The sequence below is a fragment of the Eleutherodactylus coqui genome, chromosome 2, assembly GCF_035609145.1.
Source record: "Eleutherodactylus coqui strain aEleCoq1 chromosome 2, aEleCoq1.hap1, whole genome shotgun sequence".
Taxonomy (NCBI): domain Eukaryota; kingdom Metazoa; phylum Chordata; class Amphibia; order Anura; family Eleutherodactylidae; genus Eleutherodactylus; species Eleutherodactylus coqui.
Window position 1 is genome coordinate 116711199 of NC_089838.1, and position 144179 is coordinate 116855377.

Below are 144179 nucleotides of genomic sequence, written 5' to 3' on the forward strand. Positions count from 1 at the left end.
TCTGACAAGACGCTAGCCGCAGGGCAAGCAAGCACCTCCAGGGCATACAGCGTGAGTTCAGGCCACGTGTCCAGCTTCGACACCCAGTAGTTGTAGGGAGCAGAGGCGTCACGGAGGATGGTCGTGCGATCGGCTACGTACTCCCTCACCATCCTTTTACAGTGCTCCCGCCTACTCAGCCTTGACTGGGGAGCGGTGACACAGTCTTGCTGGGGAGCCATAAAGCTGGCAAAGCCTTGGAGAGTGTTCCCCTGCCTGCGCTGTACATGCTGCCTGATCTCCGCGCCTCCCCTGCTACCTAGCCCTCGGAACTGCGCCTTCGGCCACTAGCGCTGTCGGATGGGAATTTTACCATCAGTTTGTCCGCCAGGGTCCTGTGGTATAGCATCACTCTCGAACCCCTTTCCTCTTCGGGTATGAGAGTGGAAAGGTTCTCCTTATACCGTGGGTCGAGCAGTGTGTACACCCAGTAATCCGTAGTGGCCAGAATGCGTGTAACGCGAGGGTCACGAGAAAGGCATCCTAACATGAAGTCCGCCATGTGTGCCAGGGTACCTGTACGCAACACATGGCTGTCCTCACTAGGAAGATCACTTTCAGGATCCTTCCTCCTCCTCCTCCTCAGGCCATACACGCTGAAAGGATGACAGGCAAGCAGCATGGGTACCCTCAGCAGTGGGCCAAGTTGTCTCTTCCCCCTCCTCCTCCTCCTCCAAAACGCGCTGAGATATAGACATGAGGGTGCTCTGACTATCCAGCGACATACTGTCTTCCCCCGGCTCTGTTTCCGAGCGCAAAGCGTCTGCCTTTATGCTTTGCAGGGAACTTCTCAAGAGGCATAGCAGAGGAATGGTGACGCTAATGATTGCAGCCTCGCCGCTCACCATCTGGGTAGACTCCTCAAAGTTTCCAAGGACCTGGCAGATGTCTGCCAACCAGGCCCACTCTTCTGTAAAGAATTGAGGAGGCTGACTCCCACTACGCCGCCCATGTTGGAGTTGGTATTCCACTATAGCTCTACGCTGCTCATAGAGCCTGCCCAACATGTGGAGCGTAGAGTTCCACCGTGTGGGCACGTCGCACAGCAGTCGGTGCACTGGCAGATTAAACCGATGTTGCAGGGTCCGCAGGGTGGCAGCGTCCATGTTGGACTTGCGGAAATGTGCGCTGAGCCGGCGCACCTTTCTGAGCAGGCCTGACAAGCGTGGGTAGCTTTTCATAAACTGCTGAACCACCAAATTAAAGACGTGGGCCAGGCATGGCACGTGCGTGAGGCTGCCGAGCTGCAGAGCCGCCAGCAGCTTACGGCCGTTGTCACACACGACCATGCTCGGTTGGAGGCTCAGCGGCGAAAGCCAGCGGTCGGTCTGCTCTGTCAGACCCTGCAGCAGTTCGTGGGCCATGCGCCTCTTCTCTCCTAAGCTGAGTAGTTTCAGCACGGCCTGCTGATGCTTGCCCACCGCTGTGCTGCCACGCCGCGCAACACCAACTGCTGGTGACGTGCTGCTGCTGACACATCTTGATTGCGAGACAGAGGTTGTGTAGGAGGAGGAGGAGGGTGGTTTAGTGGAGGAAGCATACACCGCCGCAGATACCACCACCGAGCTGGGGCCCGCAATTCTGGGGGTGGGTAGAACGTGAGCGGTCCCAGGCTCTGACTCGGTCCCAGCCTCCAGTAAATTCACCCAATGTGCCGTCAGGGAGATATAGTGGTCCTGCCCGCCTGTGCTTGTCCACGTGTCCGTTGTTAAGTGGACCTTGGCAGTAACCGCGTTGGTGAGGGCGCGTACAATGTTGCGGGAGACGTGGTCGTGCAGGGCTGGGACGGCACATCGGGAAAAGTAGTGGCGACTGGGAACCGAGTAGCGCAGGGCCGCCGCCGCCATCATGTTTTTGAAAGCCTCCGTTTCCACAAGCCTATACGGCAGCATCTCTAGGCTGATCAATTTGGCTATGTGCACGTTTAACGCTTGAGCGTGCGGGTGCGTGGCGGCATACTTGCGCTTCCACTCAAACAGTTGTGCTAGCGACGGCTGGACGCTGCACTGAGAGACATTGCTGGATGGGGCCGAGGACAGCAGAGGTGAGCGTGCGGGTGCAGGCCAGGAGACGGTCGTGCCTGTGTCCTGAGAGGGGGGTTGGATCTCAGTGGCAGGTTGGGGCACAGGGGGAGAGGCAGTGGTGCAAACCGGAGGCGGTGAACGGCTTTCGTCCCACCTTGTGGGGTGCTTGGCCATCATATGCCTGCGCATGCTGGTGGTGGTGAGGCTGGTGGTGGTGGCTCCCCGGCTGATCTTGGCGCGACAAACCTTGCACACCACAGTTCGTCGGTCGTCTGCACTCTCAGTGAAAAACTGCCACACCTTTGAGCACCTCAGCCTCTGCAGGGTGGCATGGCGCGAGGGGGCGCTTTGGGAAACAGTTGGTGGATTATTCGGTCTGGCCCTGCCTCTACCCCAGGCCACCGCACTGCCTCTTCCAAAATGCCCTGCTGCTGCACTTGCCTCCCCCTCTGAAGACCTGTCCTCAGTAGGCTTAGCAAACCAGGTGGGGTCAGTCACCTCATCGTCCAGCTGCTCTTTCTCCGAATCCTCTGTGCACTCCTCCCTCGGACTTACTGCCCTTGGTACTACCTCACTGATAGACAACTGTGTCTCATCGTCATTGTCCTCTTCACCCACTGAAAGCTCTTGAGACAGTTGCCGGAAGTCCCCAGCCTTATCCCCCGGACCCCGGGAACTTTCCAAAGGTTGGGCATCGGTGACGACAAACTCCTCCGGTGGGAGAGGAACCATTGCTGCCCAATTTGGGCTGGGGCCCGAGAACAGTTCCTGGGAGTCTGCCTGCTCCTCAGAATGTGTCATTTTCATGGAGTGAGGAGGCTGAGAGGAAGGAGGAGCAGCAGCCAGAGGATTCAGAGTTGCAGCTGTGGACGGCGTAGAAGACTGGGTGGTCGATAGATTGCTGGATGCACTTTCTGCCATCCACGACAGGACCTGCTCACACTGCTCAGTTTCTAATAAAGGTCTACCGCGTGGACCCATTAATTGTGAGATGAATGTGGGGACGCCAGAAACTTGCCTCTCTCCTAATCCCGCAGCAGTCGACTGCGATACACCTGGACCAGGAGCTCGGCCTGTGCCCACACCCTGATTTGGGCCTCCGCGTCCTCGCCCCCGTCCACGTCCTCTAGGCCTACCCCTACCCCTCAGCATGGTGTATTAGGAGTAGAGCAGAAACAGAACACTGTAATTAAATGTGCCGCTTATTGGCCTGTGGTTGGAGGCTGACTTCGCTTACGGAGCACACAGCAGAGCCAGGAAACAATTATGCGCAAGCCTGTAGTGAGACGTAGGTGCGTATGACTGAGCTACTTGAATTCACAGCGCAGAACCAGTCAAGTGGCCAAAGGTCAGTGGTAGGCCTTAAGTATTTTGCTTCAATTTTTTTAAAATGGTGAGGTGAAAAACCAGACAGACACCGTATGCAGCGTATATATGTATACTCTTTCCCTCTGGCGGGATGACGGCGATCATGTAATGGACACAGCAGAGCCAGGAAACAATTATGCGCAAGCCTGTAGTAAGACCTAGGTGCGTATGAATGAGCTACTGGAATTCACAGCGCAGAACCAGTCAAGTGGCCAAAGGCCAGTGGTAGGCCTTAAGTATTTTGCTTCAATTTTTTAAAATGGTGAGGTGAAAAACCAGACAGACGCCGTATGCAGCATATATATGTATACTGTTTCCCTCTGGTGGGATGACGGCGATCATGTAACGGACACAGCAGAGCCAGGAAACAATTATGCGCAAGCCTGCTGTAACGCTTAGCTGGGTATTAATTAGTGACTACTACTCCCAGCAGACACGCAGTAAACTGAAGACGGTCACAGGCAGCCCAAATATAGTATTTTTTCCCAATTTTGGGAAAAAAGCCCACTGCCTATATAGCCTGTATATGGATTTCCCTGTTGGAGGATGACTGTGGTTATTGAAAGCACAGTGCAGCCAGAACAAAATTATGCGCAAGGTTATTGAAAGCCCACTGCCTATATAGCCAGTATACCTCTTTCCCTGTACCACTGTCCCTGCCTCACCAGTACTGCCCCTATACTCTGTACAATGACTGCAGACTGAGGACGCTATGGTCTGCATGCCCGATATACAAAAAAATAATAATTGTGCAACACTGCTAAAAGCAGAATCAACAGTACTGCACACGGTCAGATGTGGCCCTAAGAAGGACCGTTGGGGTTCTTGAAGACTAAAATAACACCTAACACTCTCCCTATAGCAGCTACAGCAAGACAGCACTTTCCCTGATCTCTCTCTGTGTGCATCTGTGGCGAGCCGCGGGCGGGGCAGATTTAAATACTCTGGTGTCATCTGATCTCCCCATGGGATAGGGCTGGAATGTCCCAGGAGGAATTTGTAACGCCTTCCCTGTGTTTCTATTGGCCAGAAATGCGTGCAAATTTCTCAGGGAAGGAAATGTAATGGAGTTGAGCACTACGTGGTGCTCGTCTCGAGTAACGAGCATCTCGAACACCCTAATACTCGAATGAGCATCAAGCTCGGACGAGTACGCTCGCTCATCTCTACTAGTGACTATTTAAGTAATAGTACTATGTGTGCATTTCTTAGGTTACAGCATGGTAGTACAGTGGCTGCAACATTGGGGTTCTGACTAGAGATTTGAATTGGATGGGCAGGTGACTTTTTCCAGCTTTACATACTGTTACTAATATCGACATGGCATTTATACATTCTTCTCGGGTTTGCATGGGTTTCCTTTTGAAGTCCGAAAATGTACAAATAGATTAATTGTCCTACGAATTATCCTTCTTCCGAAATAGTGCATATTTGAGGTGTGTAAATTAGATTGTTAGCCTCAGTAGGGACATGGACCTATGTGAGTGATGACAATCCTTGTGCAGCACTGTGGGATATGTTAGTGTTATATAAGCAATAGAAAATAAATTCATAAAACGATACTTGTACCTCTAATTTCACCAAGAAAATAATAGACAAAATCAAGCCAGAATATATAGAGCTTTATTAATAAAAAAGGCAATTGCAAACAGAAAGGTAATTCAAAATTTGGATTCTGAGAAACTTTTTTAGGTCATCTGATCTGTGGTCTACATCTTAGAAGAGCATTAGAGGACCCTTTTTTCATGCAAAAGCATTGATACTGGAGAATATCCTAACATGATGAATACAAGCTTCTGCCACTAGTAATGGTGGCACATTTGGGCAAAGCACTGAAAGGCACACTGAGATCTTGTCTCTGGACAAGCCCTGCTACTGGTGAAGGAGCCAGCACCCTTATATCATGAGCAATCAAAGTTTTAGGCAGGTGTGCAAAAAATGCTCCAAAGTAAGAATGCTTTCAAAAACAGAAGGTGTCTGATTGACTCCAAACTTATTCTGCAGCAAAGCAACGACCCCAAACATACGGCCAATGTCATTAACAACTATCTTCAGTGTGAAGAACAAGGAGTCTTAGAAGTGATGGTATGGCACCACAGAGTCCTGATCTCAGCATCATCGAGTCTGTCTGGGATTACATGAAGAGACAGAAGGATTTGAGCAAAGCCTACATGTATAGAAGATCTGTGATTAGTTCTCCGAGATGTCTGAAACAACCTCCCTGCTAAGTTCCTTCAAAAATTGTGTGCAAGTGTACCTCGAAGAATTTTACTGATTTGAAGGTAAAGGGTGATTGCATCAAATATTGATTAGATTTACATTTCTCTTTTGTTCATTCACTTTGCATTTTGTTAATTGACCAAAAAACTATTAACACTTCTATTTTTGAAAGCTTTCTTACTTTGCAGCATTTTTTCCACACCAGCCTAAAACTTTTACGCAGTACTGTATGTAGTGAAGCAGTTTTCATGTGACAGGTTCTCTTTTATTTTAAAGGGCACAGATAATCTTATATAAAACAATACTTCTCACTGATGAATCACTTGCCAAAGCAGCCGCACAGTGTGTAATACCCTTGTAATTACAGTTATGCTGGATCTGCTATTTTGTGGGATAGATCTCTCAAGCTACTATTATTAAGTCATTAAATAATGTTAAGAATCATATGTTCCTTCCTTATTAGTCACAAGGAGAAGCTCAATATAGTCACAAATGACATTTCTCCCTTCCGGAATTAAACACTGTAAACGTTAATGACACATTATATTATAAGCATACCAACTCAATAGTAATAGTGGTGCAGCATGTTATATGATGATTACGTATTTATTACAATGTGCTATCAGTAATTTTCCATCAGACTGCAGAGTTATGTCGACACAGTAAGTTCAGACTTGACAAAAGAAACAGTAAGGCCGGCTTCACATGAGGCCTAAGTGTACTTGCACACACCAGAGCACTGTGTAGTTGTAGAATGAGCAGTGCTTTTTCTGCAAGCACATCATCGTATTTTACTGTGCTTTTTGCACCTGCAGGGCATGTTCATTCGCACGCAGCAAATAAAGACCCACCGATTTAAATGACTAATGAGTTCCAGATGTGTTCTTTTCTGCACAATTATGCAGTGCTTCATGCATTTCCTTGCGTATTGCGCCCCCCATTGACTTCTATGAAGACCTATGATGAATAAATACGCATGTTCTATTTTTTTATTTTTTTTTGCACGACCGAACTATAAGCGCAAAAAACATGGAAATGTGAATGAACCCATTGAGATCAATAGTGAATAGGAAACGTGTTTTGGGAGAAAGAAAGGAAAAACATATCAGGTGACTTCTTCCTCCTTACAGCCCTTACGCAAATGCAAAGAATTAAACTATTTAGGGAAGAAGTGAGGAAAAAATTAAAATTAAGGAAAAAAAAAAAAGGGGGGGATAGCAAAAAGGAGAAATGGGGAAAACACTAAACTAGACATTTTCTTAACCTCTATCTCCCCTTCTGTCATTATTGCAGGCTTTCAGCTAACCCAGCATAAAATCCGACACAGCTGGTCCGACTCCCGACCATTCATTCAATACAAAACGTTGCTCTACTCAAGAGTTATGGGTGGATCACCCACTTAGACACTCTTTTGGAACCATGTGTGCAATTGGAAGAATTTCTTTACTGATTCCTTTATAGGTTTCGGTAAAATCTTCCTAAAACTCTCCCGACTATCAAAGGATTTTTGTACTCCTGTTTCTTTTTTTAAAGGGACTTCTATACAGTCCATTCTAATTATGTATGTTAACTTCTCTAAAAACAACCTAAATGGGGACATGATAGGTTGACTCCAGGTTAGAAGGATAGTTCTGACCACTGCCGCCAATAGCATATACAAGATCCTCCTCCCTCCAACCGTACATGAAGTGTTTCCTATTTCTACGTGCGCAAAAATTGCCTAAATAGGGTTAAGTTGAACATAGTTTAGCAGATGTCCCATGGAAAAGTCTGAGACCTTCCGCCAAAACATTTGTATTTTTGGACATTGCTATAAGCAATGATCAAAATCCTCTTGTGCTGATTGGTCCAAAGTGTTAAATAGGCATTTCATTTTTGACTTTGGGTGTTACTCATCCCCTTGCTCAGTTGAAAAAATATATTAATAGAGAGATTGGTACTGAAAACTGTTTGGTGAACGATGACTAGGCTGGGTTCACACATTTTACAGCAAAATGCTGGAGTTTTGAGTTCCTTTTTTTCGGCATGTTTCACTTGTAAAAAAGCAAGTGGCCAATAATTGCATCCCAAAACCACCATTAATTAGGCCTTTTTCAAATCTACATGAGAGCTCTGGGTGATTTCCATTGTTTGGCTCTATCCTTGTCGCTAAAGGCAGAAAATAATGGAACCGCGGTAGCCAAATAGACCCCATTGACTTTAATGGGGTCAGTCAGGCTTCCAGCATTCCAACTGCCATTTTATTAAACGAACTAACACAGCATGCTGCGTTATTTTGTTTAGGCCCTTAATTAATTTACTGAAAAGAATTAGTCATAGATATCAGATTTGTGGCATTGGTCAGTGGGTGTCCAGAGAACAAGCAGAATGTCGACCCAGCCCTTAATGGAGATGTTCCAAAATAATAACAGCTCTTAAGTCCCCCAACAAAAGAGAGCAGATGTTATAGTGGGTCCCCACCAGTTTTTGTTTACAGACTGCCTGGATTCCCTGTGGATATTTCCACTGCAGAAAGTAAATCCGCCACATGTGAACATACCCTAAAGGGAGTCTAAGTGATATAACACATCTACAGGGGGCCTGACTGATAGAACATAATCATTTGATATTGAAAAAAGTGTCTACTTGAAAAACACCTTTAACAAAAAGTTTACTTTAGTTTTAAAGTAAATCCATCCGCAAGTACAGTGAATAGCTTACTGCACCCTACTATATGGCTATATACAGTCTCCAGTAATATCTGATTTTCTGCCTATACAGAGACATTGAATTACATAAAATACATTCTCCTGCAATAACTAAACCTTATAATTGTTGAGTCGATCTATCTAATGTTAAGAGATAATGTGTTTCCAGAGATGCCTAATCCCTCATTATTGTCTGTGAGTACGGGGGTAACTCAACACTGTAATATCCATATATAGTGATTCTAAAATCATAATATTTTGTGTTATACCAACAATCCCAAAGCCATATAAAAAATAATGTTATTTTATCTCTTCATCATTGCGACATCTACAGAAGATTCAATGCCTGATGAGTGCAGGAGGAGAATATCTTCACTCAAGCTTCCGAAGAGCACTGCAAAGGATCCCGATTTCACCTGCACAGGAAGCATTAATATATTATAAGCATGTAATATCTCTTTACAACATGGCAAAGAAAAGTGAATCACATGAAAGTGCAGCTCTGCATTTGTTTCAATATGGGCGGCTTACATTTGATTTTTTAGAATGAAAAAAGAAGGTTTGGTACTATGTTAGCCAGTAGAGCAAAATGTGATTGTTCCCAGCTGGAGAAACCAAGTAGTCTTGTAGATATGATAGCTTTCAATGGCTAACAAAAATACACGATGTTATAGCAAGCTTCTGAACCAACGCAGGGTTCTTCTTCAGGCTTGAAAAATTTTCAATTGGTTCGGAAGCTTGCACTAGCATCATGTATTTTTGTTAGCCAATAAAAGGTATCATATATACAAGATTACTTGGTTTATCTTACTCAGAACAATCACATTTCATTTTTTGTAATAGGTCTTTTTAGTGTTCATTGACATTATCAAGGTAAATTGACAATAAGCGGCACTTTCCCACCTTCCCATCATTCAGATCATCTTTGATATATCAGTGATTAGCCATGACATTAAAACCACTGGTGAAGTGAGTAACATTGATTATCTTGTGACAATGGCACCTGTATGGGGATATATGAAGCAGTTAGTGAACAGTCAGTCCTTGAAGTAGATTTTTGGAAGTAGGAAAAATAGGTAAGTCTAAGGCTATTTTAACATGAGCGAGTGCAATATCGGGCCATGAAACGCTACTCAATATCATGCTCGCCAATGTGCAATGTACCCACAGATGCAAGGCGTTTTTGTGTCAAAAACGCCTCCCATCACTTCAGTTTAGTTGCGATCCAGCAAGTGTTTCCCATTATTTTCAATGGGAAATGTTGCATCGCAGAGGGTGGTAATAAATGGTTCATACTCTGATTGGGCCACAGTCACTAGTGGGGTGCCACATGGTTCAGTATTGGGCCCCATTCTGTTCAATATATTTATCAGCGACCTGATAGAGGGGCTGCACAGTAAAATATCAATATTTGCAGATGGCACAAAATTATACAATATAATCGATGCAACGGAGGACAAGGTACGGCTACAAACGGACCTAGATAAACTGGGGGCTTGGGCAGAAAAATGGCAAATGAAGTTCAATATTGATAAATGTAAGGTTATGCACATGGGCAGGAGAAATGGATGTCACCAATATACACTGAATGGGGTACTGCTAGGGAAAAGTGATATGGAAAAAGACCTGGGGGTACTAGTGGATTGTAGACTAAACTGGAGTAACCAATGCCAATCAGCTGCTGCAAAGGCAAATAAAGTTTTGGGATGCATTAAAAGAGGTATAGGGGCGAGGGACGAGAACATTATCCTCTCACTATATAAGGCACTTGTCAGGCCTCACATGGAATACTGCACACAGTTCTGGTCACCGGTGCTCAGGAAAGATGTTACAGTGCTTGAGGGGGTTCAAAGAAGGGCAACTAAACTAATACATGGAATGAAGGGACTGGAATACCCAGAGAGGCTATCCAAATTGGGATTATTTACTCTAGAAAAAAGACGGCTAAGGGTGATCAAATAACCATGTATAAATACATGAGGGGACAATACAAGGATCTCTCCCAGGATCTGTTTATACCCAGGACTGCAACGGTAACAAGAGGGCATCCGCTACGTTTAGAGGAAAGCAGGTTTCATCACCAACATAAAACGGGGTTCTTTACTGTTAGAGCAGTTAGACTGTGGAACTCTCTGCCTGAGGACGTAGTGATGGCAAAATCCTTAGAGGAGTTTAAAAGGGGACTTGATGTCTTTCTGGAGAGGAATGATATTATAGGCTATAAATCTAAGATTATTTGTTAATCCGGGAATACAGGCAGGTAGGAACTATTAGGGGTTGATCCAGGGAACAGTCTGATTGCCATTAGGGAGTCGGGAAGGAATTTTTCCCCCAAAAGGGCTAATTGGCTCCTGCCTCTTGGGATTTTTTGCCTTCCTCTGGATCAACAAAACAGGAGGCTAAACAGGCTGGACTAGATGGACATTGTCTTCATTCAGCCTTACGAACTATGTTACTATGTTACTATGTTTTCCGATCCCATTGAAAACAATGGGGTTTATATTTGTGTGGGGATCTCTGCAACTCAAAACGCACAAATCTCGTGCGATTTTCTCAGGCATGTGAAAGTGGCCTTATGGTGCTTTCACACGAGATGGAATATTTTGCAGCAAGGTTGCGGAATATGCTCTCTGGGAAGTCCACATCGAAATCTGCATGACTAAATGTGGGTTTTGATGCAGATTAGTTTGCAGAATTCTGTCACTTTCAATTTCACAGCAAAATCTGCATGTTAGCAGTATTTTCCGCTGTTGCAGAATATTTCATCCCGTGTGAAAGCACAATAAGGATCTGAGTGATTTTGACAGGTGACAAATTGTGAAGGCTAAACTACGAAGTCAGATCATTTCCAAAATGGCAAATCTTGTAGGATGTTCCTGGTATGCAGTGGTTAGTGCCTAGCAAAAGTAGTCCAAGGAAGGACAACTGGTGACAGGACATGGAATCAAAAGGTTCATTGATACTGATTGGTCTGATCCAACAGCTGCCATAGCACAAGTTACTGAAAAAGTTAATACCGGCTATGATAAAAGGGTGTCAGAACACGCAGAATATTACAGCATGCTGTGTATGAACCTGTATAGTTTTAGACTGCTCCATGGAGATACCCTGTTCTGATGAAATGGTTTCTTTTACATCATCTGAATACCTGATGTGTGCGCAGTGCTACCTTTGTAAAGGGATGTCATTAGGATGCACTATAGGAAGAAGGAAAGCCAGTGGGTGCAGTGTAATGCTCCGAGCAATGTGCTGCTGGAAAACCTTGGGTCTTGGCATTCATGTGGAAGTTCCTTTGACAACTATCATCCATCTAAACATTATTGCAGACCAAGGAGACCCCTTTATGGCAATAATATTTTCTAATGGCAGTGACCTCTGTCAGCAGCATAATGCACACTGCTAGACTACAATAAATGGGCAGCATTGAGGTGAGTTCCATGTATTGACTTGGCCTCCAAATTCTCCAGATCTCAATCCTATCCAGTAGAACAAAGTGTATCCTTGGTTTATTCTGATTCTTAGTGTTATTACCAGTAGTTTGTATAATAGGTGCTGTTTCTTTAGCTCTGATACTGTGGGAGACTTGGGAACCAGAATAGAAGGGTTTGTCTGGAGCTATCTTGATGGCGCAGTTTAACGTTTTTCCTCGGATTGTTAAATCGCGGACACTGTAGGTGTAGAAGGGACAGTGAAGGATCACTACCCTGTGTGCTGTGACAAGGACTGATTGAAGTTAAAAGGTCTGGAATTCGAGAGAGTATGTAAAGGGAACAGCTGTCGGTTCCACTAGTTCCCAAGTCAATCACTGACTGAACTTTTTCAAAGTTATTACCAAACTGTTCCAGACCTGCGACCAAACTGTTACAAAGCTGTTACTGAACTGTTACAAAGCTGTTACTGAACTGTTTCAAAGCTGTTACTGAACTGTTACAAAGCTGTTACTGAACTGCTTTTATAGAAAATTAAAGTTAAAGAGATTCAAGCAAATCGTGGAGTCAACGTGAACAGCTTTCTACCTTAAAGAAGGCAAAGTTGAAAATCTTGGACCAAGTGTTTTTCTAGAACCTTCTACTCTTGCAGCATCCATGGGCTTGTAATGCAGCTACAGACAAACTAGAGTTTTATTGTTATGGTTTATTGGTGTGTTTTTCAACCATATCATATAGCTATCATTTGTACAGCTTTCATTCAGTACCCATTGACCTCAATGATGTATAAAACAATGACCATGACGAAATAATGACTGGATGCAAACGATCCTTTTTAGCATGAGACTGCTTGAATCCCATAGAAACGTACAGGATCCACTGAGTGATCCATCACCCAACAATTGCAAAAACATTGTAGGTTTTAGAAATATATAAATAAACTAGCTTACCCGTCGCGCGTTGCTGCGAAGACAGACAGACATACATTCATTCGTTTTTATATATGTAGATAACAACCAATCACAGCGCAGTTTTCATGTTACCTCAGTGGTATAATATATAACAACCAATCGCAGCGCAGCTTACATGTTACCTCAGCTTTATAATATATAACACCCAATCACAGCGCAGCTTTCATGTTACCTTAGCAGTATAAAATATAACAACCAATCACAGCGCAGCTTTTATGTTACCTCAGCAGTAAGAGAAATAACAACCAATCACAGCGCAACTTTTATTCTGCCTCAGCAATATAAAAAATAGCAACCAATCACAGAGCAGCATTCATTTTAGCTCTGCGGTATTATATATAGCAACCAATCACAGCGCAGCTTTCATGCTACCTCAGTGGTATAATATATAACAACGAATCACAGCGCAGCTTTCATGTTACCTCAGTAGTATAATATATAACAACGAATCACAGCGCAGCTTTCATGCAACCTCAGTAGTATAAGAAGTAGCCACCAATCACAGCACAGCTTTCATGATACCTCAGCAGTCTCAGGAAGTGAGAGAATTAGATTCTGTACGTAAAATTTAGTGCTAATTCTTTTGCGCATGGAATTGAATAATCGAGTTGGGACCTATTAGCTTTTCCTATTTATGACATAATCAATGCTCGTGCCAAATTTCAAGTTTCTATGACATTGGGAAGTGAGAAAATTAGATTCCGTACGTAAAATTTGGACGCTAATTCTTTGGCGCATAGAATTGAATAATCGAGTTGGGACCCATTAGCTTTTCCTATTCATGACATAATCAATGCTCGTGCCAAATTTCATGTTTCTACAACATCGGGAAGTGAGAGAATTAGTGGCAATGATGGAAATCGAACGATCTACGTGGGGGGGTCGTAACTGTCGGTGACGCTCTCGCATGCGCCATTTATCGTAGCATAAATGTACTATGCCTATAATCTTGCCAGGAGTGTACTCAACAACTTCCCAAAGTTTCATGGCGATCGGATGAATGGTGTAGTAGCGCATAAAGGACAAACAGACAGACACGCACACAGACACACAGACATACATTCAATTTTATATATATATAGATATGGGATATGACAGAAATATCATTCTGTTCAATTCAGTTATGACAGAAAACTGGCAAATCTGCACTAATAAATGTATCCCCAAATCTCCTTTTCTTTTGTGCCTGTCCTCTTCAATTCATAGGACTGTGAAGATCACAAAAAGTGGTGTGACTAAATGGATAAATCTGCTCCAGTGATTAACTATAGTAAATGGCTACTTACTGTTAATGCAGTCCGCTAGATTCTTCAACTGCTGTACATTATCCAACACTTCAATGCTTTGTGTGTATGGGTTGTAACGTACGGAGAAAGGACGAGGAATGGTGGCAGCAAATTTCCTGTAATATCAGAACATTATAGTTTATACATAAGTAATGATTGGATCGCACACATTCCATACATGAGTGACTAAATTGTACAGATACAGTCCTTACATTGTGATTCCTATAAAAGACTATAAAATACCTTGAAATAATAATTTTAAGTTTTCTCATGTATACGTCACAGAAGGGGAAATATAAAAACTATCACAGAAAATGGCCATATACTTACCTACTCAGGAGGGCAGATAGCTGCATCCTCTCACCATGCACTTTGTATCCACTCTGTGTGGGAGTATACACCAAGCAGCCACCCCCCTCTATATTAAGAGGCTGTGTGAGTGGCTGTCTCATCGGTGTCCCACACAGGTGCAATTAGCTCCCTCATTTGGTAGTCTGCTACCTGCATGATGAGAGGATGCAGCTCTCTGCAGAGGATGCTCAGATGGAAGCGTATATGGGCCAGCCATGAAAACACTGGCCAATATATGCTCGTGTAAGTAAGCCCTTAATGTCAGTAAGACCCTGCTGAGTCTCACCTCACTTTTTCCTTTGCAACTTCAAAACTTTCAGCAATAAAATAAACAGGCTGGAACTCAGTTATCGGGTATTTCTGCAGAGCGGTCTTCTCAGGTTCAAATGGCTTCAGATCTGGTTTCTCTGTCAAACAATACTGTAGAAATCAGAAATAAAAAATATTTATAAATGAGGGATCGATTGATAAACAGAATTTCAAACTGACATATTCACCTAGAACATCATTTTAGAGGTTCTATCTATAGATATTATTTACACTGAGACATGATTTTGGAAATAGATTTCAATATTTATCTTGCACTGATTTATCTATGTTACTTCAGAGCTGTATTCATGATTCTACTGTTTGTTACTAGCAATAATAAATTGGCTCGTCTATATATCGGGCAAGATCAAATGGAACATCCCACTACAGAGGTTTTTTTGGACTATTCAAAGTAGACCGCTAGTTTGAAGATAGAAAAACCATAGGCAAGAAAGATAGGGCAAGTCCTACCTTTTCTCGCCCATAATATTAATGGGTGAGAATACCGCCAGGAAAAGAAAACCATTGATCACAATTTACAGCCGTGATTTTCACAGCCATAAAATGGGACAAAAACATGCCCATGTGTTTAAGCCTTAAGGCCAGCTTCCCATGTGGCGGAATTGCAGCAGAGAATCCTCAGCATTTACAGTACAAGTCATGTGGAAGAGATTTAACCCTTTCCAATTCAATTTGTATCCTGGTTTTCCTAGGGGGCTTACTCTTTTTCTGCTGTTATAAAACAGCACTATCTGCTGGCTAAAGCCAGTACTGCATGAGGTGACACATTAGATAGGTTCCGACAGCAGAGAGGCTGGCAATATACAGTAAGAGAACCCTGACGGACATCTTCAAACATCGGAGCTGTACAGCCTTAAATCATAATGTCTTTAGACGTCAGACAGTGGATTGGAAAGGGTTAAAAAATCTCCTTCACAAGGTGCGAAAAACTTCTGCAACAAATCTGTAGCGTTATTGAAAAGCGCTGCGGATTCTAAATAAGCAGCATGCCCATTAAGGCTGCAGATATATGCTGTGGTATGCAATCCTTGAAATACAAGGGTTAAATCTATCTACAATTAAAAGCACAGACAAGTCCGCACCGTGTATGTACGGATTTGGCTCTTGCAGATTTGGTCCATATTTGCTGCTGGTATTCTGCTTCAGAAAGCCCGCAGCGAATAACGCCATGTGTCGCGGTACGCTTAGACGAACAAAGTGAAATAAATATATGCAGTTGTAGGTTACAGTGGCTGCGTTACAAATATACAGACAGGGTGTAACAGCACACTACGAGTGCACAAAAAAGTGCAAAAAGCAATTACGGGAATTGCATTACGGCTATACTTCTACATTTATAAATAAAGTTATTTAGGAATTAATTTTATAGTAATACAATTCTTAAACATAAAAAGCTCATTCAAACCTGTAATTCTCCAAATGATGAAAGCAGTCCAGCTCCATACGCCTTGATTTTATCACCTTGTTTGCAAAGTCCAAATTCAGCAGTAAACCAGTACACCTTATGTGTTAAAAAGAGAAGAGAAAGCAGACTTTTAGTTTTCAGTATATAGAGAGTCTCAACTATATAACTGTAAGGGGGCATGAAATTTGTGATGGTGACCATAAAGGCACCTATATTTCGTTACAACCTTCCCTAAGTGCATGGATGCACAACTCCTCAAAGGTCTCAACAGGTCATGTTTTCAGGATATCCTATGGTAAGAACACCTGTGGCAATGTCTAAGGCACCGACAATAATTATATCACCTGTGCAATACTGAGGAAATCCTGAAAACATGACCTGTTAGGCTCCCTTAAGGACTGGAGTTGCACACCCCTGCCTTAGGCCTCATGTCCACTTGCACCCACGGATTCCAATGCAGGTTTCCTCCGTGCCAGCCGGATCTTCTTTCTGCAGGATGGTGGATGTGTCCAAGTGCTCCGGCCGACGGGCAAGTCGCATGCGCAGTGCTTTTTTTTTTTCATCTCCTGCTTTCCCGCGGATGCGCGGCACGTCCGCAGTGGCAGCTGCGGATGTGCTGCGGATCGTACGGCTTCCATTGACTTCAATGGAAGCCGTCCTTGCAAGATCCGCAGGAAAATGGAGCGCGCTGCTATTTCTTACTGCGCGTGCGACTCACACGCCGGGTAAAAAAAAATCACATCTGCATGCTTTTAGCTGCTTTGCAGACAATAATGCATCTCTATGCGCAGGTTCCGCAAATCAAATCCGCCTGTGGACATTAGGCCTTAGTGTATTCTGCAGGGTGTGGTACTCCAAGTGCATAGCAGTCACTCAAGCTTCAATGACGTGTGTACAAGAGAAAAACACTGTTATATAATACACTACTGCCTCGCTACACTACTGGTCTGTTTTACATCCCTCCCACTGAGCAAACAGGAAGCATGAGAAAATCAAGAAACATGAGTAGAGATAAGCAAACCGAAGCTGTAGAACCTGAATTCGGGTTGAACTTTACTAAAAGTACCATAAGAACCTGAACCTCAGGTGATTCAGCTCTGCCAAATTGGAAGTTCATAAAACCCCCTAAAACTATTACTGAACACTGTCTAAGGGGAGGGTGTGGGTTGTCCTTTAATGGATTTGGCTCAGTGGTTAGTACTGCTGTGTTGCAGCACTGGGGTCCCAGGTTCAAATCTAACAAAGGACAGCATCTGCATGGATTTTGTAAAACTCTATACAAATGTTTTCCTCAGTCAGATTTAAACCTAGAACTCCATCACTGCAAGGCATCAGTGTTAACCTACCATCCATCTCCTTCCTTCTCTTGAGGAGGAGTAGAAGAAGAAACACAAAGAGAACATACAAACTCCATACAGATGTTATCCTCAATCAGATTTGAATCTAGGACTCCAGCACTACTCCAGTGCTAACCACTAAGCCACATCCATTAAGGAAGTACCACCAACACCATAATCAAGCCACATCCATTGAAGAAAGACCACCATCATTGTTTCAGGGTTCTTAGACAGTGTTCAATACTAGTTTTAGGGGTTTTGATAAACTTCCAGTTCAGTTCAAATTAATTCAGACCAAATCAAACTTTTTGACGAAATCTGCCAAAGTGGCCGAACCGAACATTCCAAAAGTTTGCTCGTCTCTAAACACTAGAAAAAGTGCAGCTTTTGAATGAAGTGAAATGGGTAAAGATGATAAATGATATATGTATGTACTGAGATGGAACCTTCATAGAGATGGGCTTTACACAGAAATTCCCAATGTTATAAGAAGAAAAAAAAGTGTTTTACCGTAGCCAACATTTCAATGTATTCATCCGGAGCACCGAGTGATGCCAATCCAATCTCCTGAAAATATGTTCGATATCTGATTATTCTGAACTACCTACTTTGTTCCAAACGGTCTACATTTATTAGTATGCAATTCTTACTTGGGAAAATTGGGCAAAACTTGGATCAGCAAAGAGGGGTGCATGTCCTAGAAGTTCATGGCAAACATCACTGCAGAGCAAACACAGGCAAAATATTATGTATAGATACCGTGTTTTAATTAATTTTTGCCCCAAAAGAGGCACATTGTCTTATTTTCGGGGAGGAAGGGGTCTTATACTCACCTGGCCCACGGCGTCTGGGTCCCTTGCGCTGTCCTCTGGCGCTGCGGCAGGCTGCAGTGTAATCCTCAGTGTTAACACAGCACTCTCTTTATAGTGATGGGGCTTTGAATACCCCGCTTCCAGCAAGCGAGTGCTGCGATTGGATCACGAGCGCCATTGCTCAGCCAATCAGAGAAGGCATTTGATGAACCAATCATAGCCATTCAAGGATGTCATCCACTGAAAGGCTGTGAATGATCAAGTGCCGGCTCTAATTGGCTGAGCCACGGTGCTCGTAATCCAATCACAGCACTCGCTTGCTGCAGGCGGGGTATTCAAAACCCCGTCACCAGAAAGAGAGTGATGTGTCAATGCTGAAGACACAGTAGCCTGCTGCAGCGCCAGAGATTAGCACAAGGGACTCAGCTAGCGCCGGCTAGGTGAGTATTGCTGTTTTTTTCTTTTCCTGTAGTTTAGCTAGGGCTTATTTGGTGGGTGGGGCTTATATTTTAGGCCTCGTCACATTCCCCGAAAATCGGGATAGGGATTATTATCGGGGTGGGGCTTATTTTCGGGGAAACCCGGTAGCAGATTTCCAGAGTTCTGCTTGTAGCATTGTACAGAGAACAGGACGGTCAGAGTTCACCCCTTCTTCATTCTCATAGCTGTTTATTATTCAAACACACCAGTATGTGTCTATAACTATAAAGCAATTGAAAGTATAGGTGTACTGTCTGTGGTCTCAGGGGTCACAATGGCGAGAGGGCCCTGCGGTGAGAAGGTCCAGAGGCCGCCATCTGCCATATACATATGCATATTCAGTGCATTACCGTCTGGTCGCGCTGTTGGCAGAACCACAGCAATCACGCCTCCGACATTGTGACTAGCCGGAGAGGAAGCGGACATAGTGCAGAGGAGGAGGAGGGAGGAGAAGGAGGGAAGCAGCCTCCTGCTGTACAGCCGCTGCATCTACTTGTCCTGCTGCTCTGCTTACACAGAGAAGTGGTCTGTACGCTAGGGTATGTGTGTGTATGTATGTATGTGTATGTGTGTGTATATATGTGTGTATGTATGTGTGTATATTCGTGAATGTATGTGTTTCTATTTGTGTATGCATGTGTGTGTATGTATGTGTGTGTATATGTGTGTCTATCTATTTATCTATCTATCTAAAATCTATATCTATCTTTCTCTCTCATCTATCAATCTATCTCATATCTATCAATCTCTCTCATATCTATCGATCTATCCATCTATCTATCCATCTATCCATCCATCCATCCATCTATCTATACGTCTCACATCTATCCGTCTCATATCTATTCGTCTCATAGCTTCCGTCTCATATCTATCTCATATCTATGTACCATGTGTCCCCCCAAAATAAGCCCTACACCAATTTTCGGGGGTGGGGTTGACTTGAAATATAAGTCCTCCCCTGAAAATAAGCCCTAGCTACACTACATGTAAAGAAAAAAAAACAATACTTAACTAGCAGTTCAGGTCCCTCGCACTGTGCTGCGGTGCTGCTGCAAGATTCTATGTCCTCCTGCACGCCGACAGAGCAGTTCTTCCTTGAATACCTCGCTTCCAGCAAACAATCGCTCTGATTGGTTAATCGAGCGCCGTGTCAGCCAATGAAAGCTGGCACTCGATTAACCAATCACAGCCATTCAATTATGTCATTCAATGAATGGCTGTAATTTGTTAATCGAGCGTCACGGCAGCCAATGGGAGCATTAGCTTGCTGGAGGTGGGGTATTCAAGCCCCACTACCAGGAAGAACTGCTTTGTCAGTGTGCAGGAGGACATGGAAGCCTGCATCAGCGGCGGAGACCAGCGCAAGTGACCTGAACGCCATCTGCTAGGTAAATATTATAAATCAACCCCAGAAAATAAGACACTGTGCCTCTTTTAAGGCAAAAATAAATATAAGACAGTGTCTTATTTTCTATCTATCTCCTATCTAGCTATTTTATATTTATCTATTTTATATCTATCTATCTATCGCCGCTATAAGTTATACATCTTTTTGTATATACTGTATATATTTACACATTTATACACAATTAATAAACACATCAAAAACACATGTGGTTTTTAATAGTGTATGCAGTTTCTCAATAACATATGTGGTCTTTGAATACCACAAGCATTTTTTATGTGTTTTTCTTATTTGTGGTTCAAAAGAACAACAAAAACATGAACACACCGTAAGGCCACTCTCATACCTGCTCTCAGAAAATCCAACTTGAAATCATGGTATTTTTACCACTATTTTGAGCTGCATTTTTGAATGCATAGTAGAGCGCTTTTTAATGCACCCCATCATTGTGATGGATGAGGAGGTGCATGAAAAAACACGAAAATGCAAAAATATAATAGACAGCTCTCATAAATAGTGCTGCTAGAAAAACTGCGTTTAAGCGCAAGTTCGAGTTACTCCATTAAAATCAATTAGAGCGTTGTACTGCGGTCAGTACAGCGCTCAGGATGCCACGCTAATAGCAGTAAAACGCGGTGTGTGAGAGTGGCCTAAGGGGCTACAAACAAATTTTCATGTATTGTAGGAAATGTGTCATGTTAGGAAAGATTACACCAAGAGGCTAGATCATGTATGGAAATTCATTTTGCAGCTATTTGCAGCACGATCTAAGTATGAATACGGGGAAGGGGGGCCCTTGCTGAACTTTTGCACCTGGGCCCCTGAGCCTTTAGGTACCGCCATTGATTGGAACTAATACAAAGCTCAAAGGAATAATAACTTCATGTAGGAAGAGCAGTCTGGTCTGACAATATGTTTGCGCTGAAGGAGCAATGGAGGTTTTGCCAAAATTTGTAAAGGGACACGGTGGGGAGAATTGTCCCCAAATTGTAGTTGCATTGTTGCTTTTCACCTAAAAACAAGCAGATTTTTAAATTTTCTAAACCTAAGTGCCCCTAATATGTTACAAAGTTATTTTAAATAGGCAGCTTCAATGGAAAAAGCGTATCATGCCTTTCCACATGCGAACAATTGCAGTTTAGCTGGGGTCTCACTTTCAGACAATAAAAATGGAAGCTACAGAACTAGAAGACCAAAGGAAATGTACTCACGGCTCAGGGGTGTACATGGGCCTTGAACAATGGCGGATATACTGAGTTGAGTGAAATACTCTGAATGCCAAGCCAGCCAGGAAATCACGTGATGACAGCAAACCGGCAACAGGACGTAGACGGAAACCAGTACAAGCTTTATGGGAGATACAGAAATAAATAGCACTATCATTTTATACATAGTAACATAATATGCTAGGCTGAAAAAAGACAAATGTCAATCCAGGTCAGCCTGTTTCCACCCTCCAATATTGATCATAATCTACTGTATTCAAGAAGGTGAAACATTGCAGTCTGACTACAGGTAGATAACTAATCTTCTAAAACACAATTGTAGTTTATGTGATACTTATTTAAAAAAAAAAATCACAAAGCCATCACACAGTGAGCTAGAAAGAATATTGGATTGGTTGGTAAGAGTAACGCATGCACTTTTTGACTGTACTAGTTTTCATGAACATGGCGCTCAATCACTGGTGTAACTATAGGGGATGCGGTTGCACCCAGGCCCAGGAGCCTTAGGGGGCCCATAAGTCCTCTCTTCTCCATATAGGGAGCCCAGTACTATGAATAAAGCATTATAGTTGGGGGCCCTGTTACAGGTTTTGTATTGGGGCGCAGGAGCTTCAAGTTATGCCTCTGCGTTAAGGGGTTAAGAGAAGTTGGGGGCCCCCAAGATAAACTTTTGCATGAGCCTTAAGCTACGCCCCTGCCCTCAATGTCTGCAGCTTCAATGGTAGCCTAGACAGTCAGGGTGTCTAAACTTCTTCAGAAACATTTTAACAGAAAGCAATAGCAAGTTTGTAAAAATATGGGATTTTACATAAGAAGTTTTTATTTTATTAGTTTTGTAAATATCAGTCTTAAAGTGACCCTATGGTCCTGGACAAGCAAAGATGGCAGCATCACTTTTCTGACTACCTGATGCACACTGTGCATTAGTATACATTTGTAATCTGAACTGACACCTCACGCTGCACTCCTACCAGACCTATTAATCACTATCAATGATTCCATACTCTACATTTGATCACACCATCTTTTTCAAATTGCACATACAAGCCCTCGCCGCCTCCAACTCACAAATATACAATCTTCCCTTAACCCCAATCAACACAAATGCTAGTACATACCCTCATCAATCATCTAGCTTACTGCAACATTATCCTGTGGCCTCCCTTTCAATGTCCTTTCACCCCTCCAATATATCTTCAACTTTGCTGCCCGGCTTATCCACCTCTCCCCCATTACTCCCCCCTCTGTCATTCCCTTCACTAGCTGCCTGTTACCCAGAGAATCCAGTTCAAGTTATTATCAATGACATACAAAGCTGTCCAAAACCTGTCCCCGTATACATCTCGGATCTAATCTCCCGATACCTCCCCACTCATAACCTCCAGTCCTGAAGACCTCCTGTTCTACTCTCCACTAGTGAGCTCCTCACATAATCATGTCCAGGATTTCTCCTGTGCGTCACCTGTACTCTGTAACTTGCTATCTCAACCCACCAGACTCTCCACCACCTGGGAAAGCTTCAAAAGGAACCTGAAAACCCACTTCTTCAGACAAGCCTACAACATACAGTAATCCTGCTGCTACTACAAGATGAGCTCCTTCTCCCTCCACCTACTGTCTCCTCCCCTTCCCCTGTATACCGTATGCCCTTGAAGGCAGGGTACTCTCTACATCTGTATCAATTTGTTACTCATACAGTGGATGTCTATCATTCCTGTTGTATATATGTAATGTGGTTATATATGTTGTAGCATTTCCAGCTTATATACACTTTCAACCTTTATTTATAAAGAGCTTTGGAATTAATGGAACTTCAATTATAACAATAAATAGGCTAAGACACTAAACACTGCTTTGATTTCCCAGTGCTGCCAGTCAGAGTAGCATGTAGTGTCTTAGACTAATGATCCATACTACTACACAGTGTGCATCAGGTAGTTAGAGAAGTGGTGCCGCCATCTTTGTTTGTCCACATTGGAATTTGCTATGAACAACTAGAATAAGCAACTGAAAACTGAAATAACTAGAGATGAGCAAGTATACTCGCTAAGGCACATTACTCGAGCGAGTAGTGCCTTAGCCGAGTATCTCCCCGCTCATCTCTAAAGATTTGGGGACTGGCGGGGGGCGGCGGGGGAGAGCGGGGAGAAACGGAGGGGAGATCTCTCCCTCTCTCCCCCCCGCAACTCACCGGTCACCTGCGTCGGCCCCCGAATCTGTAGAGACGAGCGGGGAGATACTCGGCTAAGGCACTACTTGCTCGAGTAATGTGCCTTAGCGACTATACTCGCTCATCTCTAGAAATAATCTATGAACAAGTATTCCATTAGATAATTTTCAATAAGTATTTATCCAGATGTATAAAAATTAGCACATCAAGCAACCTATCAGGTTGCAGCTTTTCATTTCCAAAGGGCCTATGATAAATGAGAGTTGGAAGCTGAATGTTTACTATGAACAACCTATCCTGACCTTCTCTTTACACTTGTTTTGATCATATTTCACTGCTCTCCTACATATTGTATACTGTAACATACCTATGAAGAACAGCCTCCAACATTGGAGTGCTGTCCTGCAGACTGTTAGAAACATGTCGACTCTCATCCGACATCGGAGTTACGCAGGGAAATCTTAATGTTGGACACTGGATTGGAAGTGGGTAATTTTCCAAAAATTTGCTTATAAAATCATTATGAGAGGTCTTTATGTGTTTCTGTTGAGTAATTTCAAGGAATCCATAATACATTTTCCCACTCAAATAAATGAGAGCTGGGGAGTGTGTGGGGGGCAGGGAAATTGGATTTGAAAGGATTAAAAGCGGACAAGAACATTGATAAACCTCCTCCACTGGGCATCATGTATAAAAACTAGAGCAAACAGAAAATGCAGAATAGAACCGAATCAGATTATGCTTGTCATTTTTCTTATGTAAACTAGAAAATTAAACAAATCTGCCATTGCTCTGCGCAGATGCTGCTCTTATTGTCTGCACTAGTTTTTACACTATTAATGATAGACGGTCTATTATATGGACATAATTAGTTAACTAGCATTGGTATATAGTGACATATGTTGGGTCAGTACTAGAGATGAGCGAGTATACTTGCTAAGGCACATTACTTGAGCGAGTAGTGCCTTAGCCGAGTATCTCCCCGCCCGTCTCTAAAGATTCGGGGGCCAGCTGGGGGTGGGGAGAGCGGGGAGGAATGGAGGGGAGATCTCTCTCTCCCTCTCTCCCCCCCGCTCCCCGCCGCAACTCACCTGTCACCTGCGCCGGCCCCCGAATCTTTAGAGACCAGCCGGGAGATACTCGGCTAAGGCACTACTCGCTCGAGTAATGTGCCTTAGCGAGTATACTCGCTCATCTCTAGTCATTATGTACCCTATGCAAGCTATACATGGTGGTCATAAACTGGCTCCAATTTTACCCCCTATTTTGGTACGTACTTTGAAGAAAATTGGATACATCTTCAAGCTGTGGAATATTATTTTCATTATATCCACAATATTTCTCGAGCAGAGGAAACACGTGGTTATGTTCATAGCAAGCATGTGTGGGGTATAGCGTTTTCAGCTCTTTGAACACTGTACCCCAAGTCTGTTTTTCCTCCTCTGTGTAAGTAACACATGGAATAGGTTGACCACTAGAAAGAAGACAAAAAGGCAGTCATTCCATTTTACTGAATACATATTTTTTTACTCATATGCAGAGCTGCCGCATTGCTGGAAGCAGATAGCTTTGTACAACGTCCAGTGGCCCAAAGTGGTACTGCAGGCTGAATCCCATTTAAGTGAATGGCACTGAAGTACCACTCTAGACCACTGGACATTGTACAAAATTATCTGCTTCCTGTAACATATCAGACTGGCTCTGTACATCAGAATAACTGCTTGGTGGGTGTCCCAGGCAGCGGACCATCACCAATCAGATATTGATGACCTATCCTGAGGCTAGGTCATTAATGTTAAAGTGTTACAACCCCTAAATGATAATTGAGATAAAAATAAGGAAATAACAAGTTAAGGGCGCCCACCCACTGGCGATTTTTTTCCCTGCGAAATTCGCAGCATTTTTTTCTCTGCAGGGGTCTATGGGACTTGTAATGTTAAAATCGCGATCGCGCAAAATCGCAATTTACCGCGAAATCGCGATTTTAACATTACAAGTCCCATAGACCCATGCAGAGAAAAAAATGCTGCGAATTTCGCAGGGAAAAAAATCGCCAGTGGGTGGGCGCCCTAAAGAAGATCTTTTAGAAGAAGCTAGCCGGCTCATGGACAGTAGCTACAAATTTTATACATATTGTTTATAGTACTAACAGGAAAGTGTATAAAACAAGAATGTAATGAAGGTGTATTAAAAGTAACCAAGGTTTAACATTTGCACACCATATGATACATACAGTACAATCCATAGGTGAAGTCTCATGGTGAACAGGCCATGCGTGCGCAAAAAAAGATTAGTACAATGTGCCGATATGTGAGCAAATCAACATTGTTCACTGCACAAATACATTGTTCTGCATATGTGAAAGCTCTCTTTGGGGTATGTTCATCAGAAATCAATACACACTGCAAAAAACCTCATTCATATTTATGGATTTAAAAATGAATGAGGTTTGTGCTTTTTTCTCTGTCTGTTCAATCTCCGCGCCATAGTACAGGAGTTTGAAAAAAACAGCGGGAAGGTAGGCCCTCCTGCACATAGTATTAACTATAGGGCAAATCCTATTTTTTCTCGCTTGTACAATTAACGGGAGAGAATCTCGATAGTGAAACAAAAACGTTATGCAGCCGAGATTATCATGGTCGTTTGACGGGAGAAGAACATGCCCATGTCTTTAAGCCCTAAATTTGAATCCATTTTTTTGCATGGATTCACATGCAGGTTCAAAGGTAGATTTTCAGTATTCAACTCAATTCAAATATGTGAAATGCAGGGTTGTGTATACCATAGAAGCAGACTATGCAGCTGATTATGGGCCCTAGAAAAGATAGAGCACAGCCCTGGTTGGACTCCTTTTGCTACTGAACTGTGAGAAACTATCCAGGAGTTTCCTATCCAGAAGAAATACATTAGGTGGTGAATTGTCCCAAGGGTCATGGAAAGTGAGAGAAGAGGGAAAGAGACACCAGACACTTTTATTCTAGGTGTGCTATATGGGGTAAAGGTGCAGAATGGGCAAAAACAAAGAAAACTTACTGTTTGTAGTTAAAGGCAATGTCCGCAAACTCTTTACGTCTGGCCCGATAAACAGGATCGGTGAACCCCTACAGCAAGAAAGACACAAACAAGTTTCTTTATGACACGCTCTAGTTCTCATATTATAGATTTTAATTTCACATATAGATACAGGTTGAGGCTTCTTCCACCAATGTTTGGACATAAAAACAGGTTCAAAGCCCAGACAGAAATAGCATCTATTCACTTGAATGGGTGTCGTCACATGGGCTTTTTATACTGGGACTGACACACTGTGCAACTATGCTGATATCATATGTTTCATCATCGTCAACACTCTCTGGTCTACATGGAAACCCACTTCTTAAGGCCTTTCTATTAGCATACACCACCAGCCCCCCCCCCCCCCCCCCCCGTTAACATACACAGCCACCATACCATATTTTGTTTGTGCACAATTACAACTTTGGCAAGTCATTTCTCTAAAAGTGACAATGTCAACAACTTTAATAACTTAGTAATGTACACTAAACTTCCCACAACACCCACAGCTTGGATGATACATAAAGGTTCCCCCACTGGTACAGAGAGTCAATCTACCTGTGCAAACCCTCACAATAAGCTTGTAGATAGTTTCCAGCATCAACCAAAAGAACATGGATTATAGTTCTTAAGTATTATAAGGTGTAACTGTAGATCAGTGCAAGATAATTAACTAATTTTCCAACACATTTGCTCAACCTTTAACCGTTTCCAATCCAATTTGTATCCTAGTTTTCCTAGGGGACTTACTCTTTTTCTGCCATTATACAACGGCGCTATCTGCTGGCTAAAGCCAGTACTACATGAGGTGACATGTTGGATAGGCTCTGAGAGCAGAGAGGCTGGCAATATACAGTAAGAGAACTCAGACAGACGTCTTCCAACATTGGAGCTGTACAGCCTTAAATCATAAAGTCTTCAGCCGTCAGACAGTGGATTGGAAAGGGTTAATACATTAGCACTCTGAATAAGCCATATAATGTGTTTCAAAGGTGGATATAAAAATATTTTATTATGTATTGTATGTTTGTCAAGAAATTGTCATAATAATAAACTTCAGAGGAAAATATTTGTGATGCTTTTATCGCTATTATGTTTATTTTTGCATCTCTTTTATTTCTGCTTTGAAAATATTACACAGAACATCATGAATCCGGCTGCACAATGCCTTATGCATATGGGATTGATCTAGAGCAAAGTGACCAATTATTTATAATTACACCTAATCATTTAAAGTAATAGAAGCATTTTCAGCATTGAATGTGTTCTGTATATTTCATTGCAAATGAAAACTTTCCCCAGCAATGAGTATATTGTATAAAGCACACCTGAGCGCAGAGCAGATGCGGGCACTCTGACACATGAATTGTAAATGGAGAATTCTGGGACAGATGTGTGATAGTGTCCTGCTTTGAGCTTTCACTGTGTAAATGGACTTTCTGATTAATGATTTAACCAGTGGTGTAGCAATATGGATCGCAAGCATTGTCGGGTCCTCTTTGGCCTCATGCATGCACCCTAAGGCCTCTTTCGCATGGGGACCTACACACGCAAAAATCATGCACGTAAAAAAACTTGCGGCTATTAAAACCAATGGTTTCCTATGGAAACGTTCAGATGTTTTTTGCACATCTAAAATTCCTTCATCTGAATGTTCCCATAGGAAACCATTGGTTCTAATAGCCGCAAGTTTTTTTGTGCGCTTGATTCTTGCGCGCGTAGGTCCCAGAGGCCTTATAATGAATCTGTGTACAGATTAGTACTTCCTCGATCATTTGCAATGACTTTCCGCGATCTATCGGAGGTCTTTCACTGCAGAAATACGCTTGCAGAATCCGACTCATTTGTTTGAGCCCCGCCTTACAAAATATGTCTACAGCGATGATATATGTCCTGTATTTTTGACCACTTTGTCCAGGTGGCTAAAGAACTGCACTACATGTGATGCCTGTCCGCACGGTGCTCACAGCATACATGCAGAGGTAGGAGTGTACCATAAAGAGCAATGTATAGGAGAAAAACCTTACAGGGTGATCGGCATCAAGTTCTGCTCCATAACTCAGGATTTGATTTGCAAACCTGTCAAGGTCTTGAATGGTTCTTGGAAACCATGGGACTGAAATAAAAGAGAAAAACATTTAATCATAAATTAAGACTAATAGAATATTAAAGTATATCTGTCTATTTGTAAGTTATTTGTATTATTAATGATCTGGGTTTCCCTGATATACATGATAAGGTTATGGTGTTCCTCTTCATTAGTACATTACACCCTTCATGACTCTTGGCTACCGGTATTAGGGCTCCTGCAGACGAGCGTTGGCGTAGATAAGCTCGTAATAGTATGACTTTATCGTGCTGTGAAGGGAGCGCTATTGCGGTCTATTGCACGTGTATCGGCGCATTTGACTGTACTTTTCTGTACTGCCGGGCCCCTTCAAACTGAGCCAGCTGTGCAGCCTAATTAGTCATCTGTGTTGTCAATTAACACCCCAAAATCACACAGTTTGGTGGATGATTTAGTGTGGACGGGGTGCCTTGGGTGCGCAAATGCACACAAGAATAGTGCATGTTGCGTATATTTTGGCGCACGCAAAAATTGAGTGAGGGAACCCATTGAAATCAATAGGTTATATTCGCCGCATTTTGCATAAGCGATTTTGCATGCGCAAAAACGTGTGCAAAACTACTCGTTTGCAGAAGCCCTTAGATGACCGTATGTGGCTTTAGACGATCGAATGTGCAAATACGCTCGCCTCAGTGAAACATTTAACTAGGTTGATTTGCAAGCGTATCGGCATATTGCATTGTACTTTTTTGCACACTCAGGGCCAGTTGACATGCTTGCGCACTCCCTCTGCTCTTATTTAATAGGCTATTTAGGAATTGCACATGTTCTTGCATTTTGTGTGTGTATTTGCACACCTCCAATAGATTTCTATGGGGCCCCTGGTGCGCAAATATGCAGGAAAATAGAGCAGTTCCTATTTTTTTGTGCATGCGCAAAGTAAGTAAGTTAGAACGAAAAGTGCATTGGTGAAGCCATGTGTGTTTTTACTATGTTTGTAGTAAAATGTGGCCAAAACACATGCAGTTTTGCAAATGCACTTTTCTGCGCAGTTTTTATTGCAACCAAATTGCCCAAAGCCAAAGACACTGAAAACGACGCACCAAAAATGATCATGCGTACATGCAGCTTATGGAGCTGAAATCTGCTACAGCAGATTAGGGCCTCATTCACACGAGTGTTGTGATTGTACGCCAGCCGCATCACGGCTGAAAACCGCATGAACTAAAAGAAGCAGCAACCAAGTCGCAGCTAAAAATTGCATTCTTGCCCAATCACATGGCCGGGTATATACGGTGTAGCCCAGAATTCCTTCCGTTAGGAGAAATGCTCAGCATGGCTTCTATTAGTTAAATAGAGCCAACTAACATGGCTTAGCAGCACTAGCTGCTGCTAAACTCCCTCACCCTCCTTTTTCTGATGGCTCTCATAGGTTCCCATAAGAGTCTATGGGAGCTGCCAGCATATTCCAGTTAAAAGATAGGGCAAGACCTATCTTTGCTGGTCGCATCAAAATTCAGCTGCTGAATGTGCTATCTTTTCCGTACACCCGATTTTACACGTCTAAACATTGCTTTTCTGAACAAATGCATTGGAATCCAATGCTTCAGATGGCTGCGATCTTTGGCCAACATGAGAATAAGGCCTAATGGCTTCGAAAGAGAAACGCATGTGCAAATAAACTCGCCACAGTGGAGCATATTTGCGCATGAAAAAGGTTGAATGGTTCTTGGAAGCCCTGGGACTGAAATGGTGTCAGCGCACAATAATCTTTTTTTTGCACTCATAATGCCAGTTCACACGTGTAAATGATACTTTTTGTGGAATACAATGTATATGGTTGTAAAATCCTGACCATGTAAAGCATTGGATTCCAATGCATTCATTTACATGGGCGATTTTTAGCCGTGAGAAAAAAAAAACGCGTCTGAAAATCACCAACTCACCGGTGGCCAATCTTTTGAAAATAATCGCAGGGAACTGATAAAAAGGGAGGGAAGGGAATTTACCGGCTCTGACGCTTGTTGAAGGGGACAGGTGGCTTCTATTCAGCTTATATAGCCATTCTGCTGAGCACCGCTGCAGTGTCCTTTTTCACGCAATGCGGTCGTGTGAATGGACGAGAAAATGCTAATTCCTTTTGGAATCAGATCACGGTAATGCAACATTGCTGTGTTTTTTTGATGCGATGCAACCTGCGTGAAAACGCATCGTTCGTGTGAAAGAGACCTAAATCTGCAACATAAGGAGACATGCTGTGGATTTAGAGTTTGCAGCATTTTTCAAAAATACTGCACACTCTTTGCTGAAAATTTTGGCAACATGTGAAGGAGATTTGGGAAATCTCATGTAAACATGGAATACTACTAGAGATGAGCGAGCACGCTCGATTACGGCAGTTGCTTGAGCGAGCATCGCTCTTCTCGAGTAACTGCTAACTGGTCCGAGCAGATTCAGGGGGGGGGCGGCGGGGTTGAGTGGGGGGTGGCGGGGGGGCGAGAGAGATCTCTCTCACTCCCCCCCACTCCACCCCGCCGCCCCCCCCCCCCCCCAAAATCTGCTCGGACGAGTATGCAGTTACTCGAGAAGAGCGATGCTCGCTCAAGTAACTGCTTTAACCAAGCGTGCTCGCTCATCCCTAAATACTACCGTAAAACTTACTTCATTTGCTCTGTGAACACTTCGGAATTTGCTCTCCAATTCCACCAGTGGACATTCCCCAGCATAACTAATTTATCTAGTTGTACTATTTATGTAATAAACCATATAATGTACTGAAAAAAATTTCTAAGTGGAGTGAAATAAGAAAATAAACACCATATTTTGGGTGGGGTTGTTTCTACCGTGTACACACTGTGCTAAAAATGACATAGTAACTTTATTCTGTGGGTCAGTACGATTACTACAGCACCAAATTTCTATAGCTTGTTTTTCTGTACTACTTTGAAAACATAAAACATCCTTGGAAAAAAAAATATATATATTTTCTGCCGCCATCTTCTGACCATAACTTTTTAATTTTTCTATTGATATAGCTGTGTGAGGGTTAGTTTTTTGCAGGATGTCCTGTAGTTTCTATTGGTACCATATTGGAGTGCATACAACATTTTGTCTGCTTTTTTTTACATTTTTTTCTAGGAAACATGGTGACCAAAAAAGTGAAATTCTGGTGTTGAATATTTTTTTCTGATGAGGTCGTTTGGGACACCAAACATTAATCAGGGGGATTTAATTGCCACTGTCAGTGGCTTCAGTGAGTTAATAGCTGCAATCAGACAAAGACAGTTTACACCGGCTGACAATAGAAAAAACATACAAATGGTGCAAGTCCCACTGATATATGTGGTGCACCCTGCAGCCTTACAGCTTATTAAAGGGGTTTTACCACAAATTAGAATTGCTTCACAAGCACTTTCTTATTCCTGGTTGCTGCTGACCAGGACATGTGACTGCTGCAGCGAATCGCTGACCCCGGTGATTGACTGCCAAATTCACATATCCTGGTCAGCAGCAACCAGGAAGGACATCTGTGAAACAATTTTAATTTGTAGGGAAACCCCTTTAATGAATCCACTATTATGGCATCTTTAATAGGCCATAAGCCTGCATGGTGCACTACACATATTAGTAGGACTGGCATTCTTAGTATATGCCTTATCTTTCTGCAAGTATAATACTAAGCAGCCACTCCCCCCCCCCCCCCCATATGTGGTCGGTGTGAGAGTGGCTGTTCATCAGTATCTTGTATCTGTGCAATGCTCCTCCATATAGCAGTTGCCCTCTATATACTGGGGGATGTGGTTCTATACCTGGCCTTCTATGCTGTATCATCATATCAGAAAGTATGGCCTCCGCCAATGATTTTTAAATGTCCTTTTTCTGTGACTTTGACATGTACGGAGTGGGCTCGGCGGTATTATTGTATCTTGTCACCACCAGGAAGTAGTGGTGGAGACAAGATTGTGGAGGCTTGACACACCGGTGACGCCCCCTGTTCATGATTGGCTGCTCCATTCCTCAGGCTCACATGTGTCACTACTCACTACTCACTACTGCGGTGTACTGTTGTGATGTTCCGATGCCATCTGCACTGCAGCTGTGACTGTTGCCAGCGGCGTCGTGCCAGCGCCACTGCTGTCACTGCGGGTTGGCCATCTCTCCTTACAATGTGCCCTTAGCGGCCCCGCTGTTAGTGTCCCCGGGCCCAGTAGTGTGACACCTGCGGTCCCCTTAGCCCACCGCGCTGTGAGGGTCCCCGGCGGCAGTAGTGTGAGACCTCCTGGGCCATCCGTCTCCTCATTCTGTGGTGGAGAAGGCAGGCCAGCGACGCGGCGGTGGGCAGATGGGAGCGGTGCACTGCGCCACTGGCCCGTCTGACGCAGGTGAGCGGGGGGAGGCTGCTGACCGCCTGTGGCCCGCCTGATGCAGTGGGGGGACAATCCCGCAGACAGAGCCAGCGGTTCATGTCAATGCTGCTGAGCGCCGGTGGCCGCGGCTCATGCAGTGGTGGAGAAGTGAACGGTGCGCCGTTTTGCCTGCCCAGGAGGGTTAGGGTAAGGGGTTTGTTTTATTATTAGGCTTACATTATTAGGTGTAAAGGCTTCTGCATTTACACCTAATAACAAAACTAACCCCTTACCCTAACCCTCCTGGCCAGGTAACAAGCAGTACATACACTGCAGCTATGACCTTCATGGACCTTTGAAAAGTCCCCCATCGGGAGTTAGGGGTGTGACAGGGGCATTCCTCCATCCAAGCGCTGTCAAACTCCTAGCTTCCTGGTGGTGACAAGATACAATAATACCAGGTTTGGCTCTCCATCCCACTCCATACAAACTTTGTGTACCCAGGACATGAAGAGATTAATGTTCTGTATGCATATGTGTACTGTATATATCTAGAAAACAGATGGAACAGCTTTAACCACAGCATGCAGGTTTTTGTATTCCAAATTCCTAACTGTTGCCACAAACTATAGGTGTTATTTCAGAGTAACACCACAAGATGGCACTATCTGACTGTACGTTGATGGAATGTGCTGCTTGAGCCACAGAACAGTCCTATTTTATCTACCTAATGTTAATCTTGCTGCACATATTTCATTATTTTATGCATTTTTGTAGCCAAAGTCAGGGGTGGATCCTAAATGGAGAAGAAATTTAAACGTACCAAATCTTATACCAAAATTCTAATGTATGAAGACAGTCCACAAACAAATGTAAGCCACATTGGCCTGATAACCAACTGCACTAGTATTGCATAAAGAAAACTGAAGCAGAAACAGGATGTTAAACATATATTTTTACTGGGATTCTGGAAATGGTTCTAGAGACGCGATAGAAAGTCCACAGTACAGTGCGCTGGCTGCATTCTAAAATGCTTTTTATTCAGCTTTTTCCTTATTTAGCCCCCCCTATGCTTCTCCATGCATGCTCTAAAATTCTGCAGAACTGTTGCAAGCAGAAATGTAATGTGTGAAGAAGGCATATGATAAAGTTATATGTTGTCCAGTTTTTCGACAGTTAGAAGAGTCCCCCAAAAATAAGAAAAAGAAGGAAATGTGAATCAATCCACTGAAATCAATGGGGTCTATTCTCTGCATATTGTGCACAAATTTTGCACACACACATACGCCCATGTGAAGGAGCCCTTAGACAGTTCCAAATGTGCCACATTTATTAAAACATGCCATTTTAATACATTTATTGCAAAACCCCCCATATAACTCATTTACTTGGATATACTCTATCATCTAGAATCTGCTATAGAAAATAGGCCTAGAAGAGGGACTATTTCTTTACACTGAAGACTGGGTGAGCCAAAATATCACTCTGCGCAGTATGCCATGGAGTGAAGTAAAAGGCAGAAAGATCCCCTACAACTTTCATGCTACCCAACCAGGTAAAGAAGATTTTGGGGAGTGGGTGGGAGATGACTTCTGGATAAATCCCTTCAAATTTCAATCTTCCTGAGAATGGAATAGAGTGGTGGCCCGTATCTTTGCCAGGGTGACAATATTTTATGTTTCTACTTCTTTTCAATCTACATAGCTTCTAGTTGCTATTTCTGTCCTTGGATCCGTAATTAAACATTATCTCAATTAAGACAATGAAGCCTTTCTTCTAGGTTTCTAAAAACAGCCTGACCGGTAGCTTCAGTATAACATGAGACATGCAGCCAGTGCCGCACTCCCTAAATGTAACTCTAATTGAATTACCAATGCGTGACATTGTGTCCAACTTCTGCTAGATTCGTGACTGACTGTAGACAGACTGGATGTCTTCCTGTCCAGCTATAAATCACAGGCAGGAGCTGGTTTAACACTGCCCCCCAGTGAAAATCTTGTTGTCTCTAGACCAAGAAATATTGATTTCATTTTCCCAAATAAAGGGGCATTTTGTGAGTCGTGATGAACACCCAAGTTGTAACTAAGTTAATGCATGGGTCAAAAATGATATAATTGATTAGTTCACTATGGATCAGAAATGTTGGATAACTAAACAAAGGTTCTTGTCACTGGTCAGGAACTCTGGTAAAGGTCACAGCTAATATTCATTAATATGTCTCTTATACACACGGCCGTCCACATGACGTACAAGACAATGTGATTCATCGGATCAGGCTACTCTCTTCCAATGCTTCATGGTCCAGTTCATATGCTCATGTGCCCATTTGGGTGGTATTAACTACTGCATACACCCCATTAGACCTGCCATTTTGGAGATGCTCTGACCAAGTCATCTAGTCGTCACAATTTGGGCTTTATTAGAGTTGCGCAGATCATTATTTCTGGTCAAACTGGCTGACAAAATATAAACTTCTATAACTGACCACTTGCTATCTAATATATCCTACCTAGAGATGAGCGAGTATACTCGCTAAGGCACATTACTCGAGCGAGTAGTGACTTAGCCGAGTATCTCCCCGCTCGTCTCTAAAGATTCGGGGGCCGGTAGAAATAGGAAAGTCCCGCAGCACACCTAACACATGCACTTCAGTGCAGAGGTTCCAGTCTGTATATGCCAAGCCACCTGTGGGGTCATGAACCAAACCCCAAATAAATGCAATGGTATCCAAGGAGGCGGCAGCATCAACGGTGTAGAGATTATAAAAAAAGGGTTTTATTGCTCCATAAAATGGCGACGTTTCGACTTAATCTAAGTCTTTTTCAAGCCACAAGATTAAGTCGAAACGTCGCCATTTTATGGAGCAATAAAACCCTTTTTTTATAATCTCTACACCGTTGATGCTGCCGCCTCCTTGGATACCATAAAGATTCGGGGGCCGGCGCGGGTGGCAGGTGAGTTGCGGGGGGGAGAGAGGGAGAGAGAGATCTCCCCTCCGTTCCTCCCCTGCCGCTCCCCGCCCCCTGCCGGCCCCCGAATCTTTAGAGACGAGCGGGGAGATACTCGGCTAAGGCGCTACTCACTCGAGTAATGTGCCTTAGCGAGTATACTCGCTCATCTCTAATCCTACCCCTTCATAGGTGCCATTGTAATGAGATAATAAATGTTATTCACCTCACCTGTCAGAAGTTACAACCCCTTCCCAATGTCACGTTGTGCTCCTCGGACCCGTGGTTCTGTGGGTTTCCAGGTGCACACTGCTGCAGGTATCGTTAATTTGGCTGGCTGATGGTGTGGAGTTCTCGACCAGCCAATCACCACTGGTAAATGGCTACATATCATTTCAACTTTGGAGACTATAGAACTGCTTCCAGTGTATCTTCTCATGTCATAAACGTTTAATATAGTGGTGTCCATGCATAATTAATTTCTTAGATGTATCAGCATGAATGTAGGGTTGTAATATGCAGTAGTTGAATGTGCCAATGTTAGCAGGAGGCACTAAATCTTTCCACTAAACTCTAAGGCCACTCTCACACATGCGGCGGGCAAAAGGCTGCGATTTCAATCCTGGCGTTTTGCCGCAATTTTACTTTAGTTCTTCGACACAGGTTCCTGTCTCTGACATTGTGATGGATGATGAGGTGTGCTAAACGCGGTAAAATAGAGCAGACCACGCTCGGAAATTGTGTACTGTAGTTAAAAAACGCCACAATCGAGTGCATGTCTGCGAGGTCTCATTGAAATCAATGAGAGCGTTAAACCGCGATTACCGCGGCATTCAAAACGCACATGTGTCAGAGTGGCCTAACACAAAATAGGAAGAGTTTAACATACTACCAACTTCCCACATTTGTATTATTAGTCTCCATGGACTTGTCACCATTTCACTGGATGTCCTTCCTTGGGCCATTTTAGATAGGAACACCCCACAAGACCTGCCGATTTGGAAATACTCTGATCTAGCTGTAACAACTCAGCACTTTTCAAAATTAGGCCTCATTCACACAAGTGTGGTTTTAGCGCAGAATAGGCGCGTGAAAAGATCACACCTAACCATTGGTTCTATTAGACACAATCTTTTCACGCACCTATTCTGAGCTAAAACCACGCTCGTGTGAACTAGGCCTTACTCATATCCTTGTCCTTGCACAATCTTCCTGCTTCCAACACATCAACTTCAAGAACTGATTATTCACTTGCTGTCCAATATATCCCACCCCATAACAAGTGTAATTTTCACAAGGTAATCAATGCTATTCCCTCCATCTATGAGTGGTTTTAATGGTATGGTCCAGTGGCACGTACACACTCACTCTCTCTGTATAGACAGATTTACAACACAACTTGTGGCTAGTGAGCACTTAGGTATTAATTACATACATTAACCTCAAGATAACTCAGTATGGAGTAAGCTTGTATACTTTATCTAGTGCTGACTGCTGGTAAACTGCATGTGAGCTTTTACATATGTAGCAAACTTTAAATTGACACTTGAAGTGTTACATAAACTGAGGCAAGTAACTTTTTCTTCCTGCTTCAATGGCTTTTGCTGTTTTAACCCTTTCCAATCCACAGTCTGATGTCTAAAGACATTCTGCTTGAAGGCTGTACAGCTCCGATGTCGGAAGACGTCCGGCAGGGTATTCTTACTGTAGATTACTGGCCACTCTGTTGTTGGTGGCCTCTCCAGCATGTCCCATACCACAGTACTGGCTCTAGCCAGCAGATGGCACCATTGTATAATGTCAGAAAGAGAAAGCCCCTTAGGAAACCCTGAATCTAAAATTAGATTACAAAGGGTTAAAATAAGATAACTTGTTGCAGCAAGTTATCAGCATTCAGTTAAACTTTGCTACATCCCTACATATATGTCTATACAGGGGATTTATAACTCCAACCACTGTAAAGCTATAGTAGGAAACTAATAAGCACAGAATTTGAGACCTAAAGGTCATGAATATTAAATATAGATATTCTGATTTGGCTTATATCCCTAAGTGGTATTGCTAGGGCTGTTAAAAGATCAGATATTGACTCCAATGGGTGGCGCTGTGGTGGATTTCTCCATCACCCATTTGCAGGGCTTTGTACCAGGGATCATTGCATGGCCAATATTTAGGCCCAATGTCCACTTGCACGCACAATTTCCACTGCTGAATCCTGCAGCGGAATCCAGCCATGACGCAGACCTGGACAGGAAAATACATTTTCTTACCTCTCCGGGTCCAGCGCGGGTCTCCTCTGTGCCAGCCGAGTCTTCTTTCTTCAGCACGACGGATGCGTCCAGATGTGCCAGCGACATGCCGGACACATGCGCAGTGCAATTTTTTTTCTTAAATCTCCTGCTTTCCCGCAGATCCGTGGCATGTCCACAGTGACAGCTGTGGCTGTACCGCGGATCGGATGGCTTCCCACTGTGAGGGTATATATATATATTGCCATATGTGTTTTTTATGCTTTTATACCTGTATGCAAGTTTTATTCAATTCCAAATGAAAAAAACTTAAATGTCGCCTTACATCAGATATCCCAAGGTTTTGCAAGAGATGTATCTTAAATTCAGAGAAGAAGAACCAGACACAAGGCCGCATGTACTTGGCCGATTTCCCAGAAGCGCTGGAACAAGATATCAAGATGTTCAAATGTACATAATTTTCACTGTCTCAGGCCAGAAAACCGGACTGCCCATATATGGTTATAAGCCCATCACCCCTTGGTGGTGAGAGGGCAGAGGGTATAAGATCTCATGTAATCTGTAATAAAGTGCGCAGTTTTTTCTCCCGTGTGAGGAGCTAGACCAGACTCCTGTGTGTGGTGTCTCTTCTTACGGCCGGCAACGGGGCAAGTGGGGTGGGCCGGATTGGTGTTGCACTTAGAATTTTTAACCCTCATAAATGGCGCAACGAACTGGGGCGGTAAAATCGGAGCTTACAGCGCAATTCACCCGGATCCACGCTACGGAGAAAGCATCCTGCTGCAAACCGAGCCTGATCAACTCACTTAGAACTCCAGGTAAAACAAGCATATATTTATGTTGTGTTTTACACTGAGAGTCTTGCAGCAGGACTGACTATCTGTGGTTTGTGACCGGACGGGTTGGGTTAAGAGTTCTACACGGTAACTCGTGTGGGCTCCGGGTTTGCCGTCATGGACCACTGACCGTGATATGCGCACCAATGGCTCACCCAGAAACTAGTCTGTAGTCTATTTGTTGTTGAAGTCCGTAGCGTTTTAACGATAGTGGAGATTGTTTGATTGTTTGTTGTATCTGCAGAAGTTTTTTTTTTTTCTCTTACTTTTCATTTGATCTCACAAGAGAAGGGACCCTCAGGTTAGTTTAGTTAGTTGTTAATGGTTTAGCAGAGAGGGATGCATTTTGTGAGATAAGGCCTCATAAGAAAAAAGGGACTCTCGGTCGGTTTGCCTTATATATGGGGCTAGCGATTTGATTTCAGAGAGATGCATTTTATGCGGCTGGTTCCATAAGGAGAAGGGACCCTCGGTTGTCTGCTGGTATATAAGGGGCTGACAATTTGAGAATTAAGAGGGATGCATTCTATGGAGCGTGTTATTTTTTGTTGTTTTTGTTGTAATATGCGTAAGATCTTATTAAAGAAGATAGAGCCCCTCAAGGGCTGCCGCCGTGTGGATGAATTTGTAGAATGTAAGAAAAATCTAATGAAAATGTGTGACACCGACCCGCACGGTAGATTACAAAATGGTGTCTGGGAGGAGGTCTTTAGGACCGAGAGGTGCCTTGGAAGATCAAGGTTTGCTAGGAGCAGAGAGAGAGACAGTCAGAGAAAGTTACGTATATACACATTATTTGTTTAAGAAAGTATCCGTAAGTGAAATGTTGAAAAGTACAGTAAGTGATCAAGAGGGCGTCAGGAGAGTGTCTATTGAAGGTTATATTGGCAGTTAGGTAGGGGACAGAAATAAGGGGAGCAGGCAAGTCGATAAGAAAGTTACAATGCACGTGATTTGTTGGTAAAGAGAGATGGAAATGTGTATAATACAAGATAGATAATAGATAATATGTATAATCCATACTAGGTGGATATATGTGTGTATATATATATATACTGTAAGTGCAAATAGTTAACAGCTTGCTTGTAGGGGAGAAGAGTCTGTTGACATGTAGCTGTGAGCTTGTGTTTAGTCTCCAAGGTCAGGAAGATAACAGCGAGAGAGAAAATGTAATAACATCCTTGGTTAATATCTTGGCTTGCTTGCAATGAATTGAAATGAATTTAATTAGTTATACTGTCTTAGTAGGCAGGGATATATAGTAATTTCTAATGTATATTCTTACTTATACAGGGGTTGAAAATGAATGTTGCAAGGTCCCAGCATATGTGTTAATTATGATTTCAAATGTTTTTTCAATAGTTTAAGCTAAAACTTATTTCAGTATGTGTTTCATATTCGCGGAGAGATAACGGTTTGTTTTAAAAAAGGGTGGGGGCTTTCAGAATTCACTCCAAATTCAGGGTCACAGAAACTAAATACTTCAGCGTTTAATACAGCATATAATAGCTTCAGTAGATAAGAAATATAGAATATTTCAGTCACTCAGCAAACTTTTTCACATAATTTGTCATAGATAGCGCTCATTCACAATCTCATCTCAATAGAATCATGTACTTTATAACATTTATAAGCACTCACCTCGGTGTTTTTCAGCTGATGCATGTATGTTTGTCAAACTTTTTTTGTCCATGCATCTGTGTGTACTGATACACCTCCAGGGGGTGACGGAGCAAACTTGGGAGCATGGATGGATGAGAGTTGGTGACCCGTGTTTGGGCTGCGGTGGAATGTGTGATGTGGATAATTGACTGGGGATAAAAGTCCTTCCCATGCATGGGACTTTGCTTGGTTGTGATGTGGATGCTTAGACGGTTAAGCTGAAATGGAGTTGAGAAGACGGACGCAATGTGCCAATATCGAAGGGGTGGAGCTAGATGATGTAATAGTACGTAATGTTTCATCCTTCTTGTCCAAGGGGGGGGTGAGGATTTTGAGCAGCTAGTTTTTTTTTTTTCCTGTTTTGTTTTTTTTCTCCTGTCTGAGATTTGATAAGAAATTGCAGGCAGGAACAGACTAATAATGAATTCACTTAAAGGGATATCACATTTCAAATATTAATAGATGTTTTGTAGATTATTCTGCCCCGGTGTAACTCATGTTTCTGTTATTGGTGTTAACATTTTACAGGCCTTATCTGCTTCCATCAAATCTTTTTACAATGTTATAATAACTTAAACCCGGCTACTATTGTTCCAATTGAGTACCCTGGTTTAAAGGGGGGGAGGAATAGGCGTAGGTGATTTAGGTATTGCAAGTCAGCCATTTTAGGTATTGCAAATCAGCCATTTTTAAATTTTTTGCAAGCCATTTTTTTAATTTTTTTTTACATTTTTTGCAACAAGAATCTAATCTTTTTGAAATAGAATACCAGCCTGATTGTCTAGCATTGATGCAACAAGAAAATTTAAGTTTTAAAAAAGTTACTGAAAGCCCTTGTTAATAATGCATATTTTGAGTTGTTTTTTATAGATGGTACCCAGGGTGATTGACAACTCCACACTGGATATGCAGTCGTAACACAACATGACACGGTAAAAGCAGAATGCCTCCGCATGTCGCAGTACAAGAAGCGGATCTAAAAGCCCTCGCTGAGGCGTGTGGAGTGGCCACAGGTAAGACGGCAAACATTTACACTGACTCCCGGTATGCATTTGGCATAGCTCATGATTACGGCCCAACATGGAAGGCCAGACAGTTTTTTACCTCAGCAGGACAGCCAATTAAGAATGTTGCAGCGGTGCAGTCTCATGGAGACCCTACTTCTACCTGACAAGGTGGAAAGCTCACACCAATTCCTACACCGGAGAAGCAAGAGGCAATGCCATCACAGGCCACACAGCAAAGGCAGCGGCCCTCAAGCCGTGGAAGAAAGAAGAAAAGAAGAATTTGATAAAAATCTTGGACTTTGATAAAGATCTTGGACTTTGATAATAATCTTGGACTTTGATAATAATCTTGGACTTTGATATGAACTTGGACTTTGATATGAACTTGGACTTTGATATGAACTTGGACTTTGATTATAACTTTGGACTTTGACTAAAACTACAAATGGACTAAAAAGGGACGGCGTATGGTGAACAGTCAACAGAACTTGCTTACCATAGTCCCTGTGCCCAATGATGGCCCAGCTGACGCACGAAAAGACGCACCTCTTAAAGCAGTAATGATGTCGATGCTTGAAAAAGGACGGGTGGCTCCTTGGTTTTCTGTAGCTGCTGCATCATTTGTCCAATTTTGCATGATCTTTGCCGTAAGCAACAGGGCAGAAGTAAAATTTGCCACATCACACTTGCCGGGGCCACTCTACCCATTTCAGGGATTGCAAATTGGCTACACTCAGCTCCCACTTGTTGGGAAGCATGAAAATGTGCTTGTTGTTGTTGATGTCTTTTCAGGTTGGAGACCTACCCTGTTACCAAAGTAAATAAGCAGGTAACCGCACAGAAGCTCATGAATGAGGTAATCCGCAGATATGGGGTACCGGAAGTGATTGAGTCAAACAAAGGTACACACTTCACAGGTGAAATAATGCAACACATTATGTCTGTTTTGGGTATATTCCAGGCTTTTCACACACCCTACCGTCCGCGGAGTAGGGGGAAAGTAGATACAAAATGCAATGAAGGAAAATGGGTAAATTTTGAATTGAGTGTCTTCTATTAGTTTTTTTTCCTTAGGAGGATACATGCCACAGTATCAGAGTTTGGTGAATGATTTTCTTGTTAATTTTGTCATGAGCCTCTCCAAGGAATTGTTAGTAATGTATTCTGCAGTATCTGCTTTTATCCCAGGTTCTACAGATGAGTGTCACAATCTGAACCCAGGTGACAGGGTCTATGTGAAAAAGTTTGAGAGAGAAACCCGGTTTGAATGTCCTTACCAGATGTTGTTCACCATCCCAACTGCAGTCAAGCTCGAAGGAAAGCCCACTGGGATCCGCACTGAAAAAACTAATGATCCTGCATATCCTTTACATGCTATAATGTGGTACAATTCCTCTAACACACCTTTGACTACTGTACACTAGCCCCCTGTTTCAGGTTTCAGAACAAATTAATACAATTAAATGTGCAATATGTAGACTACACTGAGGGTGAGAATCTAACACCGCATCGTGCTAAGAGAGACATTGACGCTCCAGGTGGTAACTTTGACCCACATGTACACATAGATACAATAGGAGTGCCAAGGGGGGTGCGAGATTAATTTAATTCTAGAGATCAGGTTAAAGCAGGTTTTGAGTCCTTATTTGCTATTGTCACTGTTAATAATAATGTAGATTAGATGAATTATATCTTTTACAATCAGCAGAGGTTTGTAAACTACACCAGGCATGCTTTACAAGGGTTAAATTGACCAATTAGGGCCCACTGCATCCATGGCCCTAGAGTAGCCCTGGATATGATTTTAGCAGAAAGAGGTGGGGTATGTAATTTCTTGTATGTGTATTTTCCCTTTGATCAAAAAGAGTATGAGTAAGGGACTGGATAATGTGACCAAAATTTCCCTTGTTTGAAAAAGATGAAGAGCCAGTTCCGATAATGCCAACCAGATACGTTACCAGAAGAATGGAGAGATGGACTAGTACTGTGTCTGCCTCAGTCTCATAAGATGGACTGTCAGTGGACTTCCCATTTGCCTAGGGAAAGTGCAGAAGACCTTAGGTTCCGGCGAGGGCACACCCTGTGGGGTGTTAACTTGTACAGATAGAGGGTATGGAGGCCCGGAAATAAGCCCAGGGAATCCATGGCCTCCTTCTGAGGTGAGGTAGGGATCCCTTCCCTTTTAGGAGTAGGGACTTACGGGCAGTGGAGAAACCCTGACGCAAGGGAGAGACGACCGAGGAAGAGTGCAAAGTCTGATGCTTGATCTCCATATTAAGTTTTTTAGGGGGGTTTGTGAGGGTATATATATATATATTGCCATATGTGTTTTTTATGCTTTTATACCTGTATGCAAGTTTTATTCAATTCCAAATGAAAAAAACTTAAATGTCGCCTTACATCAGATATCCCAAGGTTTTGCAAGAGATGTATCTTAAATTCAGAGAAGAAGAACCAGACACAAGGCCGCATGTACTTGGCCGATTTCCCAGAAGCGCTGGAACAAGATATCAAGATGTTCAAATGTACATAATTTTCACTGTCTCAGGCCAGAAAACCGGACTGCCCATATATGGTTATAAGCCCATCACCCCTTGGTGGTGAGAGGGCAGAGGGTATAAGATCTCATGTAATCTGTAATAAAGTGCGCAGTTTTTTCTCCCGTGTGAGGAGCTAGACCAGACTCCTGTGTGTGGTGTCTCTTCTTACGGCCGGCAACGGGGCAAGTGGGGTGGGTCGGATTGGTGTTGCACTTAGAATTTTTAACCCTCATACCACGGGATCCGCACAGAAATGGTGCATGCTGCAATCACTTCCCAGAAAAAAAATCACTTCCGCACGCTCTAAATTGTTTTGCAGATGCTAATGTATCCCTATGAGCGCCCAGAGCTGTGGATCTCCCGTGGGGGAGACTCGTGCGATTCTATAATTAAAATCCGCCCATGGACATTGGGCCTTAGATTCCTTACACTCATGTGGCGCTCTGTCCTATGGTACTCTCCACAAGGAGAAACATTATCCCCCAAACTCACACCGATGACCCCTCACCTCACCAAACCAGTATCCTTCTGTACACTGATGAGGGGCAATAACCCCAAAACAGCCATATATGCAGCTAATGGATATTCTGATTAGATTTACAACTCTAGTCATTTTGGAAGGTCTGTTATAAGGTTGGATATTGACTCTTATTCGAATTTCACACCAGTGACTGCAAGAGTGGGCTGTGAAATGCGGCCCAATATTGCGATCGCTAACCTGCGATCTCCCTGCAGATGCGAGGCATTTTTGCATTAATGGGACACCTCACATGGCATTGCATTCGTGGGCATCTCACACACTGTGCAATGCTTTGCCGTCACCATTGAAAACAATGGGTGATGCAAGGCGTTCCAAGGGTATGCCCAAAGTTAGGATATGCCGCCATTTTTTCCCCGCACTGCGATGCAGGAAAAACATAGCTCTTTGTATAACCCTATTCAAAGAACGGGGTTCATATTTGTGCGAGATTTGTGCATCTCACAATTCACAAACCCGTGCAATTTTATTGGCCGTGTGAATCGACCTTAGACTTGCTTCCATTCTAATAGGTGGTGCTGTAGATAATTATGCCATCACTCGTTTGCAGTCCTAAGCATGAAATGATTAGAAAAGGTAGAATCTCACTTCAAATGTGCAACATTTCAAGTACATCCAATTAGAGATTGGGTCTGAATAAAAATAAATACAATGATTGTACTATGGAGCGGGTACTGCAGATCATTGTTCTCAGGGCAGTGTTAATGATTCTATGCACTGCATCCCCTACGTATAATCAGGTTAATGCGGAACGTGAAGCAATTGTGAATGAATGGAATATGTGTTCTTGTTCCTGAATGACTATACTGTCTGACATGTCTGAGGTCTTCATCTTCGACAGAATGTCTAGAAATAATATTTTATGTCACGGCAAAGCCTCCTGTAAGTCAGTCTTAGTGGGTCAACACAAGTAAAATATTTTGCAACCCTAAAATATCTTTCCAAGTTTGCGATTATCAATATGATATTCTGGACTAAGGAGGAAAAAAGATTTTACCATTGTTAAAACTGGGTAGAACCAACATGCACAACTCTTTTCAGAATGCAGGGGCCAAGGCAAACAGTTGCTCACCTCAGGTTTCTCTCTCAGCACATCCAGGAAACAATCCACTGGCATAACTATAGTGCAGTGATGGCGAACCTTTTAGAGACCGAGTACACAAACTGCAACCCAAAACCCACTTAGTTATCGCAAAGTGCCAGCACGTCAGGGGGGCGGGGCTTATCACGACATATGATTTTACTCCCATCGTTCTATAAAGGACAGGGCTGCTTCAAAATAGACAGCGTGCAGATTTTGGCTGCTTTTTGGAAATGCTGTGGAATTTGCCACGGAAATTTCCACCGAGGACATTTTGCAGCATTTCCACCACATGTAAACATACCACAGTGGTAATAGTAACATCCCACAGCGGCCCCAGTGGTAATGGTGACATCCCACAGCAGCCCCAGTGATAATTGTGATAGCCCACAGAGGCCCCCAGTTGTAACGGTGACAGCCCACAGCAGCACCAGTGGTAATGGTGACAGCCCACAGCGGCCCCCAGAAATAATGGTGAAAGCCCACAGCGGCCCCCAGTAGTAGTTGTGACAGCCCACAGTGGCCCCAAGTAATAATGGTGACAGCCCAAAGCGGCCCCCAGTAGAAATGGTGTCTCCCTGAGACCCATATACTTACCCCCTCCTCCTCTGCTCGGCACTGCTCCCAAGTGCAGAATGTGACATCAGTGTGCTGCCAGACGCCTCCTCCCCTGGTCTTGTGGAACCTAAGAGGAGACGTCAGGGGAGGATCCCAGCGCCCACCGACGTCACAGTGTGCACCGGGATCAGCGCAGCTAGCAACTCTGCTGAGTGAATACCCTGCCGGTATTCACTAACATGGTGAGCGGCCGGAGGTGGCGCGTGCCAGCAAGGAGGGCTCTGAGGGCCATAGGTTTGCCACCACTGCTATAGGGGATACAAGGGGATGCAGTTGAACCCAGGCCCAGGAGCCTTAGGAGGCCCATTAGGCCTCTCTTCTCCATATAGGGAGCCCAGTACTATGAATAAAGCATTATAGTTGGGAGCTTCAAGTTACACCTATGCGTTAAGGGTTTAAGAAAAGTTGGGAGGCCCCAAGATAAACTTTTGCACCTGGCCCTATGAGCTTTTAGCTACACCCCTACATGTGTCTTTAGTCATGACCAAGGCTGGGATGTAACTGACAAGAAGTAAGGAATGTTCAGTGACTGTTAAAAGGGTTATCCAGTTGTAAACTATTGATGGCCTATCCTTAGGATAGGTGATCAATAGTAGATCTGCTGTTAATCAGGCCATTGTTCTCATGCACTGAGCTGATTTTTACAGGAAGCAAAGAGCTCCGCTCTCATTTCAGTGGCCAGGTTTGGTATTACAAGCAAAGTTCCCATTCACTTCAGTTGGAATTCTGCCTGTAGTACCCCGCCTGGCCACTACAGTGACAATGGAGCTGTTTGCTTCCTGCAGAAATCAACTCAATTGATCAATGAGGATCCCAGGCAGCAGAAACTCACCAATCTACTATTGATGACCTATGTTGCAGATAGGTCATCCATAGTTAACAACTGGATAACCCCTTTAACATCAGACAGCAAACAATCTGCAAGCAATTTTCTTTATAGAGTCAAATATGGTACATATGTACAGTACTATATAGTGTTTACAAGTAAATAGTAAGGTATGGATGCTGGGTCTGTCAGTTATAATTCCATCTCTCTTCTGTTTTTGTAGAAGAAAAACTAAATTAAAACAGAAATAAAACTTCTCCATTTTTTCCTATTGATTTCAACGGGTTGAAAAAAAACGTGAAGCAAATGGAAAGCTTTTAGTTTGCTTCCATTCCATTAGGTTTCTGTTTTTTAATGAAACAACGCAATTTACAGCACTGTTTTCTCTGTTAAAAAAGCAAAAAAACCTAACAGAACTGAGACAAACCGAAAACTTTCTATTTTTTATAAGATCCAATTTAAATCAATGGGGACATACGGGAACATTTGTTTCTATTTCAATTCTGTTTCTCTGCTTCAAAAATGGAATAGACAGATGGAATTATAACTGACAGACCAACTATGCCATCCCCTAACCCACTTACCCCCTAGGTGTCTCCACACACTTTTTGGGTGCTCTCCTCAAGGAGAGACAACACCCCTCTTGACCCACATCACAGGCCTCTCACTAGCCAAGCCAGAAACCTACTGCACACTAATGAGAGTCAGACCCCCCGAAATAGCTGTCTGTGTATGGCTTTCTGGTTTGGTTTCCTATTCCCAATCATTGTTTTACAGACTTGTTAAAAAGACGTACATTGATTTGAAGGAATGCTGCCATCCAATAGGTGGCGCTGCAGAAGTATTGCTCCATCTTCCTTATTTGCAGCCTAACTCTTACATCCTATAAATGTTATCACTGTTAATTATTTTCCGAAACGGAGCATATTAGCATATGAACCAGGGTTTCTTTCTTGACTCTTCAAACTCTGCACCATTGCACATGAGTTTTATGAAAAAAAGCAAGAAGATAGATCCTATCTTTTCTTGAGCATAGTATTAACCCCCAAGGATCCGGATAGTGAAAACGAAACCATTGAAATCAATGGTTTTGTTTCGTTCCGTTTTGCAGCTGTGATTTTCGCAGCTGCAAAACGGAACAATATCACGCCCGTGTGTTTAACATTAATGATATAGGGTGAAAAGCTATGTATGTTAAGTTTACGTTGCAGGCAGTGCGCATGCTAACATTTGTGGTGTGACCACCGTATACAACATATATAGGTTTTATACGCTCACAGGAGCTTGAATTTACCCAGAATACATTTGATGTTTGTAATTATAGACATTTATCGCGGTGTGTGGCCTAATGCATGTAATCTAATAATTTGCAGAAAAAGCAGGCACCCAGCAGCACTCAGCAATATACCAAACTGGCGGAGTGGATATTATCGGATGCAGGCCCACAATCGGATTGGACCCAGATCCAGAATACAGTCCAAAGTAATCAAGAATAGGCAGCGTCCACGGTGCAGAGAATTCAAATAAAAAAGACTTTATTCCCCACGGTCCATCACAGCGACGTTTCAACCCTACCAGGGGTCTTTGTCAAGTGACAACGTCGCTGTGATGGACCGTGGGGAATAAAGTCTTTTTTATTTGAATTCTCTGCATCGTGGACGCTGCCTATTCTTGATTACTTTGGAATCTAATAATTTGCAGTTGGTAATAGTAAAGCTTAAAGGAGATGTCCCGAGGCAGCAAGTGGGGTTATACACTTCTGTATGGCCATAATAATGCACTTTGTAATATACATTGTGCATTAATTATGAGCCATACAGAAGTTATAAAAAGTTTTTTACTTACCTGCTCCGTTGCTAGCGTCCTCGTCTCCATGGTGCCGACTAATTTTTGGCCTCCGATGGCCAAATTAGCCGCGCTTGCGCAGTCCGGGTCTTCAGCAGTCTTCTATGGAGCCGCTCGTGCCAGAGAGCGGCTCCGTGTAGCTCCGCCCCGTCACGTGCCGATTCCAGCCAATCAGGAGGCTGGAATCGGCAGTGGACCGCACAGAAGAGCTGCGGTCCACGAAGACAGAGGATCCCGGCGGCCATCTTCAGCGGTAAGTATTGAAGTCACCGGAGCGCGGGGATTAAGGTAAGCGCTCCGGTAAACTTTCTTTACTTCCCTGCATCGGGGTTGTCTCGCGCCGAACGGGGGGGGGGGGGTTGAAAAAAAAAAAAACCCGTTTCGGCGCGGGACAACCCCTTTAATCAGAAATACTTGACCAAGAATCAGATTGTACCAAAAATCACTTATAAATGTAAAGGGGCAAAATTATGAGATTCATTAAAAGCAATTATTGTGTCTGTGTTTACATTGCAGAAATAAGTAGCACTTATAAGAGAAGTAAAACTAAGCTCTTACCAGCATCCTTCTTCTTCTCTCGGGACAGTTCATGCACGGTAGCCCCTATGTCTTGCCTCAGACAACTTACAATCTCATCCAGAGCAGGGATACTCTTGTTGTCCAAGTTAATGTAGAACTGGTACTCATCCTTATTAAGACGGGAAGGTCTGGACTCGATGTGGGTCAGACTAACGCCCCTCTCCTAAAACATGAAACATTGGATACATTTAATAGAATGGGAAATATAATATCCTGCTAAATGAAATTGGATACAAGCCACTCTTGCTAACTGAGCTGCTGTCTGCTCTAACCCATAGAGGAGGACCACTCTATCAGACTTCATGTGTATTATATAGTGGCCCTAGTGGGTGTCATGACATAATGCTCTTCCTCTACAACAGTTCGCCTCTGCTGTTTGCTGATTTTAGACGGAGTTGATGGGACTTCAACAGTATATCATTATCTGGTGAATAGTTTACTCCACGTTGGATTATATTCATGTCAACATTATTCTAATACTGAAACATGATTTAACCCTTTCCAATCCAATTTGTGTCCTAGTTTTCCTAGGGGGTTTACTATTTTTCTGCCGTTATACAACGGTGCTATATGCTGGCTAAAGCCAGTACTGCATGAGGTGACACATTGGATAGGCTCCGACAGCAGAGAGGCTGGCAATATACAGTAAGAGAACCCCAACGGATGTCTTCCAACATCGAAGCTGTACAGCCTTAAATCATAATGTCTTCAGAGGTCAGACAGTGGATTGGAAAGGGTTAATACTCTACCCTCAGTGGTGTTGACATATCAGGTTATTTTAAACATACACCATAATAGGAAAACCACCTGCCTAATATTGTGTATCCCCCTTGTGCTGCCAAAGCAGCTCTGACCCATTGAGTCATAGACTCCACAACAAGACCTCTGACCGTGTCCTGTGATATCTGGCACCAAGATGTCAGCAGCAGATCTTTTAAGTCCTGTAAGGTGAAGGGTGGGCCTTCATGGATTGGACGTGTTTTTCCAGCACATCCCACAGATGCTCAATCAGATTGAGGTCTGGGGAATTTGGAAGCCAAGTCATCACTTTTAACTTTTGTCAAGTTCCTCAAAAAAAGCTTGAACAACATGCGCATAAATGCCAGAACCCAAGATTTTGTAGCAGAACCTTGCCCAAACCTTTGCTCTGCCAGCTTACCTTCTTTCCATAATGCATTTTGGTACAATATCTTTCCCACGTAAGCTATGCACAGTCACCCAACCAGCCATATTCACTTGTTTGCAGCTATACAGCCCCATACACAGGAAACTGTGATGCAGTGTGTGTTCTGACACCTTTCATCATAGTCAGCTACAACTTTTCCACCAATTGGTATTACAGTAGCACTTCAACAAGGGGAGGTGGAAACAGGCTGAACTAGATGGACATTGTCTTCTTTCAGCCTAACATACTATGTTCTAAAGAATTGGAATAGATAAGCTAGCCATCACACCCTTCATGAATTAATGAGCCTCGAGTCAATGATTGTCCTCCTTGGCCTACTTTTAGTAGGTACTAACCACTGCATACCAGGAAACCTCACAAGTCCTCCTGTTTTGGTGATACTTTGACCCAGTCATGTAGCCATCACAATTTGGTCCTTTTGAATATCCCCCAGAATCCTTAAGACCCATTTACACACAATGATTATTGCTGAAGATTTAGTCAAATGACCGCAGTTCAGCGATCATCGTTGCGTGTAAATGCTGCCATCATTTACTTTTTGGCTGACCGATGATTTTAAGGTAAGCTTAAAATCCATTGTTTAGCTGGAGAGAAGATAACAGAGACCACATGCTGTGTTCTGCACGGGAGTCGAAGATTACATTGTTTCTGATGACAGCCTGTGGGAGAACAAAGGAGCTGTGTGCAGAACTCAGACCACATGCTGTGCTCAGCAAACTGCTCCCAGAGGCCCTTTTACATGCAAATGAAGCTAATAAAGTGTTAATGGACATTAGTGTCCAAAATGATTGCTAAAACTGTCAATCTTTCAATCATTTGAAAGATTGTCTTTGTGTTTAAATGAGCCTTTATGCTTCAACAGTTTTCCTGATTCCCAAACATCAGCTTCAAGAACTGACTGTTCACTTGTTACCTAACACATCCAACCACTTGACATTGTCACTAGATAGTCAATGTTATTAATTTGTTAGTGGTGTTAAAGGGGTTTTCCAAGACATAAAAAAGCAATGATTCTTCTATGGCCTCTGAAGCCTGCAAGTGGCTGATCGGACGTGCACAATGAATGGAATGTGACCGCCAACTGCCTCTTCTGGGTTCTGTGTTGTGGGCACCTGGGCTGCAACACCTGAAGAAATTAGTATTCAATTTTTCTTAATTTTAAGCCCATTTAATGTTTTTTTTATGTCCCTTTATCACTTTAATGATATAGCTGGTCAGTGTGTGTTTGGGTAATAGTGAAATCAGAAATTAAGTTCAAATGCAAAAGGTCAGAACACGCTCAGTCATTATTTAGCCAAAATGTTTCTTTATCCAAACAAGCGCTGATCATTATGTTGACAAATGATCAGCTGAGATAAAAGGTTGGACAAATTATATGACTTTTGAAGTTATCCGATTTACAAATAAGTGCATGAGGGTGGAGATCCATTCTAAACTCTCATAGGCCAGTGAGAAGAGTTGTGTCATTCCAATGGCCTCTAAACAAGTATGTGTGGTAAGCCTAAGAACCTCCCCATAATGACTTGCTTAAACCATGGACAGAGTTCAAGACCATCTGAAATGTATTAGCTTAATATGTAGTATTTTATTCTTCCATTTTGTTTGGAACTGCATCTGGAAAACATATTTACTGCAATGTTACAATGTCCATGAAAAATGTTAATTGTTAGCAACAGAGTAAGAGCCTCATGCTGTTCAGTCGAAATGAGCATCAACCAGTGAAGTTATAACTTAAAGTATGATATCCAACAACATAGCAGAGGTGCAATAACAACTGCATTACAGTAATCACTTTCTGATATAGTTAACATGGATATTTCTAAAAGTATTCAAATTCTTATGTTACTTGTACTATAGGATGCATTCACAGCATTCTTCGTTATTGATGATTGGGTTGGATTGGAGGATCAACTGGCTGTGGACTTGATTTTCACTTAGTTTATTGGTAGAGTCAACATGAAAACTTCTGATAAAGAAAATAATCAATACCAATTATCAATTGCTAAGAATTAAATGCCAATATATTGTGAGCTCAAGATAGATTTCTGTTTGCTGGTTAACATTCTGCCTTAGAAGCTACAAGGCCTCATACTTGTAATATTAAGCTCTAGCCAAAACAATTCAGGGTGACGTGGGCTGCATTCCCACGAACGTATATCGGCTCGGTTTTCACGCCGAGCTGATATATGTCCTCCTCATCTGCAGGGGGGGGGGGCGGAGGATGGAAGAGCTAGGAGCAGGAACTGAGCTCCCGCCCCCTCTCTGCCTCCTCTCCACCCCTCTGCACTATTTGCAATGAAAGGAGGTGAGACGGGGGTGGGGCTAAGTTCCGAGAATTAGCCCCGCTCCTGTCCCACCTCTCCCCATTGCAAATAGTGCAGAGGGGCGGAGAGGAGGCAGAGAGGGGGCAGGAGCTCAGTTCCTGCTCCTGGCTCTTCCATTCCCCCCCCCCCCCTGCAGATGAGGACGATATATATCGGCTCGGCGTGAAAACCGAGCCGATATACGTTCGTGTGAATGCAGCCCACGAATGCTTTAATTATATTAACTGATTAATGACAGGTCAGTAATGGGCCAATCAATATGTAAGATGGTTCTTGTTCCAGTTAGCCAGAATCCCTCCTTTTAAGCTGTCACCAAGGCATAAGCAACAAATTCTAACCTCTTGGCAAGAATCTCTGTGGCCCATTTTTTTTAGTTCTTATTTCTCTCTTTACTTACTTTGTACTTATTCTAAATAATAAACTTTTTTTTACATGTTTCAGAGTGAGACTGGGTTATTGGTTTTGCATAACACTTACAAGCCTTCTTTTTCATGCTCTCCTTTTCCACTGGCAGTATTTTTAAGAGGATCAAACATAGGTAGCATGTAGTACCAGTCAACATTAGGTAAACCTGGGCAGTTATTAGGGTTTGATGGATTTGAGTGGCCCATAGTTATCATAGTGAATGTGTTCTACACATACCAAGGTTGGGGACAACTTTTACTTTGCTGACCTGTACAGGGGTTACAGGTAATCGCTTTTTATGTCGAATGCTATGCTGTTTTTCTTGAATTGCCATGTCCTTTGAGAGGGGGCAGGAACAAAGGAGCAGGACACTCATTGGGAAGAAACCAGAAATGTGTATGGTGAAGGCGTGCGACTAAGATGTAGCCAGAGGAAGAAGGGTGTCTTGTGCTACAAGGCTTTAGCCAGTATCCTATGGACAGTTTTCTTCCAATATACGTGGAAGGGAATACTGAATTGTTGACTCAGTGTCAAGCAGTATCTTTCTTCTGACTATGCCGATCCCGTGAAGGCGGGTCCAACAAAAGTTCATCTCCAATCAGCTGGGCTAAAAATCACTGCAGGTAACCTGCGTTATGAGGCAATAGGGCTGTTTACTGAAAAAATATTATTTATTGTTGTTCCTGGCTAACTGAGCCACAACTCTAATAGCTAACCATTTACACAGGCTTGCGAACTTTACCAAAGGCTCTCATACCCTGTATCACTTGGTCTCAAGTCACATTTCACCTGTTTTTCTCAGTTAGCAAATTGTGGTTTATTCAGCAGTGTTGGCTCTAGTGCCCCATGTCAATTATCCCTGAAGCCTCCGGGCCACAGCAGCTAGTTGGGCCTATTTCAAGACCCGGCCCTCTCCTGAACCATTGTGGCAGAAACTAGGTCATGAGTCCCTCATATCTTCACTGCCCACATACGAAAAGAGAGGGACCATGACCTCACTTTTGGAGCTCAGCCTGGCGCTCCCTACCACTGAAGCAAGCCAGCTGTATGCCCACGGGGCCATCACTGACCTAGACCGCCAGGAAAGCCCTGTGCCCACTGCCTGCATCATCTTACAAACCAGTGCTTACCTACACCTGAAGTTAACACTGATTCCACCTCATCAACTCAGTGCTTCTACATACTGGCAGTTGACTACATTTATGGCACTGAAAAAGAATTCATCACTTGCTGCTAGATAGGTGCTAACAATCAGCTCTTAAATCTTTAATATCTATTAACGACTCCCTAGCAGATGAAAGCAATAGGAAACTTCTGTGGTTTTCTGGTTCTTTTCTTTACATTTTGAATTAATAAAATATCACAATATTTGTGAATAGCATTTGTGACTACTGATAATGCACTTGTATGATAATGAATTATAGAAAAAGCAAGAAATACTTAAAGGCCATATCCACCCAAAAGTTTTAGCACCTATTAACACTGCAAACAAAAATCTTCAAAAGCATGGATTATTATTTGCAAAGTGACATAAAACTTTCCATTGTTTGTAAACTAAAGTCTACTAGTTAATCAGTGATAAATGTTTAATGAAGGCCCTGCCCCAAGAACTCAGCTGACCCCTTTATTTTAGATAATTATTACTCAATACGGATGAGGTGAAATGACAACACTGTAAATAACAAGACAGTGTGTTTGATAAAACAGAGGTCTATGGGTGAAAAAATGCCTTTAAAATGTTACAGCTAGAACATAGAAAGTGCCACATGCCAAAACACAGAGGGGCACACCATTTATGCCACATTCATGAAAGTGTTGAAGTCAGGAAATAAATACAATTTGACAATATTAGGTATTTTATAAAACTGTCAGAAAAATGGACATGATTAGGGGAGAAGGTAAGGGGTTAAAATCCTTTTGATGTGCTTGCCAGTACATGGATAGACTTCATTGACAGAGGTCACATGATTATTTACTGTGGTGTTGTGGCCATAGAGTGAAAAGGACATTTGACCCTGTCCCCAAGGTCTTCGAACTCATTAGGACTGACTCCATGCTGGGGCTGTGAATGAGGGCTAAGCCTCGCTCCTGGGTGATGTCATGGCAGCCATATTGACCATATGGATTATTACAGCTGCATCACAAGCGGGCACAGGAACCAACAGCATGTGAAAGCCTGCAGAGTGTGTGTGACACAGCATCAGAAGAAGCCCAGCAGCAATCTGACAGTGATGTAGGAGAGCTGTGACAAAGTGCTGTAGAGAGGTCACGTAATGGGGACTGGTGATGTGGCAGTGGCCATTGGGAGAAGTGACCAGACTCTGTCCCCATCCTGGGGAATGGCATAGAAGAAGGCCACCAGAGTGATCTTGATGATTAGAGGGCTGAAATTGGGGACACCAGAAGGCCCTGATGACCTGGGAGCCAAGGCACTCACAGCATGGAAGGAGAGGGAGGCTCTCTTCCTGCCTGGAATTGATCCTAAAGCAGATGACAGTGCTATGGACCCAAAAGAATGGAGCAACGCTACAGAATGTAGAATGGTTGGTCTGGGTGAGTATGTATGTAAGTGGGTAAGTAACTGGTCAGTGATAGAAAGCTAGGGGGGTTATAAATGGTAAATTGGGTGATTGGGTCACCGTTACTAGTGGGATACCACAGGGGGGCAGTTTGGGGCCCTATTCTTTTTAATATATTTGTTAATGACCTGGTAGAAGGATTTTATACTAAAATATCAATATTTGCAGATGACATAAAACTATGTAAAGTAATGAACACAGGAGAGGACAGAATGTGGTTGCAAATGAATCTGGATAAGTTGGGGGCAGAAACGTGGCAAACGAGGTTTAACACTCATAAATGTAAGGTTATGCACATGGGCTGTGGAAATACATTTCACCACTACATACTAAGGCCAAGGTCAGACGAGCATGTTTTTTTGACGATGAGACTACCCAAGGGTATGAAAGAATTTCCTGCCACAGCTGTGGCAGAGGAGTGCAATGCTATCCCATTGCTTTCAATGGGGCCGGCGCTGCTGCTTAACCTAACTGGAGCAACCAGTGTCAGGCAGCTGCTACCAAGGTAAATCGAATTATGGGGTGCATCAAAAAAAAGTCTATGGACACATGACGAGAACAGTGTTCTTCCTCTGTACAAGTCATTGGTCAGACCACACATGGAATATTGTGGACTGTTTTAGGCTCAAGTACTCAAGAAGGACGTATCAGAGCTTGAGAGGGTACAAAGACAGGAAACTAAAACAATAAATGGAATGGGCGGACTACAATACCCAGAGAGGTTATCAAAATTGAGGTTATTTAGTTTAGAAAAAATACGAATGAGGGGTGACCTAATAATTATGTACAAATATATAGTAATATAGTATGTTAGGCTGAAGGGAGACAATGTCCATCTAGTTCAGTCTGTCCCCCCCCCCCTTTGTTGACCCAGAGGAAGACAAAAAAAAAAGAGGCAGAAGCCAATTTAGCTCATTGAGGAAAAAAATCCCTTCCCGACTCCATAATGGCAGCCATAATAATCCCTGGATCAATGTTTTGAAAGTTCCTACCAGACTCCAAGACCCAGATCAACAACCTGTTGGTTATTTAATGTTTATATCCTGTTATATAGCGCTTTAGAAAGACGTCTAGTCCCCTCTTAAACTCCTCTACCAATTTTTCCATCACCGCATCCTCAGGCAGAGAGTTCTATAGTCTCACTGCTCTTACAGTAAAGAACCCCCTTCTATGTTGGTGATGAAACCTTCTTTCCTCTGGATGTAGAAGATGCCCTCTTGTTACTGTCACAGTCCTATAAACAGGTCATGAGAGATATCCTTGTATTGTCCCTTAATGTATTTATACGTAGTATATCAGGGGACAATACAGAGATCTCTCCCATTATCTATTTATACCCAGGACTGTGACTGTAACAAGGGGGCATCCTCTACGTCTAGAAGAAAGAAGGTTTTTACACCAACGCAGAATTGGGTTCTTTACTGTAAGAGCAGTGAGACTATGGAACTGTCTACCTGAGGACGTGGTGATGGCAAATTCAATAAAATATTTTAAGAGGGGCCTGGAGTGTTACAATATTACATGTTATAGACACTAATTACTTCAGAAGGGTTGTTGATCCGGGATTATTCTGATTGCCAGATTTGGAGTCAGGAAGGAATTTGTTTGCCCTTAAATGAGGAAAATTGCCTTCTACCTGTTTGTTTTTTTTTTTTTCCTGTCTCTGGATCAACATTGCGGTGTTGGGGAGGGGTTATTGGCTGAATGGATATAGATCTTTTTTCAACCTGACATACTTTGTTACTAGGATGTGACTGAGAGTGTATATACTGAGTAGTAGCACTATGTGTCAGTAATAGATGATGTGAAACAAAAGTGTACTGAAGATGTACTGAAGAACAAAGTGTTTTGTCCCACCGAAGTGATCTCCTGATGTGGAACTATAGATATATGGAATAAGTGTGCAACCCAGTTTCAGATCCGTTTAAGTATGTTATACATGTGACTTCTGGGTAAAGCACGTAACGTTTTCAAGTGCCACTGCCCTTCTATGGAACCAGTTTATTCAGTAAAGTTATATTTCTGTAAAAAAATGTTGTCTCCGCTGTCATCTGTCACTATTACACATTGTAACCACAAGCTTTAGGCCTCCTTCACACGGGTGACAAAGTCGCGCGATTTTGTAGCGTTCGTACAATGCTACAAATCACATGTATGTGAAGCCCATGCTTTCCTTGGGTTCCTTCACACATGCGATGTTTTGTAGCATGCTACAAAACGACACACAAACCTCGCAGGTCCGGCGAGGTTTTGTAGCAAATGTTTCCCTATGGAGCCTTCCTCTCTGTTGCATCGCATCGCACGAAAACGCGGTTTGCATGCGATGCGATGCAACTTTGACAGTAGCAAATGCTACTGTCAAAGCTATAATCTAAGCCCTAACTGCAGGAAAAAATAAAAATACACATGCATCACCTCTTCCGCGCTGTAAACCCGACCGCAGCTTCTCCCCTGATCCCGGCACTGATCTTCTTCTTCTCTTTTGGCCGGGGATTCAAAAATCCCCGCCTCCTTGAAGCGCTGGCTGTGATTGGCTGACACTTAGCCAATTACAGCAAGTGCTTGATGAATGGCAGTGATTGAACCATTTACAGCCATTCTTCGAGCACTGGCTGTGATTGGCTAAGTGTCAGCCAATCACAGCCAGCGCTTCCAGCATCCGCGGATTTTTCAATCCCCGGCCAGAAGATGAAGAAGAAGATCAATGCCAGGACATGGGGAGAGATGCGGCGGCGCCCCAGACAGTGATGTATACTTTTTTTTTTCTCCTATAGCTACAGCTTATTTTCGGGGTAGGGCTTATATTTCAAGCTCCCCCCGAAAATCTTTGCACGTGATGCTACAAAGTCGCACGATTTTGTAGCGTTACATGCGACTTTGTAGCGCTACAAAATCGCAGTATTGCTGCGAGAAAATCGCAGCGATATCATACGGTGCAGCGATGCGATATGGCTGCGATTTTCTCGCAGCGCTGCGGTATCGCCCGTGTGAAGGAGGCCTTAAACAAACTTTGTGGAGGAATTGGTCAGTGGATCCATGCCAAAATCGACTTACAATATGCCTCCTATATATTTGAATGGGAAATCTGTGTCGCTGTCTTCATAAAGTGAAGATTTTTCTGCTACGGATTTCAAATCTGCATCACGGAAATAAAACATCTCAGATTACTTCTTAATCTTAACGCCTTCGACAAGGACTGAATCCGTGTGCAGATCCAAGTCACCTAGAGGGGAGAAATCCACATCAGAAATATGTAGTTAAGCTGTAGATTTTAGCCGTGGTTTTAGAGGTGGAAGCTTGACGTGGATCCCACTGTGTGAACATCACAGATTGAGAAAGGCATGGAGTTCAGTCTGTGAGGAAGAAGGGTGCGTCGGGGCAGGTCAGTAAGGCAAAGCAGGACATAGGGAGAAATCTGTGCATTGGAATGGGTCATGGAAGGCCATGATGTGTTGGAGGACATGAGACATGTGAAGTACACAAAGACATGACAGACATGTTGGATCTGCATTAAGAAGTTGTATCTCTGCAACAAGGTTGTATTTCTGTACAAACTGGCATTCTTAAAAAAGTGCACCTCCAGCTGAAGACCAAAATCCTAATGTAACTGGATTGGATTTAAAGGGAACCTGTGAGCTAGAGAAAGATGGCCAAACTGCAGACAGCACGTTACAGAGCAGGAGGACCTGAGCAGATTGATATATAGTTTTATGGGAAAAGATTCAGTAGAACTTGTATTCTATTCATTTATATCTCTACTCATTCTGAACCGAACAGTCCAATGGGCGGAGCTATCAGTGATTGACAGCTGGCTCTCTATGCACACCCATACAGAGATGGCTGTCAATCACCTCCTGCTCTATAACAGGTTGCCTGTAGTTTGGACAGCATATTTATGCTAACAGGTTCCCTTCAATAAGATTTAAGGGGTATTTCTTTTTTGTTTGGATCCCAGTCCTCCGTTCTCACCCCGCTGGCTACTGCAGCCCTGCCGTTTCTGTAATTCCTATAGAAGTGAATGGAAATTACAGAAACGCTCAGTGCAGGGAGCTACGCTGTTTCCGCTTCTCACAGGTTCTGTAAATAGCTTAGTTAGCTGTGCTACACAGTTTTATGTAAATTCCACTTCCACGGTAGTTACAGAAAAGGCATAGCGGAGGGTGCTCGGTTTTTTCCTTAACACCCGGCTACCTCGGGGAGTCTGGGTATAGTGGCCAACAGGTTAAGAGCATTGGGACGGGTTAATTAGCCAAGCTAGGGAATGCCCCTTTAATGACATGATTTCAAGCAGGGGCTTAATTATAGGGGATGTGGGTGCACCCGGGCCCAGGAGCCTTAGGGGGCCCATAAGGCCTGTCTTCTCCATATAGGGAGCCTAGTAGTATGAATAAAGCATTATAGTTGGGGGCCCTGTTACAGGCTTTGCATCGGGGCCCGGAAGCTTCAAGTTACACCTCTGATTTCAAGTGTAATAAAACCTGGACTCACTAGACTGAAAAGCACACTGCAGATCATGGATCTCACTAACCTTTTTGATGGCCTTGAGATATATTTGAGTTACAATACAAACATGTACTGCACAGTTTGTAGACCTCTAAAGTGGAGTTCTTCATTACACATAAACAGCAAATAAATACAGCAATTCCCAATTACAAAATCCCAGCTAGCAAGTCACGTGTACAGATAAATGTGGTCATAACAACAGTAAAGTGTAATCACATGTACGACCAGAAATCCGAAGTATACTCGTAAAAGCATGTTCTTTAGGGTTCATTTATACGCCATGGATACTTTCATGTTACATCATATAAATGGGGTAAAGCCTGGTTTTAGATACTTTACATGTCCTGTCATCATTCTTTGTTCACACAGTAGTTTATTGCTGTTTTTGATGCTGTTGTCTATTTAAGGCTGCCTTCACATGTATTTGCGCGTGCAATACGTAGAGAATAGAACCGATTGTTTTAAATGGGTTCATTCACATATTTTTTCTGCGCATTTCAGTCACGCAAAAAAAAATGAAGTATGCTCTATTTTTCTGCACGTTTGTAAGTCCGACGGTCCCTATAGAAGTCAATGAAGAAGAAGGAGGACGTATCAGAGCTTGAGAGGGTACAAAGACAGGCAACTAAAACAATAAATGGAATGGGCGGACTACAATACCCAGAGAGGTTATCAAAATTGAGGTTATTTAGTTTAGAAAAAATACGAATGAGGGGTGACCTAATAACTATGTACAAATATATAGTAATATAGTATGTTAGGTTGAAGGGAGACAATGTCCATCTAGTTCAGTCTGTCCCCCCCCCCCCCTTTGCTTACCCAGAGGAAGACAAAAAAAAGAGGCAGAAGCCAATTTAGCTCATTGGGGGAAAAAATCCCTTTCCGACTCCATAAAAAAACGCAAAAAAACGCAAAAAAAAATGAAGTATGCTCTATTTTTCTGCACGTTTGTAAGTCCGACGGTCCCTATAGAAGTCAATGAAGAAGAAGGAGGAGGGGGGGGGGGGGACGCTGCGTAATTCTGCTGGGAAAAGAACACATCTGAAAATAATAAGACTAGCCATTGAAATAGTTAGGTCTTTGTTGACCGCATGCAAATGAACATGCCTTATGAATGCAAAAAGTACAGTAAAATATGCTGACGTGCACACAAAAAAGTATAGCGTGTCACACAAAAACACTATGCTCATGCGCGCGTAAATACGCATACGTTTGTATGAAGGGGTCTGTTTTTAGGGGATTAGAGGTGCTGCAGTCAGTGGCAGAGTTACACTTTTTTATTTTGCACGCTAGCTAATAACATTTGCTTTTTATCTGCAGATGTCTTGTCGTCTCTGCTTTGCAGATAATAACCCCTTTAATGACAGCTCTATTGTATAGATGGATGTCTAGATAAGGCAAGGTAGCAGCACTATACACATAGATAAGACTCCATATCCATCTCCTCCATCACATCTCTACAAAGTGATATCCTATATCACATCCTTTTTATGTTAGTATTTAGTAGAGGCCCCTTCGCAAGCAATTACCAACTTGCATCTGAAGAAATAAAATGTTAGGCACCCTGTCCACGGCCGTTGCGGAATATCGCTGGCGATATTCCACCGTGGGGAGCAAGGGGGGCCACTGTCAGTTCTCTGCGGTGAGCCTATCGTGATCGCCGCGGATACCGCAATGAACAATCGCCTGTTGACAGGCAGCATAAGTCATTGGATAGTAGTTTATTCAGTGATATGTTTATAACTTTCCTATGTTTCTATTTGAGCCTAATGGGCCTTTCTATTACCCATATTTACCCGATTTAAGAGTTTCATACTCATTTGCCAAACTTTAGCCAAAATGTTATATTTGCATTTTTTCCATATTTGCTTCCTCTGCCATTCTCCTGTAAGGTGCAGGCTGCTGACAGGCAGTTATTTCTTTACCTGCAGTGTGAATTAGTGAAGGCATTAATGTTTTTGTGTGTCTTGTACGCAGTCAATATCACTTTGTTACGCTCTTAGCGGAGTTTTCTGGCTCAGAAGCGCATAACATAAAGAAAAAATACATACTTACCTGCTCCAGCGGTGCCCTGTCTCGCACCGGAGCCACGGTGCTTGCTAATCGAAACTCTGGAGAAGCTGGATGGTGGACATATGCTTAACATTGAATCAAGAGTCACTACTGAAGTCTGTGGTTAACAGTCATGTGCACAATGACCAGCATGCATGTAACCAGGTTCCGAGCAGCAGCCATCAGGGCTCCAGCACTAAACGAAGCGCCGATTCAGCAGTGTCACATCCTTCCCCTAGTGTATTTTCGCACCTCCTATAGACTTCTATGGGACTTTTGCTGCACAAAACACAGGAAAATAGAGCAAGTCCTACTTTTTTATGTTCGTGCGAAATGCGTATGCAATACGTGCGTATAAGAATGAACCCTTAAATTCAATGGGTTCTAGTCACTGTGTTTATGCAAATAGCTGTGCAGACACGGTTGTGTGAAGAAGCCACTTTTCAAAAGTCATATTTTTTTTTAATTTTTCTGTTGACATGGTCATATGAGGGCTTGTCGTGTGGCAACAATCTTTATTGGTACCATTTTAGAGTACTGTGGCAAAGTAGTTCAGAGGATAGCCTGTAGAGGGCGTGAAAGCAGGCACTATGGGTGCTAATCAGCAGGGACAGCTGTGTGGGTGTGTCTTGAGGAGTTAAACCTCCAGAGACTTTGAGTTCCCTGCTGAAAGCTAGAGGAAGAGCCTGCTACAGCAGCTACAAGAGCTGCAAGCCTGAGGTCCAGGGCGTGGACCAGACTATGCAGGACTGGGAAGGATGCCCCCTAGATGCCCGAGTAGAGTATAGAGACAAAAAAAATATGGGTCAGAAACCCAGACATATGGGTTATGTTCCAACATGTTGATGCCTGTAATCCTTTCCTGTGAGAGCAATAAATGCCACTCCCCCTCCCTTTGCCGGGCAGCTCCCCTAGGAGTCTATGGGAGCCCCCATAGGATTCTATGGGAGCCGACAGCATTGTGCCATCAAAAGATAGGACCTGTCCTATCCTTTGATGGAGAGAAATCTCAATGTCACACGAAAAAAAATCTTTTGATGCACAATTTTTTTTCGGCATCGTTTAATCGTTTGTCTGAAAGAACTCATCAGAAACCAAAGGTTCTTTTAGACCCGATTTTTTGATGTACCTGCTCTGCGTCAAAATTACATTCATGTGAAAGAGGCCTTAAGGGAGAAGATCGCGGTCCCCAGGAGTAAGTAACTCCCAGATTGCCACTGTACATATCATGGAGGGGAGCAGGATGAAAAACACCAATATTGCCATAGTTTTTATTTAAATTGTGTTCACCCTGTGGTAGAAATGGCATGACTTTTTTCAGTGATTATGATACTAAATTTATATAAATTATATAATTTTTTAGGCTTCCCTACTCTTGCACAGTAAAACTCCTTTTTTTAAATATTATTTTTGGCATCGCTACATTCGGAGACCCCAAATTTCCTTATTTTTCCATGGACAGAGATGTATGAGGGTTTTCTTCTAAGTCCATGTGTCCATTTTAAAATCAGATTGTATTTGCATGATGCGAGTGTGAGCTGTTGTAGGGCTTGAACAGATGGGCGCATGCGTTGATACGTTCGCCACTACAGAACGTTTTAGAACATAAACAGGGTTTTTTTTTGACTATTCAAACTCTGCGCTATTGCACGCATGTTTTGAAAAAAAAGCAGGAAGATAGGTCCTGCCTAGAGATAAGCAATCGTACTCGTTTAGGGCGATTTCGCAATCGAACAGCGCTTTTTTCGAGTAACTGACTACTCGGGCGGAAAGATTCGGGGGGCGGCGGGGGTGAGCAGGGGGTTGCAGAGGGGAGTGGGGGGTGGAGAGAGAGAGAGCTCCCCCCTGTTCCCCACTGCTACCCCCCGCTCCACCACGCCGCCCCCCTGAATCTTTTCCCCCGAGTAGTCAGTTACTCGAAAAAAGTGGTGCTCGATTGCGAAATCACCCTAAACGAGTGCGTTCGCTCATCTCTAGTCCTGCCCGATCTTTTCTAACGCGTAGTATTAACGTGAGAATCCTAATAGTGAAAAAAGCGAAATTATTGAAATCAGTGGTTTCGTTTTGGCCCGTTTTTGAAAATCACGGCCCCAAAACGGGACAAAAACACACCCATGTGTTCAAGCCCTCAAACTTAACCATAAATGAAGAAAAAAAGAATCAGAAAATGTTTTTTATACATGCATGAAAAACACATACAAAAATTATGAAAATGGCACAGAAAAAGAAATTGCAAGAGTGCACTAAAATCACACAACAATGGCGAGCAAAATCATACAGATTTTTCAGGAACCAAAAAAACGCCCGTGTGAATATACCTTTACAGATGGGTGCAACCAGTGTGTCGTGTTTATTGACCAGGGTGGGAAGGGGTTAACAACAAGTCCAGAAGAACCGAGATTTGACAGATGTTTTTTATATGCGTAATTTCAGATGCTTCAAAGCTTGTGATTCCTCATGATCCGGGCTAATTTGTTAGGAATGGCTTTTATATGCTGAGCAGATTCCAGTAAAGAGCATTTCTCAGAGCTGTGTTTCTGTTCACTATGACAAATCTGATGAAATTGCTATATGCAGTATATAGCTGTATGCAGAGGCATAACTTGAAGCTCCCGGGCTCCGATGCAAAATTTGTAACAGGGCCCCCAACTATAATGCTTTACTCATAGTACTGGGTTCCCTATATGGAGAAGAGAGGCCTTATGGGCCCCCTAAGGCTCCTGGGCCCGGGTGCAACCGCATCCCCTGCATCCTCTATAGTTACGCCTCTGGCTGTATGCTGCATATAGCATCATGCTCATATAGCGTCATATACCCACCATGCTCATACATATTTGTATTCACTACCGTATAATGCATTCACATTAATACATGAAATTAAGGGTGATGTTCAATAATCCACGAAGAATAGGATGAAGGATACTTATTGGGCAATATCTTCATATTATTCAACATCTGATTGCTGAATATACGTAGAGGAGTAAAAGGTAAAAACTTGCTTTGCCCGTATTTTGTCAGTGGGTGGATTTTCTATTACAAGACTGCAGTTTGGATCCCTGTATGGATTATATGATTCGTTAATAGTAAATATACCCTTTTTCCCCCAAGTCCTGTGTATCACTGCTGCAAATTGAATCAACTGGAAAGGTGTGACAATGTACTAATGAAATTCTGTCAAATATTTCTACAGATTCAAGCATCCATAGTTTGGGAGTGTAGGGTTTGCCAACCTGTAGCTGGTGGCATTACGCAGTAATAATAACAGTATGGACAAGATGAAGAGCATATGCATACATACCTCAAATATGCGAAGAACTTTGGCCAGGGCTCCAACTTCTTCTTTGAGGGAAAAGATCAAAGAGATCCTTTTGTCTTTAGCAATATCTTCAATATAGTTAGACTCCTGTGTAAAGAAGATACTTTTTGAAATACTGGGAAGACCTTGTATAGGAAGATACTGTAAAGGGTTTTCCACCTTTGAAGTATTGATGGTGACCTATTCTCCAGATAGGTCATCAATAGTTGATCATGGGGGTCTACCGCTCAGGACCCCCCATGATCAACTCTTCACTGGACCACTGTCACGGTGTCTGGAGCTGGTAGCAAACAGGACCCTACACTTTGTAGTGGCCACAGTTGGTATTGCTGGCACTGTTCCCATTGAATTCCGGAGAATAAGTCATCAATAGGTCAAGGCTGAAAAACACCTTTAATATTTATTTCCTTGGGGCAGATCACACCCCATACACCCTAATACACTTCATATCTTCACAGTCACAGATACAGGCTGGTGATCGGCTCATACAGCTTTAGGGTGACTGCCCACTACAGTTTTTTTTCACTGCGAAATTCGCAGCGTTTTTTTTTTCTGCGGGGGTCTATGGGACTTGTAATGTTAAAATCGCGATCATGCAAAATCGCGATTTCACAGTAAATTGCGATTTTGCGCGATTTTAACATTACAAGTCCCATAGACCCCTGCAGAAAAAAAAACGCTGCGAATTTTGCAGTGAAAAAAAACTGTAGTGGGTAGTCCCCCTTATGTATACCCTATTTATATAAAAGATGGTTGAAGAAGCACTTTTACCTCTTATGTCATCCCTATTCCTTTATAGATTGTAAGCTCTCGTGAGCAGCGCCCTCACCCCTATTGTTCATTCGTTCAAGTTTCACACAGGCAATTTTCATGCACAAGTTCCATCCAATTGCAATATGGACAGAACTTGCATTTGAAAAGAATAAATTAATTTAAATCTGTTTATTGACATGAGCAATTTTTCTCTTGGACCGGTGGTCCAAGACAGAACAATCACAGGATGTCCTGTTTTTAAGCAATTCAAGAATTGCCCATTATTTTTTATGGGAGCCTGAAAAAATTGCATCGCACTCACATGTAAATGTGATTTTCACGCGAGCACAATGCGATTTTTCTATTGTTTCTATTGAAACAATATGTAATTTTCACACACATGAAAAACATTTATAAAAAATGATAGTCCAGCAATGCATATTAATTGCAAAATGCATCGCAATCTGGGCAAAAAGTAATGGTTGAAGAGTGCGAAATCGATCCAAGTTTCTTAGACCAACATAGCACATGCCCGTGTGAATATACCCATAGGCCGCCTGCAGACGAGCGGGTCGGATCTGGCAGCGAGAATTCTCGCCGCGGGACCCGACCCGAGCGCCTGCAGAGACGAGCGCGTACTCACCCGCGCCCGGCGGCCCTGGCTCTTTCATGTGCCGGCTGCCGGGCAGGCGGCGCATGCGCAGACCGGAGCCGGCGGTCGGGTGAGTGACATATCTGTGCGAGACTCTGCGAGCCCCGCACAGAAATAGGACATGCCGCGGTTTGTTTGCCGTGCGACATTTCGCGCGGCCAAACCGCGGCCGTCTGCATAGGAGTGCGTATTGTAATGCACTCCTATGCAGGCTTTGAGCGGCGGAAATTCCGCCGCGGGATTTCCGCCCGTCTGCAGGCGGCCTTAACTGTTATGTAATGTCTGATTTGGTTTGTACATGTACCTTCTGATTTGCTAAGTGCTACAAAATATGTTAACACTATATAAAGATTGCTATTATTGCAGATTTATGTGATAGGAGATTCACTTCAAGTGTGGTTGGAGACAGTATGTACAATGTGGAATGTCATACCATCATACTATATACATATTAGTTTTGTGCATGCATCCGTGAATAATTCAAGATACAATATTGGACCAATTTGTACTTCAAGTATACTGCTTAGAGTGCTATTACATGAGCGCTAGCGGCCACTGCTAGGACTCACAGTTTATAGATAATTGCCAAGCTGGAATTGCGGATTAAGGTGCACTTAATGGTGGATCACGAGCGTTAGTAGCAGTTTAATAGCAACACCATAAGCTTATATTTGAATTACTAAGACTTGGGGGACTTTTCACTTTGAACCTAATTTTAATTGAAGCAATGTTGTCCTATACTAACTACAACTCTTCTCTCACTAATTGGAAAAAGGTTTCTATTAATGAAAACCATGTTGTACAGTCATAGGCTGAAGGCCATTCTGCAAAATGTTCCTACTGCACACCATCAAATAAATACTGTGCACTAAATCCAGTAAAAATGCATATCTCCGCTTGAGAATAGCCAGAAGCAAGATAGCAATAAAACAGTTATTAATCCCCCCCAATCCTGCAATCACAGAATATTTTGATCTCTAGGAATATATTTTTATTGGTAACTCACAAGCTGTTTCACTGCCGATGATTTCATTGCACTATTTCAATTCTCAATGAGAAACATCTACATTAAGATTCCCGCAGTCTATGAGCTGAATAATCTGGGCCACTTTTTGGATTCATTTGCCCTGTAACATTTAAGAATGTTTTTGGTAAAGGTTACACTGTCCCACTAGACTACCAGATGATCCTCCTGTGGGCCTAGATCCTGACACGGGAATGGCCCTCCAGATGGCAACCCTATTTGTTTTGGGTCCACCACTTGCTATTATGGGTTGCCTCACAAAGTACTTCTATATGCAATGATAGGCCTTCAGAATTGGTTACTCTGTGGGGTCATAGGCATGCTAGTCTGCCATTGTTTGTGGTGAGGTGCCCTTGTGGGCCTTTCACATGTGCAGAATATTTCTGCAAGATGCACTAAAAAGCACAAACAATTCTTTCAAAATTTGATATTTTCTGCTTGTAATACAATAGTCATACCAAACAAAGTAGTTCATAAATAACATTTACCATATGGACACTTCATTTTTTTAACTGTCCTTTTTATGAGATGAGCTGCCTAACTTCCGAGATGGAGTAGGAGGTCACAACAGTCACTGTGATGTTTGTGACTGGCTGTCATGGCCATTGCATGCCTAAGGCCATGCTGATTGGTCTCCAGGCAAAGCTCTATGATCTGAGCTGTCATTAGACTCTCAGATCAGGGAGCTTCTGCACAGCGGGGAGAGGGGAAGGGATGGCTCTAGGGGACTCTGCAAGGATGTTTTAACATTTCCATGCAGAGATACGTACGGATTACCTGGACGTTTATAGTCTATGGACAGTCCTGAAGTGGTTAATAACATAAGCATAGTATTTACAAATAGTTTACTAATAAAGTAATATAGAACTAAACAATCTCCTTCTCTACATGCAAAGCACATCTGTGTACATCAATTTGATCCTTAGTTAGAACAAGAGGGCACAATCTAAGATTAGTTGGCAGGAAGATCAGAAGCAACATCAGAAAATATTACTTTACTTAAAGAGTAGTAGATGCTGAGAACAAACTTCCAGCAGATGTGGTAGGAAAATCAACAATAACTGAAGTTAAGCTGCCTGGGATAAGCATTGTTCTATTCTAAAAGGGAAATAAGAAGGGAATAGTATAAGGGCGGACAGACTAGGTGGCCAATGTGGTATTTTTCTGCTATCAATTGTCTATGTCTCTAGTTGCTACAACTTACATATGTGTGTCCTCCATTCATTTTGCAGGTCTCTGCAGTCATTTTGGTTTGAGGTAGGAATCAGTCAGCAGCGCAGAAGTCACTTCAGTCACCTGTGTGAAGGATGAAAATCCAAAACCAAGAGGAGAGTATTTAAAGCCCTCCTCCTCTCCCAATGTCCCAATTTTCTAAACACCCCCATCTATGTCATTGAAACCACAGCTTTTCTATCATGTGAGTGGCTGGATGCAGCCATCGCCTCCTTACTTATCTGCTCTCATGGAAATGTACACGTGGTTCTCATCAACAAACAAATAGCATACTGTCAGCCTGGATTTTATCCAACACACATGTGGCGCATCAGTGTGGCAAGTAGCTCGGGTGTTTACTGTGTGCTTTAATATATTGTTCAGGCATTTGGAGAACTAGGATCCTCACTGTTATAGTGTTGCTGTTGGGGGCGCCATTTTCCTTGTTTCCCTACTTTCCCCTTTATTTCTCAGTCTCTCTTACCTTATTGCATTCACAACATAGGTGCGTTCAGTATGCTACACTACAATAACATGTAAAACTGTATAACATCAGAACATTTCAAAACATACAGTAGCAATTAGAAATCCATAGACTACAAATTATACACACTGAGGCTATATTTATATGGGCGATATTCCTGCACAAGTTCCATTTGCAATGTAACATAGTAAAATAGTTCGTAAGGCCAAATGAAGACAATGTCCATCTAGTCCAGCCTGTTATCCTCCTGTGTTGTTGATCCAGAGGAAGGCAAAAACCCCCAAGAGCAGAAGCCAATTAGCCCTTTTGGGGAAACAATTCCTTCCCGACTCCGTAATGGCAATCAGACTGTTCCCTGGATCAACCCCTAATAGTTCCTACCTGCTTGTATACCCGAATTAACAAGTAACCTAAGATTTATAACCTATAATATCCTTTCCCTCTAGAAAGACATCAAGTCCCCTTTTAAACTCCTCTATGGATTTTGCCATCACTACGTCCTCAGGCAGAGAGTTCCACAGTCTAACTGCTCTTACAGTAAAGAGTGGAGAGAACTCGCACAGGAAAATAACCCATCCATGGGTTAATGCTCATGAGCAATTTTTCACTGGGTCTGATGGTTCGAGCTTGAAAAAAATCACTACATGTCCTTTTTTTTTTTGAGAACAGGACATGTAATATGCAGTGTCCCACACATCAGACGGCATACGGATGGAGTGTGCCTGTGCTGTGAGATGCGGGTTGTGCTAGAGGATCTCAGATGCAACTCGCAACACCATGTAAATGCAACCATGCCAAACACCAAAACCCCAGTACAATACCATAAGCCACATATGCATGCACAGAGCTCTTACCCATATAGGCAATCTAGTTGTGCCTCAAAGGGCGGCTTCAGACGAGCGTAAGTGCAAAAACGTTTGCGGTAGCGCGGCTTTTTACGCTGCGAAGGTTGCACTATCACGCGCATTTTAGAGCATTTTACTGTACTTTCTGTGCTGCCGGTGTAGTGGCTCAGTACATCATCCTGGTCCCCTCCATAAATGTCATACATATTTGTCCAATGTAGATGCACTGCACAATACTTGTCCTGTCATTTTCAGTGTGTGTGTTGCACAGCTGCGGCGCTTGAGAGGTTAACTGTAGTAAAATCATTGCCTGCATGTAAATGTATCAGTCTGTCATGTCATGTGGTATATGTGAGGGTATAAATAGCACCGTTTGAGAGCGGGAAAGGAGTACATCTTCAGAGAGTTCCAATTGCCTACCACCTAACAAAGAGCCACATGGAAGCACCTTCAGCTTCCATGTAGGGGAAGATGGAGGAGAAGGAGAGATATCCCATAGTGATTGGAGTCTGGATGTAAGTGGAGTGAGTCCCAAAACCGTAAGAGAGAGCACCCTGGAGTAATTCTGTATAAAGAGACCCACCGCACAGGTATCAATTCAGACACAAGTTGTTCCCATGTGGCCATCCAAAATCAGGATCACCATATAGAGGTACACTACTAAGTCAAAACCCATGCACCTGCCGTGCAGGGTGCTATTTCTTTCAGTAAATAATTGCTGCCAGAGTGTCTGTGGAGTGACCCCTGCCCCCTTCCCCCTTCCTCTGGAGTGCTCCCAGTCCAGGAGCAGTATCAGGCCCTAACCATTCCTGAGGACCCGAGGTATGATACACAAGTGTCTGTGCTTATTCCCCGCTGTGTAGCATACCAATGCGTGGGAATGGTGGCGTCACGCATGTTAACTACTACCCCCATCATCTGGTTTATTGGCATTCCCTGTCCTAGGGGTGTCGAAGGAGGCCTGCAATCCTGCTCTGGCCTTGGCTGCGTGTCATCCCTCTGGGAAGAGGGCCTGCTAAGTGCCGCCATGACAAGCCAACACTTAATCCTCCCAGCTCTTCACGTTAGTCAAGTAACCAGGGTACCCCTATGGGGTGTTGCACTGGGGACCGTTATTGAAAAGTATGAGCAGCCTAATTATTCCCCGGTGTTATCAATTTCCTAGCAAAATTGTGCAGTTCACTGTGCAACTTTGCGGGGATCGGGTGTGCATTTCTACACCCCCATAGACTCCTATGGTGCCTTAGATGCGCAAATGCGTCCAAAAATAGAGCACATTGTCGGGGTTTTTTTGCGTAAGCAAAAAAAATAGTGAGAACGAACACATTGAAATCAATGGGCTCTATTCTCTGTGCAATGTGCACGCAAAACTGTGCGTAAATGCGGTCTAAGAGAAATCGGTGTATAGTAAAGAAATGAGATGTGGGATTGCAGTGGAATGAAGATAGGATATAGAAGGTATAAGCTATAGGGTAAGGACTATATGGATGACTGTAGCTAATTCATAGGGTATGAAGGATACCAAAAACAATACAAACAATGTAAATCATAGAAATACTTACATAGACCTCAACACACGTAAAAAAAGCATCTCGCCCCAGCTCACCCACACCGGACATTATCCTGGAATTTAAGTAGTATGTTGCAGGGAAGGAAGCTGCCTCAGCCACGGGTGGATGCAATTCCAAAATACAAGATTTCTTCCAGCACTTACATGAAGTTAAAAACAAAACTTTAATTATAGCACCCATAAAAAACATCCTCATAGAAGCAGATGGAAAAAAAGAGGAATAATTCTTCTTTTTTTCCATCTGCTTCTCTGAGGATCTTTTTAAGGATGCTATGCTAAAGTTTTGCTTTTAACTTCATGTGAGTGCTGGAAGATCTCTTGTGTTGTGGAATTGTCCCTGCAGTGACCACTAGAGTGAAAGTGAAGTATTACATGAACTTACCCCCACTCAGCTGGGAAGATAGCCCAGGAGGCCACAGACTGGGTAGTGAAGGATAACTGTCCTTGCTCTGCTGCAGGAGCATGTAAGCAAGCTTTGTGCTTCAAAGTATGCTTACTGACTACTGTAGCAAAGGAGAGATAGTCCTTCTACACTGAATGAGTAACCACTACCACACAGGAAAGTATGGATTATGCTTATTATTATTAAAACTGAAATAACTGACTTTGCTCTATAGGGTTGTGGAGCCAGTTAGACAGACTTACCTACGGAATGAGATACCATGGCTCACCAAAAATAGTGGCCCCAAGGTTTTAAAAAGCATACACAGTAAAGATAGAACCCATTTTGAAACACCTCTATAGTTCTTCGAACATAAAATCAGATAAAATAAAGACAGATGTCTACAGCAGCAATCACGGGTAACTTTAGGGACCGTTCACACAGGACGGAATTACACCGCACGATGCAGGCAAATCCGCAGCTGCAGAATTGCATACCAAAAATCCACAGGTCTAACAGATAATCTTAATATGGAATTGCAGGCAGGTTTTTATGCCATTTTTAATCCTGTATGAAAATCTGCAAGTAGCCTGTGGATTTTGGTGTGGAATTTACCGAGGCTTGCGGTTCATTGTATGGCCTATTCCAACCCGTGTGAAAGGTCCCTCACTAGTTGGAAGTTAAGCAAGCTCAGACAAACTAAGTTATTATTTTGAAGGAAAATACACATAACACGTTACAATTAACTGTAAAAGACAAATTAAACTTATTATGTGTTACGATCGTGTGGGCAGACAAAGCACAGGGCCCACACGATCGTGACTAAAGGGGGACACACACTGGTTTCATGCAACTGGCCCTGGCTATAAGGAGGTAGACCTGGCCCTACCTAAGCAGGGACATTACCCCAATAAGGGCAGGCCAGCGGTCTTCGGATCTGGGCCCTAGCTGATCCTAGGAACCACGCACCAGAACAGGATGCATTCACATGCCACATGACAGACCCAGAATACACCGCATACAAAATGCAACCACTAGTAACAGATAGGAAGCTGAATATAAATACCAGGTATTAGTTGACATGTTGTACAATATGTGGAAGCTAGCAGGCCACTTCACGGCTCCTGGTTATACTGCTAGTCCCTACACTAACCAGGAGTCCAGCAGAACCGGACACAGTTCACACAGCACACTGACACAAAACTGACAGAATTTAAACGTACAAACGGACATAAACCAGATCACATTGCAAACTTCACCAGACAAGCATTTATGACTGCTCACCTTAGTGGCCATACAGAGACTGACCAGGAGTTGGGTTTATATGTGAGCGCAGATCCAGGGGATTGGCTAGCAGGAAGTACCACGCCCAGCCAGCTCAATAATTAACCATGAGAGTGCTGTGCTGCTGGAATCACAATAGTACCAACATGTCTCAGCAGCACACGTAACATTATGGGTGTGGTTTGCTTCCTTTTTATGCAGGCACATAATGTTGTGTAAAAAGTTTTCTTTTCTCAGGGTATGCTTTGTATCGTTCAGTTGTGACTATACTTAGAATATGTATGACTTAGCGCATATTCACATCTGTAGCCTGACTTCCTATGAGTATATAATAAAGGATGGATATTTTATTACTTACAATACATGGACATGTTTTTTGGACATCAGTCTTGTATGGCAGCATACTCCAGCAGAGGACAAGTACTGCTTCAGGTGCAGAAGTGGGATCAATAATCCATCATTTTAGGAACCTTTTTTAAATTATCGGAAAATGTCACTAATGAGAAAAAAAATCCAAAGACAAAAAATAGTTCTATATCGAAATCTCTACTGGAAAAAAAAATTGTCACCTTTGTATCTACTACTATCTAAGTAATCAGCAGAGATTATTAATAACACATTTAGTTTGCAACAATATTTGACAAAATATGCACCAAAATATGATTACCATTCAGCAACGGATGTCAGTACAGTTAGGTTTAGTTATTTAATAGCTAACACTGCACAATAAACAATAAAGTATGACATATTGTGGTTATATTATGGCTGCATAAAAATATATATATATATATTACTTTAACCTTTCTGTATTTCCAATTTAGGCATATGGGCATGCTAAAGATCTTAGCTTCTAAACAATGGTGTACAATGCATGACATAATCACCCACTGATTCAGTTGAGTGCCAAGAAGTAAAACAGTTATTCTGTTAATTAATGTAGTGAGTTAATTGCAATACATTATTTGTATGTTATATACTATACATTAATAATATTTATAAATTATATTTGTAACCTTTTACTGTGCAAAGCTTGGGACAATCTGAGTTGTGGGGCTGTAGTGGACCTGAGAGGTACAGAAGTGGATGAACCTGAGCAAAAACCCAGTAGCAGGGATTACTTATATAAGGCACATACAGTGGTGTAGTCGTAGGATGCAACCACATCTTCACATCAGTCCACTCGGCTGCTTTAACTTTTTAATAAACATTTCCAATGGTGATACAAGTGTCTCTCACCAGCGTTATGGTTCGCAGAACCTTGCCAGCTCAGGACACAACTGGCAGCGTTTTTCTCAGAACATTCTTTGTATGCTCAGCCTCTTTCTTCTGAGCATCACTCCATTATAGAAGGTCTGGTATCCTCAGTCGGAATGCAGGACTGCAATATCTGGTTCTGCGGGCTGTAGACCGGTGAAAACTACCTGCAGCAACTTACTTCTTCTCTCTGGTTCTAACGACTTCTTTTCCAGCGAGGACTATATCTCAGAACGTAGGCCTACTTACTTTTTATATTTTCTCCATACACTCTCATGTTAGAAACACTCCGAGCTCCATTGCGTGCTTTTCCCTAAAAGGGACAGTACAGCTTTTTATACAAATTGAGAAAAAACTATACAGAACATTATAGCTTAAAAAGCCCTTGAGGAAAGAGGCATGGGGGTACCCACTACTCCACCACATATTACTGTGCATTATATTCAGAAATAACACAAATTTCTTTTTTTATGTTTTTAATTATATTTATATATTTTAATTGATAATAGTCAGGTTTATTGGCTTTTCTCCCCTTATGTAGACCTTTATTTTCCTTCCCTCTAGCTGAATATAGGAAAGCTTCCTAAGTTCCACTCTGTATGTTATAGTGTGGTGGCACATGAGGCAGGGTGCAGCCATGGTCTAATGCAGATCTGATGGTAAATGTAAGGTAGCACATTGTCTTGCCAACTGGTCTCATATTCATTCTGGAAGATGGGGAATAATGTCATCTCCTCCTGGTTTGTTGTGCTCTATACAAGAAGCCTTTCAATTTCCTGCATCCTCCTGCTTGGCGGTGAACGTGGTAGTGGTACTGGCTGCAACTCTTATGACTCAAGGTGTGGAGATGATCTGGCCTGATCTATGATCTCTGCACTTCTGAGTCCATGGAGAACAGACTTGGCTGGGGTATTGGTTTTATTGGTATCCGCTTCACTTCCATCACACCCATTGTTGCTGCTGCTCAGCGGTACAGTATCAACAGCGAAGGGAAGGTCAGGGAGTGGTCGATGTGGAGAGTGACTCCTGTGTCTGCTCTCAACTGTCTGTGTGCCAAAAAGGGTCTGGTTATCTTCTACCTTGCTCTGGGGCAGCTACAAAACCATCATCATCCTCTCTACTTTGGTGTCTCCTGTCAGTTCCTCTTCTTTGAGCTGAGCGGTGCCTTCTGCCTACAATGCTCTGATATAAAGAGGCGGATCATATATTAGACTAATATACTTTGTCATACATAGCAGGCACAGCTCTATATTTATCTACCAACCAATTTCCTTTCTCTCGTGATGGGCAGAAAAAGGGGTAGGTAGAGGAGGCTGCCACCCAGGGCACCAAGAGAGGGTGCTATCTATGGAATTAAATGTACATATTTTTGAAGGTTGGAGGTGACGATTATGAATAAGAATGATATGGACTGCTGACAAAAAGGGCATGATGGGGGACAAATAAAATAAAAACTACTGATGTACCAGAATTTAGATTCTACTTTGGCAGAATGTGCTGTGATATCGTGTTTCCAGCCATCCTATATGGTTAACATAAATGATCACAGAAAAGATAAAACAACTTTGCTTTATCTATAAGTATTAAATTAGTGACCCCATATACATGTGCAATACAGAACACAAATAAGTTTCCAGCTCTAGAGAGCAAAAAGTAGAATCTAATGTAACAGAAAAAAAGTCGAGAAGACCCCAAGGATAAGCCCTGTTGCCCAGGTCCCATCCACTTTTAAAAGATTCTCTGGTGGGCTCATTCATACACTCTCGGCAATGGCCGGCTCCAGTCATTCCCGGAAGCTCATGGTTTCTTAAATAAGTTCTATGTCTGCATGCAATAAGCACAGACTCCACAGAATACAGGGAGCATCTTGGGTTTGGTCAGGTCACCTTTTGACAAAACAGTTCCCTTTGGATCAAAAACCTCATTCTTTGTAAGATCTGACATGCGAGTCCACATTTATTGCTCCCATAACTCTGTCCTATTCAATGAGCCGGGCTTGTGGACCAGATTCAAGTCTGTGGCATTATATGCTAATCTCAGGGTAATGAAATTAAAAGACATATTACATTATGTTTGCTGAAAATGAGATGCAAATGTCATGCAAATGAAGTGTTGGCCGTCACATCCCCTATTTATCCCTTCTTCATTATATAAACCTAGAGTGAGCATTAGGCATTATGTTTAGCGAGTCAGAGTTAAATCCACCATTATGAAAAGATGCCTACTGCCAGATCTTAAATGGCACAAATAAATCATTCACACAATAAATGATCTCTGCCTACTGTCTGCATTTCTGCCATCAGGCAAATAAGCCCTCGGGGATGTCCTTGCCCATTGTGCCTAATCTAAAGGCGTCCAGGGAGCAAATGAGAAACCCAGCTTTCTTGTTTACTGACTTTCCCATGCGTCCTGATTATGATAATCAGTAGAAGAAATTTCCACAGCACATCAACTCCCAAGTAAGTGGCTGGGAAAAGTAATTAAACATTTAATTACCATACACAGATTCCTGACAATAGTAACACATTAAGCCATGACTTGTGATTAAACATGCTGCATGCTTCATTAGTGCTATCCATGTGAATTTTCCAACAGGCATCACACTAATGGCATGGGTAACACCTACTGACTGGGTGCCAGCTCCCTGGGTATAGCCGGCATCATTGTACATTCACTTAGGCCTTTTCATCGCTGGCTGAAAACAGAAGTCACAACTTGTTTAAAGGAACACAGGTATTGGGCTTTAGGCTGACATGGAGTCATTAACAGTAACATCTTGTATGGGAAATGCCTTACTGTCGGACAACTACCCGGTCACTTTGAACCATTTTTTTCAGATACATTATTGTCAGTCAGCACTCTTCTTTCTCTAGGTTTCCTTTACACACACTTTTTTGGTGGCATTTTGCCCCTAAAAAACGCATTTTAAATCAGTGATTTAAAAAAAAAAATTGATATATGTGTTTTAGAGTAGTTTTGCGGCTTTGCTATAATTCACAGATTTTCTCGAGGTATTTTAAAAACATATTGACAAACCTACAATTTTCTGTGATTGCAAAAAAAGAATGCCACTAATGCAAAAAAAAGCACATGAAAAACTAAAAAAAAAAACACTAAAAAACCTGCACTGTTTGTAATGTGTTTTACATTTCCCTACTGGCCTACAGCTAACATCTGACCACAATGTTCTGCCATAAGAAGCGTGGCAAAAAAATGTTGTGTATGAGACCACACTTAGGCTTCTTCAACACAATTTTTTTCTGACGATTGTAGAAAAATCACATGCAATTTTTTTTCGCTGATGCCTGCACTTTTTATAGACTGTTTTGGTGGCATTTATGGGTCACATTCAACACCCCAGAGGGATGACCCCAGACACTTGACTAATGTGAAGAGCTGGGAAGGTAAAGTGTTGGCTTGTCACAGCGGCACTTACTGGGCTCTGGTCCCAGAGGGATGGCACGTAGACAAGGCCAAAACAGGATTGCAGGGCAGCTTTGACACCCCTAGGATAGGGAATGCCATTAAAAGGGGTTGATAGGGGTTGTAGTAGTTATCACTCATGACGCCACCGTTCCCACACACCGGTATATTACACAGCGGAGAAATAGCACAGAGACTTGTGTATAGTACCTCGGTTTCCCATGACCGGTTAGGGCCCGGTATCACTTTACTTAGTAATAAACAACTTTGATAAACAGGTAATCAAGGCAGTGTAGGTACAATTCTCCTTAAGTGCAAGCAGGCTAGAGCGCAGTGGTGAGGTAGAATACACAGGATGAAACCGGCCCTACAGTTCACATTATCTGTACGGTACAGCTCCTGGACTGGGAGCACTCCAGAGGAGGAAGGGGGGTAGGGGTCACTGTGCAGATTCTCTGGCAAACAATTGTTTACATGAAGGCTTAAACAATATCACCCCGCATGGCAGGCTGTGTCTCAGTAGTGTACCTCTGTGCGGTGATCCTGACTTTGGGCGGCTGCACAGGAAAAGCCTGTAGTGTGAATTGGTACCTGTACGGTGAGTTCCTCTATACAGAACTATTGTAGATTGCGTTCTCTCTCTCCTAGGGACTCACTCTCTCAGCAGACAAGATAGAAGACCATTTCCCACTCTTATTCACTCCTACCACATGAAATGACAGACTGATACCTTTACATGCAGGCAGTGATTTTATTAATGTTAACCTCTCAAGCGCCACAGCTGTGTAACACACACACCGTATATGACAAGACAAGCTTTGCACAGTGCATCCACATAAGACAAACATGTATGACATTTATGGAGAGGACCAGGATGATGTTCTGGGCCACTACACATACACAGGAATGTTGTTTGGTGATTTTCCTATAGAAGAGTCGTTATGGTAGGGCAGATAAAAACACACAAAATGTAACCTTTAGGGCAAAAACACATGGGCATATGGACAACTACCCTCACCACTATGGAGGGTAGTTGCTTATAAACAGTTTTTCTTTTCTTCATCGGACCATTCAAACTTTGCACCCTAGTGCGCAAGTTTGAAAAAAAGCTGCAGGAAGATAGGTCCTGCCTCAATTTTCCCGCACGTAGTTAATATGTTTTTTTCACCCATACTACAAAGCGAAACGAAGTAATTATCATGGGGGACTTTAATTACCCAGATATAACATGGGAGAACCAAACCGGTAAATCTCACAGGGGTGATAAGTTCTTGAGAGTAATTAAAGACAATTACCTGAACCAACTTGTGCAGGAACCAACAAGAGGGAAGGCCATTCTGGACCTAGTACTAACCAACAAACCGGAACGTATAAAGGGGGTGCAGGTTAAGGGGCACTTGGGGAACAGTGACCACAATATAATCAACTTCCAGCTGTCAATCAATAGGAAGCCTTATCAGGGAGCAACAAAGAAACTAAACTTTAGTAAGGCAAAATTTGATGAGCTTAGAACTACTATCGGTAACATTAATTGGGACAACATCCTCAAAAATATCAGTACGGAGGAAAAATGGGAAAAGTTCAAAAGGATCCTAATCACCTCATGTGAGCAGTTCATTCCCTTTAAAAATAAAAGAAACTCAACTAAAAGGAAACCAATGTGGCTCGACAAGACGGTAAGAGGGGCAATAAACGAAAAAAAGAAAGCGTTCAAACTACTAAAGCAAGAAGGCAGCGAAGGAGCGCTAAAATCATACAGGGAAAAAAACAAAATATGCAAAGATACGATCAAAACTGCCAAGGAGGAAGCAGAAAGACGGATCGCAAAAGAGAGCAGAAACAACCCGAAGCTATTTTTCAACTACATTAACAGCAAAAGGATTTGCAGGGAGAGCGCTGGCCCTTTAAAAAACAATGCAGGAGAAATCATTGATGATGACGAAGGGAAAGCAAATCTACTAAACAGTTTCTTCTCAAGTGTATTCACCAAAGAAAAGGAAATGCCACACGAGATGCAGGGGAATAAAACGAACCCCTCACAAAATATCTCATACCTAACGCAGGAGGAGGTGCAGAAGCGTCTAAAGAAAACTAAAATTGATAAATCGCCTGGCCCAGATGGATTACACCCAAGGATACTAAAGGAACTAAGTGACGAGATAGCTAGGCCGCTATACCTAATATTTCTAGACACTATCAAGACCGGAGTAGTACCATTGGACTGGCGCATTGCCAACGTGGTTCCAATTTACAAAAAAGGGAGCAAAATTGAGCCTGGTAACTACAGGCCAGTAAGTCTCACTTCAGTAACGGGAAAAATTTTCGAGGGGATTCTGAGAGACGCCATCGATGAGTACCTCAAGGAGATTAAGGGAATAACTCCTCACCAGCATGGATTCATGAAGGGTCGCTCATGTCAGACAAATCTGATCAGTTCTCTAAAGCCTTTGACACCGTGCCACATAATAGGCTAATATACAAAATGAGGCAGCTCGGACTGGGCGAAAACGTGTGTAAGTGGGTAAAAAATTGGCTCAATGATAGAAAGCAGAGGGTGGTAATAAATGGCTCATACTCTGATTGGACCACAGTCACTAGTGGGGTGCCACAGGGTTCAGTATTAGGCCCCACTCTGTTCAACATATTTATCAATGACCTGATAGAGGGGCTGCACAGCAAAATATCAATATTTGCAGATGACACAAAATTATACAATATAATTAATGCAACGGAGGACAATGTGCGGCTACAAACGGACCTGGATAAGCTGGGGGCTTGGGCAGAAAAATGGCAAATGAAGTTCAATGTTGAAAAATGTAAGACTATGCACATGGGCAGGAGGAACGGATGTCACAAATACTCACTTAATGGGGTACCACTAGGGAAAAGTGATATGGAAAAGGATCTGGGGGTATTAGTGGATAATAGACTAAACTGGAGTAACCAATGTCAGTCAGCTGCTGCAAAGGCAAATAAAGTCTTGGGGTGCATTAAAAGAGGTATAGGGGCGAAGGACGAGAACATTATCCTTCCATTATATAAGGCACTTGTCAGGCCTCACATGGAATACTGCGTACAATTCTGGACACCGGTGCTCAGGAAAGATGTCACAGTGCTTGAAGGGGTTCAAAGAAGGGCAACTAAACTAATACATGGAATGACGGGACTGGAATACCCAGAGAGGCTATCCAAATTGAGATGATTTACTCTAGAAAAAAGAAGGTTAAGAGGCGACCAAATAACCATGCATAAGTACATGAGGGGACAACACATGGATCTCTCCCGCGATCTGTTTACACCCAGGACCACGACGGTAACAAGAGGACATCCGCTACGATTAGAGGAAAGTAGGTTTCATCACCAACATAGAAGGGGATTCTTTACTGTAAGAGCAGTTAGACTGTGGAACTCTCTACCGGAGGAAGTGGTGATGGCAAAATCCATAGAGGAGTTTAAAAGGGGAATTGATGTCTTTCTGGAGAAGGATATTACAGGATATAAATATTAGGTTAAGTGTCAATCCTGGTATACAGGCAGGTAGGAACTATTAGGGGTTGATCCAGGGAACAGTCTGATTGCCATTAGGGAGTCGGGAAGGAATTTTTCCCCCAAAAGGGCTAATTGGCTTCTGGCCCTGGGGTTTTTTGCCTTCCTCTGGATCAACACAGTAGGATAGACAGGCTGGACTAGATGGACATTGTCTTCATTCGGCCTTACATACTATGTTACTATGTTACTATAAACAGGCAAGAATACTGCTAATGAAAACAAAATCATTTAAATCAATGGCTTTGTGTCGTTCCGTTATACATACCGGGACTAAAACATGCCCATGTGAAGAAGCCCTCACTGCTCATATATAAACATGCGATGTACCAAACAGGGAAATAGCATTGGTATGGATCGGCCCTAGTAGACCCTAATAATACCTTAAAGGGGTTGTCCCGCGGCAGCAAGTGGGGTTATACACTTCTGTATGGCCATATTAATGCACTTTGTAATGTACATCGTGCATTAATTATGAGCCATACAGAAGTTATTCACTTACCTGCTCCATTGCTAGCGTCCCCGTCGCCATGGTGCCGTCTAATTTCAGCGTCTAATCGCCCGATTATACGTGCTTGCGCAGTCCGGTCTTCTGGCTGGTGAATGGGGCCGCTCGTGCCGGAGAGCTGGTCACCGCGTCGTCATCGTAGCTCCGCCCCGTCACGTGTGCCGATTCCAGCCAATCAGGAGGCTGGAATCGGCAATGGAACGCAAGGAAGGAGAAGAAAATCCATGGTGCACCATGGGAGAAGACCTGCGTTCCACCGTGGGAGAAGACCAGCGGCGCCATCTTCACAAGAAGAAAAGAAGAAGCTGCAGAACGCTGATGCAGGTAAGCGCAATGTGCTTTTTAAAAACTAACCCATGCTTTCTTTTTAACAGGGCAGAATGCGGGGGTAAGTGAAAAAAAAAAATTTCACTTTCGCTGCGGGACAACCCCTTTAAATAACAGAGCACCCACCCCAAAAAGGGTGATCCCAATATCATGTCTGCCCCCTAACCATGCCTTAGTTGGCCCTACTCAAGGGCAAACGAAAAAAGGGGAAACTGAAAACCCCATATTCAGGGCTTAAACAGATGACCGTAATTTCAATGGTTTTGTTTTGACTAGCAGGAGCCAGAAAAGGGAATCCCTTCGAATGGAGGTTCCAACACAGATGTGAAGCCGGCCTTATTTGTATGTTGTATCTTTTCATTTACAGTATAGTTAATGTTACTTTTGTATGCTGCTGTTTATATGTACAGCAGTGCATTATAGTCTCCATGGAACCAAACCCATATAGCCGCCGTTTTGTGGTATCTCTAAGAAATTAACAGGAATAAGTGATACATTATGGTATTAAAACACAACAGTTATTAGATAGATGGAAGGTAATTCACAATTAAAGGATTGTAAACACAGATGCAACATTAGAGCCCATTAGAGAAACACTCCTGCAAACCGCTGCAAACAATAATCTTAAGGCTCCCGTCCATGGGCGTTTCTTCACCGCGTATTACACATGCGTTGCATGGATGCGTGATACACGGTGAATGGAGTCGATGAAAGTCAATGGACTATGTAGCCAGTTGAAGGATTTCTCCCTGGCCGACGGAATTCTGGGCTGCGGTGTATATATGTCGTGTGAATGAGCGAGAAAACGCGAGATTTAGCTGCGACTTGGTCGCGGCTTTCACTCGCTCATGTATTTTTTGACCGTGATGCAGCAGGCCGAAAAACGTTTCGCTGATGTGAAAGAGGCCTAGAAGTAAGGTACCTTGCATTCAGATAGTTGCTCAGGAAAGTTGTTGAAGCGCATGAATGACAGCCATCTGCTTTTACACAGAGTGATGGTTGTTCTTTAGTTGTTGGCCGAGATATCTTTAAGGGCTTCTTCAGACAAGTGTATACGCAAATGCGTACGCTTCTGCACAACACATTTGTGCTATGAATGAGGCTGATTTGCGTGAGTGTCCGCACATGGTAACGTACTTTTCTGTTCAGGCAGGGCCTGGCACAAGGCACCCCACCCTGATATAAATGGCTATTTAGCCTAATGACGTCTAGATGTAGGTTTTTTTCACTGAATTGGGCAATATATTGCACATTTTTGTTCGTATTCCATGGGTGCGCAAACATACACAAAATAAAGCAGGTCCTATTTTTTTGTGCGCGTGAGAAATGTGTGTGCAAAAAAAGGAAGTGAGAGCAAACACATTGACATCCCTGTGTATTGTGAACACAAATATTGTGTATGCAAATAAGCCCATGTGGAGGAGCCCTAATAGAAGGGATCCCCCTGCAAATTCATTTGTAAGTCATTCAAATATGAACGACCGTGACTTGAAACCAGACGACTTTTGATCAAGCAGTGATTATTTTTTTGGTAAGCTGAAACAAAACAATTAGCAACTTTCACTCCTCACCTCCTCGGTGGTAATCCTCGCACTAAACAACTAGGGGGGGGGGGGGGGGGGGGAGGTATCTTATCTGCCATCACTATAAAGATATATTAAGAAATTAATCAGCCCAAACTTTTGAACATATTTAGATTTTAAAAAATGATATTTATGGTTTTATAGGTGCTAAAAGTGGGTTTACCAAATGGATTTTTGCGGTCATTAGAAGTTGTACTAGAATTACCAGTTAATGTAATGCCCTAAATTCAGTGACACATCCTTCCACATACCTTGTGACAACTTTCACTTCCTCTAGTCTTCTCAGCGCTACTATAGAAGTACAGAACCCTTTCAGAATTATTGTAGCAAGTTTTACAAATGGTACTTTTAAAAGCTCTTTAGCTTCCCCTAGTGGAGACCATGAAGTTAACAATAGATTCATACATCACATAAATATTAGGACTTAAACGGGGGAACGTATTTGTGGAGGCATTTGCAGACGTGAAAATCTCACCCATATAATGTGACGAAGCGAAGCTATTGATTTCAATGGCTTCATTCTCACAAGCTAATTTCCCCTGCGCAAATCCTACATACGTGAAAAGTTAGAACTTTCCCTATCTTTGTCCGCTTTACACCCCCAAAGGCCCCCTTGGTAGTATTTGGAGCTTCGAAATTGCCTTAGCTCAACAAATGAATTTCTGAAACAATGTGTAATTATGCACACGTATTGATAGTTGCTTGCAGTGGGCGGGGCCAATGATTACAACTCCTAATCGGTTCTTCCCATGGTACCAGCATGTTTTTTTTTTGAGCGTAGAGCAGTGCTGGGTTTGAACAGCCAAAAAATGGCACATCAACCAAGATTTTGGTGTAAAAGTAACTCGTTCACGTATAAATACCTTCAGTTGCGGCGTGCGCATTTTTGCATGCGGGTTTTGTTGCAGATATTGCTGCAGAATTTACCTGTTGTATTGCATTAAATTAAATCCACTGGGGAATGTTATGGATTTGAAGATCCAGTGTCTGCGTAATCTGCTGCTGACGTTTTTGCTCTGTTTGGGGTTTAAACAGACGAGCGTGTTTTTGCGAGCGGTGAAATCATGCATGCATAATGGGGAGAATAGAGCCTATTAATTTTAATGGTGTCTTGGTGTGGCATGTTGGGGTCACTCGCCAGCGGATTGCTGACCTCTCAGACAGGAAAATGGCGCACCACACATGTAGAAACACTCATGAGGCATGGATTCTCTTCAAGGCTGGCGCCTGCCAGCGTTTATTCGTACAGCACAGCAAACGTATTTCAGCATACCATAAACAGAGTCCATACGTTCAGGGTTCACAAATCCACAGGGTCCCATCACTAACCCTGCCCAGGGTGTCTAGAGGGCGTCTTCCTCTATCAGACTTGTGACGGTCCCCAACTTGTCCGCACGGATCAGGCTCACAGTTCCTGATGCGGCGTCCCCACCGCTTGCACTGGTCCACTCTGGACCTCAGGCTTTCAGCCCTTCCAGATCACCTGAGCTGTAACTTCCCTCCTCACTGTGACAGGGGCAAACATTTATTTCTTCTTGCCGCACTCAGCAGGTGTTAACCCTTTGTTTTAGTGCTAGATGTCCTGCCTGCAGCCCTCTACAGGCCCTTCTATGTACTGCACTGCCACAATCGGTTCATCCTCACTTCTTTTTTTAAGCCCGCTGTTTTCGCATATACAAATAAATAGGACCTGCTCTAACTTGTGTGTATTTCGGCACCAAAGAGCCCCATAGGGATCTATGGGAGATGCACAAGCACGCACATTTGCCCAAGCTGGTATGCGCTAAACGCTGCACATACCTGTGATTGCTGGCACCCCGTTAGGCTAACTAGCCATTTAAATCAGGGCAGGGTGAGTCCCCCACCTGTGTTAATGAGCAGTGCACTGAGCTCCCGCCCCCTCTATTAGCAATGGGAGGGGGGGGGGGACAGAACTTAGCCCTGCCCCTCCTTTCCCATTGCAAACAGTGGCAAGGGGCGTAGAGGGGGCGGGAGCTCAGTGCACTGCTCCTGGCCTAACCCGCCTGCTCCCCCTGCAGAAAGGGGCACCGTATATCGTCCAGGCATGAAAACCCGACTGATATACGGACGTGTGAATAAGCCCTTGAGGCAAAACTCATGGACACGTGCTAATATGCTCGCCAATACAGAGGTTTTTCTTGTGTTTTTTTTAGACTATGCAAACTCCGCTCTGCAGCGCACAAGTGTAAAAAATAAGATAGGTCCTGCTCTATTTTTCAAATAGTGTTAACTACATGCAAGAAAGATAGGGCAAGTTCTATCTTTTTTCGTGCATAGTATTAACGCACAAGAATCCCGTCAGTGAAAGCTTAACCATTTAAATCAATGGTTTTGTTCCATTTTGTGGGCGTGATTTTCACGGTCGTCTGAAGCCCTTATACTGTACATTGATTACATCACCAACAAGCTGGATATATTGGCTGGAACCCTTTAGTCCCCAGGGGCTAAATAACAAAGTACCCTTGGTACAAATGGATATGGATTACACATTAAGAGAAAAAATATCCTAATGGTGCATATGAAAAGAGGTTATCCATCAAGTGTGTTTCAGTGATTGCAAGCTTTCTGGTTTTATTACTGTAATGAAAGCAATGGCAAGATCTGCAAAACATGTTTGCATGTGCTTTATAGTCAAGATGCAAATGATGTAAAATTGTTCTATGAGAAACAGTGGAGGGCAAATATTTAATATATGAAGCTTTGAAGATATTCGATCTGCTTCTGTAGAATAACATATGGATGACAGTGATCATTTGTAGAATATTTGCATGTCAATACTCAACATGCCATAACACAGTATATTATGCAGGAAAAGTCCCAGAATGTGCACTGTGCAAACAAGCCAATCGGAATTCCTTAACAAAGCAAAAAAGGAGGTTTAAACAGAAAGGGAGGGAATAATCCGAACCTGTCACAATGTCACAGAAGTTCTAATAGTTCCAGGTGGCTTCATAAAACAAATGATTTGACTTCAGATAATATTGTTAAACACATGATGAAGAACCAGAGGAAAGAAGGAACTGCAGTTGAACATGCTTTCCTATGGGTTCCTTCACAATAGCAATGTTTTGTAGCCTGCGACATTGCGAGAAAAAAAAACGCAGGTTGCTAGAGATGCCCACGACTTGCGATGTTTTGTAGCCCATGTTTCCTTATTGAGCCTTCCTCTCTGTTGCATCGTTTTTGTGCAGTGCGATGCAACTTTTACAGTAGCGAATCCTACTGTTTGTATGGTTTTGATTGGTTCTTTGAGTGCTGGCTCTCATTGGCTGTGCGCTCAGCCAATCAGAGGCAGCACTTCCTGGACACGGGGATTTTCCAATCCCTGTCCAGAAGAGATGAATAAAGACATGTGCCGGAGATCGGGGAGAAGATGTAGCGGAGCTGGGCAGCGCTTCTTAGGCAATGTATGTGTTCTTTTTTTTGGGGGGGGGGGGGGGTTGGGCTTATTTTTGGGATATGGCTTATTTTCAGGGCCACCGATGCAATATTACTGCAATTTTCTTGCAGTGTTTTCACGTCGCCCATCTGAAACAGGCCTAATGATAGGACAACACAATGATTTTGGCTACAACACACATTGCAAAGAACGTAGTGTAAGGGCTTTGATAGACGAATATATGTGCAAACAAGCTTGCCACAATGGAATGTATTTGTGCATGAAGAAGATGAGGTGGCAATAATCGGGCTGATATATGATGGTGGTTAGCCTTTTTTGGGGACGGGGAGGGAAATGAATGGAATCATCCCTGTGCAGCACTGCAGAATATGTTGCTGCTATATAAACGACATAAAATCAGTAAAATAGTACCCAGAAGGTATTTTTGTTGGATTTTGTAAAATTATAATAGAAAAATGTTACAGCGTTCTCTATCACTGCCTTATCAGATAATCTTACTGTAATCTACTATATATGGTTGCCATTGACTGCCCTACTAATAATAAAACATAATACCGTGCGATGTATGGATTTTTATGGTTACCTCACTCTTAAAAATTGTTGTAACCATAAATCAATATGTTCCAGTGCAGTAAACAAAAAGGTATGCCAATGAAGAGCCCGCAGATATTTCTCGAAGTATTTCCTGGTGTGCAAAATACACAGTTATACTATTAATGTAGCGCTCTATTCCTTCTTATTCGCTTACTAGTAATACATTTATAACATAAAACAGGGTCTATAATGTTGATAAGTGCTACATCTGTGGACAACCATGTTTAAGGCTGCTTTGAGCACATTTTTAATTCATAATTGGCCCGTTTTTGGCTGACCATAAGGACTCATGCCCACAGCCGTGACGGACACTGCCAGCAGAATATCGCAGTGGAGTCCGTCATGGCTCCCCCTAAGGACCCCATACTAACCTCTCCGAATCCACCCTTTCCGGTGAGTCGGCACGTATGTGGTAGTACAGCACATGACGGGCCGGCAGTGGGAGACAACACAGCCGGATGTGGGTGGTGACACTCTGCTCACAGTGGAAGTATCCCGTGATGGCCGGCTTCCATTGACTACAATGGAAGTTGGCAGTGCGTGTTTCCTCAGCAATTAGAGCATGCCGCATGTACCGCGGATTTCAGCAGCGTGAACATTGAGCTATTAGGTTCAATAGAACCTATTAGCTACGGGATAACGCTGCAGATTTCTGCCACGTTTCACTGGTATTTGCATTCATTGGTATTATTTCGCATTGGACAAATACAGATCAGTATTTGCCAAGTAGAAAATAAAAATAATGACCATAAATATGGAAGCCAATAGGGATCATACGATGATGACATTAATGATGGCGTGGCTGTAATGTCCATATTACGGAGCTGTATTACAGACGTGTTACATTACGCTTGAGTAAAACTAGCCTAAAGTTTTACATTAAATAATGCTACAGGCAGGGGCGTAACTATAGGGGATGCAGGGGATGCAGTTGCACCCGGGCCCAGGAGCCTTAAGGGTCCCATAAGACCTCTCTTCTCCATATAGGGAGCCCAGTCCTATGAATAAAGCATTATAGTTGGGGGCCCTGTTACTGATTTTGCATTGGGGCCCAGGAGCTTAAAGCTACGCCTCTGGCTACAGGCTTTGTTCACACACAACTTTTTGGTGACCTTTTTATGTGCTTTGTAAAATAAGCTATGGGAAACAGAGTCATACTTGGAGCATTCCATATTTCAGGGGGAAAACAACATGGACCCAAAAATGCACCAAATGTGACAACTGTTTGTGTGTTGTTAGTTTGGTTAGATTGTGTTTGTCTATAATTGCGACTTAGGGCTTAAACACATGACTGATTTTGTCCCGTTTGCAGGTGTGATTTTTACGGCCGCAAAACGTGACAAAACTAAATCATTGATTTCAATGCTTTTGTCCGGCATTCTTCAAATCCCACGCTCCAACCGCTGACTTCCTGCAGTACGCATTGCGCAATTTAGGAGAGTTTCCTTAGGAGTCCTTCACAAACACTATTTTTTCAGCACCTTTGAACGCTTGTAAAAAAAAAATGCTATGAGTTTCAAACATCTTTCATAGAGTTTTTGTTAGTGATTTTTATTTTGTAAATTCTAAAATGTGAAATTTTTTGGACATTTTTTAAGCTCTATGGAGAAACATATGGGAACCTCCCCCAGGAAACACAGCATAGTGCATTTTGAAAAACAAAGCCATGCCAAAAACAAAAACACTATTTATGCGGACTTTTCAATCATTTGCTATTTACTTTTCTTTATAAGACTTTTTGACCTTTATTTTAAAAAATTCTATAAAATTTTTGGAATTTAAAGTAACATCTGGCTGCTGCACGAACACAAAAATAAAGCTGCACAGAGTTATTTATTTTTGTCCCCTAGAGGGCGCTCTGTGCTCATCAAATACTTTCATAGAGAGAAATAGAATTAGAAGGCAACCTCTTGATTATATCACATTATATTAGAATATATTATATCTCAGCAAGCAGCCCCTGTCCGTCTGCTTCTGTGGGGAAATGATAAAAGGATAAGGCTAGGGCTGTACAGTGACTTTGGCCACAACAGGGTTGTTGCAAGCAAAGATCATGGTGCAGACCTGCAAGCTTGCACCGTCATTGAGGTCCATGGAGTTGCTACACGAGGCACCGGTTAACTCCGACCTGCAAGACTAAAAAAAAATACAACCTCTTTGGATTTTTCTACGATCTGTGGGTCACAGTTACAGCCACTTGCAACTTGCACTGTAACCCCATTGACTTTATTGAGAGTGTGAGGGCGCAGGGCTATACAGCGATCCTTGATCGCACAACCCGTGTCATGGTGCAAAGTTGCCATGTAGTTCTAGTATAAGAACTGTCAGTATGTTATGAAGGGGGAGTTCTTATTTTGTTATACTACGATTGGTTATTTGAAAACTTTTTCAGAGTATTGTACATTTAAAAGGGAGCGAGAATGAGCGAGTATGGGGGCTTAAACGGTTGGGATGTTTTAGTACTGTTTTGCGTCCGTGAAAATCATGGCCGCAAAACAGGACAAAACAAAATAGTTGATTTCAATTGTTTATTTTCCACTATCTGTATTCTTGTTCGATAAAGATAGGGCAGGACCTATTTACTGTCTTCTTCAAACTCGCACATAATAGGGAGGGCACATTAGTCGGAGATGGGTATGGCAGCAGGGAGTTTCTGTCCAGAGCAACACAGTGCAGCGGTTCTCGTGTTCAGTCCTACGGATCAGTATCCCCCATGAGCAAAGTAGCAAGTGACTCCCATGCAAACAGGTCATCCAGTATAATGGGCTTTCATTCAGCAAGTGTGGCAAGTGACATCGGTTACTCTGTTCCCATCCTGCATAAATGGTAAAGCAACTGTGTTCCTGTGCTGGTCAAATAAACCAAGTTCATTGGTTATTGAAATAGCTTTGCGGCCTGAATATATAGCTTTTTCCCGGACCCTCCGCTGCGTCCGCGCAGACGGACTCTTTCCTCACACGGCCATTGCCTGAACCAGTTTGACCAGAACCAGGGGCTGAGGGCAAAAACACGTGGGCGCTTGCGCTAATACGCTGCTACGGAACATATTAGTGCATGAACCAGGGTTTTGGTTTTTTTTCCTGGACTATTCAAACTCCGTGCTATCGCGTGTGAGTTTAAAGAAGTAAGTAGGAAGATGGGCCCTGCCCTTCCTTTCTTGCACGTAGTATTAACACATGAGAATCCCAATAGTGGAAACAAAACTATTGAAATCAACGATTTTGTTTCGTCCCGTTATGCAGACATGATTTTCACTGCCGCATAATGGGACTAAAACATACCCATCTGTTGAAGTCTTGACTGATACATGGCCCCTCTGCTCATTAAGGAGGAAGGGAAGGCCGGTGAAGGTGAAAGGGGTTTAGAAACTGTCTGGCCCTTGGAGCTTGTGTCAAGCAGCTAATTATTCCTCTATCCATCCATGTCATTGGTCATAAAAATATAAAATCCATATTTAGTAGCTATTATATAGCCATTTGGTTCCAAAGCATGTCTCTACAAATACTCCAGCAGGAAAATGGAAATTAGTGTATCTCCAATTGAAGTATACAGTATGTCAGTCATGACTTGGTACTTCCTAATCCTTACACAAAACCTAAAGAATTTACTTTTTCTGCACCCATAGGTACAAAAATGGCGCACAACAGCTAAGTAATTTGTTTTTCCGCAGTTCTTATTTGAACAGATTTCAAGAAATGAAAGGAGAAGTAGAGAAGGGGTTAACACTTAAAATCATTTGAAGGACCTCAGCCCAAAGTGCAGAGATTAAGTGTTACTTCTATACAGTTCCTTTCCAGCTCTGAAATGAGTCAATATTTATCCATTATTCGTTGACACACGGGGCTAAAATAGAGGAGATAAATGAGTTATGGATCAGAAGTGGCTTTTTCCCTGTGTGCTCAGTACTTTGTGGAGTAGGGTGGGTCTCCTGTGGACTTAAGAGAGATGATGGACAGGAAACATGTGACCACACAATGGAGACACACGACTGGCCTCAGCCATGGACTACTATGTCTAGAAGCAATCCCCAGTGCTTAAGGAGGTGGAAGAACAAGCTAGTAAAAGAGTAAACAAACACCTTGGCTGTAATTTTACTCCTTGAGGAAAGGATCTTGAGATTTCTGGCTTTCTGCCTACTAGACTAGACACACACAGAACTGATCAATCACAGGCAGGAATGTCCAGACATCTCCAAGAAGCTCTGTCCTCTTCTCAGTCAACTAATTTGGCGAAAGACATAACACTAAGTAGTTGATGAAGACGCAGATTACATGGCTACATCCATTGTACCAAAACCATCAGATAGAATCAAGTGACATCCTTGGAATACAAATGAAAATGTCTTGGACACTTTTTAACATTTTTTGAGTGTTGATAGTAATCATGATCAGGGGTGTAACAATGCAGATGAGCAGGGGTAACAGCTGATCCAGAGCCCTGGGGGGGCCACATAAATATTACAGACAGCACACCGTGATTTGTGGGACCTGTCACACAGAACGGAATTGTTCTGCAGCGCAGATGAGGATTTCGTCAATTAGTCTGGATTTTGTTGCGTTTTTAACAGTGGAATGCATTCTGCTGAACATCTTGCGGAATTGCGTTTTATTCCCTGACTTTAATTGTGGAATTACATCTCTTGTATGTTGGAAATCGGCAATAACAATTCCACAAGACATGCTTAATTCCGCAGTAAAAAGCTGTTCCATTGCGGAATTTAATCTTGCGGTTTTAGGCTTAAACAGATGGGCGCATGCACCAATACGCTCATATTAGTACATGGCTAGGGGTTTTTTTTTTTGACTATTTAAACTCTGCACTATTGTGCATGAGTTTACGAAAAATCAATGGTTTCTTTTCATCCCGTTTTGCGGCCGTGATTTTCACATGACAAAAGTACACCCATGTGTTCAAGTCCTTAAAGTAAAGACACACAGATTTTAACAGATACAGAATTCAAGCCTGATAGGTATAAAACTGTAACGCAGAAATGTATGCACAGACGGAAGGGAGAAAAGAGAGAAAGGAAGGGACCTAGATGGTGTGTGAGGAGACTCAAGAGGCAATTCATGCTCTTCTGGGTAATATGCAAATAAGGGAGATGGAATAATACCTCCACGGTGCCACCTATTGGAAGGCAGCATTCCTTCAAGCCAAAATCAGACTCTTTATACAAGCCTTGTAACAATGACTGGGAATCAAAAGCAAAGCCAAATGTATTTATACATAGTTATTTGGTCGCCCCTTAACTGTCTTTTTTCCAGGGTAAATAATCCCAGTTTTGATAGCCTCTCTGGGTATCTCTCTCTCTCTTTAGTCCTCCTGTTCCGTTTATTAATTTAGTTGCCCTTCTTTGAACCCCCTCCAGCACTGCAACATCTTTCCTGAGCACCGGTGTCCAGGACTGTGCGCAGTATTCCATGTGAGGCCTGACAAGTGCCTTGTATATTGGAAGAATAATGTTCTCGTCCCTCGCCCTTAAGACTTTATTTGCTTTTGCAGCAGCTGACTGGCATTGATTGCTCCAGTTTAGTCTACAATCCACTAGTACTCCCAGGTCTTTTTCCAAATCACTTTTCCCTAACTGTATCCCATTTAGTGTATATTGGTGACATCCATTTTTCCTGCCCATGTGCATAGCCTTACATTTATCAAAATTGAACTTCATTTGCCATTTTTCTGCCCAAGCCCCATCTTATCTAGGTCCGTTTGTAGCCGTACATTGTCCTCTGTTGTATTAATTATCTTGTATAATTTTGTATCATCTGCAAATATTGATAATTTACTGTGCAGCCCCTCTATCAGATCGTTGATAAATATATTGAACAGAATGGGGCCTAATACTGAACCCTGTGGCACCCCGCTAGCGACGGTGGCCCAATCAGAGTAAGAACTATTTATTACTACCCTCTGTTTCTATCTCTGAGCCTGTTCCTTACCCAGATACACACGTTTGTGCCCAGTCCAAGCTGTCTCATTTTATATATTAGCCTATTACGCAGCACAGTGTCAAATGCTTTAGAGAAATCCAGCTATACAAGATCAATAGACTCTCCCAGGTCCAGCCTAGAACTTACTTCATTGTAGAAGCTGATCAGATTGATCTGACATGATCAACCCCTCATGAACCCAAGCTGATGAGGAGTTATGCTGTTGTTTTCCTTGAGGTATTCTAGGATGGCGTCTCTCAGAAACCCCTCGAATATTTTTCCAATTATTGATGTGAAACTTACCGGCTTGTAGTTACCAGGCTCTCTTTTAGACCCCTTTTTGTATATTGGAGCCACATTGACAATGTGCCAATCCAGCGGTACAACCCCGGTCTCAATAGTGTCCATAAATATAAGAAATAGTGGTCTATCTACTTAGGTCCCTTAGATCCCTTGGGTGTATTCTATCTGGGCCTGGCGATTTATTGCTTTTAATCCTCTCTAACTGGCTCTGCACTTCCTGCTGTGTTAGGCACGCAATATTTAGTGGGGAGTTTGTTTTAGTCCCCTGGATCTCATGTGGCATTTCATTTTCATTCGTGAATACACTAGAAAAAAACTATTTAATAGATTTGCCTCCCCCCTCTCGTCTTCTATGGTTTCTCCTGCATTATTTGTTAGCGGGCCAGTGCTTTCAATGCAAATTCTTTTACTGTTTATATAATTGAAGAATAGTTTAAGATTATTTTTGCAATCAGTCTCTCAGTCTTTGATCTTTTCTTTACATGTTTTTCCCCCCTGTATGATTTTAGCGCTTCTTCGCTTCCTTCTTGTTTTAGTAGTTTAAAAGCTTTCTTTTTTTCGTTTATTGCCCCCCTTACCGTCTTGTCAAGCCACATTGGTTTCCTTCTACTTTTAGTCATTTTATTTTTAAGGATATGAACTGCTCACATGAGGTCATTAGGATGTTTTTAAACTTCTCCCATTTGTCCTCTGTACTGTTATTTTTGAGGACATTATCCCAATTAATTTTACCGATAGTAGTTCTGAGCTAATCAAATTTTGCTTTACTAAACTTTAGTTTTTTTTGTTGCTTCATGATAAGGCTTCTTGTTAAATGACAGTTGGAAATTAATTATATTGTGGTCACTATTTCCCAAGTGTCCCTGCACCTGCACTCCCGTGAATCTGTCTGGTTTGTTAGTTAAAAATAATAAGTCCAGAGTGGCCCTCCCGCTAGTTGGTTCCCGCACAAGTTGGGTAAGGTAGTTATCTTTAATTGTTCTCAAGAACTTATCACCCTTGTGAGATTTGCAGGCTTTGTCTTCCCATATTATATCCCGATAATTAAAGTCCCCAATAATAATTACTTCATTGTGATTTGACACCTCCGCCTTAATAATAAGATTTCAGTTTCTTCTGTTGCTTTTGGTGGTCTATAGAAAACCCCTATCAGGATTTAGTTATTTTTTTTCTCCCTGTATTTCTACCCACAGAGATTCCACGTGTTCATCTCCTGCACGCATATCTTCTCGTAGCTTCGGCATTGAGTACGATTTAACATACAAACATACTCCTCCTCCTTTCTGTTCTCCATGGTCTCTTCTGAAGAGATTGTAACCCTGTAAATTCACTGCCCAATCGCACTTATCTTCAAGCTATGTTTCCATTATGTCTACAGTATCGTAATTTTCATCAGACATTCTCGCTTCAAGCTCGCACACTCTGCCGATCAGACTTCTTGCATTCATTGTCATACAATTTATACGATTGTTATTGTTCTTTATATTCATTTTGCTACTAATGGTACTATTAGCTATTCTGTCAGTTCTAACTGTACTAACCCCACCCCCTGCTCGACCCCCATTCCCATTTCTTAGTCCCAGGTCGCTATCTACACTGTCTACCCCCCTGTTTCTCTTATTGCCCTCCCCCCAGTTCCTAGTTTAAACATTCCTCCAGCCTTCTAGCCATCTTCTCCCTCACAGCTGCACAGCTCCCCATTGAGATGCAGCCCGTCTCTACGGTAGAGCCTGTATCCGACAGCAAAGTCAGCACAGTTCTCCAGGAACCCCTCCTTCTTACACCAACTCCAGAGCCACTTGTTTACCTCCCTAAGATCCTGCTGCCTTTCTAATGTGGCTTGTGGTGCACGTAGTATTTCCGAGAAAATTACCTTGGAGGTTCTCGCCCTAAACTTGGATCCTAGGTCCCTGAAATCGTTTTTGAGGGTCCTCCATTGACCTCTAATTTGTTCATTGGTGCCAATGTGTACCATAACCGCTGGATTCTCACCAGCCCCTCCCAGTAATCTGTCAATCTGCTCTTTGATGTATCGAACTCAAGCACCAGGAAGACAACACACTGTTCGACTATCCTGGTCTTTATGGCAGATTGCCCTATCTGTCCCCCTTATAATTGAATCCCCCACTACTAGGACCTGTCTAACCTGCCCTGTGCTCCCCGTCCCCTTCTTACTGGAGAAGCCATCTTCCTGGCGGTCAGGGGCCATGTCGTGCTGCAGCGGTGCTGGCTCTGTAATGGCATCCCCCTCATCTGCCAACTTTGCAAAATTGTTGGGTTGTGCCAGTTCAGGACTAACCTCCCTGGTTCTCTTCGCTCTACCCCTCCTTCTATCTGTCACCCAGTTAGCTGCCTGCTCCCCCTGCTCTTCCGTACTACAGTGTATTTTGGTCATGCAAAAAACGCAGTATGCTCTATTTTTCTGCACATTAGCGCACCATTTCTAATTAGTTAGAATTTGGCTGTATGGTGGCTTGGTGGTTAGCATTACTGCAGCACTGGGGTCCACAGCTCAAATTTGAGCAAGGACAACATCTGTAAGGAGCTTGTGTGGATTTCTTCCCACACTCCAAAAACACACTTCGGTAATAGGTGCATATATATTGTGAGCCCCCTATGGGGACAGGATCTAATCTTGTATCAACTCTCTTGTCCCTCAAGTATCATCTCTCTTATTCCCAATATTATCTTTTCCCTCCTGCCAGTATCATCCAGCTAGTATCACTTGACTCCCCTAGTATTATGTCTCCACCCAGTATTATTTGTCCCTGAGATATCTACCGCCAATCTCCTTATTGAAAAAAATGGCCAAATATGGGATTGACAAGGCAACTGTTAGGTGGATTCACAACTGGCTGAGTGATCGTACTCAAAGAGTGGTCATAAATGGCTGCACATCCAAGTGGAAGAATGTATCAAGTGGGGTACCACAAGGCTCTTTCCTAGGCCCAGCGTTGTTCAACATTTTTATAAATGATCTAGATGAGGGAATTGAAGGGAAACTAATTATATTTGCTGACAACACAAAGCTAGGAAGGATAGCTAATAGAGGAGAAGAGAGAGGATTTAAAAAGATCTAGAAAAGCTTGAGCAGTGGGCGACGACTAATAGATTAGTATTTACAAGGAGCAATACAAAGTTCTACATCTGGGCAAGAAAAATGGAAAAAAAAACACAAACAGGTTGGGAAGAATTAAGCTAAGCAGCAGCACAAGTGAAAAGGTTTTGAGTATAGTGATACATTCCAGACTGAACATGAGTCAACAGTGTGATGCAGCAGCAAAAAAGGCAAACACAATTCTGTTATGTTTTAAGAGAAGCATAGAGTTGAGATCACGTGAGGTAATTATCCCTACTCTTCCTTGGTCAGACCTCATCTGGAATACTGTGTCCTGTTCTGGGCACCCCAATTTAAAAAAATACATCAACAAACTGGAGCAAGTACAGAGAAAAGCTACCAGGATGGTGAGTGGTCTACAAACCATGTCTTATGAGGAATAGTTAAAGGATCTGGGAATGTTTAGATTGCAAAAAAGAAGGCAGAGAGGAGACTTAATAGCTGTTTACAAATCTAATGAGTTCTCCTTCAATGGAAGTCTTCAAACAGAGACTGCACAGACATTGGTCTGGGATGATTTAGTGATCCTGCATTGAGCAGGGAGTTGGACCCGATGATCCTGGAGGTCCCTTCCAACTCTACCATTCCATGATCTTTTCTCCACAACCTCCAGTATTATCTCAGTAGTCCTCCAGTATCGTTTCTTCACCACAGAATGATCTCTACTCTACCTCTATTATCACCAATATTATCTCACTCTCCTCCTATCATCATTCTCCTCTCCATCTCCACAACCCACAGTATATATCTCTCCCCACAATATAGTCCTTTCACAGTATAAATCCCCCATAGTATATATCTCCTCCACAATAAACCCTCCTCATTTATTCTCCTCTCCACAGTATTATATATTGACCCACAGTAGGTAAATCCTCAGTATGTACTCTATATCTCCCCCCATTCTACCTGATGACAGCTCTTCCCGCCTCCCAACTCCCTCTCCACAGCTCGGCTCACCTGTCCCATGCACAGGAACTGTGTGGAGTGTGGGGCCCCAGGGTTGGAAGAATTAGTGTATGTGAAGACCTGTCATCAGGTGTATGGGAGGGATTTGCTATAATGGCACAACCTGATCTCTTTTCGTTGGACTTTGTGCTTGTACACCCCTATTGTCAGCCTTGGCCAAGAGGTCTGATTTGGGAAATAAAACAGTCATAGTCCTAGCTCTGAATAGGGTATATTTGGAGCATAGCTGAAGTGGGTCATATTCCCTGGGTATTAGATGTCTGAGGAAAGGTGGAATATTTACCTACAGGGCTAGAGCAGTGAACTGAATCTTTGATCTATATGCAGAAAAATCTAGTAACACTTCTACAATATATAGAAAGAAGAAGGCCAGAGGGTGAGATCGCCAAGAGAGAGGTCCCGACGCTGAGCTGCTGACGTCATCGGCTGCTGGAGAGAAGATTGTGGCTTCTGCTGACAAGGGCTGTTAAGTATATTCTGTGTGTAAGTGTCAATAAGTGTCTGTGAGTAAGTGCCTGCGTGTAATTGGCATTAAGTGTCTGTGAGTAAGTGCCTGTGTGTAAGTGTCAGTAAGTATCTGTGGGTAAGTGCCTGTGTGTAAGTGTCAGTAAGTGTCTGTGGGTAAGTGCCTGTGTGTAAGTGTCAGTAAGTGTCTGTGGGTAAGTGTCTGTGTGTAAGTGTCAGTAAGTGTCTGTGGGTAAGTGTCTGTGTGTAAGTGTCAGTAAGTGTCTGTGGGTAAGTGCCTGTGTGTAAGTGTCAGTAAGTATCTGTGGGTAAGTGCCTGTGTGTAAGTGTCAGTAAGTGTCTGTGTGTAAGTGCCTGTGTGTAAGTGTCAGTAAGTGTCTGTGGGTAAGTGCCTGTGTGTAAGTGTCAGTAAGTATCTGTGGGTAAGTGCCTGTGTGTAAGTGTCAGTGGGTAAGTGCCTGTGTGTAAGTGCCTGTGTGTAAGTGTCTGTGTGTAAGTGCCTGTGTGTAAGTGTCAGTAAGTGTCTGTGGGTAAGTGCCTGTGTGTGTCAGTAAGTGTCTGTGGGTAAGTGCCTGTGTGTAAGTTTCAGTAAGTGTCTGTGTGTAAGTGCCTGCGTGTAAGTGTCAGTAAGTGTCTGTGGGTAAGTGCCTGTGTGTGTCAGTAAGTGTCTGTGGGTAAGTGCCTGTGTGTAAGTTTCAGTAAGTGTCTGTGTGTAAGTGCCTGTGTGTGTCAGTAAGTGTCTGTGGGTAAGTGCCTGTGTGTAAGTTTCAGTAAGTGTCTGTGTGTAAGTGCCTGCGTGTAAGTGTCAGTAAGTGTCTGTGGGTAAGTGCCTGTGTGTAAGTGTCAGTAAGTGTCTGTGTGTAAGTGTCTGTGGGTAAGTGCCTATGTGTAAGTGTCAGTAAGTGTTTGTGGGTAAGTGCCTGTGTGTAAGTGTCAATAAGTGTCTGTGGGTAAGTGCCTGTGTGTAAGTGTCTGTGAGTAAGTGCCTGTGTGTAAGTGTCTGTGGGTAAGTGCTTATGTGTAAGTGTCAGTAACTGTCTGTGTGTAAGTGCCTGTGTGTAAGTGTCTGTGGGTAAGTGCCTGTGTGTGGACACTCTTTAAGCTAGCTGTCGCCATGGTATATCAAAAATGAGCTCATTCAATAAGTACATTAAAAAAAATTACATTCATGTAATCAAAATAATGGGATTGAGGAACTCACTGTCACCTTTATAGTACCTTCACACATTGCAAAATCACTGTGGGCATTCCGCAGGAATTACATGGTGGCCAAATCTGCGCCTAAAAGGTGTGGAATCGATTGCATTTCTAAAGGCAGAACAGGTGCGCCATTCAACCCTTGCTTTTTAAGCAGAATTCTGCAACAGAAATCTGGAGCATTATTAGAAATGCTGCGGATTTAGAATCTGCAGTATTTAAAAAAAAACAAAAAAACACTGCAGATTTGATGCTGCAAATCTCCACTCCACGTGAAGGAGTTTTTTGGAATCTTCCACATAGCTTGCACTGTAAATGCTGCGGAGCTTCCACAGAAAATCTGTTAGCGGAAATTCCGTAGCATTTATTGCCTTCAAGCGGCTTCCTTCAACTAGCACTTTCTGAGTAGCATTTTTTGTGCCAAAAAACAATGTAAAGAAGAAGCACTAATTCTTTTTAGCCACTACATGCATTTCTTAAGAGGTATTTTGGGCGACATATTGTCTTATATATTTTACATGCATTCTTTGGGGTTTTTTTCGTCCCATGGTGAAGCCTATGCAAAAATGCCGGAAAATAAATCCTCAAGTCTACAACCTGGAGTGGTTGCAGAAAAGGAATGTCACTGACCTATGAAATGTTTCTAGCACGTTTCATATTTTCCTATTCCCATTTCCTATAGCTTACATCCGGTCGCAGCTATTTTTGCCACAAAAAGTGGCATAGCAAATACCAATACAAATTTCCCAAATTTGCAGCATTTTTGCTATAAAAAAAGTGTATGACTCCACCTATAAAGAAGCTCCTTGCAATAATAGTGCATGTAAGTCTCATGAGTCACAATTAGAGATGAGCGAGTATACTCGCTAAGGCACATTACTCGAGCGAGTAGTGCCTTAGCCGAGTATCTCCCCGCTCGTCTCTAAAGATTCGGGGCCTGGCGCGGGTGACAGGTGAGTTGCGTTGGGGGGTGGGGGGGAGAGAGGGAGAGAGCCCGCCGCCGGCCCCCGAATCTTTAAAGATGAGCGGGGAGATACTCGGCTAAGGCACTACTCGCTCGAGTAATGTGCCTTAGCGAGTATTCTCGCTCATCTCTAGTCACAATTACTGACCTAGAGGACTATTCTAGCACACGGCATTCTTCTGCGTACATCCAGTCAGTCTTGTTACTTTACTCAACTTGCTCAATTCACACTAACTATTCATCCTGAAAGACGTGAAATATGCAAATCAATATCCGGGTGACCTTTACTTCTACAAACATTTTTATGTTAAAACTTCTGCACTTCAGTTAACTTTTATCATGAATACACCCAAGTGCAATCTGTGCAAGATCAATAAAAGAAAACGATTAAACATAAGGAGCGATAATATGAGCAACGAATAGACCTAAACCACTAAATAACCTTTCCATATCAAATCCCTCAACTCTGTATGGCAAATCCACAGAGATTTGCATAGACTAGAATAATGTGTAGTTTATTGCACTTTCTGTTGGGCTATCTGGTCACAGGCTTGTCTGATGTAGACTTTATTGCCACCCACTGCATCTCTTCTCCTGTAGCTGAGGTGTTTCTATACAAACTACAGCGTCCAGTTGTCATATTAATTATTACACAGGGTAATGACTGAAATAGTCAAAATAAGGAGGGGGTGGGGGGACTCAAGAGAGTCCTTTCTTGGTGCTCAAAGATTTAGAAAAGGAAGGCTGGCAACAAAGCATTAATTGGTCTGCAGAAATAGTCTGACAAGGCATGGAAGATAGGTTTCATAGAGCCAGGCAATTGTGAAAGGGGGAAGAGGCCTGTGAATAGACCCCACGCTTCTTTTCTAAACTCTCTTGCTGAGCAAAAAATGGACTGCATCTTGAATACAGCCCTGATCTTGAATGCTATACCCAGCAGAGAAAGAAAAAAATGCACCATTTATTGGAAGTTTCTTCCAGCTATTCATGTGTAGTGTGGGGAGAATCAGCTGGATTTGTTTACCATGAAAGACCCTTATTTTATTTTCTCTCCTCCTAGTAAAAAAAAAGACTCTGTTCTAGAACTCAGCCCGGTTCTACTGTAATAAAATGATGTGTAACAAATGTACAGACGTTGCTAATGGATTGTAGTCATGTACAGATGAACGACTTTATTCTGCTACTTCAGGAAAAGGCATTTAATGTAAATGGCTCTTTAAGAAAGAAGAAAAAAACACACAGCTTAACCGTCTATATGGGACATCAAAAGGACTACAGAGAGTGGCTGGTAAGGGGGGTTCTAAGCTAATAAAATGGTGACAGTTCAGGATTAAATAGAAAAAAGGATTACCCTGGCTGGTAAAATGAGGTACATTTATCCCTGTCAGTTGTACCCGACCAAGTTTTTAGAGGTTCTAAAACAATTAGAACCATTGTGCTAAACATGCTGATTTGCTGGAAATAAAAAGGCTTGCTATAGCTGAATGGGAAAAATATATTAAAATAATTAAATCTAGTTTTCTTACTTAAAAAAATAAAACCGGCTTTGTCAATAGGATTGATGGAGTTTTCCAATGTAAGTTATGGTATGTCATTAGGATATGCATTAACTCACTGATCCGTGGAAGTCCTCCATCTGGGACCCCTAACGATCACTAGAACAAATTGTCTGAAGTGCTAATAAGGTGCAGCAAAATGAACGGGGTGATTATATCAGCTGCTATCGACAACACTGGCGATTCTTCTACAGTAGACATAATAAAATAAATAAATCGTGGTATTTGTATAGCGCCAACTTATTACGCAGCGCTTTCAGGTAATTATTAATTAATTACCCCCCACCAAGCTGGGTTCTCATTTTACTGACCTCAGAAGGATGGAAGGCTGAGTCAACCTTGAGCCGGCTACCTGACGCATGTGGGGATTGAACTTGCAACCTTCAGGTCGTAGGTGAGAGCTTACACTCTGCGCCAAACGAGGCTCATAAAATGTGCCAGGCCCTATATCTGTGGAGGGCAATAGCTTTGGGCAAGTTGAGGTTTTCCTCCTACAATGCTTGGTTGCTCATTCTCACATTAAAGTTTGTCACTGGTCAAGGTAAAAGTATTCAACCTTTTTCATCAGTCCTCTGACACTTTTTACTACTTGTTCCCATATCTTTGAGCCCCATGATGTAGTATTTGGAGCTCAAAGGTGATGACAGGTTCTCTTTAAATAGGATTTCTCATGATTTCAGACATTGGTGGCATACTGCTATGAACCAGACGATTGCTAGAACATAGTGGTAGCAGCGCTAGCAAAGTGCCATGTCACTTCAGTTGGCTCCAATTTGCTTCTTCCAGGTCATTATGGTCAATTATAAGTCAATGTCAGTTGGATATTGGTGGCATTTCCTAGCAATATGCTACCAGTTTCAGTAATAAAGCAACACCATTAGGGTTCCTTCACATTGTGTTTTTTTTAGTGCAGTTGTTCATGTGATTCATACATTCCTCTTTCAATTACATCATGTAGGGCTTATTTAGACGACCGTATATCGGCTCGGTTTTCACGCCAAACCGATATACGGTGTGCTTGTCTGCAGGGGGGAGAGGATGGAAGAGCCAGGAGCAGGAACTGAGCTCCCGCCCCCTCCCCGCCCCTTGCCACTATTTGCAATAGGAGGGGGCGAGACGGGGGCGGAGCGAAGTCACGACGCTTAGCTCCACCCCCGTCCTGCCCCTCCCATTGCAAATAGTGGCAAGGGGCAGGAGCTTAGTTCCTGCTCCTGGCTCTTCCATCCTCTCCCCCCTGCAGACAAGGACACCGTATATCGGCTCGGCGTGAAAACGGAGCCGATATACGGTTGTCTAAATAAACCCTAATAGTGTGTAAAACACCACAAAAATTGCAACAGATAACAGAAATGCACATTTATACATGTTTTTTATGCAAGGACAAAAAAAACCAATGGATGACCATGAGAGAAAAACACAAGAAATTGGATTTTTTTTAAAAACTGCACCTAGAGCATACCATGATTGGAAATAAAAGAATCAGTAAGCCAAAAAATGCAAGACAAGAGTAGACAAACACCACAGTTAAAAAAGTACTATTTGTACTACATTTAAAATTTCTCTATTGACTTCCAGTTAACATTTGGCGGTGATGTTTTTTGCCTAAGAAAATGCAAAAGAAAACCCCCCGCCAGGTAAAGACACTGTGATTTGACACAAAACGCTAAGTGTGAAACCCAAATGCTCGGGTCCGAACCCCATTGACTACAATGTATGTGGGACATCGGGTGCCGAGCTTTTTTTTTCTTGGTTTGTGTCTCTCTCTCTCTCTCCCTCTCTCTCTCCTGCCTGCCAGACAAAAAATTTGCCATTGACGCGCGCTGCATTGCGGCGGGGAGGGGTCAAAACAGGCACATCACAGTGGGGAGGAGCCAAAAACTGGGGCGGGGTCGAACACGGCTTGATGCTCGTTCGAGTAACGAGCACCATATAGTACGCTAATACTCGAACGAGCATCAAGCTTGACAGAGCACGTTCGCTCAACTCTAGAAACCATCCTTAATGCTCTTTTTAATTAGAGCTTCAGCTAAACTGCCTGACCCCTCTAGACTGAAAGTGCCGTGTTCCATGCAAAATGATTTATATTACTGGCTGTAAATCAGCCAAATAGGTAAATAGAGAATATTTAATCCAAGACAACAGCAAGGATGACATAGACAAATAGAATAATATGTATATACAGTGAATCAAATGTATGTCACGTGGCATCATATAGCGTGGTGCCCTGTGTACACTTTTTATATATCTATCATTGCTGGATGCATCACCAAACCTTACCTCTGGACCCACAGTTGCAGGATATAACAATGCTTTGTACTTTAATGAGCGCTTTTATTTTATTGATGTCCAAAGTTCACTTCATGAAAGGTTTGTTCCAAGTTATTTGCAAATTATCTTTACTGAGAAGAAGGAGGGGAAATGCAGTGTTCATATCTTAGGGATCTTTACTGCCCTAACATACAAACCATTCCTTTGCTTGTGTGCGAACAATCCAAAATGTTATATATGTGATTGTTTACTATGATGGGTCTTCACTACACACAGTAGCAGATAACCACAAGTAAGTCATCATCAAGATTCACTTACGATAAATAAATGTAATGTTGCCATATGGTGCTACTGTTGACAGTAACAGCTCATGTGTTTACTACCAAGTGAAAAGTATCACATAACAGTTTATGTATCTATCTACGTATCTATCTATCTATCTATCTATCTATCTATCTATCTATCTATCTATCTATCTATCTATCTATCTATCTATCTATCTATCATCTATCTATCCTCTATCTATCTCAGATCTATCTATCTAGCTAAATTTATAGTTCTTAGATGGCAGTGCTTCATAACTAAGGATGATCATACTGTACATCATCTAATGTGTATGGTGGTATGGCGGCCTACCAACAATTCCCTGATAGCAGATTGTTAGGGTATGCTGCTGGGATCTGTTGTTCTACATGGGTTTTCAGCAGTGCAACCCCACAGGTGAGGGTTGATTGAGCTGGGTGAGGATTTCTTCAGCCAGCCTATCTCCCAGGTCTGCTGCTCATATATACCAGCGCCTCTGCTAGAGGCTGCTGGGCTTTCCTCTGTTCAGTGTGCTCTGTGTAAACAGTGTCATGCTCCTGCATGTCTGTGCAGAGTGCCGGACATGAGGTGCGGACCGACCTGTTTAGAGTGCATGGTGTTCAGTGTTGTATGCAAATCCCTGGCATGTTGGTGTGAGCTGCATTCAGTCCTGCTATGTTTTGTTTGTCATCTATGTCTAGGTAGGTCCCTAGGTTCCAGTGTGAGGCCATCCCTGTCGGGGGGATCACCCTGCATGCAGGCAGGTTTCATGTGAAAGTTGTGTCGTTAGAGTAGGGACCTGCGAGACAATGAGGATCCGTAAAGTGGACTCACGGGCCTAAGTTTCTTGGCCAAAATATGAATCAATACCTCACATTGTATCTATTTACATCTGATTATGTATGCTGGTATGCTTGGTCGTGTTTTGGGCATCTGTTTGTCAGTGTGTTATCTCTGCCCATGAGTTCTGCTCACTGTTTCTGAGTTCCGCCTGAGTTTCGCCTGTTTGTGAATGTGAATGACGTAACACAGATGTCAGGGGAGATATTCTTTGGGCTGTTGGAATTTCTATGGAGAAAAGCTGCTACTAGAGATATCTGAAAATGTCTTTGTTAGGTTGTGTGGCTGAGATATGTTGTTTTACTTGGATTTCCAACAGCACAGTTTCACAGCTGGGGGTTAATTGAGCTGGCTGGGTGTGGTATTCTCCAGCAAGCCAATCCCCCTGATCTGCTGCACATAAATACCAGCTTCTCTTGCCAGAGAATGCTGGTCTTTTTATCTTGTGTATGCATTCTGTGTTAATCCCACTCTGAGCTACGCTATTCATGTCTAGTTTGAAGTGTCTCCCTCTCTTTCCCTGAGGACGGTCTGGACACTTGTAGTCTGCATCATATACAGAACCCCTCTTCCCTTCCCTTTTACAAGTGCGGCCTCCAGACGTCTGATGTCTTATATGTGTGTCAGGTGGGTGATGCCTGTCACTGTTCCCTGTATGTCAGTATGGTGTCAGACTCTTGCGCTAGCAATTATTTATCTGTATGTATGTGAGCTCTGAGTGGGGTTTCTGGATTGGGTTTCTCTGCCACCCTAGGGCAGTGGTGGCAAACCTATGACATGCGTGCCAGAGGCGGCACGCAGAGCCCTCCCTGCTGGCACGCGCCGCCATCGGCTGCTCGCCACTTGTGAATGCAGGCAGGGGAGCCACGGCTCCCCTGCCCACATGCACACAGCTGTGCTGCTAGCAGCGCCGATCCCGGCACACACTGTAATGTCAGTGTGCAGCCGGGATTCTTCTCCCGCGACGTCTCCTCAGTATGCATATTAACATTTTTTCCCCATGCTGGTGTATTACGTTGCCACCAGCAGTAAGGGTTGGCGACGTAATACATCTGTCACCCAACTGACTAACGCCCCCAGCTTCTGATTGGCTGGGGGTGGCGGGCGCAAGGCCGGGAGTGCCGACACAGGCAGTGCAGGGCCTGGCCAGCTGCCCCGGCATAGAGGACAGCGGCATGACAGGGAGCGCCGGGACAGAGGACAGCGTCGACCCCGGGAGCTGCAGAGGCTGCAGGAGGAGAGCGCATCATAACTGTGAGTTAGTGGAGGGGGGGTGGGCGCTGGGGGGTGTCAATGTGATGCTGGGGGGGGGGGCAGTGTGACGCTGGGGGCTGCTGGGGTGTGTCAGTGTGACGCTGGGTTTTTGGGGGGTGTCAGTGTGATGCTGAGGGGTGTCAGTGTAACGCTGGGAGCCGCTGGCAGGTGTCAGTGTGACCTGGGGGCCACTGGGGGGTGTCCCTGTGACGCTGGGAGCCGCTGGGGGGTGTCAGTGTGACGCTGGGGACCGCTGGGGGAGTGTCAGTGTGATGCTGGGAGCCGCTGGCGGGTGTCAGTGTGACACTGGCGGGTGTCAGTGTGACGCTGGAGGGTGTCAGTTTGACGCTGGGGGCTGCTGGGGGGTGTCAGTGTGATGCTGGGGGTGTCAGTGGGTTGCTGGGGGGTGTTAGTGTGATGCTGGGAGCCGCTAGTGTTACGCTGGAGGCCACTGGGGGGTGTCACTGTTATGCTGGGGGGTGTCGCTGTTCTGCTGGGGGCACCTGGGGGGTGTCGCTGTTACCTCTGGGGTATGTTTACATGTGGCAGAAATGGGCAGGGCCGCTTTAAAATAGACAGGATGCAGATTTTGACTGCTTTTTGGATGTGGAGATGCTGCAGAATTTTCCACAGAAATTTCCGCTGAGGACATTCTGCAGTATTTCCACATCCAAAAAGCAGTCAAAATCTGCCTGGTGTCTATTTTGAAGCGGCCCTGTCCTTTTTAGAGCGACGGGGGTAAAATCGTATGTCGTGATAAGCCCCGCCCCCTGATGTGTTGGCACTTTGCGATAAATAGGTGGGTTTTGGGTTGCAGTTTGGGCACACGGTCCCTAAAAGGTTCGCCATCACTGCCCTAGGGTTTTGCTTTTATGCATGATGTGTGGTGTGTGAACAGTGTTGGTTTTTTTGGGTCTGTGCAGGTGCCAGACAAGGTGTATGAACAGTCCTGTTCTAACTTGCGTGCAAGTCCCTGGGGTGTTGGTGTGAACAGTGACATGTTCAGTGTCTGCGGAGGTTTCCAGACATCAGGTATGAACAGTCCTGTTCTGTGAGTGGGTGTGAGTAGCGTCCTGTCCTGCTGTGGATCATTTGCCATCCAGGGATAGGTAGGTCTCTAGGTTCCAGCGTGAGGTTGTCCGTATCTAGATGATCGCCCTGCTTATAGGCAGGTCTCAGGTGGTGGTTGTCCCGTTAGAGTAAGGATATATTATGTCTGCATGCATTTTGTGTGTGCTTATGGCATTTGTGTAAACGCTATCTTGTGTCCGTGCTGAGGCGTGATGCCCTGGTTTCCCCGGCGGATGTAACAGTCTTTCTTCCCTCACTAGATTTGCATACTCAGCTGAGTGCGCATGTGTATGGGGGGATTGGGAGAGTTATCAGTCAGTCAAAGAAGCATTGGGCCAACAGCAATCCTGTGTATGAAGGCACCTTTAGATCTTGTCCAAAAAGGGGTGATATTCTCACAAGAGAATTCCAGTATCAATCTTTGGGACTAAATAGTACTTAAAGTGACCATTTGGTCCTGGGACAAAAATTATTCTGAGACCTTAAGGAGGAAGTCATATTACCTGGCATTTTCCTTTGTTGCCATTCTGCTGCTGATCTACCAATTCCCAGCCCCCTCCCTGGTCTTCGAAGATGGCCGCACCATTTTCCTGACTATCCAATACATATTGGTAGTGCATTGGTAGTCTAAAATATTACATGCTTCATTTAGATCAGCCACCACTACTCATGTAAGCTGCGCTGGCCAAACCAAAAGTATTTCTGACTTCCGATGCACAGTGTCACTTGGTAGGAGAGGAATAATGTCTGGGAACCAAAGGACCTGTGGCAGAAAAGTGGAAAGGAGAGCACCAAAAGTAATATTACTCCTCGCCCCCCCTCCAATCCCTGAGCAAATTTTATCCCCAGGACCAAAGGGGGTCATTTAAATGCATAGCAGACACTCTGTTATAAGAGTTTGTTGCTTATATTTATATATGTTAGGAAAAGTAACAAATTTATATACTTCTATCCTTGAACTTTTGTGTGAGATTCTCTTAAATAAATTTTGTATGAAACAGGCGTGGAAATACAAAGATTATATGAGATAGATAGAGAGATAGATATGAGATAGAGAGATAGAGAGATAGATATGAGATAGATAGTTATGAGATAGATATAGATAGATATGAGAATGATATAGATAGATAGATATGAGATAGATAGATATGAGATAGATAGATAGATAGATAGATAGATAGATAGATAGATAGATAGATAGATAGATAGATAGATAGATAGATATGAGATAGGAGATAGATAGATAGATAGATATGAGATAGATAGATAGATAGATAGATATGAGATAGGAGATAGATAGATAGATATGAGATAGATAGATACATAGACAGATTCTTGTGTCCTCTGAATGACAGAGGCAATAGGCACAGCCGGCAGTGCAGGGGTTATCCCATGAAGACCTGCTGCTGTGTGACATGCAGTAGGGAGGCGGGGAACCCAACTGTAATGTCACACATCAGACTGACAGCTCATGGTCAGGCACAGGGTGATCTCCTGATAAGTCAGCTCCTATCTTGATATGCTGCTCAGACTGGCGACACTGCCAGCACTCGGCTGCTTGATCACAGATCGTGTGTGACTAATGGGCCGGCAGCCTTTATACTTCTTCCCCTACCCTATAATCTATCTGGGCACTGTGGAGGAGACAGGTGCAGAGGGCACAGGTCACCCAATATCACATTTTCAACTCCACCTCTTCTTACAAATTGAGACCTGTGATTCTATCTATCTATCTCATATCTATCTATCTATCTATCTATCTATCTATCTATCCATCTATCTCATATCTATCTATCTATCTATCTATCCATCTATCTCATATCTATCTATCTATATATCTCATATCTATCTATCTCATATCTATCCATCTATCTATCTATCCATCTATCTCATATCTATCTATCTATCTATCTATCTATCTATCTTCTATCTATCTCATATCTATCTATCTATCTCATATCTATCTTTCTATCTCTCTCTCTCATATCTATCTATCTATCTATCTATCTATCTATCTATCTATCTATCTCATATCTATCTCATATCTATCTAATTAATAATTTTCTGGTAAATTAACAAAATGTAAAGTGAATGAACAAAAGAGAAATGTAAATAAAATCAATATTTGGTGTGTCCACCTTTTGCCTAGAACTTGGCAGAGAGGTTCTTTCAAACATCTTGGAGAACTAACCACAGCTCGTCTGTTGATGTAGCTTGCTCAAGTACTTCTGTCTCTTCACAGATTGACTGGATGATGCTGAGATCAGGGCTCTGAGGAGCCATATCATCACTTCCAGGACTCCTTGTTCTTCTTCATGCTGAAGATAGTTGTTAAAGGGGTTGTCCCGCGCCGAAACGTTTTTTTTTTTTTTTTTAAACCCCCCCCCCCCCCGTTCGGCGCGAGACAACCCCGATGCAGGGGTTAAAAAAACAACCCGCACAGCGCTTACCTGAATCCCGGCGGTCCGGCGTCTTCATACTCACCTGCTGAAGATGGCCGCCGGGATCCTCTGTCTCCATGGACCGCAGGGCTTCTGTGCGGTCCATTGCCGATTCCAGCCTCCTGATTGGCTGGAATCGGCACGTGACGGGGCGGAGCTACACGGAGCTACACGGAGCCCCATTCAGAAAAGAAGAAGACCCAGACTGCGCAAGCGCGGCTAATTTGGCCATCGGAGGGCGAAAATTAGTCGGCTCCATGGGAACGAGGACGCCAGCAACGGAGCAGGTAAGTATAAAACTTTTTATAACTTCTGTATGGCTCATAATTAATGCACAATGTACATTACAAAGTGCATTAATATGGCCATACAGAAGTGTATAGACCCACTTGCTGCCGCGGGACAACCCCTTTAATAACATTGACTGTATGTTTGGGGTTGTTATCCTGCTGCAGAATAAATTTGGAGACAATAATATTTTGAAAGCATTCTTACTTTACAGCATTTATTCCACACCTGTCTAAAACATTTACACAGTATTGCATATAATATGTAACGGTGGGTGTACTCCACTAATATGATTGTGTGACACAGTGACAACTGCTGTGGATTGCTGTTGCCAGAAGTTAAGTTTCCTATATTGCTACTTTCACTGATAGTGTTGAGTGACCTTTTGAAAAGTTCAGTCTGACTGGTTTGATTTTGTTTGAATTGAACCTTTAACCCCTTCATGACACGGCCTATTTTGGGCTTAAGGACGCAACAATTTTTGGCCGATTTTCTTCTCCGTTTATCAAAAGTCATAACTTTTTTATTTTTCCGTCGACGCGGCCGTATAAGGGCTTGTTTTTGCGTGGCGAACTGTAGTTTTTATCGGTGCCACTTTTGGGTACATAGACTATATGTAAAATTTTTTTATTTTTTTTTAATGATAGCAGGGAGAGAAAACGCATCAATTCTGCCATAGATTTTTTTTTTTTTTTTTTACAGCGTTAATCATGCAGCATAAATGAGACATTCCATTTTTTCTGCGGACCGGTACGGTTACAACGATACCAAAATTCTTACATTTTTTTTAGGTTTTCCCACTTTTCTGCAATAAAACCCCTTTTTTTTGGAAATCTTTTTTCTATTCTAAATCGCTGCATTTAAAGTCCTGCAATTTTTTTATTTTTTTATGTACGGCGCTCCGTGAGGGCTTATTTTTTGCGAGACGAGCTGTCGTTTTTACTGGTATCATTTTGGGGTACATATGGCTTTTTTGATCACTTTTATTGCGTTTTTAGTGAGGCAAAATGCTAAAAATTAGCATTTTGCCTCAGTTTTTTGGCGTTTTTTTTAGCGTTTTTTTCCGTGCACAGTCAAAAGCATGTGCAACTTATTGTACATGTCGTTACGGATGCGACAATACCAAATATGTGGGGTTTTATTTTTTTTTACCCTTTTTTATGCTAATCTGAGAAAAAGCATAAAAAAATGTTTTTTTACTCTTTTTTTACATTTTTTTAATTCATTTTTTTAACCTTTGTTTTGTTTACACTGTTTGTGTCCCTCTGAGGGACTTTAACCACTGCCCTGATAATCGCTGTCATAAGGCATGGCAGAGCTACTGCTCTCCCATGCCTTATCGCTTATACAGCGATCCTAGGCATAGGCAATACAGGACGCCAGTGTCTGGCGTCCTGTTACCATGGCGACAGGTCGAGCTCTCGCGATGTTATCGCGATGACCAGCCGCAGACACAGAAGGAGCGCGCTCCCTCTGTGAACTCTTTCCCTGCCACGATCTAAGTAGATAGATAGATGTTGCAGCGGGACGCCAGCTGTGACTGACAGCCGGCTCCCGCTGCGGGATAGCACGGGATCATATGTGATCCCGCGCTATCTCCAGGACGTAAGTTTACGTCCTGTTGCGGGAAGTACCAGGCTGGCAGGACGTAAACTTACGCCCTGCAGCGGGAAGGGGTTAATAATACCCCTTAACATTATTGGTGGTGGGGATGTGGCTCAGAGGTTAGCACTGTTGCTTTGTGGCACCGAGGTCCTATGTTTAAATCTGATCCAGGACAGCATCTGCTTCGAGTTTGCATGTTCTCACTGTGTTTGTGTGGCTTTTCTTCCACACTCCAAAACCATACTAATATAATAGGTGAATATAGATTGTGAGCACTGACAGCAACTGAAAATATCAAATGATGTAAAGTGAAGCAACAATCAGGACAGCCTATGGAAACATGGATTGGTTTGGAGTTTAGAAAGGTGTATGGCAAGGCTGCATTCTATCACCAGTCCTTTTCAATCTGTACGCAGAAACGATCATGAGGCGATCCGATCTGGACAAATCAGAAATCAGAGTCAAAATCGGTGGCAGAAATGTCAACAACCTCCAATATGCAGATGATACCACCCTGCTTGCGGAAAGTGAAAGGGACCTGGAATACCTTATCCAACGAGTGCAAAAGGAAAGCGAACACATGGGACTGTATCCCAACAGCTAGAAAACGAAAGTCATGACCACGGTAAGCAACGGTACAGTGAACATAAAAATTAACAATGAAGAAGTCGAGTTGGTCCAAGATTTCATCTTCCTGGGATCCAAAATCGATTGCAACGGGCAATCTGGACCTGAGATCAAGAGACGGATTACACTTGGTAGGAATGCAATGCAAGGAATGGAAAAGATCTGGAAAAGCAAATATATTAACATTATAACAAAAACCAGACTGGTCATTGCAATCGTCTTTCCCATAACAACGCATGGTTGTGAAAGTTGGACACTCAGGAAAACAGACAGAAGGAAAATTGATGCGTTTGAACTCTGGTGCTGGAGGAGAATGCTACGGATGCCTTGGACCGCTATTACAACTAACAAGGTAGTGTTAGATCGCGCCAAACCGAAAATACCACTAGAGGGCAAAATTATCAAACAGCGGCTCTCTTTTATTTGACACGTTATGCGTGGAAACTCACTGGAAACAGTACTGATACTTGGCAGAGTCAGTGGAAAGAGAAGATCAGGACAACAAAGAACAAGATGGCTAGATACAATCAAGGCCACCACGAACATGTCAATCACCGAACTAAAAAAAAGAAGCCGTGAAAGACAGGAATGTGTGGAGATCATTAATCTATAGAGTGACTGAAGGTTGCATGAGACTGAATGGATAATCATCATCATATCTTGCAATGTCGTAGTGTAGTGGCCTGAAAAATGGCACTACATAGCGCTGTTTAGCTGTGTATAATAAACGGCCCTATGGGGTTTAATCAGAGTAATTTTGCACAGATGATGCAGGTAGCCTAGCAACCAAATAGGTTGTGATTGGCTGCAGATAGACTGGTCAGGTGACAGAGGCGATATAGAGCATGACAAAAGGAGTGCAGCAAGAGAGAAGCCAGGGAAAAGAGAGAAGAAAGGGAGAAGCCAGTGAGAAGTCGGGGAGAAGAAAAGAGAGAAGCTGGAGAGAAACAAGAAATAAACAGAAGAATCAGAGAAACATTGAGGAACAGGGAAGGAGAGTCAGCTGTGACAGTGAGTAGAGGAAAGATAAGAGAGAGAGCTGAGATGAAGAGAGGGAGTTAAAGAAATAAAGAGATGTAAATATGAAGAGGGATGGAGAAAAGAAATTCAGAGTAAGCTCCCAGTATATAAATGTGTTAGACACAAGTATCTTCACTGTTGCAAATTGTATGTCATTTGTTACTCATTGTATGTGATGAAGAAAATTACCTCATCTCCCTGTCTGATTGAATCATAACACAGTATTTACTACAAGTTAAGCAAAATATCTAGCTCCGTGTGTTATTCAGCACCTCACTACTCACTACTATCAAGGGGCACTGGAGTCCAAACTAAATAAAATCAATTATCCACTAAAAAGCCCACCATAGTGCTTAGTGACGTCTACGAACAGGATTAAATCCTCTGTGATCTTACAACTGCCATTGCAAGTGATCTCATCAAATAATTATTTATAACTGTCATTTCAAGTGATCACATCGTCTAAATCAGGGGTCCCCAACTCCAGTCCTCAGGGACCATCAACAGGTCATGTTTTCAGGATATCCTATAGTAAGAACACCTGTGGCAATGTCTGAGGCACTGACAATAATTACATCACCTGTGCAATACTGAGGTGATCCTGAAAACATGACCTGTTGGCGGTCCCTGAGGACTGGAGTTGGGGAACACTGGTCTAAATTACATGCAACTGTTATTTCAAATTTAAACTTCAGCCATTTTGTGGGTAGTGCCTCTGCTTGAAGTCAATAAAACAAAATGTGAGATTCAAGTCACAATGAACAGTAAATCAGCACTGGAGCAAAGGTCCCTACTCCATCCCCCATAATGCCATTTACCATGCCATATTACCTGGGAGCCCTTGGCTGCCTAGATATAATGGAGAACAATATCAACTCAGCAAGTTCAAGCAGAAGATGAAAGTCCTATACCAGCTGAGCCCTCTCACTAATGAACAAAAGCTGGACATGTTGGTGGGCCAATTAGAAGGCACTGCAGCTAGAGAGGTCAAATCATGGCCTAGAGAACATAGGAAGACGGTGGATCAGATTTTTGAGAGACAGCAGAACATCTTTGAGACCAGCACTGCATCCAGAGTAAAACAACATTTCTTTAACAGAAGACAGAAATCACAAGAAATGCTCCGAGAAGACATGAAGGCCATGATCCACACAAATCCAGCAGTAGCGATAGGAGCAGATCAGAAGCTGCGTGAACAATTTGTGGTAGGCGCAGCCACAGAAGGAGTCAAAAGATTGCGCGTGCTATCCATCCAGAACACGGGTTTCTCTTTCCTAGACTTTAACTCCTTCCCGCTATAAGACGTACATTTATGTCATGCAGCATCGGGGTATGTATGAAGAAAGATCGCGGGTATTTAAATCCCCCGAGCCCGTACGCCCCTCAGTGATGAGATCGCAGGGAGACAAGCGGGTGTCATGGCAGCCAGGAGCCTTCTAAAATGCCCCAAGGCTCATTTAGCAGACTGTCTATCAAGCCATTCCTGTGGGGTGGCTTAACCCTTTCCAATCCACTGTCTGATGTCTTCCTACATTCTGATTGGAGCTTGTACAGCTCCAATGTCAGAAGACGTCCGAGTGGGTATTCTTACCTTCTATTGCCAGCCACTCTGCTGTCGGAGCCTCTCTGGCGCAAACACTGGCTTTAGCCAGCAGATGGCACTGTTGCATAACAGCAAAAAGAGAAAGACTTTTAGGAAACCCTGAATCCAAAATTGGATTGAAAAGGGTTAATAGACCACCTGTAGATTGCAGGATGATGTAATGCTATGGCATTACATCTTACTGCAGGAACGATCAAAGCATCGCTAGTTTTGGTCCCTGGGGGAGGGGGGGGCAAAAAAAAAAGTAACAATAAGACCAATAAAGTTTTACTAATCGCGAAAAAAAGTATTAAAAGTTTAAATCATTCACCTTTTGCCATATCTATAATAAAAAATTTGAATCATAAAACAAAAATACATATTTGGTATCAGATCTATCAAAGTAGTGCATTATTTACTCCGCACAGTGAACATAGTCCGAAAAATATAAATAAAGAATGCCAGAAATGCACTTTTTCAGTCACCCTGTCTCACAGAAAAAATGCAATAAAAAGTCATATGTATTCCGAAATGGTACCAGCATAAACTACAGAATGTCTCGCTAGAAATGAGCCCTCACACAACTACGTTGCCGTAAACATAAAAAAGTTATTGCGCAGGAGATGGCGACAGAAAATAATTTTAAAAAATTACATGTCTAAAAACAAAAAAAAGGAGTACAGCAAAAAAAACCAAAAAAACTATACAAGTTTGGTATTGTAGTAATTGTACTGACCCATAGAATAAAGGCATCATGTCATTTTTGTTGCCATTTGTACGCCTTAGAAACACAACACACTAAAAGATGGCAGAATGTCGTTTTTTTTTTTCATTTTACTCCACTTAGAATTTTTTTAAAGTTTTACTTTAAATAGTACCATTTAAAAATACAACTCGTCCTGCAAAAAACAAGCCCTCATACACCGACATCGATGGATAAATAAAGGAGTTATGATTTTTTATAACCATTATTATACCACTGTCCACCTGCTCTTGCGATATATCCTGTAGTTTACGTTGGTACCATTTCGGAATACATATTTGCATTTTTTCTGGGAGACAGGGTGACTGAAAAAGTGCATTTCTGGCGTTCTGTATTTTTTTTTGGACGATGTTCACCATGCAGCGTAAATACGGCGCTACTTTGATAGATCAGACTTTTACGAACGCGGCGATACCAAATATATATTTTTGTTTTATGATTTAGATTTTTTTATTATACGGGTAGATGTGGCAAAAGGGAGGTGATGTAAACTTTAATACCTTTTTTCACAAAGGTTCTGGGCACCCCACTTTAAAAAAGACATAGACAAACTGGAGCAAGTTCAGAGAAGAGTTACCAAGATGGTGAGCGGTCTGCAAATCATGTCCTATGAGGAACGGTTAAAGGATCTGGGAATGTTTAGCTTGCAAAAAAGAAGGCTGAAAGAAAACTTAATAGCTGTCTACAAATATCTGAAGGGCTGTCACAGCGCAGAGGGATCAGCCCTATTGTTATTTGTACAAGGAAAGACTAGAAGCAAAGGGATTAAACTTAATTAAAGGGAGGAGACACAGATTAGATATTATTAAAAAAAAACTTTCTGACAGTGAGGGTGATGAATGAGTGGAACAGGTTACCACAGGAGGTGGTGAGTTCTCCTTCAATGAAAGTCTTCAAACAGAGTCTGAACAGACATCTGTATAGGATGATTTAGTAAATCCTGCATTGAGCTGGGGGTTGGACCCAATGACCCTGGAGGTCCCTTCCAAATCTACTATTCTATGATGGGGGGCATGAGGTACAGTGACAGGTGGACAGTGGAATAATGATGGAGGACATGTAGTGTAATGGCAGGTGGATATGAGATATAATGATGGGGTATATAATGCACAGTATTAGGTAGATAGTTGTATAATTACAGGGACGTGTAGTATAATAGCAGGTAGACGTGTGGTACAACATGGGTGGATATAAGTTACAGTTACAGGCGGACAGTGAAATAATGATGGAGGATATAGGGTACAGCGACAGATAGATGGTGGTATAATGATTGGAATATGAAGTACCATGACAGGTAGATAGTGGTATAATGATGGGGATATAAAGTACCATGACAGGTGGACAGTGGTGTAATAATGGGGTTATGAGGCACAGTGACAGGAGGGCAGTGGTTTTAATGATGGAGGATATGAGGTACAGTGACAGGTAGATAGTGGTATAATAATGGGGAATATGAGGTACAGTGACAGGTGGGCAGTGATGTAATGTTGGGATATGAGGTTCAGTGATAGGTGAATACTGGTATAATAACGGGGGATATGAGGTACAATGACAGGTGGACAGTGATGTAATGATTGGGGATATGAGGTACAGTGATAGGTGGTTACTGGTATAATGATGGGAGATATAAGGTACAGTGGTGACAGGTGGACACTTGTACAATGATGGGAATATAAGTTATAGTGACAGGTGAACAGTGGTATAATGATGGGGGATGTGAGGTTTAGGGACAGGTGGACAATGGTGTTATGATTGGGAATATGAGGTGCAGTGACAGGTGGACAGTGGTAAAATAATAGGGATATGAGGTACAGTGGCAGGTGGACAGTGGTTTAATGATGGGGGATATGAGGTACAGTAACAGGTGGAAACTGGTATAATGGTGGGGAATTTGAGGTACATTGACAGATGGATATTGGTATAGTGATGAAGATATGAAATACAGTACCAGGTGGACAATGGTGCCATGATGGGGGCTATGAGGTACAGTGACAGGTGGACAGTGGTATAATCATAGGGATAGGAGGTACAGTAACAGATGAACAGTGATATAATGATGGGGGTTATGGGGTTTAGTGACAGATGGATAATGGTATAATAATGGGGGATAGTGACAGGTTGACAATTGTGTAATCATGGAGATATGAGATACGGTAGCAGGTGGATAGTGGTATAATGATGGGGATATGAGGTACAGTGACTGGTGGGCAGTGGTGTAATGATGGGAGATATGAGATACAGTGACAGGTGGACAGTGGTATAATGATAGGGATATGAGGTTTAGTGATAGGTGGATACTGGTATAATGATGTGGAATATTAGGTACAGTGACAGGTAGATAATGGTGCAATAATGGGGAATATGAGGTACAGTGACAGTTGGACAGTGGTATAATGATGAGGATATGAGGTACAATGACAAGTGGGCAGTTGTATAATAATAGGGATATGGGGTAAAGTGACAGGTGGGCAGTGATATAATTGTGGGGATATGAGGTACAGTGACAGGTGGGCTGTGGTGTAATAATTGGGGATATGAGGTACAGTGGCAGGTGGGCAGTGGTATAATGATAGGGATATGGGGTATAGTAAAGGGTGAACAGTGGTGTAATGATTAGGGTTATAAGGTGTAGTGACAGGTGGACAGTGGTGTAATGATATGATTATGAGGTACCCTAACAGTGGTAGATTGATAGGGATACGAGGAACAGTGACAGGTGGGCAGTGGTATAATGATGGGGGATATGAGGTACAGTTACAGGTGGGCAGTGGTATAATGATGGGGGATATGAGATACAGTGACAAGTGAGCAGTGGTATAGTGATGGGGATATAAGGTTCAGTGACAGGTGGACAGTGGTGTAATGGTGGGGATATGAGGTACAGTGACAGGTGGGCAGTGGTGTAAGGATGGGGATATAAGGTGCAGTAACAGGTGGGCAGTGGTATATAGTGGGCATATAAGGTACAGTGACAGGTGGGCAGTGGTATAATGATGGGGGATGAGGTACAGTGACAGGTGGGCAGTGGTATAATGATGGGGATATGAGGTGCAGTAACAGGTGGGGAGTGGTATAATGATGGGGAAATGAGGTACAGTGACGTGGTCAGTGGTATAATAATGGGAATATAAGGTACAGTGACAGGTGGGCAGTTGTATAATAATAGGGATATGGGGTAAAGTGACAGGTGGGCGGTGGTGTAATTGTGGGGATATGAGGTACAGTGACAGGTGGGCTGTGGTGTAATGATTGGGGATATGAGGTACAGTGGCAGGTGGGCAGTGGTATAATGATAGGGATATGGGGTACAGTGAAGGGTGAACAGTGGTGTAATGATTAGGGTTATAAGGTTTAGTGACAGGTGGACAGTGGTGTAATGATAGGATTATGAGGTACACTAACAGTGGTAGATTGATGGGGATACGAGGTACAGTTACAGGTGGGCAGTGGTATAATGATGGAGGATATGAGATCCAGTGACAGGTGGGCAGTGGTAAAGTGATGGGGATATAAGGTACAGTCACAGGTGGACAGTGGTGTAATGGTGGGGATATGAGGTACAGTGACAGGTTGGCAGTGGTGTAATGAAAGGAATATAAGGTACAGTGACTGGTGGGAAGTCATATAATGATGGGGAATATGAATTACGGTGACAGGTGGACAGTGGTGTAATGGTGTGGATATGAGGTACAGTGACCCGTGGACAGTGGTATAATGTTGGGGAATATGGGGTACAGTCACAGGTGGCCAGTGGTGTAAGGATGGGGATATAAGGTGCAGTAACAGGTGGGGAGTGGTATATAGTGGGGATATAAGGTACAGTGACAGGTGGGCAGTGGTATAATGATGGGGATATGAGGTACAGTTACAGGTGGGCAGTGGTATAATGTTGGGGGATATGAGGTACAGTGACAGGTGGTCAGTGGTATAATAATGGGGATATAAGGTACAGTGACAGGTGGGCAGTGGTATAATGATGGGGGATATGAGGAACAGTGACAGGTGGGCAGTGGTGTAAGGATGGGGATATAAGGTACAGTAACAGGTGGGCAGTGGTATATAGTGGGGATATAACGTACAGTGACAGGTGGGCAGTGGATCTAATGATGGGGGATATGAGGACCAGTGACAGGTGGGCAGTGGTATAATGATGGGGATATAAGGTACAGTGACAGATGGGCAGTGATATAATGATGGGGGATATGAGGTGCAGTGGTATAATGATGGGAATATAAGGTACAGTGACAGGTGGGCAGTGGTATAATAATGGGATATAAGGTACAGTGACAGGTGAGCAGTGGTATAATGATGGGGGATATGAGGTGCAGTGGCAGGTAGGCAGTGGTATAATGATGGGGGATATAAGGTACAGTGACAGGTGGGCAGAGGTATAATGATGAGGATATGATGTGCAGTGACAAGTGGGCAGTGGTATAATGAGGTATAATTATGGGGATATAAGGTACAGTGACAGGTGGGTAGTGGTATAATGATAGGGGATATGAGGTGCAGTGAAAGGTGGGTAGTGGTATAATGATGGTGGATATGGGGTACAGTGACAGGTGGAAAGTGGTATAATGATGGGGATATGAGGTGCAGTGACAGGTGGGCAGTGGTATAATGATGGGGGATATAAGGTACAGTGACAGGTGGGCAGAGGTATAATGATGGGGATATATGGTGCAGTGACAGGTGGGTAGTGGTATAATGATGGGGGATATGAGGTGCAGTGACAGGTGGGTAGTGGTATAATGATGGTGGATATGGGGTGCAGTGACAGGTGGGCAGTGGTATAATGATGGGGGATATGAGGTGCAGTGACAGGTGGGCAGTGGTATAATGATGGTGGATATGGGGTACAGTGACAGGTGGAAAGTGGTATAATGATGGGGATATGAGGTGCAGTGACAGGTGGGCAGTGGTATAATGATGGGGGACGTCCAGTATAATAGCAGGTAGACGTGTGGTACAGTGACAGGCCGGTGCCCTGGCTGTGGGGCCGCCGCAGTGAGTGGTACAGCTGGCAGCGGCTGCCCGTCCCTCAGTGTCAGGAGCTGTTTATTCAGGACTCGGAGCGGCACGCGTCAGGCGCACGCACTGGAACAACAGAGCCGGGAGAATGGAGCCCGGGGAGCGGGGCGGGGCCAGGCGCGCACGTCCAGCTTGTGCCCATTGAAAAGGCGGCGGCGTCCGGGCGACCCCAGCACTGAGCGCTGATCCAGGGAACGTGCGGCACGGAGCTGCCCGACACACACGCGAGTGACACGAGTCTCCCCCGCTGCCCGGACACTCACTGCCAGCCACATGGACGCCACTGCCAAGGCAGAGAGCGGCTCCAGCCAGCCCTTCCTGCAGCCAGCCTGCTACTATGCCCAGAGTTTGTCTCTCAGTCCGGGGGACGCAGGGCAGCCCAACTCCAAGTCCCTGCCAAAGCAGATGAAGAGGCAGCGCTCGTCCTCTCCGGAACTCATGAGATGCAAGAGGAGACTCAACTTCAACGGCTTTGGTTACAGCCTGCCCCAGCAGCAGCCAGCAGCCGTAGCCCGGAGGAACGAGCGGGAGAGGAACAGGGTCAAGCTGGTCAACCTGGGCTTTGCCACCTTGCGGGAGCATGTGCCCAATGGCGCTGCCAACAAGAAGATGAGCAAAGTGGAGACGCTGCGCTCAGCGGTGGAGTACATCAGAGCGCTGCAGCAGCTGCTGGACGAACATGACGCTGTCAGCGCTGCCTTCCAGTCCGGAGTGCTGTCACCCACCATCTCACCCAACTATGGGCACGATATGAACTCTATGGCAGGGTCCCCTGTCTCCTCCTACTCTTCCGATGAAGGGTCCTATGACCCCCTGAGTCCAGAGGAACAAGACCTGCTAGACTTTACCACCTGGTTCTGAGCTTTAAGGAGTAGGTGAGTTGTCTTCTCCATCATCTCACTCATTGCACTTGCAGAATTATACTACTAGTCCCTACACTTGGTAATGCCTCCCCCACATTATCATCCTTATCCCACTACTGTCTTGTCCAGATCTTGCACAGGTTAAATGGTAGGCTATGTCCTCCACTCTGGTCCTGTTCTTCTGCTGGTGACAATAAAGACATTAATGTGTAACCCTTGCTTTGATGTTCTGTCTTGCCCTTGTCTGAATGAGTAACTGATCTCCTTCTTTGTATTTCAGGACTGTTGCTCAGATCACAAGTTCAGCTTTCTGCTCAGATAGAGAAAGTGAAGCACATGGGAGCTACCAGCCCCCTCTAAGAACACTGAAGCACTACATTGCACTCCAGCTGGGTCTACAGGATGAACAGAGACTCAGACTTGTGGTAGGATGTGGGTGGTGGAGCCTACACCATCCTCCTCACACAACCAAGATCATTTCTTGGCTGAATGATCCTAAGAACAAGCAAGGGCTTCCCCAAAAAATCTACATTTTAAGCCCTTAAGAGACAAACCTACAGTATGTTCACGGATCATCTTAGTTCCAGGATCTTGAATTGTGGAGTTTGTTGCATTCAACCTATGCTGATATTCAAAGAATCCTCTACTACTATTTTTATACCACTTTCATCTAAAATGCTTCCAATCTTTTTGTGATTTTTTTTTTATTATAAAAATCTATTTCTATGTATCCCAGATGTTTGGGATGTATTAAGCTATTTTTGTATATAAGAGAGAGATTTATAGAAGTTTTGTACAAATGTTATAAAAACATGTATATCTTGATACATTATTATGTAATGCTTATTACCTCTGCATATTTAGACTTGTAGTCTATATATTTCAGTGATAGTCACCCTGTGGAGCTCTGGCCTCTGGTGAACTGCATCCACAATGTAGCTTAAAGTGACCCTCCAGTCCTGTACAATCATAGATGGCCACACCGCTTCACTTACCACCTGATGTGCACTGTGCAACAGTACGCATCAGTAGTCAAAGACACTACTGTTGCGTACTATTGCTCTGACTACACTGCTCTGACTGGCCAGTTCTGGTCATGTGGGCAGAAACTGGCCAATCAAAGCAGGTGTAGTGTCTTAGACTAATGATACATACTATTGGACAGTGTGCATCAATTAGTTAAAGTAGCTTTGTTTGTCCAGGACCAGAGGGTCATATCAAGCATCATGGGGGATGCAGTTCAGCACAAGCTGGGGATGCCAAGGCTGCCCGTCCCTGCTATAATTACCTTGCAACTGCCATTTTGTATGTGGTGATGTGAAAGGACACTCCTTTAAGGTGGGGTTGAAATTCCTCCAGATGTACTTTAGCACCGATGTGTCTTACTTTATAGAAACTTTTGATAATGTATTAATTGTGTTATTAAACAATGTTCACAGTGAACAAAGTTTATGCAGCTATTGTCCAAACAAGCAAAATAGTGGTCCGTTGTTTCGATGCTGCCTTTTGGAACCTTACACCACTGCCTTTTCTTACTGTTTTATTACAAACTTACAAAGGTCCTGCATAACAAATGTGTGTTTTTTTTACACAATAGTTTCATAATAAAATATTTTATACAAAAAAAACAAAATAATAATCCGCCTTGTTCTGTTTTATTTTGTCCTCCAGTCCTTTGTAAAGATTAAGGATGCTTCTTAGGGATGGATGGCTAGGCTCAGGCTGATGTATCTATTTAAGACAGACACAATAAAGATGGGGACCAATTGTTTGCCAGGCCATACATGAATAGGCTGCTGTGCAAAAGGATTGATTAATGGGGTTATTGTCCTTAAACCAGCACCAAAGAAGGAATGACTAAATAAAAAAAAAAGGTCTGAAGAGAGGGCGCTCTATACCAACCAGTGAAGACTCAGGGCAACCTCCCCCCTCTTCTCCTTCAAGACCCCGCAGCCTGATAAATCTAAGCAATATGTAGTAGATACAATGTGCATAAAACAATTTTATACATAACTTCGGTCAAACTTGACCTCAATAATTCAAATGTATTATAGACTTTTTTCCCCTCTCAATACAGCAAACTTTCCTAAATCTCCTCATGCTGTTTTCAAAAAATAGACAGCTTAAAAGGGAGAAGAAGGCAGCTAGATCAGAGTCACTGATCTATAAGCATGGCATTCTATCCAAAAAGCGTGATCTGCCTGTAAAAGTACCCAATTACTAAGATTCAAAAAGAAATTGGTGCTGTTTTTTTTTTTTTTTTGGCAGGGTAGCTTGTTGTCAGTTAGCAAGGACGTGACTAGAATGATAGTCCTATTCTCTTTGCCTGGATACTCACTCTCTTCCTAAATTACTTGCAAATTCAGTTTGCGTGCACCAAGCCAAGCGGAAAGCAAAGCGCAAAATGCAGCTTAGAAAACCCAACAAAGGACACGGAGGCAGCATGCCCTACACAGCTCAAAATCTGTCCTGGCTCTGTTTGTACATCCATTCCTCTTATTTACATAGATTTTACAGAGGTCCTCATGCATTGAGTAAGCACAGTTCCATTGCACTTGCAGGGAAGTCCACACACAGCTAGTGACTTCAGTGTTTTCTTAAGTTTACAAATTATTTAAAAAGATGGGATGGGGCCAATCATTTCTCTTCTCTGCTCCATACACATCACAACATGTTTTTCAAAGTGGTTTGTTACTGTCACATAATTATGATATTTTGTTTCTGGAGGGCATTTTTACTTTTCCCTTTTGTCAGTTTGTGTAGGGAGCAGGCAAAGAAAGTGTAACAAGTCATTTATGCCTATGAATATAACATTAGGATAATGTTTCATCCTCCACAAAAGGGGGTGGGGATTTTTCCTTGTGTAGACAGGTGTTCCCCTATTGCTGCCTCTTGAATAGTAAATATCCAGACTCATTAAACTAAAAGCAAAGTTAAGCTGTTGTTTGCAACATTGTGTAAGACACACTGAGAAATTCACAAAAACACACAATTTTACTTAAAATAGGAAAGGGCAAAGCAGGATTGGGGTAAATCTCATTATATCTGCTCTAATCGCTTAGCAACACAAAGCCTTTTCTTCTGGTAGCAGGGAAGGCTATTGAGGCAGCCTCTGACACTGTGCAGTTAGCATTTGGAAACTCCATAAATCAAGGGCTTCTCCTATGTGTGGTGTACATTGAAACTGCTGGGACTAGTTTTCACATGGAATATTTGTATCTCTATGCAAGGCTTTTCTTAGAAACTGTTTACACACTGTAAATCTTTATTAACCTTTTTTTCCTGAACGCTTTCTTAAAGATTGCTCAAGTCTGACACAGATCTAACTTGGAGTTCTTATATTTCTTCTAATGCGAACCGAATTAAATAGTAATACAATAATTTGTGTATTTTCTTTTAAAAGTAATAATTAGTAACGTTATGGGTAGGCGAGGGAAAATGCAGCATAAGTTTACTTTGCTATATTAAATGGGTATTACAGTTATGCAAAGTTGATTTCTAAGGAATTATTATGATATATCAATAAAAGGGTTGTCCAGTTGTAAACTATTGATGGGCTATCCTCAGCACAGGTCATCAGTAGTAGATCTGTCTCCCAGGACTGATCAGCTCTTTGCCAGATCAGAACACTCATGCACTGAGCTGATTTCTGCAAGAAGCAGATAGCTCCGTTCTCATTGCAGGGACGAGTTGTGGTATTGCAGGCAAAGTTCACATCAAAATGAATGGGAACTGTGCCTGCAATACCAAGCCTGACCACTGTGATAAGAATGGAGCTGTTTGCTTCCTGAAGAAATCATCTTAGTGCACAAGTATACTGGTCTGGTGCACAGCTCATCGGTGGGGGCTCTGGGGAACAGACCACCAATGATCTACTATTCATAACTTGTCCTGAGGATAGCACATCAATAATTTACAACTGGACAACTCTTCAACATTTTCAATATGGTTATGCTTTTAATGTTGTGTATATAGCTGTATAAACTATTACCTTTTTTCTGGCACTTCATAACTGTATATTCAAAGGTTGCCTGTGAATAGCAGGGGTATAACGTTTTCTGGGCTACTTTTTGGTAGATGAAGTCTGCAACACTTGGTCAGAGTGGAAAACCAGTGCTACACGGGAGATTCCGTTTTTTTTATCCAGCAGTGACTTGTCTAGTTATTACAGTATTCTATGTTAATAGAGGGGGTTGCTTAGGTCCCCATCCAATAGATAGATTGGAAAGTAGCTACAGAGAGTGTCTCTTAGTTTGGAGAACTCCATATGTCTATGTAATGCCTTATTCTACCACTTGCGCTTCTGCTTCCCCCACAGATTATAGAAGTTCCCTTGGGGTCTCAAAAGCACTACATGGAGATCTGCATATTGTCAAGGGAATCCTCTAACAAACAGACATCCCCTCTAATTGAATCACTTAATTTAGCTGTTATTAGTCCAAAATTAAAGTAGAGGGGGTTGCTGCTATGAGTGATATTCCCTGATATAGTATGCTGATAAAACATATATTTTAAAGTGTCACTGTCACAAGACATTAGCATTTTAAGCCCAGCATCTATAGCTTGCCCATGAAGGGTTAAGCCAGCAGGCTTGCTGAACAGCTCTGCTAACCAGAGTTTTTGGGTGCTGAATTTAGCTGAACAGTAGCTCAACTCCAGTCAACATTGCTGAGAGCTCTTGTGGAATTCAGACATTCAAAAGGACATAAAATGCACTGTATACTGTAACATTATGCAGTTCATTTATAAACACATAATGGTATAAAAGGATCTCCATCCACAACTTCAAAATTGCCACCGATCAATAAATCATTAGTTTTTTAAAAAAATTTGAATTCTATAAAAGAAATGAAATACCCTCTTACTCCAGCGGCTCCTGTCCAGCACTGGAGCCACAAAGCCTGCTGTTCAGAACCTGGAAGAAGCAGGCTTGTGGTCATGTGCTGCTCATTGTCAATATGACTTCTCTGCCAAGCACAGGTTGAAGTGGCGATGGAAGAATAACCGCTGAAGTATGCGATTGCTGGGCGATCATGTGCACAATGAATGGCACATAATCGCCAGCCTGCTTCTTCCAGGTTGTAAGCGGCTGGCATTAGGGCTCCAGCCCTGGACCAGAGCCACTGGAGTAGGCGATTATGTAATTTTTCTTGCCTTTACACAATTCTAAGCCTGTCATTTTTTTTTTATTCTGGAAAACCACTTTAAAGGGGTATTTCCAAAATTAACTTTTATTACCTATGCATAAGATCAGTGAGGGTCTCACCACTGTGACTCCATGATTGATACCGAAAATGGGGTTGATGGAAATAGCCAAGTATAACCGTTCGGCTATCTCCAGCAGTCCCGGAGAATGGAGCGGCACCTTGATCGCTGCTCTATTCAATCTCATCACTCATTACTTTGAGATATTGGCAGTTCTCTGTTCTTTTGCAGTGGCCATTGTTAACAAAAGTGACAACAGGTTCCACATGCAAATTCAGTTGTCAATTTTGAATTTGCTTCTCAGCAACCAATAACCATCTGCTCAATGTCAATTGTTTGGTATGTGTTATTGATATCTTAGAGGCAGCTTGTAGTCAGTTGTTGAGAAGTCAAATGAAAAGTGACAACTACATTATCTGTAAGTAAAACAGAAACATAATTAAAGAAGTTTTCCAGGAGAAAACTATTGGTGACCTATCTTCACGATTAGGAATTGCAGATGGCTGGAAGTGTCAAAGCACTGTCCGTAGTGCAGTGTCCAGGTTTGGTAGTGCAGTTCTTTCCCATTTATTGCAATAGGAGAGAGCTGCAGTACCAAACCAAGTCACCATGTTTTGACACTTCTGGCCATCTGTAGCAGCTTCACATCAGCTGATCCACAGGGATCTTAAGCAGCAGACCCCCTACCAATCTGCTATTGGTGACCTTGCCTGAAGATAGGTCATCAATAGTTTTCTCTTGGAAAACCCCTTTAACCCATTAAGGACACTGCCCTTTTTTTTAATTTTCATTTTTTTCACCCAACTTTTAAAAAATTATAACTCTTTTATTTATCCATCAATGTAGCTGTCTTGGAGCTTGTTTTTTGTAGGGCAAGCTGTATTTTTCAGTAGTACTATTTAATGTGATATATGATGTACTAAAAAAACTTTTACAAAATTCTAAGTGGAGTGAGATGCAAAAAAAGTGCAATTGCGCCATTTTTGGGGGGGTGCTGTTTCTGCACTGTACTCACTGTAGCAAAAATGGAATGATAGCTTTTTTCTATGGGTCAGTACAATTGGTACGATACCAAATTTACATAATTTTTTTCTGCTGTACTACTTTAAAAAAATAAAATCTCTTTGGAAAAGAAGAAAACTATTTTCTGCCGCCATCTTCTACCAGCCGTTACCTTTTTACTTTTTCATTGACATAGTTGAGCAAGGGCTCATTTTTTGCAGGATGACCTGTAGTTTCTATTGGTACTATTTTGGAGTACATACAACTTGTTGATCACATTGTATTACATTTTTTTTTAGATGGTGTGAACAAAAAAGCGCGATTCTGATGTGTATTTTTTCTTTTTTATGACGTTCATCTCGCATGGGAACTAATGTGTTACTTTGATAGATCAGACGTTTATGAACCAGCAATACCAAATATGTTTCTTGTTTTTATCCTATTAAGGCCGCCTGCACACGGGTGGAAATCCCGCGGCGGGATTTCCCGTGGAATTTCTGCCGCTCAAATCCTGCATAGGAGTGCATTACAGTACGCACTCCTATGCAGACGGCCGCGGTTTGGCCACGCGAAATCTCGCGCGGCAAACAAACTGCGGCATGTCCTATTTCTGTGCGGGGCTCGCAGAGCCTCCACAGAAACATCACTCACCCGGCCGCCGGCTCCGGTCTGCGCATGCGCCGGCTGCCCGGCAGCCGGCACATGAAAGAGCCGGGGCCGCCGGGCGTGGGTGAGTACGCACTCGTCTCTGCAGGCGCTCGGGTCGGGTCTCGCGGCGAGAATTCTCGCCGCCGGATCCGACCCGCTCGTCTGCAGGCGGCCTTATAATTATTTTTTTATTATAAATATGGGAAGAGGGTTTCTTTTTAAACTTTTATTACATTTTATTTTTTAATAATAATTAATAAAACTTTTAAAACTGATTGTTACATTTTTTTTAGTCCCCATAAGGAACATGCTTGCAATGGTTTGATTGTTCCTGCAATATGATGTAATACTATAATAGTACATTATACCACAATCTGATAGGCAATCAAGCCATGCCATAGGCAATCTGAAAGCCCTTGGGGTTTCAGAAGACCTTCGGCTTTCAAGGCAACCGAACGGCACCCTACGACTCATGGTGGAGGGCCGTGTGGGGCCCCAGGACTCCAATTGGGGCAGTGAGATAAATGGCATGTACATGGAAAGCTTCTTTTCCAGAATCTTAATGTGATGCATCCCCAGACCTTGAGCATTGGAGAAGTGAACTGTTGGAGCAGTCGCATACATAGAAGAGAAGAGGCCTCATAGCAAAAAAAAAAATGGGCCCCTTATTAAGGTGATGGACACCCAGGGCAAACCTTCTTATTTATGAGCAATTCAGTTCCTCTGGGAAGTCCTGCACTAGCTCCAGCCACCCAATAGAAAAAGGGGTGGAACCAAGTAACTCTGGGACACCTTTCTCCATAAGCCCCGTAGTAGGTGCATAGTCTGCCTCTATGGTACATACACCCTTGTGTTGGAGCTGTCGATTCCCCATGCTGGAAGGAATGGAGCTGAGCTCCAATCTTAAACACCACTGCCATCTATAGTGTAGGGAGATGTCTAAGTGATTTTTGAGCTAAGCTGAACTGATAAAGAGACTGAGTCCTCAATTGCTTTCTCTGGTCTTGTGATTGTCCTGCATGCCCTCAAGGCTCATGGTTGCTCACACCTGTTGATGTGTTTGTTACCTGAGGATTCAAGGTAACAGTGGCTGTTTAGTGTTACAAAAGCATTTACAAGAACTGTACATTATTGTATCAGAATGATCTTGGCAGGGGAAATTGACCAGACTATATAAAAGTATAGGGCACTGGATGCTGAGATCCATCTCCCCCTCTTCCTGCAGACTTAGCTAAAAATGCTGAATGTATTAATAGAGGCCAGACAGGCCTAGGATTGATTTTGGTGTTGCACTGTACTGAGGGAAGTACTTTTTGCTACGCTATGTAATGCACAGTAAAGCTGGTCGCCAACAGTGTTTAAATAATTTCCACATCAAAGTTTTTCTTTACTTTGTGTGCCAACTGTTTTATGACGTAAGATGGCAGTCCCAGTGACTGACTAATCCTCTAAGTGTCACATTATATATACTTACTTGATGACTGCCACCCTTAAACAAAAGCCGACACTTCTTAAGGGCCAATTTGATCACCTGGAACAGGAGTTGGAGTCACCGTTGGAGTAATTCTTCACCATAGAGTAAAAGTCCATTGAAAAGAACCCACAGGTTAGATTTTTACTAGAGATGAGCGAGCACCAAAATGCTCGAGTGCTCGTTACTCGAGTCGAACTTTCAGTGATGCTCGAGAGTTCGTTTCGAGTAACGAACCCCATTGAAGTTAATGGGCGACTCGAGCATTTTTGTATATCAGCCGGCTCCATTGAAAGCAATGGGCTGCCGGCAATCGCGGGATGAATTTTCGGGAAGGGCTTAAATATATAAGCCCTTCCCTGCAATCAGATTGGTCCCTGCGCTGAGCCAGTGAGAGGCAGCAGTCACTCACCCATTCATGAATTCATGAATGGGTGTGTGAGTGAGATCTGCCTCTGATTGGTCAGGCTGTGACCAATTAGAGGCAGCTCATTCAGCAGGCAGGGATTTTAAATCCCCGGCTGCTGAATACTACTCACAGCTGTTCAGAGCAGTTCAGGAGGACTGCCGCCGGCCGCGCTGAACTCCGTCTGGCGGGACCAGGTGAGTATATATATTTTTTTATTTTTACACATTTCTGGATGAATTGCAGGGAAGGGCTTATATATTTAAGCCCTTCCCGACAATTAATCCCGCGATCGCCGGCAGACCATTGCTTTCAATGGAGCCGGCTGTTTTGCCGGCTCTATTGAATTCAATGGGCTAACATCGTTCTGCCGGGACAAGGTGAGTATATTTTCTTTTTATTTTTACACATTTCTGGATGAATTGCAGGGAAGGGCTTAAATATATAAGCCCTTCCCGACAATTCATCCCGCGCTCGCCGGCAGCCCATTGAATTCAATGGTCAGTGCTCGTTTAATCGAGACGAGTACCACGTGGTGCTCATCTCGAGTAACGAGCATCTCGAGCACCCTAGTACTGGAACGAGCATCAAGCTCGGACGAGTATGCTCGCTCATCTCTAATTTTTACCTCTTAGACTCTTTTCATATAGAATGGCTTTGCTTCAATAGAGGAGGCATCAATTTCAGCACAAAAAGTCTTTGCAATATCTGGCCCATGAAAAATTCGTAACGGTAGAAAAAGCTAATTTAAGCTTTTGAAAGGCTACCTCTGTTTCTGGAGACCACGCTGTGGCATCCATTGCCCTTCCTAATTAACAGAGAGATTGGCACAGTGAGGGCAGAGAAATATAGCTAAACTGGCGACAGTAACTTGTGGAACCTAGGAAGTACTGGATCAGCTTCAGACCCTGTGGTCTAGGTCAGCCAAAAATCGCAGATAGCTTCTCAGGATCTATCTGGAGACCAGGATTCAAGATGATACACCCTCAAAAAAGCAGACTGGGTTGTTCAAAGACACATTTTTCTAATTTGGTATATAGTCCATGATTTTGGAGGCACTGTAGTACTGTACTCACTTGTTTAGGATGGGAGTCAAGTCAGAAGAGATAATCAGGACACCTTCCAAGTAAACAACAACGCAGGTGTGCAAGAGATCTCGAAAGACATCATTCACAAATTCCTGGAAGATTGCCTGTGCATAACAGAGTCCAAAGAGCATAACTAGGCACTCATAATGCCTATCATGAGTATTGTAAGCAGTCTTCATTCATTGCCCCCTGGATGTTGAACAAGTTATACACTTCCCACAAGTCCAGTTTTGTAATAACTTTGGATCAGACAGTTCTGTAATTGAGGGTAGAGGATATTTGTTCTTCATGGTAACTACATTCAGGTTTCAGGATTAATTAATCCAGTGGCATAAAATGCCATCTTTCTTCTTTATGAAGAAGAATCACACCCTTGCGGTTGATGACAAAATTTTGAATGAAGCCTTGTTCCAGGTTTCCTTGATGCAAGCTGACATGGCTTCCCTCTCAGGAAGGGACAATAAATTGACTTATTCTCTAGGGGAAGATGTCTCAGGAAGAAGGTCAGTGGGGAAATCATTTGGTCTATAGTATATGGAGGTAATGCCTTTCATTTGCTAAAGACATAATTGTAACCAGCATATGGATCTTCTGGATAGGAGAAACAGAAGCCAAGCAACAAGAGTAACAGTACATATTCCACTGGAAATTTGTCTAGTTCCCCAATCGATCACCAGAGAATGGAGATGGAGCCAGGGAAGACCAAGAATCAGGGGATTCAGAGACTTCAGTAAGACATAGAATTATATCTTCTCAGTATTCAGGATACCCATTAGCAGTGTCAGAAGTGCGGTAATCTTATGAACACCATCAAGAGAGGTTCTTCATTGATGGAAGCAAAGGCTAATGGCCTTTTGAGCACAACATTTGGTATACTGTACCAGGTTACAGCTGTCTAGTGTAGGAAGTTGCCCGCAGATCTAGAATCAAGATTAGCCAGCTCAGTAAGTTGGACATTACCACAGGACATTATGACAGGAAGAAAAAACCTTGGAGAGGGATCTTTTATACCTAAGATAGTCTCACCAACTGCCCCAAGGCACTGTAATTTCTATTTGGCAAGTGGACTCAGACATAGTGTCCTTGGCCCAGTAGATAGGAACTGGGACAGGCCTTCAGTAGTTTACAACTGGACAGCTTGACAACGACTATAAATCAAGGGTGGTAGGAAGGTGACGACCAACCAGTTCATCCTTTATTTGGCTAGTGAGGTTGTCCCAGAAGGTAGCTACATAGGGCTGTATGTATCTGTGCGGTCGTTTGGGAGAAACTTGCAATTTATTATTAGCAGACGAACACAGAGGACTAGTCCTTAATATTTATTTGCTGCAGTTAGCCCCACCTACTCTGGCCACTGATTGACAGCTGTCTCCCTATGCACAGTAATAAGCAGTCAATCAGTGGCTGGGAGGTGGGGTGGGTGGAGCTAGCACGCAGCTCATGAATATCAAGGACTACTTCATGTAGTCTTCTGTGGCTGGTTGCTATTAATAGGTTACCTTTATACTTAGCTTAATCAATGGAACAGAATAGAATACCTGCAGCACCTAAATGATGCAGATTTCACTATTTTAAAATGTGAATCAGCTGCAAAATGGAACCCTTGTATTACAACAAAAATAGACATGCTGCAGATTTGTTGTGGAGAATTTCCGCACCATGTAAAGGAGATTTTTTAAATCTCATCTATATGGCTTGTACTGTAAATTCTACTAATAGAAATGCCACAGCATTTCTGGCAGCCATAACATGCAAGTTTCTCCCAAACTACTGTACAGATACATACAGCAGATGTATCACTCTAACCACCGTGCCTGTCACTACCTTATGCTGCTCTAAGAGAGGGCTATGAAGAGAGGATAACAGATTCTCTTTAAATACTCCTCTTTAGCTGCTGGAAGCAGACGAAAACCAGTGAAGACAGCCGAGGCAGCACAGCTGAAGCCCTCTCAAACTAGAGATCAGCGGGGGTCTCAGCATTGGGACCCCCACTGATCAATACTTTTGACACGTCTCTATTAGAGATGAGCGAGCACCAAAATGCTCGGGTGCTCGTTACTCGGAACGAACTTTTCGCGATGCTCGAGGGTTCGTTTCGAATAACGAACCCCATTGAAGTCAATGGGCGACCCGAGCATTTTTGTATTTCGCCGATGCTCGCTAAGGTTTCCTTGTGTGAAAATCTGGGCAATTCAAGAAAGTGATGGGAACGACACAGCAACGGATAGGACAGGCGAGGGGCTACATGTTGGGCTGCATCTCAAGTTCACAGGTCCCACTATTAAGCCACAATAGCGGCAAGAGTGGGCCCCCCCCCCCTCCCAAAAACTTTTACTTCTGAAAAGCCCTCATTAGCAATGCATACCTTAGCTAAGCACCACACTACCTCCAACAAAGCACAATCACTGCCTGCATGACACTCCACTGCCACTTCTCCTGGCTTACATGCTGCCCAACCGCCCCCCCTCCCCCCCACAGCGCACACCAAAGTGTCCCTGCGCAGCCTTCAGCTGCCCTCATGCCACGCCACACTCATGTCTATTTAGAAGTGCGTCTGCCATGAGGAGGAACCGCAGGCACACACTGCAGAGGGTTGGCACGGCTAGGCAGCGACCCTCTTTAAAAGGGGCGGGGCGATAGCCCACAATGCTGTACAGAAGCAATGAGAAATAGAATCCTGTGCCACCGCCATCAGGAGCTGCACACGTGGGCATAGCAATGGGGAACCTATGTGCCACACACTATTCATTCTGTCAAGGTGTCTGCATGCCCCAGTCAGACCGCGGTTTTTAATTCATAGACACAGGCAGGTACAACTCCCTATTGTGAAGTCCCTGTGGACCGACAGCATGGGTGGCTCCCTGGAACCCACCGGCGGTACATAAAAATATCCCATTGCATTGCCCTACACAGCTGAGGTAGTAATGTCGTGCGTAATACAGGTGGGCTTCGGCCCACACTGCATGCCCCAGTCAGACTGGGGTTCTTTACAAGTGGACACATGTAGGTTAAACTCCGTGTGCACCTACAGCATGGGTGGCTCCCTGGAACCCACCGGCGGTACATAAAAATATCCCATTGCAGTGCCCATCACAGCTGAGGTAGTAATGTCATGTTTAATGCAGGTGGGCTTCGGCCCACACTGCATGCCCCAGTCAGACTGGGGTTCTTTACAAGTGGAAACAGATGCATTCATAATTCCCTGTGGACCCACAGCATGGGTGGGTGCCAGGAAGCCACCGGCGGTACATAGAAATATCCCATTGCATTGCCCAACACAGCTGAGGTAGTAATGTCGTGCTTAATGCAGGTGGGCTTCGGCCCACACTGCATGCCCCAGTCAGACTGGGGTTCTTTACAAGTGGACAGATGTAGGTTAAACTCCGTGTGCACCTACAGCATGGGTGGCTCCCTGGAACCCACCGGCGATACACAAAAATATCCCATTGCATTGCCCAACACAGCGGATGTAACATCAGCTGTAATGCAGGTGGGCTAAAAATTCATTTGATTACACTGTAGACGAGGGCCCACAAAAATTGCTGTATCAACAGTACTAATGTACATCCAAAAAATTGGCCATGGCCAACCAAGAGGGCAGGTGAAACCCATTAATCGCTTTGGTTAATGTGGCTTAAGTGGTAACTAGGCCTGGAGGCAGCCCAGTTTAACGAAAAATTGGTTCAAGTTAAAGTTTCAACGCTTTTAAGAGCATTGAAACGTATAAAAATTGTTTAGAAAAATTATATGAGTGAGCCTTGTGGCCCTAAGAAAAATTGCCCATTCAGCATGATTACGTGAGGTTTCAGGAGGAGGAGCAGGAGGAGGAGGAGGAATATTAGACACAGATTGATGAAGCAGAAATGTCCCCGTTTTGGATGGTGAGAGAGAACGTAGCTTCCATCCGCGGGTGCAGCCTACGTATTGCTTACGTATCGCTGCTGTCCGCTGGTGGAGAAGAGAAGTCTGGGGAAATCCAGGCTTTGTTCATCTTGATGAGTGTAAGCCTGTCGGCACTGTCGGTTGACAGGTGGGTACGCTTATCTGTGATGATTCCCCCAGCCACACTAAACACACTCTCTGACAAGACGCTAGCCGCAGGACAAGCAAGCACCTCCAGGGCATACAGCGCGAGTTCAGGCCACGTGTCCAGCTTCGACACCCAGTAGTTGTAGGGCGCAGAGGCGTCACGGAGGACGGTCGTGCGATCGGCTACGTACTCCCTCACCATCCTTTTACAGTGCTCCCGCCGACTCAGCCTTGACTGGGGAGCGGTGACACAGTCTTGCTGGGGAGCCATAATGCTGGCAAAGGCCTTGGATAATGTTCCCCTGCCTGCGCTGTACATGCTGCCTGATCTCTGCGCCTCCCCTGCTACCTGGCCCTCGGAACTGCGCCTTCTGCCACTAGCGCTGTCGGATGGGAAGTTTACCATCAGTTTGTCCACCAGCGCCCTGTGGTATAGCATCATTCTCGAACCCCTTTCCTCTTCGGGAATGAGAGTGCAAAGGCTCTCCTTATACCGTGGATCGAGCAGTGTGTACACCCAGTAATCCGTAGTGGCCAGAATGCGTGCAACGCGAGGGTCACGCGAAAGGCATCCTAACATGAAGTCAGCCATGTGTGCCAGGGTACCTGTACGCAACACATGGCTGTCCTCACTCGGAAGATCACTTTCAGGATCCTCCTCTTCCTCCTCCTCCGGCCATACACGCTGAAAGGATGACAGGCAAGCAGCATGGGTACCCTCAGCAGTGGGCCAAGCTGTCTCTTCCCCCTCCTCCTCAACGCGCTGAGATATAGACATGAGGGTGCTCTGACTATCCAGCGACATACTGTCTTCCCCTGCCTCCGTTTCCAAGCGCAAAGCGTCTGCCTTTATGCTTTGCAGGGAACTTCTCAAGATGCATAGCAGAGGAATGGTGACGCTAATGATTGCAGCATCGCCGCTCACCACCTGGGTAGACTCCTCAAGCCAAGCTGTCTCTTCCCCCTCCTCCTCATCCTCCTCATGCTCCTCCTCCTCCTCAACGCGCTGAGATATAGACAGGCGGGTGCTCTGACTATCCAGCGACATACTGTCTTCCCCCGGCTCTGTTTCCGAGCGCAAAGCGTCTGCCTTTATGCTTTGCAGGGAACTTCTCAAGATGCATAGCAGAGGAATGGTGACGCTAATGATTGCAGCATCGCCGCTCACCACCTGGGTAGACTCCTCAAATGTTCCAAGGACCTGGCAGATGGCTGCCAACCAGGGCCACTCTTCTGTAAATAATTGAGGAGGCTGACTCCCACTGCGCCGCGCAAGTTGGAGTTGGTATTCCACTATAGCTCTACGCTGCTCATAGAGTCTGGCCAACATGTGGAGCGTAGAGTTCCACTGTGTGGGCACGTCGCACTGCAGTCGGTGCACTGGCAGATTAAACTTATGTTGCAGTGTCCGCAGGGTGGCAGCGTGCGTGTGGGATTTGCGGAAATGTGCGCAGAGCTGGCGCACCTTTCCGAGCAGGTATGACAAGTGGGGGTAGCTTTTCAGAAAGCGCTGAACCACCAAATTAAAGACATGGGCCAGGCATGGCACGTGCGTGAGGCTGCCGAGCTGCAGAGCCGCCACCAGCTTACGGCCATTGTCACACACGACCATGCCCGGTTGGAGGCTCAGCGGCGCAAGCCAGCGGTCGGTCTGCTCTGTCAGACCCTGCAGCAGTTCGTGGGCCGTGTGCCTCTTCTCTCCTAAGCTGAGTAGTTTCAGCACGGCCTGCTGACGCTTGCCCACCGCTGTGCTGCCACGCCGCGTGACACCGACTGCTGGCGACGTGCTGCTGACACATCTTGATTGCGAGACAGAGGTTGCGTTGGAGGAGGAGGAGGAGGAAGGTGCTTTAGTGGAGGAAGCATACACCGCCGCAGATACCACCACCGAGCTGTGGCCCGCAATTCTGGGGGTGGGTAGGACGTGAGCGGTCCCAGGCTCTGACTCTGTCCCAGCCTCCACTAAATTCACCCAATGTGCCGTCAGGGAGATATAGTGGCACTGCCCGCCTGTGCTTTTCCACGTGTCTGTTGTTAAGTGGACCTTGGCAGTAACCGCGTTGGTGAGGGCGCGTACAATGTTGCGGGAGACGTGGTCGTGCAGGGCTGGGACGGCACATCGGGAAAAGTAGTGGCGACTGGGAACCGAGTAGCGCGGGGCAGCCGCCGCCATCATGCTTTTGAAAGCCTCCGTTTCCACAAGCCTATATGGCAGCATCTGTAGGCTGATCAATTTTGCAATGTGCACGTTTAACGCTTGAGCGTTCGGGTGCGTGGCGTCGTACTTGCGCTTGCGCTCAAACTGTGGCACTAGCGACGTCTGGACGCTGCGCTGAGAGCCATTGCTGGATGGGGCCGAGGACAGCGGAGGTGATGGTGTGGGTGCAGGCCAGGAGACGGTAGTGCCTGTGTCCTCAGAGGGGGGTTGGATCTCAGTGGCAGGTTGGGGCACAGGGGGAGAGGCAGTGGTGCAAACCGGAGGCGGTGAACGGGCATCGTCCCACCTTGTGGGGTGCTTGGCCATCATATGCCTGCGCTTGCTGTTGGTGGTGCCTCCCCAGCTGATCTTGGCGCGACAAAGGTGGCACACCACTGTTCGTCGGTCGTCAGGCGTCTCTGTGAAAAACTGCCACACCGTAGAGCACCTTGACCTGTGCAGGGTGGCATGGCGCGAGGGGGCGCTTTGGGAAACAGTTGGTGGATTATTCGGTCTGGCCCTGCCTCTACCCCTGGCCACCGCACTGGCTCGGCCTGTGCCCACACCCTCACTTGACCCTCCGCGTCCTCGGCCACGTCCACATCCTCTAGGCCTACCCCTACCCCTCAGCATGCTGTATTACCAGTGATTTGATTTCCCAGGCAGGAAAGAAATTGGCGCAAGGCTGCACTCAACCGTAGCTGGTTGCGTCTGATTTTTTTACGTTCTCCACGCAGCACACACGTACCCAGAGCCCTTAGGACTGACACAGGCAGGCCAAATATAATTAATTGAATTCGCTTTTTTGCAAAGGGAGGGCCCCACTGCGGATATTCAATGAACAAGAAGTTTAATATCTGTGGTGTGGCCCTCAAAAAGTGTCACACAACTATAGTGTAGCAGAGTTATTAACTCTAGCAGAGCAGGTATTTGCCAGTCAGGAAAGACAATGGCGCAAGCCTGCAGTAAACCGTAGCTGGTTGCGTCTGATTTTTGTACGTTGTCCACGCAGCACACACGTACACGGAGACCTTAGGACTGACACAGGCAGGCCAAATATAATTTCTTTTCCTTTATTGCAAAGGGAAGGACCCACTGCGTATATTCAATGAACAAGAAGTTTAATATCTGTGGTGTGGCCCTCAAAAAGTGTCACACAACTATAGTGTAGCAGAGTTATTAACTCTAGCAGAGCAGGTATTTGCCAGTCAGGAAAGACAATGGTGCAAGCCTGCAGTAAACCGTAGCTGGTTGCGTCTGATTTTTGTACGTTGTCCACGCAGCACACACGTACACGGAGACCTTAGGACTGACACAGGCAGGCCAAATATAATTTCTTTTCCTTTATTGCAAAGGGAAGGACCCACTGCGTATATTCAATGAACAAGAAGTTTAATATCTGTGGTGTGGCCCTCAAAAAGTGTCACACAACTATAGTGTAGCAGAGTTATTAACTCTAGCAGAGCAGGTATTTGCCAGTCAGGAAAGACAATGGCGCAAGCCTGCAGTAAACCGTAGCTGGTTGCGTCTGATTTTTGTACGTTGTCCACACAGCACACACGTACACGGAGACCTTAGGACTGACACAGGCAGGCCAAATACAATTTTTTGTCCTTTTTAGCAAAGGGAAGGACCCACTGCGTATATTCAATGAACAATAACTTTTAGAACTGTAGTGTGGCCCTGAAAAAGTGACACACAACTTTAGTGTAGCAGAGTTATTAACTCTAGCAGAGCAGGTATTTGACAGTCAGGAAAGACAATGGCGCAAGCCTGCAGTAAACCGTAGCTGGTTGCGTCTGATTTTTGTACGTTGTCCACGCAGCACACACGTACACGGAGACCTTAGGACTGACACAGGCTGGCCAAATATAATTTTTTTCCTTTTTAGCAAAGGGAAGACCCCACTGCGTATATTCAATGAACAATAACTGTGTTGTGGCCCTGCCTACACAATTCTGTCCCTGTAGTATCAATGGAGGGTGCAATGCTCTGCACAGACGATTTTTAGAAAAAAAAAAGTATGCAACACTGCTAACAGCAGCCAGCACAGTACTGCACACGCTTAAATTTGGCCCTAGAAAGGACCGTTGAGGTTCTTGAAGGCTACACTCACTCCTAACACTCTCCCTGCCTATGCACCACTTCTGTCCCTAATGCCGGGTGCAATGCTCTGCACTGCCGATTTTGAGAAAAAAAAAAAAAAAACCACTGCTAGCAGCAGCCTGCACACAGGTCGATGTGGCCCTGAGAAGGACCGTTGGGGTTCTTGAAGCCTACACTGACTCCTAACGCTCTCCCTACAGCAGCACCAGCACGATAGTACTTTCCCTCAGCTAACTCACAAGGCATGTGTGGCGAGCCGCGGGAGGGGCCGACTTTTATACTCAGGTGACATCTGATCGCCCCAGCCACTCACAGCAGGGGGGTGGTATAGGGCGTGAACGTCACAGGGGGAAGTTGTAATGCCTTCCCTGTCTTTCAATTGGCCAGAAAAGCGCGCTAACGTCTCAGAGAGGAAACTGAAAGTAACCGGAACACCGCGTGGTACTCGTTACGAGTAACGAGCATCCCGAACACCCTAATATTCGCACGAATATCAAGCTCGGACGAGTACGTTCGCTCATCTCTAGTCTCTATGACATGTCAAATTTAGCTGAAAGCACAGCTACTCTTTTAAAAAATTACCAAATATACATAAATTTGGTGATTATAAATTTTTTACTCTTCATTGCACCTCATCCCTCAGTTTCTATTGGAGTCTATGTTTATATGTTACAACTGAAAAACAAAATTATAGCACATGTACAGTAACCTGCCTTTAATCATTTAACCAATTTGCAATCTAGAAAGTCTGAAAATCGATAATCTGCCACTTTATATAATGTGATATTTAGATGACCAGATTTAGAAGCAGGTCATAACAGAAAAGAAAAATAGAAGATTAGTCTGGTTTAAAGGGGTTTTCTGACTATTTTTTTCTCTTTTAACAGCTGTCCCCCACTGCCCACAGCAATTTTTTAAGTACTTACCTGATCTGCCTATTCTCCTCTTCTTCACTCCAGCGGTTCATCATGTGACCTTTGATGTCATCACCAATATCTGGCCTAGTGACGTCCCATGTACAGGTCACATGACCTAAGAGCAGCTAGTCCTAACACTGTATATGGGATGTAATTGATGACGTTCCGCTTCGGCAGGCCCCTACTATGAGGCGACCTGAGCCTGGCGTCAGTCTGCAGTACCTCAAGGAGGCGGTCGCAGCTTGCCACCAGGCCAGTAAGTCATTAGCCCGATAGATATTTAAGGCCGGTATTTATTTCTTACCGGTCATGTTAATGGTCGGTAAAAAATAATTACCAGCTGCAAGCTGGCCGGGCAGCAACCTGATACAATCAGTCATTTAACTCAGTCTGTAGCTCTGGTCTAGCAGCACTCCCTACTGTAATCTGTCTGTGACCCTTGAACTCTTCCCCCCAGCATCTGTGTTCCTGCACACAGATACTCTCCTGTATGCAACGCAGATGCCAGGTAGAGAGGTCAGCGGTCAAAGTCTGATTACAGCAGCTGGACCAGAACTACAGACTGATAGTGTTGGGCTTCTGCCAGACTATAGGTTCACTAAGAGGGACACTATTAATACTGAAGCCACCACTGTGGGTGTTAGTAATACCCCTGTTGGGGGTCACTATTACAACTGAGGTCACTAATGAGGGCAATATTTAGTACTGCAGCGACTATGAGGTCACTATTACTACTAAGGCCACCATGCGTGTCACTATTATGACTGGGGCCACTGTGGGAGACACTATTACTACTGGGGCATTTATGTAAAACCTTTTTAAGTAAAATATTTTATTTTGGGCTGTCTTCCTATTTTCTACTCTTGGAAATTCTATATACAGTATGTCTAATGATGCATAATAGAGTATGTTTAAAACAATATTCCTGGCAGTTAACACTAGTGCAGTGTCTGAGCGAGACGTGCCAAAGTGAGGGAGATCACAGGGATTGCAAGATGGATGCCACGGGTGCCTCTGCAATCTCTCCCAACAATGGCGGCAAAGGTGTCCTACTCAGTCGCAGCACAGTGGCACAGAATACACATAAATGTCCTATTAAGATGGACTGTGGTTTGTCACGTGACACCAGCACCTCATCCGGGACTACGGTGATCAATGGCGGAAATAATTTGACACGAATCCTGGTAGCTGTTTTGGTTAGCAAACCCGAAGTGCATAGTTTACTTCAGCTTTTAAAGTAGTGGAAATATGATACAATGAACAGTGCAATAGCAAAACAAACGGTTATGCAGTGCAGTGGAATTCCTAGTAAATACAGTTTTCTCTTCAACGTTCTCTCTCTATTTGAACTTGGAAGGTTACCCAGTATGAATTCCCACAGGCCTAGTTATTTGTTGGGCCTAATGGAAGTAAATTATGCAGGTGTTGGGATTAGAGTTGAGGTGGCCACTTTACTATCCCTGGCTTTGACTTCACTGGGTTTTGTGTAACTCACTGTTTTAGTGGAACGGCTTCGGCTTTACTCCTCAGCACTTCCAGTAAGACTAGGGAGCTGGTGAATCCTGGATTCCCTGAATAAAACACGTGTTGTAGCTACTTGCTCTGCAGACCTCCTCCTTGCATGACCTCCGACGACTGCGTACACGACCCTCTAACGAGACTCACTTGATTCCTTTTTCTCCTCTCCTCCCC

General features: G+C 43.5%; 2 protein-coding genes across 2 annotated transcripts; one reads left to right on the plus strand and one right to left on the minus strand.

Moving 5' to 3' along the window:
* Nucleotides 1-5032: 5032 nt before the first annotated feature.
* On the minus strand, nucleotides 5033-69901 carry PAH (phenylalanine hydroxylase). Its single transcript, XM_066591423.1, has 13 exons — nucleotides 69735-69901; nucleotides 66084-66188; nucleotides 49716-49899; nucleotides 28621-28709; nucleotides 26573-26640; nucleotides 24817-25013; nucleotides 21355-21490; nucleotides 18097-18166; nucleotides 17957-18013; nucleotides 16110-16205; nucleotides 14661-14794; nucleotides 14024-14139; nucleotides 5033-8754 (listed from the first exon to the last, which is right to left on the minus strand). Exons 1-13 carry the CDS (start codon nucleotides 69774-69776, stop codon nucleotides 8711-8713), a joined length of 1338 nt encoding a protein of 445 aa, XP_066447520.1. The 5' UTR covers nucleotides 69777-69901; the 3' UTR covers nucleotides 5033-8710.
* A 52829-nt stretch (nucleotides 69902-122730) lies between these two features.
* ASCL1 (achaete-scute family bHLH transcription factor 1) lies at nucleotides 122731-124974 on the plus strand. Its single transcript, XM_066589854.1, has 2 exons — nucleotides 122731-123430; nucleotides 123699-124974. The coding sequence occupies exon 1, from the start codon at nucleotides 122829-122831 to the stop codon at nucleotides 123414-123416; it is 588 nt and encodes a 195-aa protein (XP_066445951.1). The 5' UTR covers nucleotides 122731-122828; the 3' UTR covers nucleotides 123417-123430; nucleotides 123699-124974.
* The last annotated feature ends 19205 nt before the right edge of the window (nucleotides 124975-144179 follow it).

What these genes read in the sequence shown, in the direction of transcription:
- ASCL1 (XM_066589854.1), top strand. Translation starts at nt 122,829, where the DNA reads ATGGACGCCACTGCCAAGGCAGAGAGCGGCTCCAGCCAGCCCTTCCTG.
- PAH (XM_066591423.1), bottom strand. Translation starts at nt 69,776, where the DNA reads ATGACTGCAGAGACCTGCAAAATGAATGGAGGACACACATAT. An exon ending in AAGTTCTTCGCATATTTGAG is followed by an intron (nt 49,900 to 66,083) that starts GTATGTATGCAT and finishes TTCATGTTTTAG; the next exon opens with GAGAGGGGCGTTAGTCTGAC. An exon ending in ATTGCCTTTAACTACAAACA is followed by an intron (nt 25,014 to 26,572) that starts GTAAGTTTTCTT and finishes TCTTCTTTCTAG; the next exon opens with TGGTCAACCTATTCCATGTG.